At 41.3% G+C, this 144179-nt stretch overlaps 3 protein-coding genes across 4 annotated transcripts in view; 1 reads left to right on the top strand and 2 right to left on the bottom strand.

Annotated features, from left to right (window-relative positions):
• Positions 1 to 59183: 59183 nt before the first annotated feature.
• On the bottom strand, positions 59184 to 121554 carry AGGF1 (angiogenic factor with G-patch and FHA domains 1). Of its 2 annotated transcripts, XM_081090169.1 has the most exons (15): positions 120531 to 121554; positions 117856 to 117958; positions 116640 to 116842; positions 115385 to 115549; positions 112661 to 112849; positions 106624 to 106954; positions 105664 to 105775; positions 103807 to 103858; positions 97234 to 97335; positions 96029 to 96194; positions 93940 to 94022; positions 90020 to 90147; positions 89792 to 89891; positions 88335 to 88537; positions 59184 to 59547 (listed from the first exon to the last, which is right to left on the bottom strand). In XM_081090169.1, exons 1-14 carry the CDS (start codon positions 120738 to 120740, stop codon positions 88337 to 88339), a joined length of 2145 nt encoding a protein of 714 aa, XP_080946295.1. In that variant the 5' UTR covers positions 120741 to 121554; the 3' UTR covers positions 59184 to 59547; positions 88335 to 88336. The 2 variants fall into 2 exon arrangements, with proteins under 2 accessions (XP_080946295.1, XP_080946294.1); XM_081090168.1 differs by lacking the exon at positions 59184 to 59547 and having other exon boundaries at positions 86427 to 88537.
• ZBED3 (zinc finger BED-type containing 3) lies at positions 75436 to 76125 on the top strand (the record flags this gene model as incomplete). The annotated part of the gene is made up of 1 exon (XM_081090524.1): positions 75436 to 76125. One exon carries the CDS (start codon positions 75436 to 75438, stop codon positions 76123 to 76125), a length of 690 nt encoding a protein of 229 aa, XP_080946650.1.
• A 21003-nt stretch (positions 121555 to 142557) lies between the features above and the next one.
• The window catches only part of CRHBP (corticotropin releasing hormone binding protein), a 10469-nt gene continuing 8847 nt past the window's right edge, over positions 142558 to 144179 (bottom strand). Inside the window, exon 7 of the mRNA XM_081090167.1 lies at positions 142558 to 143335. Within this exon, the coding sequence (XP_080946293.1) occupies positions 143178 to 143335 (158 nt within the window). The 3' untranslated portion in view covers positions 142558 to 143177. The remainder of the gene's footprint in view (positions 143336 to 144179) is intronic.

The following is a 144179-nucleotide window of genomic DNA, read 5'->3' as shown; positions in this document are numbered from 1 at the left end:
AAAACCAGAGACCTTAGTCATAAAGATATATACTATATAACCAAGATCGTTCTTCCTCGTAGCAAAGGAGGACTTTGGTATTCAAATGAATACCTAACCGGCACTGTGTGTGTGTGTGTCCACGGATTGTCCCTCCCTCTTCACTGTGTGGACAACTTCCCCACCTGAGCCAAACGTGAACCAAACCAAAGGTGCTGCTCCTCTTCCTGTCCCCCTCCCAATCTGTTTAAGGAGCTGGAATCAAATGACCGGGCAGATAGGAAGCTTTCAGGCACTTTCAAAAAGTAATTTGCAAGGCCTTTCCTTTCTCAGCTGCCCACGGGGGCTGGATCAGAACAGCCAAAATCAAGATCAACAACAGCAATCTTGTCCTGCTGGCTTTCTCATCCAGAGAGGCTAGTGAGATTTCTAATTGCAGAAAAGGAAAGCAAGTCAATTTTAGAAGTAAAACCTAGTTCACAGGACACAGAGAGAGACAAGAAGAAACATTATTATTTTGGTGTTAGTCATAATCTATAAAGGCCTACGATAAAGTATGAGACTTTTTATAGACATTTTTTAAGGAGCTCAAAGTATTTTCTCTCATAAGCACTCTTCTCTGTGTGAACTCTAAGGTGGTCCCTAATTATCCCCGCCTCCTGGTGTTCATACCTTTGTGGAATGCCCTCCCCTTTGTGGAGGGGAGGGGGGAATTTATGACTTTCTTGCTACCCACAGAGTATGGCAAAAGTGATGAGGTATCACTTCAGTGATTATATTACAGTCTTACCAGGAGACTCTCTCTTGCTGGCTTTAATAAAGCAAGAAACCATGTTGGGGGGCCATATGGCAAGGAACTAATGGTGCCACTGGCCAAGAGCAGAGGCCCTTAGTCCAACAAACTGAAAGGAACTATATCCTGCCAACAACCAGGAGAGTTTCAGAATGAACCCTTCCCTAGTTGAGCCTTGAGATGAGACTGCAGCCCGTTAACCCAGACCCAACAAAGCCATGCCCATACTTCTGATACACAGAAACTGTGAGATAATAAATATGTGTTGTTTAAGCCACAAAATGTGTGGTAATTTATATGCAACAGCAAAATTAATATATTTCCTCCTTCCACAGATAGGAAAGTGAGGCAAAGAGGGATTAGGTAGAAGGGCTAAGGTCATTTAAATTAGCTGCATAATTTATCATTATTTCATAGTCGTGGCCTTTTAGGCCCTATATAGACAAGGAAAAGCAGAAAGCAAAGACATCAGAAAGTGAAAGGTCAAGTTTAGGGGGAGAGGGGGAAGGTGAGGAGTATAAAACAACTGAAGAACTTTGAAAACTGCCTAGCAGGTCAAAGGGCAGTTTGAAAAGCTCAGGGGGTAAATGGACTCAAGCACAAAACACAAATATTTTTAGAAAGAAAAGTAAATAAAAGTAAAACAAGAAAAATAATAAAGAGACAATGGGGAAAGGTAAAAGCACCAAATCCTCCGAATCCCTTTTCTAATTATCTATGAATGAAAAACAAAAGCCACATTATTCACCCCAGTAAGTGTGGGGATTTTCCAGAAGAGCTGCTCAGGAAGTACTAGGAGGCTATCTGCACACAGTACATTCCTGTGCAACCAGCAGGTTGTCTACTGTTCCCAAGATAGTGCATAAAAACAGACGGTGTCTCACACTATGAGCCAGAGTCCTGCACATATTTGTTAGATTTTAAGTGTTTCTGGATGCCTAATGTTTAAAAGTTTGCTACTCCATCCCTGTTATAATACTGCAAAATTGAGCCCAACACTTAACCCATTCGATATTTATTTCCTGCTCTGTACCTTGAAGTGGATTATGGAGTGGTGTATGATTTTTAAACAGAGGAAGAGGAGGGAGGGAAGGAGGGAGAACAGGAAAGAAAGGAGAAGGAAAGGGAAGGGACAGAAGGAAGAAGGAGAAAGCAAGGAAACTGAAGCACAGGGAAGGAAAGAAAGAAGAAAAGCAGGGAACAAGAAAAGGAGAAATAAACCAAAGGCACAGAGCTCTCTAGGTAGCTGGGTGTAGGGGCTGGGGAGATCTACAACAGTATAATGAAGTTCTACTCTCATACTTCCCATGGCCTACTGGACATCTCTATGTATGAGTCCTAGCAATATCTCACAATGCAAGTTTCTGAGCCAGAACGCATCACTTACTATGGGGGTATGTTCTCTCTTCCCGCGACCAGCGCCGAAAGAGAGAACGCAGGGGTTCATGAAATATTGATTAGAACACTATGAGGGTTAGGAAGAATGAAAAAACGAGACTGAGACAGAAATAGAGGGAAAAGCTGGGCCTGGGTGTGGTGCCTGCCCTGCGCCCAACACTGGAAGTAAGTTTAATATATACTCAAAGTAACAGGAAGTTACATCACATCTGGGTGGGCCTTGAGTTCCTGGTGACATAATGGGATCCACCCCCCTAGCACCTGGGCTGGAAAGGTCAGATTGAGCGCCATCCTTGCCTCTTGGCTAGAACTGCCTCCAGGGCGTGGCTCTGCCTGCGCCCTGGGTTCAGTTGACAAGATTTTTTTTAAATATATTTTATTGATTTTTTACAGAGAGGAAGGGAGAGAGATAGAGAGTTAGAAACATCGATGAGAGAGAAACATCGATCAGCTGCCTCCTGCACATCTCCCACTGGGGATATGCCCGCAACCCAGGTACATGCCCTTGACCGGAATCGAACCTGGGACCTTTCAGTCTGCAGGCCGACGCTCTATCCACTGAGCCAAACCGGTTTCGGCCAGTTGACAATATTTTTAAGAATGCCCTGTTGTACACACCAGTGGTCCCCCACAACTTACCTACCAAATCTGACACCCAGTGATTAACGCTACTAAACAACTCTCCAAATTCAAAGTATAGCTTTCTGGCTTTCCTCCTTCTCCCTTGTTCTCCATACCAACCAGCCACCACTTCATTATAGTGTCACTGGCCTGTCCCTCCCTTTGCAACCCAGAACCTATCTGGGTCCTTGTCATCTCCCCCTGGGCCAACCTAGATGAGTAGTCCAGAGACAGCAGGGCATGGTTTAACTCAGAGGTGCTAGAGTCCATCCCACCCTTGCTTATGCCCATCAGAGTCTTAGAGAGTCTCACAGATTAGGAAATGGAAGAGACATTTGAACTGACACATGAATTACCCCCAAGGAGCTGGGAATGCAAAGATGTGGGGGAAGAGGGTCCCAGGGAAGGAAGGGGACAGCCAAATCCTTAAGGCAGGAACCCGCTTGGTAAGTTCAAGAAAGATACAGGATGCTAGCATGGCCAGGTGCAATAGGAAGGCTTGCGATGGTTTTCAGCAGAGAAGAAACACTATATGATTTGCTTGTTGAAAAGATGACTCTGGCCACTGTATGGAGAATAAATTCTAGGGGATTAAGGGCAGGAAGACGCTGGTGCAGTAATACAAGGGAGAGATGGGGGTGACTAGGGAGAAAGCAGCGCAGACTGATAGAAATTAGTCTGGATCAGGATGCATGCATTTTGATGTAAGGCTGACAGGAGTTGTGATGGAGTGCATGTGGGGAGTGGAGTGCGGAGAGAGAAGAAACACCATAATCCCTAGGTGTTTGGCCTGAGTGGCTAGATGGATGGTGGTGCCATTTACTGAGATGGGGAAGGGTAGGGTACAAGCAAAAAAAGTATGGGTAGCGAGTCAAGAGCCCTGCTTTGGCCTGATTCAGTTCTAGTCTATATTAGTCATCCAAGTGAAGATGTCTGGTTAGATATATGTGTCTGGAGCTCAGCAGAAAGGTCAGGGCTAGAGCCATAAATTTGGAAGTTATCAGTGTATAGATGCTGCTGTAAGCAATGGGCAGAAAGGGCACCTAAGGGGGTGGGGTGTAATCAGAAAGGGGAAGATGGCAGGAAAAACACACTCTGGGCCTGCCAATGCTTACAAGTAGGAGATGCTAGCAAGGAGGAGCCTCGGGAGCGGAGGGCCATGTGGTGGGAGGAAAGCCATCAAAGAGAAGGAAACCATTTAATGAATCATCTGCTGACATGAGGAGCTGGGAAGCAGAGAAGTCCTGAGAGATTTTACAGGAGGAATAAACATGGTGATTTGAACATTATAAAGGTAAATCTGATGGTGGAGGGACGCATGGGTTGGAGAAGACTTACGGGGATAGACAGATAATTAATAATAATCCAGAAAGAGCTGAGGAGAGCCTGAAGTCAAGCACTGGCCTTAGGAAAGGAACAGAGAAATCCAGGGATAGAACAGGACCTGGGAACCAATGGGCTGTGAGTGGGTGACTCTTGAGCGCTAGTACCTCCCACATAGACAGGTACTGGTCCAGCAAGAGCAAGCACGCTGGTGAGCAGTTTGTAGCATGCTGGGCTTGAGTTGCTCATAGAACACCAAAAAGATGTCTAGTAGGTAAGAGGACACAGGTCTGCAGGTCATGGGAAATGTTTGGGTTGGAGCTAAAAGTGTAGGCGTTATCATTATGCAGGTAAAAGAGGAAACTGAGCCAGAGAGCTAAGGATCTAGCATCAAAGACCCAAGAAAGAGGTGAACAGAGAGAGGATTTGACATAGGAGACTTCAGCAGATGGTCAGAAGGTAAAATAAACTTCCCTCTGGCCAGAGCTTGGTCCCAGCATAACTTCTTCCAGGACAAGGACTTCAAAACTCTAAACACCTTAAGTGCTGCGAATGAACAGAATTACTCCCTAATAGAAGTAATTATTCTTCTAGAAAATGAAATAGAGCTCTACACACACACACACACACACACACACACACACACACACACACACACACCAGCAATACTTCCTAGGGATGAGGGTTTTTTCCTACTTTAAAAAAATGAAGTGGTGGAAGGAGGGCATAAATTTAAAAAACACTTCTGTTTCCCAAATTTATCTGAGAATTAACACATTTGAATCAAATTCTCACAACTCTAGCAGGCTTTTTTAAAGGGGGTAATCTAGATGAATTAAGAAACCTTCACCCCTTAGATTTTGAGAAGATTCTACTTCTTTTATCTGTTTTGCTCTTCCTCCTAATTCATCCCCCACACCCTTTTTAGTCATAGTACTCAAGTTTAAAACAAGAACATCCTGATTACCAAAACCACTGAGAATGAAGCAATTTTATAACAAAACAGCCTATATTTTAAAGGGAGCAAAGCCACCTTCATAAATCAGGTGGATTGGTGTTAATAGGCATCAGGCAGGCCCATACAACATTCCTAAGACCTTGTACCCCATATGGTTTCGTTGCCAGGGGCTAAAACAAACAAAACAGACGAGCAGGAATAAACAAATCTCCTCACGTACCTTCCATTTGTTTGCAAAAAGTTAAAGATAAATAGTACTGAGCCTTCAAAAAAGATTCTGCAGTCAGTGAGGTCTAGGCAGCCCCCTTATCTGTTCTCTCCTCTCTCTAACCCAGACACCTGTATGTCTAATCCAGACACTCTGACCTCTTGCTCTTCTTCTGAAAGGGTGGAGTCCTGTACCCTCCACCTGTGTTCACTGATTAGCTTAAAGCACATTGGTGTAAATGCTTCTGCGTCAAAGTGTTATCTTGGCCAGGAATTTGCATTACAAATCACTACTTACTTTCTTCCTTATTGATTGGGTGGCCAGGAAAGCCAGCGATAAAGCAAACAGGTGGAAAACTCCTTTGGGACTCAATTTACTGCTCTGAGAGCCAGCCTGTGTGAGTCCTCTGTTGCTCCCACAGCAGCCTGGTTCCCCCAGCCAGCACTAGGACTGCAGTTCCTCCTGCAGGACTACACTCCTCCAGGCTGTTTCTGCCTTATTTTTTACTTCCCAGACACAACATAAGCACTCAATAAATGTTCACTAAAAGAATAAGTGAATGAATTAACTGAAGTTGGGATGTGGGAGTCATGTTGCCCTTTTAAGTGACTGGAAAATTTGAAGGAAAGATTATCTTTTATCTCCCCAACATCATTAAATGGCCTTTGTTCCTTGAGAGGTGATTGAAACTCTGACCTAAAAGGTAGTAGAAGCAGAAAAACAAACACTGTCATCATATGCTTCTCTTAGCACTAAAAAATGTTAGCTCCTGGCCCTTTGGATTCTCCTGACCTAAGACTTCCAGATGCACATTTTATGTTGCTTGGTGTGTTTGCTGTTTCATCTATCTCATTATCCAGGCAAACACTAATTGGGGTCCACTAAACTCCAGGCACAGGGCTGGGCACTGAGGCCCGAGTGGCCTAGCCCTGTGTTCACCGGCCTTGCAATCTAGTTGAGCTCCTATTTAGTGAGCCATCTCAGCCAAAGACTCCTTCACCATCTACCAATTCATCCAGCCATCGATTTCCTGAGTTCCTTAGTTTTTATACATTTCCGAGAGCCACATGGGTGTCTGAAACACATTTGTTGAACTAAGGCTTACTGTAGTTGGAATCATAAATATTGAAGCTAAAGAGGATTGTGCTGGATGGTCCGTTTGCCCCTCCAAATGAGCTCTCCATCCCTCTTCCCCTGACCCTGTGTCCTGGGAGGCAGACCTTGGGTCCTTGCCCTGGCTTCCAGTCAGTTGGGTTCAGCCAATGGGAGGCACCAACATGAGACTGGAGGAGAGGCAGTAACGGTGTCCCTCCTTGGTGACACAGAGCTCTTTCCGAGTCCCAGTGTCTGCTGTCCTTGCCCATTACCATCGGCCCAGGGGTGTTACCATTGGCCCAGGTGGGGTAACAGCTTCGTGGCTCTCAGAGCCCAGGGATACTGTACTATCCCTGCCCACAAGCATCCACTGCTGTGTAGAAGAAGCCTTCATCTGTTTCCCAAAGGGACTCTAAGGCCATCTCTTTCAAACTCCGGACGTGGACATAAATTCCTGAAGGAAAGGGTCTTTCAATCTGTGGCCTTTGGAGCCACGCTGTGATTTTACTACTACCGGCATATAAGGACTGATTTTTTTTAAAAATATATCCTATGGGTTGGGCAAAAATTATATCAAGATGAAGGTCAGGACTGAGATGCCAACTAAAATAAGTGTACAAGGAACCAAGTGACAAATGCTTGGCATTTCAAATTCCAAGAGGTGGTAGCCAGTAGAATCAAGTTCAAACCTAGCTGTAAGCTGACAGCCACATATTCCAGCTCTTTCCCTAAGGCATACCCCTCATTAGGACAAAATGCTGTTTCCAAGTACCTCCCCCACCCCCTTTGTTCACATACCTTCCTCTGCTTGGAAAGACTCCCCTCACACTCATTTTTATATGTCTAATCCCTACCCACTTTACAAAGCCTAGTGTGGGTGACTTCCATAAATGGTCATACTTTGCTTTCCATGATTATCCCAATCAGAAAGTAGCTGTTTTCTCCAGATACTAGGAGCTTTTTTGTACTCACTTATATCACTGACCACTTACTTGTGTTAGAATTATTTGTGTGCAGGCTCCATCACTCCTGAGCCTTAAAGAGCCCTGAGGGCAGGGCCATGCCCCAAAAGGACCTATTACAGTGCTTCAAAAATGGAAATTTCACTCTAACCGGTTTGGCTCAGCGGATAGAGCGTTGGCCTGAGGACTGAAGGGTCCCAGGTTCAATTCCGGTCGAGGGCATGTACCTTGGTTGTGGGCACATCCCCCGTAGGGGGTGTGCAGGAGGCAGCTGATCAATGCTTCTCTCTCATTGATGTTTCTAACTCTCTATCCCTCTCCCCTCCTCTCTATAAAAAATCAATAAAATATATTTTTTTTAAAAAGGAAATTTCTAACTAAATGTTTGTTGACTGACTAAATAAATGAATGAGTGAATTATTTTCACTCGGGCCAGTGATATAATTTCTTCTGAGTTTCAAAAACACCAAACCATATTTCACATTCTCATCCAGAAATAGCAAATTCATAAAAGCAAATGGCACTACATTTGAGGAGAAATATTTTCAGATTGTTTCCATATGTGTTTCCATATAAAACGGGTTATGCAATACTTAAAATCAAATTCAACACCATGTGGCCATGTATCTTCTAGAGGCTCATAATGATGATTTAGGTCAGAGCTTAAAACAATAACAAAAAAGTTCTTAAAAGAGATTTGTTCATTTACCCTTCAGTGCTCATTCTCTAGATGTTTCCTTTCCAGGCTCGGCTCTGATGTTACTTTCTGTCTGTGACCTTCTCTTGCCTTCCCAGGCAGAACTGTTCTCTCTCCTGAGTTTTTATTGCCCTTTGTACAGACTTTTCTTGTGGCTTTTATCCCACTGTTCCATGTTATTTATGTGTCTCTCTCCCTGTGAGGCTGGGAACTCCTCAAAAGCAGAGACCCGGTCTCCATCACTTACCTGTCTTCCCATCACCTAGCATTTTACTTGGGACAGAGTGGGCGTTGAAAGAGTGGTCTCTGAACTGAATTGGCCTGGTGCCAATTGTACACTTGGGCTCCAGAAATCCAACACATGCTTTCTTCAGTTTAAAATACTGTGACATTTATGGATTCATGAGATGGAGGAAAACACACACACACACACACACACACACACACACACACACACACACACCTGCTCTTCCGAAGTGGTGCCAACTATTTAACTGGATCCCAGTTTAGGTATCATGGGTCACTTTCATAGTAGCTATGTCAGCTTGCTGCTACAGGATAGAATCTCAACACCAATTCAGGAACATATTCCCTTATAGCTAAAATAGTGAACTTGAGACTAGGTAATGTGCCAAGTCAGGGAATGGAGAGAGGAAAGAAAATTAGAATGGACCAAGCACTTACTCTGTGCTCAGCCCCTTACATACCTTATCACTTTAAATCCTCACAAAATCTCAAGGTCAGCTCAGTTCTATTAGGCATCAGAGAATCTCCAAGGGTTAATGGGACCATTTTTTTTTAGACACCACTGGAGGTGGCTCTGTTGGAATGAGTTTCAGGATGAAGACATGGGTCAGGTTCATATCTAACATCGCCTCAAGCTCCTGGTCCACTAACTCACTTTCCATTACCTGAAGCCCCTCATCCCATCTTTCCCATATTGGGGTTTTCACACACACTGCTTCCTCTGCTGTGCTGACCTTCTTCCCCCCACTCTCTTCACTTAGCTAATTCCTACCGATCCTCTGGGCTAGTGATCTTCAAAGTGTGGTCTCCAAACCAGCAATCTTGGCATCACCCAGGAGCTGATTAAAAATGAAAATTCTTGCCCTAACTGGTTTGGCTCAGTGGATAGAGCATCGGCCTGCGGACTGAAGGGTCCCAGGTTCGATTCTGGTCAAGGGCATGTATCTTGGTTGTGGGTACATCCCCAGTAGGGGGGACAGGGTGCAGGAGGCAGCTGATTGAGGTTTCTCTCTCTTTGATGTTTCTCCTTCTCTATCCCTCTTCCTTCCACTCTGTAAAAAAAAAATCAATAAAATATATTTTTAAAAAAATGAAAATTCTTGGGACCTACCTCAAACCCACTGAATCAGAAGCTCTGGGGATGGGACCCAGAAACCTGTTTTTTGAACACAGTCCCCAGGGGATTCTGATGCACATTAAAATTTGAGAATCACTGTTCTAGGCTCTATCTTAACCATCACCTTCTCAGAGAGACCTATCTTGAACCCAGCTCCCCAATCTGTGTTATATCCCCACAGTCACTCTTTCTCATTATAGCTATTCATTTATCACAATCTACAAATTATATAACTGTTGGTGTGTTTGTTTAAAATCTATTTTCTTCACCAGACTCTGAGTTCTATAAAGGCAGGGACCATGCAAACACAAAGCCTTATACTGTGCTTGCCACACAGTAGGTTCTCAATCAATGCTCATCTATTGGTCAGTTTTTCCTAACCATACCTTGCTCCTGAGCCAACCTGGCTGTGAGACCCAAGAGTACTTCTTGAGGTGCATGAACTTCTGCCTCCAGCCATGAAAGAGATAGCATAAAAGACAGCCACACCTCATTCATTCACTGTCCAGAGTGAAGATCACCCTGACTTCCTGTGTCACAGCCTCCCTCTTTTCCATTACTGAGAAACAATACTAGTACATGAGGGGAGAGGCGGGACAATCAGAGGTGGGAAAATCAGCTAAAACAATTAGCTATTTATCAGTAGCTTAGGTAAATGTCTTAGTGAAGGAAGAAATCCAAATTCTTAGTTCTCTGAGATTTTCAGATTCTCACTGGATTGTGAGCACTCTGAAGCCAGCATAGATGCCTCACTGACTCTGTTAACCCGTTATTGTTCTTCTCTTTCAGGCCTCATGTGTATGATATGGAATCAAGCTTCACTTTCCACCTGGGCTAGGCCAGACAGGTAAGATGTTTGGATTTCAATTTTATCAGAAAAATAATTTTTAATATACATACTTTGCTCTTGATAGTCCATGGAACAGCCCTGTGAGAGCCTCTCAACAACAGTATCACACAATGCTTTTCCTAGCCACGTCTGCACAGGAACACCCAGGGCTACACCCAGAGGATTGTGGGCAGCTGGAGGCCATGACAGGGGCTGAGGATAATGTGTGCTCTGTGCCATAAACCACACCTCAATGTTCCCTCCCTCAACCCGAGACAAAATCAGGGTCACCTGAACCTCCAAGGCAGACTTAAGGCAAAAGCAGTCCTGGCATGGGCAGCCCCATCCCCAAACCAGCTCCCCCTTGAAGAGCACGGTGAGGATCAGGCCAGCCATGTTTCCATGTTCCTTAGCAATTCTTTTCCAGCACTTGCTCATGAAGCCAATTCCTCTCTTCCCACTATGCCCCAGAGTCCCGGGACCCACCTGCCCTCCACACCATATCTTAATCAGCACAGTCATATCTGTTCAGTCAGTATTCAGAGTCCTAACCTTTGAAGCTTGTCACAAAGAAAACTCAAAGAGGTGGAACCACCTGGCTGGGCTAAGACTTAAAAGCAGACCTTCTGTGGGGCTCTCCAAGCCCCAGTCTGAGTGGAGAAGTGGAGGAAGCCCCCACTATGTGCTTGACGCCACAGAGTGTTTTGTCTTCCTAATCTCATTCACCCCAACAATACTTCCATGTGGCAGGTCCAGTATCATCTCCCTTTTACGAATGTGGAAACTGAGGCTCAGACAGTTTAAAGAAGCTTCCCCAAATCACAGGGCTAATAACAAATTCCTTGCACTTGTTCCAAACCACCCTCCAAAGAGATATGGGAAAGGGAGTTCTAAGTGATACCTGCATCCCAATATGGAATCCAGATCTCATCCAGTTAGATCCTGAGGCCACGGAATCCACTTAGTGATTCCTCACCACCTACCTTTATTTCCTGTGGTCAGAAGGTTAAGTTCATTCTGTACTTTCTGGCTGATGGAAATGGCCCATGTCTCATTCATACCTCCTCACCCGTGGCCCTGCCTCCACCCTAGCACCCAGTAGAAAGCATTTGATATACTTGCCCACAGTATATTTGAGATAGACTGATCAAACAGACACAGGCTTTCATTATTGGGTCTATGGAGGACTGCTGCAGATGGAATTCCCAAGGCCTGGCCCTACACTGTTGCATGAAGACAGCCCTTCCTCCCCAAGCAACTCCTACACTTGTGGGGCAGTGGGAGGTGAGATACCAGGACAGATTTGAAGGTGTTCCCTCTGGCTTCCCACACTATGTTTGTACTATGTTTACCTAAAGTGACTGAGAAAAGTGACACAGAAGTCGAAGGCAACACCAAGTAAGCATATAAACTACAGTATATTCAATAAAACACAGATCAGATTTTATTGGTGCTATGGGAAACCTTTGTTTCAAAAACAAAACAGAACAAGCAAGACATCCAAAGTAAATGTAGAGAAAACTCACTGACACCCTTTTCTAAATATCCTGGAAGATTTCAGGTGCCAGGAGTTGGCCCTGTGCCACCTCTCAGGGCGTGGCTGTGCTTGTGTTTCTTGGTTTTTAAATCCTCAGACTGTTAGTTTACTAACTGGGAAGGCCTTAGGCCTCTTATCAGGCCTCTACATCAGAATCCTGAATAACAAACATCTTCCAAACTGAGTATAAGGAAGTTGAGATTTCTCTGGGGTTAGAGGCTGAAAAACATTGAAAAGCTGGCTACAGGAGGCCCTGCTGAAATAGGGTGGGTCTGTGAGGACCCAGGCAGAGCTTTCGTTTCAGGGTAAGGACACAACTTACAGACACCATGTGGGTCTGAGGCCATAGGAGGTAATGCAGGGAGACTGGTTATATGGATGAATGCAGCCCTAGTCCCGCAGCAGAGCAAAGAGCTGGGGTGAAGGCCGCTTTGTCCACGGGCTGGACACATGCACCACTCTCTCCTCCATTCTAGGCACTCTCCCTCCGCCACCCCCCCCCCCCCCCGCCCCGCCGCCATGGCTGACATAACTACCTTTGCTCCAGTGTCCCCTAATTGTTTCTGCCATTCCTTCCAGATACGTCTCTGCTTCTAAACCTGCCTTTCTTGGGGGGCCAGAAGGAGTGGGGTCCCACCAGGACCTGAACAGTAAAGTGGTCCCTGCACAGGTGGTTCTGGGCCAGGTAGCTGGAGCCACGCTCCTGGTGCCAGAACCCAACTTCATGCCCGGGCAGCCACCAGGGCTCTGTGCCAAGGTTGCCGTGCAGCCTCACTGCTCCCTGGCCTCCCTCCAGTACCCATGCCAGGAAGGAACAGCCTGTCACCAGTGGGGAGTGCACAACTGCCTGCCTCGACGTCTGACTCCTCGGCAGACATGCCCTGTGGGAGCCTGCCCCTTTTTGCCCTTTCTGATGACAGTTCAGAGGTTCAAAAGAGGGGCAGGCAGGTGGGAAGACAGACATAGACACCGGTCCTGTAGGGACCCTGGCTTCACATTTAAAATATTGTTTTCCAGGCTTAGGCTCAAATTCACTTGTCATCACTCAGGTCTTAACAGAGCAAAAAAATACAATGGAAAATTAGATCCTGTGTCACAATGTCATGGGTATAAATAAAATGAAAAGCAAGTTTGACGTCAGTAATGAGGATTCTCACATTCCACTTCACTTCCTCATCATCAAATATGCAGCTCAATTTACCGCCTTGGGTGGTGGGAATGGGGTAGTGCACACAGGTGGGGGCTCTGACGCTGTGGAGACCATGTTTCTTTTTCCCTTGAGATTCTCTGGAAGCCCTGGGGGAACAGGGCTGGGTGTTTCCTGGGCACGCCAGAGGCATTTTTAGCAGATGTTACAACTCCTTCCCTCGTGCCCTCAGACTCCCCCAGCCTATATTCTCCCACCCAAATGTCTGTTCTCAGAGGCAAACTGTCCCTTCACCAGGCTTCCTGGGAATAAGTTGAGAGGACGTTTCTCTTTCAGGAGAAGAGAACGGAGAATGCAGGAGGGGAGAGCCGAGTGCCCCCTTGCAGGGGACTGGGCTGGTGCAGATGGTGTCTCCACGGCCCCCTTAACTTAGAGGTGCCACTGAAAAGTGGAGTGCAAATCAGCCTGGGGATAGTGATTCCTATTTCAGGCATTTTCTGGAATAGGACGGTCTATGGGAACCCGATGGTAAGTAACTCCATGGGACAAACTCCCTCCCCCAACAAAGTTCTCTCTTTATAAATCTAGCTATTCCTCCCTCTATTAGATTTTTCTTAAAGTGTTACATATCCCTGTACCCCAAAGCCAAAAATTAACATTGTCTGGTGTACAATCTAACACATCTTTGCCATCACAGGATGTCTGACTTCAAAACACACTGAGGGCCCTAGCCAGTTTGGCCCAGTAGATAGAGCATCAGCCTGCAGACCAAAGTTGTCCCAAGTTCGATTCCAGTCAAGGGCATGTACCTTGGTTGCAGGCTCCTTCCCGGCCCAGGCCCTGGTTGGGGCTCGTGAAGGAGGCAACCAACTGATATGTTTTTCTCACATTGATGTTTCTCTCTGTCTTTCCCTCTCTCTTCCACTCTCCCTAAAAATCAGTGGAAAATATCCTTGGGAGAGGATTAACAACAACAACACACACACACTGAGGAATGCTGACCAGCAGTGCACACTTATGAATAAACCAGTTACTGTTAGCACAGATACAGGGTGTAATCTCCCATATCTGCTTTTCTTCCTTGACTCTTAGCGGGTATCACTGCACCTAGGATAACTGTGGAGTCTTTCCCAATACACATGCTGCGAGTCAAACACTCAGATGTTACCTGTCTGTTCTGAAAACACTGCATTCAACAAGCATTTGTGGAACTCTCCTCTGTCCTGGGGACTGTCGCCGCCATGAGCATGACCCAACACCAGCCATCTCTAGTCTGATCTGTGAAGGATGTGATTAGCAGCAGCAGAGTGAAGGAAAAGAGAGTGACCTTTGGTGTCCAATCGGTAAGTTTAAGACACATCCACCACATCCACCACTTCCTGGCTGCCTGGCTGGGCCTGCGTAGGGGTTCTCCAGCACTGCTTAAAGCAGCCCTGGACCCTCCCCCGCTCCACACCCCACTCTCCAGTGCTGCTTCTGCTGCCTGGAAAGAAAATATAAAGTGGGAAAGAGATTACTGTTGCATGCTCATACACACACACACACACACACACACACACACACACGCACGCACACGAACACATATACACACATGTAAGCATGCACTTTAACCTGGCTTTAGATAGGTGTGATTATTCTAGGTCACAAATTACAGTGTTATTTTTAGAACTAGATTTCTAACTCTGCTTCACTCAAGAAGTAGATTGGACTGATAATGGACTGAAATAGCATTTGGTCATTTTCTCCTCCATGGGAGCTCAGTGGTGCAGGACTTGGTAGCACCTACACCTCAGGCACTTCTCATTTTGTGTCCCATTACAGCTGCTGAGGACGTCTCCGTGGCCCAGATTCTGGGAGACCTATTTTATGAGATGTGTTTCTGAGAGGGTGTTTTCCTTTACCATACGAAGCTCATGAGGACACACTGTTCTTTAAAGATCCAGGTAGAACTGGCCCGGGGCAGAGCTGTGAAGTGTAAAGAGTTGGTTTCCTCCCATCATCTCTCCTGCTTCCTCTCCCCAACCTAAGCATCCAGTATCCTAATATCAGAGGTGGCTTCCAGAACCTTTGATGATAGTCGCTGTCTGTTTTGACAAGCTTTCATCGTCCTTACATCTCAAAACTCACTCTTCCTATAACCCTTCCCACCAGATCTTCTACCTGCTAGATGGATATGGGTTAAGTATGAGGTGAAACGAAAATGTTATGCCAGCAGGGTGAAGGTTTGGGGTTTCACTTTATTCTTTGTTGTTGTGGTGGCGGTTAAAGAAGCCTCAGACCCATTTTAGGCTCCTCTCCTGCAAAGGAAAGGGGAAAGTAGGAGGCAGGAGCCTTGAACTCTCTTTAGATGTTCCCCTAATACACTGAGCATTCGGTTCTCCTCCTGTGGACCCAGGTTGTGCGGGAGCCAGCCTGTACTGGCTCATGAGAGCTGCGTGTCAAAATCGCAGGAATTTTGCCAGATGGTTGTTAAACACTGCCATTATGAAAAGTTAAATTTACAGGCATAAAATAAATACATTACATTTAAAACAAAGGTCATTGATACTTAAACCACAGCACTTCCTAATCATTTCTTACTCCTACTCTTCCTATGCACTTGAAGCCATTTATGTCCATTGGATCTCTATGGGGAGAATACTACATACCCTGTGTCTTTGCACCTCTCTTCCCAACTCCTTGTTCAGTAATATCACACTGGTAGCTTTAACTCAGCCATGGTGGATGGGAGTATTTACACAAGAGAATTTGGTAAACAGTACAAAATCAAGGCTTTGTTTATTGCTCCTTTGACGCCCACCCCAAACTAGTTGTTAAGCACTTATCGATATCACTATTTTGCCCCCCACTGGGCTCAGGATCAGGCCTGTAGTCACCTAGGAGTGCTAATATCCAACTTCACGGATGTGGGAAGAGGTCTGCAGAACCTCCCAAAAGCTCTGCCTCTGCCTTCCCAAAGCCACTCTGCCCAGATCACTTCTGACACTCTCTACTCACTCTGCTGTGTCCCTCCCCCACCAGAGATACCTGTGACTCCACCACCACCACCACCACCACCCCCCGCCCCCCACATACACTATATAATCAACACACTCTGCTTGGGTCAACTGTTAACTCCAGTACAATCCTGGGGGAGTCTACTAGCCTGGGGATGGGGGTCGGGGTTCTGAGTATGAGGGAAGCAGCAGCAGCCAATGGAATGTTTTGGATGTAAGGTTACTGTGCATACCATCTCTTACCACTTGGTCCCACAAGTTGACTTCAAAACTAGGAGATGTTTGGTTTGCCCTCCACTCTAGACCTTTTTTTTTTTTTTTTTTTTTTTTGGCAGACACAAACTAGAAGAGTTGGGTGAAGGGCTAAGAAAGTAGAAGTCAACCTATAGCACAGACCTCTGGTTTTCAAGACACTTAACTTTTTTTTTTCAAAGTGAGTGAGTCAAAGGGCATCATCCTTAAAAGAATACACAGTGTTTTGCACTTTACAACCCTATTACATTTATTATTGCATCTAGCTCTTAGGAAAACACCATGAGTAGGTGTAACACACACATTACTAGTCCCATTATGAACAAAAGGTGCCCAAGATACAGATACTATCTAACTTAGCAGTGCCCACCAGCTAATTTGTAAAAGTGCTGGAATTAGGTCCCACCGTGCCAGCAGGTTTTGAAAATGTCATCCTTACAAAGGTAGGAAGCACGATATGCCAATTATTTTAATTGGACGTCAACCCATGTGCTATCCTCTCTCTCTTCCTCCTCCAAGGACTCTCATGTTAGCTCTCCATCTGATTCCATGGCATTGAGCTATTTAGAGAGTCATCTTGGCCCTGTAGACAACTTATTTCCTAGAAAGCAAGATTAGAGGTTGACCTTCAGTGTCCTTAACAAATGACATCAGAGTACGAAGAAGACACAAGGCCACGGGGCCACAAGGCCACGTGATTAGTGGGGAAAGCCAGCAGTTCTGAAACTCTGCCTGTAAAGCAGAGGATGGAATCTTAACATGTGAACCCGCATACCATGGGCGTTTAAATGATTCCTTATGAGACTATGTGTTAGCTCCTCACTGAACAAAAATGGATGGTGGAGGGGAGCTATGGGAGAATAAAAGAGGGACATCTGTAATAATCTGAATAAAGATTAATAAAAAAAACACACAAAAAAACTGGATGACATTAAGCCTCATTAATGTGCTGGCCAACTGGGGGTAAAGGAGAGAGGACAGCTTTTGCAAAACAGCTGCTTACCCAGTCCTTGGGCCAGACCCAAGGAATTGGGGAACAGAAACTCCTTATTATATCCTTGTAAGTGAGAGTTTTTGTTTTACCAACTGTGACTGGAAAATTTTGTACCAAACTGCTAGTGTTTGAGGGGAAATGAAGACTTTTTTCCAAAGTCCCACTATCAGCAAACATATTTCAGTTGATAATCAAATATACTTTCAGAAGCACAACAACACCTTACATTTATAAAGCTGTCAGCCTTTGAAAAATGTTCTTGTCCATCACTTAAACTGAGCCACCTGAACACCCTAGGTAGGAATCCTATAATTAAAGAAACTAAAGCAAAACTGACCAAAAGACAAAAGAAACATACAGACATTATGCTGAGAGGGAATGCTATGCAAGCTGGATCTCCCATGCCCTCTCCTCCTAAGCTGCTGTGTTAATTTAGGGTCCTCATAATTTTATCCATGACTCTAATGCCTACCACAAAACTGAGTTCAGCAGGGATTCTGTTTGTCTTTCTCTTGGTGTTTATTTATATGTCTGCCTCATGGGTAAAATCAATGGTAAATGGCTACTTTGAAAGGTAAGACAAAAATCATTTTAATGTAAGTTTCCCATGAGTAAGATCTTAATCTGCCTTCTTTATTTGAAGTCAAGTATATTTATTCCTTAGGTCTGGTTAAAGCAAATATGGGAATCAATTTTTTGTGCAAATAAGTCAATTACCACTAAGAACTACTGTGAATGGTTAATAATTCTTTTGGGGGCCACCTATCGACTTGTATCCTGAGAAAGGCAATTTACAAATTAGATCCCTGCAATTTGAAAAAGTGACTCATTTTTCTCTCTACTCATTAGTGAAACCAGGGCAACTGAATTATTGGATGGTAATGGACCAGCCTCCCATTAGCTTCAATACTTCTGTTTCTGTATTACTCTCACCAAGTAAACATGCCTTCAATATTAAAATCAAGAAGATTCTCACAGGTAATAAGAGTGTTAATGAACTTGATCTTGGTGATCATTCCACAATATAGCCTATCTAATAAAAGAGAAACATGGTAATTACCGTACATCCACTACCCTTCCCATTGGCTAATCAGCGAGATATGCAAATTAATTGCCAACCAAGATGGCGGCTGGCAGCCAAGCAGCTGGAAGTTAACATGAGGCTTGCTTGCTTCAGTGATGGAGGACTCCAACATTCCCCGCCTGCCTTGCCGGCCTCTGAGCTTGCAGTTTGAAACATTCTTACAAATATAGAAGCTAAACAAAACCCCAGAAACCTGCTTTCAGCCTGCCAGGATCTCAGAGCTGGAGTTGATACAGTGTTTCGATTGTAGAACCCAAACAAACCAGATACCTGCTTTCAGCAGCAGAGGCCTCACAGCTGGAGCCAGAGCTAAAGCTGGCCCAGAAAAAAAAACAAGAAAGAAAAAAAGGAGCAGTTGGGAGCTTCAGTCACCCGCCAGCCTGAAAACAGCCCTCAGCCCCTCACCCAGACTGGCCAGGCACCCCAGTGGGGACCCTCACCCTGAAGGGTGTGTGACCAGCTGCAAACAGCCATCAGCCCCTCACCCAGGCTGGCCAGGCATTCCAGTGGGGACCCCCACCCTGATCCAGGACACCCTTCAGGGCAAACCAGCCGGCCCCGACCCATGCACCAGGCTTCTATCCTATATAGTAAAAGGGTAATATGCCTCCCAGCACCGGGATCAGCGGAGCTGAGAGGCCTCCCGCACCGGGATCAGTGTGACAGGGGGCAGCACCCAAACCCCCTGATCGCCCTGCGGCTCTGTGTGTGACAGGGGGCAGGGCCACAACCTCCCTATCCGCCCTGCTCTGTTCGTGACAGGGGAAGGCGCCCCAACCCCAAGATCAGCCCTGCTCTGTGCCTGATAGCGGGGAGCTCCCCAACCCCCTGATCGCCCTGCGGCTCTGTGTGTGACAGGGTGCGGCGCCCCAACCACACCCCCCCCCCATGGGCCCTGCTCTGTGTGTGATGGGGTAGAGCCATAACCTCCCCATCGGCCCTGCCCTGAGTGTGACAGTGGCGGCACCCCGACCCCCTGATTGGCTTTGCTCTGTGGGTGATAGAGGGTGGCACCCCAACCGCCCCCCCCCCACGGGCCCTGCTCTGTGTGTGATGGGGTAGAGCCATAACCTCCCCATTGGCCCTGCCCTGAGTATGACAGTGGCAGCACCCCAACCCCCTGATCCACCCTGCTCTGTGCGTGACAGAGTACAGAGCCCCAACCCCCCCCCCCGATGGGCCCTGCTCTGTGCGTGACAGGAGGCAGCGCCCCAACCCCCCCCCCCGATGGGCCCTGCTCTGTGCGTGACAGGGGGTGGCGCCGCAACCTCCCCATCGACCCTGCCTTGAGTGTGACAGGGGGCGGTGCCTCAACCCCCCAATCGGCCCTACCCTGAGCGTGACTGAGGGTGGCATCGCAACCTCCTGATCTGCCCTGCTCTGTGCATGACAGGGGGCGGCGCCCCAACTCCCCAATCAGCCCTGCTCTGAGCCCAACCAGAGGCTGCACCTAGGGATTGGGCCTGCCCTATGCCACCCAGGAGCAGGCCTAAGCCAGCAGGTCATTATCTCCCGAGGGGTCCCAGACTGCTGAGTAACCCCCCCACCCCCCGTCCCAAGTGCACAAATTTTTGTGCACCGGGCCTCTAGTCTATATATATAAAAGCCTAAGCAACTGTCCAACCAGTAGCTATGATGCACACTGACCACCAGGGGGCAGATGCTCAGTGCAGGAGTAGAAACCACAGGCATGGAAACATGAAACAGACTGATGAATCTCAGAGGGAAGGGGGGAGGTGGAAGGTGGGAAAAGATTACCCAAAGATCTTATATGCATACTAGAGGCCAGGTGCATGGATATGTGCACTGGTTGGGTCCCTCAGCCTGGTCTGCGCCCTCTCTCAATCCAGGACCCCTCAGGGGATGTCAGAGCCAGTTTCTACTCAATCCCCACAAGCCAGGCTGAGGTACCCCACCAGTGAATGAATCCGTGCATCAGGCCTCTAGTATCTATATAAAATCATTACATGGTAAGTTTTAAATATATATAAGTATATTTTTCAATTATTCTTCAATAAATTGGGGGGGGGATGAATATTCTTACTAAACCCAAAGATAACATCAAGATACTTTGGTGGGGAAAAGTTAACTGGCTTGGAGAACATAATCAGATTTAACCTATCACTGGGAGAAAGAGAGAGAAAGAACAAAAGAAAGGTGGGAGGGGAAGAGAGCGAGAGAGAGAGAAAAAAAGAAGAGATAAGACAGTGTTCATAGGGCACAAAGCAGAAAAGATATTAGCTGATAATAATTAGCTGTTCCCAAGGCTGGAAAACAGAATAAAAGGACCAGAACTGACCCAAATATCTATAAATATTTTAATATTTAATAAACATGGCATTTTAAATTGTGGGAGGGGAGGGACAGAATATCGATAAATGTTATTTGCTAACATTTTTGAAAAGTATTTCCAATAGATTTAAAGCTTTAATGTTTTTATTTTAGTTTTAACATTTAAAAAGGCCAGAAAATTACACATGATAGTTGTATAAAGTGTTTTAATTTCCTGTTGTAATTCAAAGTAGTGCACTAGTGACCTCCAAGTTGTTCTTGCATTGTTTCAAAGGAATTCAGCATGTCTCCTCAACTAGCAGGAAAACCACAAGTCAAAGCCTACCTCCTTCCTTAAGCCTCCTTTGATTACTCCACTCTGAAACGGTCTCTCTCATTATCCCTACCATTTATATTGGCAATAATCATTCCGGTTTTGGCAGCTTGTCTTTTGTTGCCTTGATTATTATACATGTTTACTCTTTATGCATTCATGTCTTTTCTCCCCACAGATTTGTTATATATATTAATTGACTTTAGTGAGAAAGGGAGAGGGAGAGATAGATAGAAACATCATTGATAAGAGAGAGAATCCTTATGGGCTGCCTCCTGCAAGTCCCACACTGGAGATCAAGCCCGCAACCCGGGCATATGCCCTAACTGGGAATCAAACTGTGACCTCCTGGTTCATAGGTGGATGCCCAACCCCTGAGCCACGCCAGCCGGGCTGTCTTACATTTCTTTACATCCCACACAGTGCTAGGCAGAGTAGCCTCATGTCTCAGAACCTGGGCTCCAGAGTCAGGGTATGAATTCCAACTCTGCCACTGACTAGCTGGGTTACCTTAGAAAGTTACTCAGCCTCTGTGTGTCTTCCTTACCGATAAGATGAGGGCAAAAGTGGCACCTTTTCACGAAGCTGTCATGAGGGTAGAGACCAAAGCATGGCAAAGGGCTAGCATAGTGCCTGACATGTGGCAAGTACTGTTACTATATACATGTCAGCTATCAGTACCTAAGCGCTTGGTAAATACCTGCTGACTGAATGGCTCTAATGGGGAGGAACATGAACTAGAGAGAGTGCTGCTCTAGAGTGGTCTGAACCCCATGCTGCCCTAACAAGAGGAGGCAGAACCCTGCAGACCTCCTGCCACAGGCTCCACAGGACAGGTCAAATATTATCATGGCACCGAGGGGTCTGGGTGAGGAGGGCAAGGAGGGACACACTGAGGTTTTGTAACACAAATAAGTTGTTGGAATATTAATTCATTCAACAAGCACCCACTGAGCGCCTGCTGTGTGCCAGGAAATAAGAAATTTCTCTTCTTGGAGTTAATTAAGAGTAAAATATCTGGAGTGTGTCCTCGCCTCCCCATATCTACTCTACCCAGGAAGCCGTTATGGTTCCAGCTTCAGTGGCTTCTGGCGTGAATCCTTGCGATTGTCTATTAATAGGTTTCACGCTCACCCTGGTGCTTTGTTTTTTTAACGAGTCTGTACTGAGCAGAGTTAGGTGTGTTTTCTAAAATACCTAAACACTGTGTTTCCTTTCTGGACATCTTGAGGGGCTCCCCACTGCCATGGTGGTCTATCCCTCCCAAATCCCCCCACAAGTATCTCACACCTCCACGTGTACTTGGGACACATCTTCCTGGATCTTTACCTAGCAAATGTCTTCTCCTCCTTTAAGAACCAACTCAGGTATCAGCTATTGTAGGAGGTCTCTATCATAGCTCACCCAGAAATACAGAAAAGGTCTGTATACAAATATTGTGAATGTAGGGGATGGAAAAACTGAGTCACCAGCCAGGGCACAGTGAGGTAAACCAGAGATCATTACCAGCAAGCAGCTGCTGACACTCCTGGGCGGGAGGGGCAGTCGGAAGAGGTTCCCAGAGCCCCGGGGCTGCGACCACCCTGCTGAAGCTGGACCCCGTGGGCCTGCCAAGTCGGAGATGGAGTCATGGTGGATGTTTATGAAGATTTTGAAGATGCAACTCAAGACAGAGAAGAAATAAAAGAGATACCCTGACTTTTTCCTCTTCCCTTTCCTCCAGTTGGTCACCTTTGCCTCTCATTGGCAGAACCAGCAGGAGTCAGCTGACACTGAGCCTGCTTGGGTTCCCTGTGTTCTCACCCCCATAACAGAGCAAGGCAGAGGGACAGTGAGGGATGGAGGTGCCATCCTTCCTGACTCCCTGAGGCAGACGGGCACTTTCTCTTCTCTGCTCCCTCACCCTCTTCCTCTCTGTTTTATCGCCCTGACCCTCTGGGCTATGATGTCTCTGTTTACAAGTCTGTTTCCCTGAACAGACTGTGATAAGACAATGAGTTTATTCATCTTGGTACTCTCAGCTCCTGGCATAATTCAAAGTGTATAACAGGCATTTAATCTTTGTTGGATACCTATTGGGAGGAAACTCCTGGGGTCACCCTAGCTAGTCCTTCATTTCTATCTCCTTGTTTGATTTACCTGTCTTGAATATCTGAGCTCTCAGCACTTAAGAATAAACAAGAAATGAGGTCCAACTCTCAGGGTCTGTAACCCATAGCCTTATACATATTTAAAAATTTCCAACAACAAATCACAATAATTATTTACACTCAAGCACCATCAACTTATTAACCTTCTACCTTCCCATAGCCACATGAAAATTATCCATGGAAATCCTCCCAAATCTCGAGATATCTTCCCTCTACCACCCACGATGTTTCTAAGCTACCTCTCCCTCCTGTTATGTTAATCAGTGTGCTCAGGGTAAACAAACTAATTTTAAAATCAGCTTAAGCAAAACATAATTAGGAAGATAAATTACCTGCTCCCCAAATTGCATAATGAATGCCCAAGGAGAAATTATTTTTATTTGCCACCATTTTTATTTGTGTAATGTTTTCTCTTCCATCATTGCAGAGGACTTAACTACTGACCTTGATTGTCTGTATAATTATTACCATAAGAGCAAAATGAGCCATTTTTGTTTTTCTTATCTTGAATTTATAACACCAGCCTACTGGTATAAGGAAGGGGGAATACAGGAAAAGACCCCTGTAATTATAATCAGACAATCAGTGTTCAAATCTTGGTTCTGATTTCTTGCTACAATCATAAGCAAGTTAGGTAACCTCTGAGAAATCAGTTTCTGCACATGTAAGATGAGGATAACTGACAATAACACCCACCTCGGTGGCAATGAGAGCCAACACAAGCTTACCATCTGGTTCTAAGCACTTCATAAAAATGAAATCCTTTCATCTTTACCTGCTATTATTTTTATTTTACACACAAGGAAACAGGCACAGAAAAATGAAATAACACACTCAAAGGGCTGTAAAAATTGAGTGTGACTTTATACATTGAAATTATGCAGTAATTTTCTGAAACATAATAGGTCAGTGATGGCAAACCTATGACACACGTGTTAGAGGTGACATGCGAACTCATTTTTTTTGGTTGATTTTTCTTTGTTAAATGGCATTTAAATATATAAAATAAATACCAAAAATATAAGTCTTTGTTTTACTATGGTTGCAAATATCAAAAAATTTCTATATGTGACACGGCACCAGTGTTAAGTTAGGGTTTTTCAAAATGCTGACACGCCGGGCTCAAAAGGTTCGCCATCACTGTAATAGGTGGTCAATTAATATTTTTTCCTTTAAAAGTCCTTCTCCCCCCTTCTAAATTAACTTATCTTTATAGAAATTTTTTTTTAAATTCTCCTGTGTAATAATGAAACATCAGATTATATCAGCTACTGCCAATCCATGGCCTAAGCCAGTGGTTATATTTTTTTACATTGCATAATGTTTACATTTTTTAAGAAAACAGTTGCCAATGTTTCTAAATCAGATCTCTCCCTCTCCCTCCCTCTCTCTCTCTCTCTCTCTCTCACACACACACACACACACACACACACACACACACAGACGTATTCATAGATTTTAGGCTTCTCTTGAAAAATGGGTCCATCTGGCCACATGAGCTCTTATCCCCCCACAGGTAACCATTCATCTCAAGGATGTGGCCACATCCTTTTACAAGGGACAAATATTTGTTGCCATAGTCCCAATTTCCCACAGCAGACATATGAGCCTATAACCTTTTGACTCAATAATCAGTAAGGTCTCACCTGTCTACTACTAAAAACAGTTGAAAGCATTTCCCAGAGGAATTATCCACCACAGATGTTCACTGAATGTTGTTGTCACATAGGGTGACAATTCATCCCAGTTTAGCTGGGACTTTCCCCCTTTTCGATGGAAAGTCCCGCATCCCAGGAGATTCCTTGGCCCCTGGCAAACCAGGTTGGTCACCCTATGTGTCACATAACAAAATCATCCCTACAGCGGCCCCTTCCATCTGGGAAAGGAGGCTTCCATGTTGCATCTTCGTGTTCCTCAATCTCCTTGGGCAACTCTTTGGTGCTAGGAGAGCATACCTAGCATGCCCCCACTGCGTGTTTGGAGGGGAGGGGGAATGTGTGTAGTGTTGGGGTAGGCCAAATGGAGGGCCAAGATCTGGTCATATGGCTGCTTCTTCTGATGGGGCTCTATAATGTGAAGTAGGTCACTCACTTATTCTCTGGCCTCTCTGCTCTGCCATTCACTCAACAAATGTTTATTAAATGGCATCATTCTAGGCACTGAGAATATAGCAGTGAATAAGCAAAAACAAGGTCCTTGCCCTTAAGAGAGCTCACATCTGGAAGAGGAAAAAGACAGTAAACCAAGTAATAATCTGATAGAACTTCAGGAGATAAAATGCCATAAAGAAACCATTGGCTACAGAAAAAACACAAAGTCCACAGGCCACAGGGGCCATCAGCAGTTTTGGTGGGTGCCAGGAAGGAGCAGAAAGGAGTCACAACTCTGCCTGCCCACCCATTTGGACAATATGAAATTCTTAAATTGGGGGTCTTTTGATTCGAGAGATATATGTAACAATTTAATTTTTCAATTACAAAATCTTTATGTCTCAGTGAAAAACATATTTATGGCTATAATCACTATCAATATCAAACCTGGTTTTTATGCAGATGGACTGGAAATTTATGAAGTCAAGTCCCCCCAAATAATAGCACAAGGGTTGAGAAAGAAAGAGGCCAAACTTATTAGCAAATCTAACATGTTTATTAAACAAAGTGCAGCTGGAGTAAGGCGCTAAAGCCAGAAGCAGAAAAATGAATGAATGAATGAATGAATGAATAGACTACCCAATACCTGCTCCTACCACCCCCCAAAAGAGCTGTATACTGCTTCAATAAAGGAAGTAACCACTTTATAACAAATAAATAAGAGACACAACTATAGTATGTCATTCACTGCATAAACAGGTACTGCGTACCTACTACTTTATGTGCCAACACTGCTATTATAAATAAGGAAAGGAGGTGATACTTGGAAAGTTCAACATTGTTTTTGTATTTAAAATAGCCCTTATTTTATTCTTCTAATTACAAAATAATAAACTGCTCTTTATAATTTTCAAGCTTAAAAAAATAATAAAAGTCATCCTTTGAGCCAGGGTTTCTCAATCTCAGGACTATAGACATTTCGGGATAATTCTTTGTTGTGGGGCTGCCCTATGCATTGTAGGATGTTCAGCAGGATCCCTGGCCTCTACCCACCAGATGCCACCAGCCTTCCCACCCATCCCCAGCCCATTAACACCAACAATACCTCCAGGCTTAGCACATGGGAGGGAGGGGGGACAGGATGTGTGAGGGGGCGTGGGTCACCTTGGATTGAAAGGCGCTGCTTTAAGCAATCCACTTTGCTGACACAATAGGAGGCCCAGAAGTAAAGCCCTATGGAGAAGCCCCCTTTTCCCTCCAAGAAAATAAGCAGATGTCCTCCTGGAAGAGCCCGGGCATTCTCCTTCCCCTCCTTGATGCCAGCACACCAGCCCTCCAGAGAAAGGCAGTGCTTCCAGGCCTGGACTGGGAGGACAGGGCAGGGTGGGCATGGACAGGCCTGGGCTCCGCGAAGGGGATCAGCGAGCTTCTGGGGCTTACACCGTGTGCGTCACGGCAGCGGATCCCGCCATGCCCCAGGCCTGAACTCCTCCAAATGACCTTTGCTAACAAGCCTGGGAGAAAGGCTTCCCCTGTGAGAGGCTTACACACCCGCATGTAGGTCCCGCAGTCTGTGGCTGCTCTAAACCAGGCAGATTAAAACTGTGCCCATCCATCTTGAGTACTGTACTGAGTGCGTCTCCAAAGCTGGGAGCAGGGCACGCCTGCCTGTCTACACCCTGCTCTAAGGACTTTACAAAGAGTCCATTGTACACAGCCTAATCTAAGACAGAACCAACACACCCTCGTGGCCATTCACCCCACCAGCGTTGGCCAGTTCTTCAGAGCAAATGCTGGTTATATAGACGCAAGCGTCTTTAGTTCATATAAAATGCCAACGTGAACCCAAGTCAGGCACAGCATTTGCAGGTACCTGTCACCTGGGTCCTGGCTGCTTGGGAGAAAAGGGAAATTAGTCTTGTGTGTTGCCTGCTACTGACTCAGATTCACTGGTCCCCAGCCACAGAAAGGAGAGCTGGAGGAAGAGGGGGAGAGGGAGAGAATTTAGGTTCGCTTTTCATTCATTCATTTCCTAAACATTTGTGGAGTCTCTATTACAGGGGTCCTCAAACTTTTTAAACAGGGGGCCAGTTCACTGTCCCTCAGACCATTGGAGGGTCGGACTGTAGTTTAAAAAAAAACTAGTCGGCTGCTAAGCAACAGGCAGCGGCGGCAAGAACATCCGGCGGGCTGGATAAATGTTTTCGGCGGGCCGCATGTGGCCCGCGGGCCGTAGTTTGAGGACCCCTGCTCTATTATATGCCCAGCAGTATGCTCTATAGCTGGGGAGAACTTAGCTTGAGATGAAGTCATTCAGGGTTCACAAAACTGAAAGCTTCCAGAGCTGGATAATAATACAAGTGAGGGGCTCCTGTTTATGCCACACCTCGGCTCCAGCTGCTTGTTGGTGTAACAGCCTAGAAGCCAATTTTGTCAGATGTTCTGAATTTTCAAGAGAAATTAGAAAACAGGATTTTTATGTAAAAATCTTTTAATTTTGAGTATAGGCTGAAATTTTAAAACAAAAAGCAAACAAATATATCCCTGCATGGACAAAACCAACCCAGTCCCCAAGCCTTCAAACTAGAACTTCTGCATTGGACACATTGAGGAGTAAGGTACCTGGAAGGGGTAAGAAAGGTATGACTCTACCCCTGCTTGCTGTGTGTCCTTGGGCAAGTTATCTGACCTCTCTGTGCCTTACTTTCTTTGTGTATAATATGAATATGATAAAGCATATTGTAGGCTTAAAGGAGAGAGCGTGTGTGTGTGACTGATTTATAGTTCAATAAATGTGAGCTATTATTCTCACAAGTCACCTGGTCCACTCTCCCAAAAATCTTTTTTATAACCACCTGGACAGTTGAACATTTAATTACTCTGTGCAGTCCCTGAGACAGGAAGCTCAGTGGCTTACTCCAATGTATATTTACTTATTGCTTATGTCCATCCAATGCGGTCAACACACGGGGGGCTCTATTCTACCCTATGCCCTGTGGATCCATGCACCTTCCATCTGATGGCTCTGCCATCCCCCAGGACATGCCCAGATTCCTCTGCTGGACTTTCTGCTTTCAGCTAGCCGAGAGAGAGAGGGCGGGGGGGGGGGGGATTGAGGGAATATCAAGGTCAACACTTCTGCACATTCCCATTTGCCAGAATCCTGTCACAAGGCCCCAATCTACTTGTAAAGGGAGTTTGGACATGAAGTGTTCCTCAGCATCCAGGAAGAGAAAACAGCATTGGTGACACCCAGACAGTCTGCCACGCTCTGCATTCATACAAACACAATTGTGCAGACTCAGAATGCCTTCCTGCTGGTCCCAGGCAGCGCACAGGACAGCAGAAAGAGACAAGCTGCAGGGCATGTAGGTCTGGATTTGAATCAGGTTGATATTTGCTTGCTAGCTTTGGATCTTGGGCAAGTTCCTTAAACCCTCTGTGCCTCAGTTTCCTCCTTTAAAAATAAAGTTAGTCATCGCCTCCCTGAGTTGTAAGGATGGACTGAGATAACGTATGTTAGCACACTGCAGAATGTCTAGTTCATAAACTAGAAGGTGCTCAGTTAATGCCAGAGTCTCCTCCTCTGCATGAATGCTTTCCAGGTATTTAAAGATGACTACGATTTCTTCTGTAAGGTTTCCTTCTCTCCATTTCATAGGCTGCATTCATTGTTTTATATGATGTCATTGCCAACCCCCTCATGATGCCTGTCTTAGTTTAGGTTTTTCTGAAAACAGACTCTGAGACAGAACTTGGGCGCAGATAATTTTTGGGGGGAGGGAAGTAATGTTAGAAAACAGAAGTGAAGAAAAAGGGGAAGAGTCAATAAATGAGCAGGTTATAGCTGTGGACAACTAGAGTTGCATCCCATAGGGCGCTCTAAGAAACCATGTAAAGGCACCATAGAGCTATCCCACCTCCCATGTCCTGCAGGATGGGAAGGGTGAGCCATTTGTCCATGAACTCCTGTCCTCCAACTCAGGGGTGTTAACTGCCTTGAAATTACAGAGTTCCAGAATGCAGAGGTGAGAGACACTGTGATATAAGCTTGTACAGATGCTGGCAAAATGCATGGCAATGTTCACCACAGCTACCCTGAAATCTGGAGGCTAAAGGATGTGGCTCAGTACATCATAAGCTCTGCGATGGTGCCTCTAGCAAAAATGTCTGGAAGAATCCACTCCACATGTTCATATAGGGTTGTGTTTGGGTATAGGAATTATAGTGATAGTTATTTTATCCTTTTAATTTTTATTTTGTTTCCCCAAGGAACGTGTGATGGCCAGGAAAAAATACTATGATCCAAGAGAGGGTCTGACCAATGTAGAATGCAAAATATAAGCCTATATAATAAAAGCCTAATATGCAAATCAACCAAAAGGCAGAACAACCAGTCACTATGATGCGAACTGACCACCAGGGGGCAGATGCTCCATGCAGGAGTAGCCCCCTGGTAGTCAGTGCACTCCCACAGGGGGAGCGCTGCTCAGCCAGAAGTTGGGCTCATGGCTGGTGAGCACAGTGGTGGTGGCGGGAGCCTCTCCTGCCTCTGCTACAGGTGGGTGGTAAGACTGCGAGAGCCCCAGACTGCAAAAGGGATGCCTGACTGCCGGCTTAGGCCCAATCCCCCCGGGGTCTTGGACATCCCCTGAGGGGTCCCAGACTGCGACAGGGCACAGGACGGGCTGAGGGACACCCCCCCCCCCAGTGCACAAATCTCGTGCACCAAGCCTCTAGTTAATAAATAATAACACAAGAACTCTGTGTTTCACATACTCACAACTATAAACCTACTTTGGCCCCACCCTGTAGTTACTCTCAATCTATAAAATGAAGACAAGCTATTTGGCTCCTAACACACCCAACACACAATGGAGGAACAGGTACAGTAAAATAGTCATAGACACTCCATTTAAAAGGGGAGAGGGAGGAACATGGAAGGTAAAAAGGGGTTACCACTCCAAAGTAGTTTTGAAATTCAGCTTAGCAAACTCCTGCCAGTTCCTTGACTAGATTCCAAGACCTGGGAATAATCCACAAGAGCTCTTGGTCCTGCCATCTGAGTCACCTCCCCTTTTTCACAAAGGCAGCACGTGTTCGTGGCTGAGTAGTTTTATCCTCCTGTTTCCTGCCAGATTTTTGGAGATCCAATAGCTGCCTTTCATTTTGTATGCTTTCTGCCCCTTTCAGTTTAAGTTACCAGTGCTTTTGCTGAAATAAATTTCTTAAATACTATGTGGGTCTCCTGTCAATTTCCTGCTATACAAAAGCAACATCCACAGTTCTTTTTGAGACAGGAGTGCCTTTACCTAGGTTAAAGATGCTGAGATGGTTAAAGGACAACTCAAATTTCCAAAAGGCCTTATTTGATAAGTTCCATGAGGCAAAACCTTAATCTCTGGAGAGGGCTCTTTGTGTGACTGAATACTATTCTGATCCTTTGATCTTCTTGAGGTTTTAACAAAACATTTACTATCACCACTTGGCTTTTTCTCTAGGCTAGGGTTTATTTTATGCCACATACTTAAAAGATATATGTGTGTGTGTGTGTGTGTGTGTATAATTTCTTAGTTTTAACATCTTTTGCTATTTGGAGAGACAGAGACTTTTCAAAATCATCAAATACTGGTTCCTTTTTTTTTTTTCATTCCTCACCAGAAAACATTTTTATTGATTTTTAGAGAGGGGGAGAGAGGGAGGGAGGAAGAGAGAGAAAGAGAGAAACATTGATGTGAGAGAAACATCAAACATCAATCAGTTGCCTCCCAAACCTGCCCAACTAGGTTTGGGAATCAAACCTGCAACCTAGGTATGTGCCCCTGACTGGGAATCGAACCCACCACCTTTCGGTTTACAAGACGACGCTCCTGTCAACTGAGCCACACCAGCCAGGGCAAATGCTGGTTCCTTTTTAACAGTTCTCCCCTTAACTTATATCTCTTCTCTTGCATTTAATTATATTCACCAATAAGAAACCAGGTGGTATCTTCAACATTTTGCTTGGAAATCTTAGCTAGATAACTAAGTTAATCACTTGTTCTGCTTTTCAGATCATTAATTGTGGGACACAATTTTGCTAAGCTTTCTGTTGCTTCTCTTTCTCCAGTTTCCAATAACATGTTTCTTTTTTTTTTTTAATTTATTGCTTAAAGTATTACAAAGGGTATTACATATGTGTCCATTTTATCCCCCCGCCCTAGACAGTCCCCTAGCCTCCCCTATCCCCCAATGTCTTATGTCCACTGGTTATGCTTATATGCATGCATACAAGTCCTTTAGTTGATCTCTTACCCCCCTACCTCCTGCCCCCCAACCCTCCCCGGCCTTTCCGCTGCAGTTTGACAATCTGTTTGAGGCAGCTCTGCCTCTGTATCTATTATTGTTCAAAAGTTTATAATGGTCTCTATTATCCATGAATGAGTGAGATCATGTGGTATTTTTCCTTCATTGACTGGCTTATTTCACTTAGCATAATGCTCTCCAGTTCCATCCATGACGTTGCAAATGGTAAGAGTTCCTTCCTTTTTAGAGCAGCATAGTATTCCATCGTGTAGATGTACCACAGTTTTCTAATCCATTCATCTACTGATGGGCACTTAGGCTGTTTCCAAATCTTAGCTATGGTGAATTGTGCTGCTATGAACATAGGGGTGCATATATCCTTTCTGATTGGTGTTTCTGGTTTCTTGGGATATATTCCTAGAAGTGGGATCACAGGGTCAAATGGGAGTTCCATTTTCAGTTTTTTAAGGAAACTCCATACTGTCTTCCATAGTGGCTGCACCAGTCTGCATTCCCACCAGCAGTGCACAAGTGTTCCTTTTTCTCCACATCCTCTCCAGCACTTGTCGTTCGTTGATTTGTTGATGATAGCCAGTCTGACAGGTGTGAGATGGTACCTCATTGTTGTTTTGATTTGCATCTCTCGGATGATTAGTGACTTTGAGCATGTTTTCATATGTCTCTTGGCTTTCTGAATGTCCTCTTTTGAAAGGTATCTATTTAGGTCCTTTGCCCATTTTTTGATTGGATTGTTTATCTTCCGTTTGTTGAGTTGTATGAGTTCCCTATAAATTTTGGAGATTAGGCCCTTATCAGATATGACATTGGCAAATATGTTTTCCCACACAGTGGGTTTTCTTGTTGTTTTGTTGATGGTTTCTTTTGCTGTGCAGAAGCTTTTTATTTTGATGTAGTCCCATTTGTTCATTTTCTCTTTAGTTTCAAGTGCCCTAGGAGCTGTATCAGTGAAGAAATTGCTTCGGCATATGTCTGAGATTTTGTTGCCTTTGGATTCTACTAGAATTTTTATGGTTTCCTGTCGTACATTTAAGTCCTTTATCCATTTTGAGTTTATTTTTGTGTATGGTGTAAGTTGGTGGTCTAGTTTCATTTTCTTGCATATATCTGTCCAATTTTCCCAACACCATTTATTGAAGAGACTATCTTGGCTCCATTGTATGTTCTTGCCTCCTTTGTCAAATATTAATTGAGCCAATAACATGTTTCTTACTTCCTCTTGAGCCCTCACTGGCAACATTCTCCAAGTCTGAATTTCTAAACAGTTTGGTCAAGGCAACTTAGGCTTTCTCTATCGTATGCCTCAAAATTTTTCCAGCCTCCAACCAGTTCCAAAGTGACTCCACTGTTTTATATATTAGTTACAGCAGCCCTCCACTTTCAGGTACCAAAATATAACCTTACGATTATTATAAGCTTAACTGATTAGGTCTACTAGAATTTTAAGTCCATGGGAAGGTTTTGTATGTTTGCAAGAAATTTCAAAACCTAGCACCTCCAACCTGAGTTACTCAGAGATGACACTTTTTTGCTTTTGAGATTGAGAAAATTACTATATCACCAGGAAGATAAACAAATATGTATTTTTTAAAGATCCTGTATCCTCAGGAGAGTATGAGATTACCTAATAAGAGTAAGCATAGTAATAAAGGAGAAATAAATTTAAAGTACCCTATCACATTTTAAGTGTATAGGTAATAGTAAGTGTTACAATCATTTTGATGATCCATTTGTGTTTCCGCTTTTTAAGGCATTTGTAGCATTTAAAAGATTCAGATATAGGATACTTTGACTTTAGTAGAATCAATTAATTTGAAAATTAACTTGTGTCTGGAAAACGTTATAGTCATTACATTCACTCATAAGTTTGAATTTTTTCAGTTGCATAAGCAGTGCTTGAATTTTTATGTAGTTAATAAATTGAGCACTAAACACAGTACAGATAGCAGCAGTTGTACCTCTGGACATACAGAGGCCCCTCAGACTTTAACGGCTTCACTCAGATGTAAGCATTCAAGACAGGCTCCTGGAGGAGACGTGGAAAGCGGCAAAATTAGGGAGGTGGGAGCCAGGCCCCCTGCAGCTGCTCTCTGAAGGCTCTGCAATGCTGCTGTCCCGACTCCCTCTAGTGGTTCATACCGCAAAGCCTGCCCCTCCTGAGCGCCAGGGGGAAACGCTTATTGCTAGGTCATCTCTCTCTCCAAGAAGTTGCCCTTGATTAGCCAGACCAAAAAAAAGGAAAGAAAGAAAAGAAAAGGTCCGGAAATTATTCCACCCACGTTCTTGTGATATATTCATCGTCTTTGCACAAACACTTCCTGCGTCACCAGGCACGCAATCTGCTTTTGAGTATCTCTAATCGTTATAAATGCTTCCTTCTTTGCAGCTGATCCTCTTTCCCTGTAACGTGGATTCACTGGCTGTGAGTTTGCCCTCTGGAGCCGCACAGCATAAATGCAATCTCTCTTCCACCTGACAGCACTTCAAATATCTGAAAGCAGCTTGTCATTCCCCTCCGGCACCTCCCACTCCTCGGGGCTTCTCTTCTCCAGGCCATGCACACAGTTCCTTCCACTGGCCCCCATTCCACCCAGCTTCCAGCTTCCACCCCAGTTCCTCTCCTCTGGAGGCATTTCTAGTTTGTCAGCATCCCCTGAAAACACTCTGGTGGCAAGGATCACCCGCACTGCCTGAGATGTGGCCCACCTGTCCCTCAGCGTGATGGGAAGCTCCAGTGGCTCTAGGCCAGTGGCTCTCAACCTTCTGGCCCTTTAGATACAGTTCCTCATGTTGTGACCCAACCATAAAATTATTTTCGTTGCTACTTCATAACTGTAATGTTGCTACTGTTATGAATCGTAATGTAAATATCTGATATGCAGGATGGTCTTAGGCGACCCCTGTGAAAGGGTCATTTGACCAAAGGGGTTGCGACCCACAGGTTGAGAACCGCTGCTCTAGGCTCTTTGGAGCAGCTTTGTCAAATGATGGACAGAAGGCTGAGATTTCTCTGGGCTGGATTTTTCCACATGAGGCAACTTCACACTCGCCTTCTTTGCAGCCAAAACAATTCCCTTGAGCAGAACTCACCAGTTTCCCAAATAGTATATTCAAACAGTCACAGGCAGGTGACCATGTCTGGATGAACTTTGCCTGCCCCTAACCTGAGAGCTTGAAACACCTCCAGAATGACCTACTCTGGTGAGATTAAAGCTTGGTAGCTGAAGAATGGGTTCTACTCTTCAGGTTGGGAGAATTTAATTAGCCTAAATTCCTTCTGCTGTAGATTAAACTCATTTTCTCTCATATTGCCCTCTGTGGACATGGAGGGAAAAAAGGCTTGGTGTCAATAATGTAATATCCCTTTATAGTTTAAAGACTGATATTCAGTCTTCTCAGGCTTCTCTTCTCTGAACTAATGCAGACTTTTCCCTGAAGGGCTATTTTTCAATAACCTTTCATCATTTACTTTGTCTCCCCTGGCTCCTTTCCAATTTTTCTATAACCTCCTCCACTTATGGGCCCCAGGACTGAACAGTATGCTTTAATGACTGATATTGCCTATAGATTAAAAATTATATCTGAGAAAATATTTCCATTATAACATAGCTCATGGTTACAAAGATTTATATGCCTAAGGAATCTGTGGCTGGCATATAACAGGTTATGTTTCAAAACTTCCTTCGTAGTTCAGTTAGCTGATATTTGTGCACATTTTTCCCCCACAGAAACAATGCTACATCTAGTACTTGGGCTCCCAGGCCATCCAACAAAAGCCAATTTAAGTCACAGAGCAATAATGATTATCAGGTTGATTAGAAAATCAGAATTCTCTAATCTTAAGAAGAAGAGATGCAGGAAGATGAAATGGGGACTTCTTCATTTTCTCAGCAAAGCAGCTTTTTGAAATGGGTGACTCTTAACTTAGGGTATCTTGCCTCATTCTTTTCAGGCCTTCTCCCACCTCTTTGGGTCCTTACTCCAATATCCCAATTCCCAATAGGCTTGTGTTTCCCAACGTCTCCTAGGATGCTGCCACACTCACATCTTCTGACATCCCCCAAGTCTCCATGCTTCAAATACATCTTAGCTCCCCTCTCCCATGGTCTCTGTTCTTAATTTTTACTTTCTTGTTTTGGCAAAATCACAATGTAGCATGTTAAAGCCTCCATTGCTATTGTATTTCTAACAAAGTTTTCTTTGTGTATTTTGATACATTATGATTCAACATTACAGATTTCTAAATGTTATATCTTTGTTGTGAAGTTTACCTTTTATTATTATAAAACTAGAGGCCCGGTGCACAAAAATTTGTGCACTCAGGGGGGAGAGGAGGTTCCTCAGCCCGGCCTGTGCCCTCTTGCAGTCTGAGACCACTCAGGAGATAATGACCTGCTGGCTTAGGCCTGCTCCCGGGTGGCAGACGGCAGGCCCAATCCCTAGGTGCAGTCCCTGGTCGGGCTCAGAGCAGGGCCGATTGGGGAGTTGGGGTGCCGCCCCCGTCATGCACAGAGCAGGGCGGATCGGGAGGTTGCAATGCCACCCCTGGTCACGCTCAGAGTAGGGCCGATTGGGGGGTTGGGGCACCACCCCGTCACACTCAAGGCAGGGTCGATAGGGAGGTTGCGGCGCCAACCCCTGTCACGCACAGAGCAGGGCCGATCAGGGGGTGGGGCGCTGCCCCCTATCACGCACAGAGCAGGGCCCATCAGGGGGGTTGGGGCTCTGTACCCTGTCACACACAGAGCAGGGCTGATCAGTGGGTTGAGGAGCTCCCCCCCGTCACGCACAGAGCAGGGCCCATCAGGGGATTGGGGAGCTTGCCCTTGTCATGCACAGAGCAGGGCCCATCAGGGAGTTGGGGAGCTTCCCCCTGTCACACACAGAGCAGGACCGATGGGGGGGGGGGGGTTGGGGCGCCGCCCCCTGTCACACACAGAGCCGCAGGGCGATCAGGGGGTTTGGGCGCTGCCCCCTGTCACACTGATCCCAGTGCTGGGAGGCATATTACCCTTTTACTATATAGGACAGAGGCCTGGTGCACGGGTGGGGGCCGGCTGGTTTGTCCTGAAGGGTATCCTGGATCAGGGTGGGGGTCCCGCTTGGGTGCCTGGCCAGCCTGGGTGAGGGGATGATGGCTGTTTGCAGCTGGTCAAACACCCTTTAGGGTGGGGGTCCCCACTGGGGTGCCTGGCCAGCCTGGGTGAGGGGCTGAGGGCCATTTTCAGGCTGGCGGGTGACTGAAGCTCTCAACCTGTCCTTTTTTCCTTTTTTTTAAATTTTGGGCCAGCTTTAGCTCTGAGGCTCGGCTCCAGTTCTGAGACCTCGGCTGCTGAAAGCAGGTTTCTTGCCTTTGTTTACCCTTCTGTATTTGAAACAATGTTGCGGTCCTGCTGGCTGAAGCCGGGGGTTTTGTTTAGCTTCTATATTTGTTACAATGTTGCTTAGAGTGCAGCTGAGAGGTTGGCAAGGCAGGCAGGGAAGCTTGGCTCCCTCTGTCACTTAAGCAAGGAAGCCTCCCTGTTCGCATCAGCTGCCTGGCTGCCGGCCGCCATCTTGGCTGGCAGTTAATTTGCATATCTCCCTGATTAGCCAATGGGAAGGGTAGCGGTCGTACACTAATTACCATGTTTCTCTTTTATTAAATAGGATTATATGTGAAATAGGTGGAGGAGCCAAGCAATTCAGTGAACTGAGATGATGCGGAAGAGTTCCCATTCAGCTACTACTACAGAGAAACACTGGGCAAAATAGTTTTTTATATATATATATATATATATATATATATATATATATATATATATATGTATATATATATATATATAATACAGACTTAACAGCTGATAACTCAATTTTGAAAATGAAATGTAATTTTAATAATTACATCACATAATGCCTTTAAATTATTCAAAGTGCTTGTAAACATTTTTTGGGACACCCTACATATATTACATATACATGTGTATGTGTTTTTGATGGAAAGAAAGGGAACTCTTCAGATTCCAGAAACAAAGACGGAACTCAGAGGCTGAGTAGTAAGCCACTGTAGCCAACGCAGGGTTTGGACCAGTTCTAGATCCTAGGGCCGTGGTCGGCAAACTCATTAGTCAACAGAGCCAAATATCAATTGTACAACGATTGAAATTTCTTTTGAGAGCCAAATTTTTTAAACTTAAATTATATAGGTAGGTACATTGTTATTAACTTAATTAGGGTACTCCTAAGGCTTAGAAAGAGCCACACTCAAGGGGCCAAAGAGCCGCATGTGGATCGCGAGCCGCAGTTTGCTGACCACGGTAGGGGATCCTGGGATTTTAACACCCTTTCAGCCAATAAGATATCTCTAGTGTGAGCAAGGAAGGCAACTGAAATTGAGCACTTTGAACAATCCGGGTTCCCGAGGGCTATGCTGTTGGCGAAATCAGGACCAGACAAGTTCCTTCATCCTCAGGCTATAGATGAAAAAACAAGTTCATCCACAAAAAACTTGAAACCAAGCCTGAATGATACCAGGTTGATTAGAGAATAAGAATTCTCTGATCTTAAGAATAAGAGATGAGCTCTGAATTTTCACCGTGAAGTAGAAATACCCAGCTGAGAAGAAACCTAACAGCTGAGAGCCGGTGATACTCTAGGACCAGCAGAAGCAAACGCAGCCACAGTGCAGGAAGTCTAACAGCCCACGGCACAGTTCTCCGGGGGGAAATCCCTGCTGAAAATAAGCCGATAACAAAAATTACAAACCAGAGCAGGAAGCCATGAGGGTCAGGTCATGAAATTCACAGGAGAAGTAATGCCCCAAGAAGTAGAGAAAGTAGGTCACTCTATAGATGACATTTTATAGTATGTCTTAAATGACTTACAAGATGAAATAAAGGATAGAAAATATAACGAAAAAATAGGAAAGCATATAAAAAAAAAGGGCAGATTTGGAAAAGGACCAAATAGTTCTTTTATAAATTAAAACGTATGGCCATTGAAAATCATAACTAAATATATTTATTAACGGGAACCAAGGAAATGACTCAGAATGTAACACAGAGACAAAAATGGAAAACAAAGAAGGAATGAGGGTTTAAGGATCACAAAGGACGGAATCATCAATAACAGAATATCCAACAGGAGCTAGTGAGGGGGTGAACAGAAAATGGGAAACACAGAGGTTCTCACATTGACGAGTGCACTGTATCAGTCTCTACTGCTGAGTAGTAAACCACTCCTAAACTTAGTGGATTGAGACAACGACCGTTTATTTAAATCATAGGTCTGTGGGTACAGAACGTGGGCTTGGCTCAGCAGAGAGGTTCCTCAGGCATCTGCGGTCAGCGGGCAGCGACCCCACTCCCATGAGCCCACAGAGGAACACAGGGGAGGAGGGGGCTCGGCCCGTGGGGCTCCCTGCAGAGGGTGCTCTCTGTCTCACTTGGCACTATCACGCCAGACACAAGTGAGCCTCGCAGGGACCCGATGCCCTGTGTTCTGCCGGAATGTTTTCAAATGTGCTCTTGTGTAGCATGTTCTGCCCTTTTACACAGATTGTGACAGATGTTGACTTAGTGGGAATGACCTGGTTCCAAGACGGGCAGTTGGACTAATTTTCATTAATGACCTGACATTTCTGTGCCTCTGTTGCAAACTTGGGGAAACTACTCATTAGTCTTGCCTATGACCACTCCACCCTTGCAATTCACCTCGAAGTATCTAAATAAAAAACAAATCACTTTGGTCAGTGATAAAATTTGCTCTGCTAGGACTGCAGAGCAAGACTTTTTGGGGGGGCGGAGAGGGGAGATTATGGTTAATGTTTAAAAAATTCAACAAGAATTATATTTATACAGACTTGTAGACTGGTGGATGGGCAAAGTAGGAAAGATCGAGCTGGATTGTGGAAAGTAAAAGCAGCTAGAAAAACTGAAAATACAGATCAATTTTTTAAAATAAGAAGATTTTCCTATTTTGGGCTTCCTAAAACCGTGAATCTCTATTCCTCTCAGCCATGTGGAAGCTAAAAAGTAATTTGTTTTTTCTGAATAAACTCCACTCTAGAGTCTTTCATAAACAAACCCAGAGGAAAGACAGCAATCTTGTTACTAATCACAATAGACTTTAGAGTGAGAGCAGCCCGTTTACCCCTGGTCTGGAAGCACCTTGGTCTGGAAAGGGCTCTCAGGCAGACAATCCTCACACAGTTGTTTTATTCAAAATATACAAGCTATTGGGGGGGGGGGGGCAAAACAAAACAAAAAACCTGAGGGGCAAGAGGGGGGAAATGTCACCTGTCTTAGAAAACTCCTAACTTAATCCATTTAGGATCCAAAAGTAGGGCCAGAGGGTGAAGGGCTGGAGAAGGGTGGGGACAGGAAATCGGGGGTGCTTCAGGATGAGAGGAGCTGGGCAGGTGGCACCCCTAGGTGTCCTTTCCAAGGACAGTACCTATTTCAAATATTCCAACTCCCAGCCTCACGAGTGCCCTTGGACTTGTCATACCAGATGATCGGATACATGGATTTAAAAATTTGGTCCCTAAGGTGCTAGGGAAATGGAATGAGTCTTTCTGCTCCCTGGGCAACTTCTTTCTTTTCTTCCTTTCTTCTTTTCTTCCTTCCTCCTTCTTCTCCTTCTTCTCCTTCTTCTCCTTCTTCTCCTTCTTCTCCTTCTTCTCCTTCTTCCCCTTCCCCTTCCTCTTCCCCTTCTCCTTCTTCTTCAACTGCTCTTATTTTTAATGACTTGCGGGTGGCCAGCATGTCTGTGCCTTTGCTCTGGTTTGTCTGTAGGTTAGGTGTCCCCCTTCACCATCTCAGACTTTGAAGTCTCCCCTTTGCTTTAATGATGGCCAATCTCTAGCCGTAACATCCCACACCCATCACACCCTATTTAACTCCTGCAGGCGAGAAATACCCAAACTGGACAAGATCCAGAAAATGTGAGGAAAGTAAACAGAACTCATAGCTAGAGTAAGAATATGGCTTTTTTGAAATTTAGGTAAGGAGTCGTTTCTGCGGGTACACAAAGGGCACTTGTGACACTGGAATCTGACCACTGGTGCTTCTCACTTTGTGTTAAGACACTGAGAGCCAGGGAGCAGTCTTCCTAAGGCAGTGGCAGGCAGGCCTGACATGGCTCCCAGAAGAGCTGGGACAGAAACTCAAACAAGCTGCTTCCACCTCGACTCCGCCTTGACCATCCCAGCAATTCCAGAGCATATCATACCTGTTCCTTCTTCCACACCTGACCGACCCACCATCAACCCAATGGCAGTGCTTATCCTGTTTTTGAACCGGCTGTTTGGAAAAGTACTCTTTCCCAGCTCGACAATGTTCCTGCTCTTGACGTTCAATCCAGCTGCATCCGTGCACAACTGCACTGTTGGTTCTCCCCATCCTCCCAGGCCAGACTCTGCTGGGATAATCTACACAAGCCAGTTATGAATTAGGCATTTACTATTTTAACGCGAAAAAAGCCTGGAAAAGACTTTCATTTCAAATATGGTGGAGAAAAGACTTTTCTTTCTCCTTCCGCCTCTCAGCAACAGGTAAGATGAGAAACAGAAACACACAAGCAGCGCTGAAGAAATATGTAGACCCTTCTGTTTTTAATGCACAATATATGAAGACAGAAAGTAACCAGAAGATTTCGGCCTTTAAAGAGTGGAGAAAGGTAGGACTTAAGAGCCTCCAGAGAATGGTATCACCAAGAAGCAAACTGATGTTGCACTTCACAACCTCTGAAAAGATGAGGCTGAGGTACTAGTTGGGGTGAGGCAACTGATGAAAATAGGGAGATTTGCTCCAAATCTATTTACTGAGCACTTGGTCCTCATCCATAACCCAAACAAAGTGATAAAAATCCTTTCCTATATATATTTATGGGGAAACAATAACACCCCCCCAAAGAAATTTAGTATGGTGGAGATTAGATCCACAGTAAAAATACCGAGTAATGCAAATGTCCTCCTCAACTTAGCTGCAAAAATGCCAGCAGCTAGCCTTATACCCTCTTTAAGAAGCAGATTGAAACAGTCTTCTCTCCAGACATTAATGGTCCCAGTGAGAAGTCCAATAGATATTGACATGTGAGTTTCCCCAATGAAAAAGCCAGCTGACTGCCATATTCACTGCAGTGGAGCCAGAGGGCGACAAGCCCCTCCCAAGCTCACAGATTTTCCATTTAGCTAGTTAGTGACTAACTCTTAAACAAGAACAGATAGCCAAGAATCAATAGACATTTAGAAAGTTTCCTGCATGAACGGCAGAAACAAAAACCAAACCAAACAAACAAAAACAAACAGAAAAGGCCCCTTAGAAAAAGTAGAGACAATGTAGGGAATAAATACACATTTCAAAGACCGAAAAGAAAAGAAAAGAAAAGAAAAGAAAAGAAAAGAAAAGAAAAGAAAAGAGAAAAAGCTAGAAACAGAATCCTTAGAAAGATAAGAAGAGAAAGCGCACTCCTGAAATAAAGACAGGATACCATGGACCACAAATAATTAGAAAATAAGAATGAGCTCTTAGAAATTAAGCATCAGAGAACTGAAATTTTTAAATTGGATGATAAAGTTGAGGAAGTTTCCCAGAAAATAGACAAAGATAAAAATATGAGCAATAGAAGAGAAAAGATAAGAAAATTAGAAGCTTGATCCTGGAGGTACAATATCCAACTAATAGGAATTCCAGAAAGAGAAATTTAGATAGAAGATTTCAAAAAAAGAAATATTTTTTTTGAAATCTTGAGTCCTAACTGAAAATCTTGAGTCCTTCAATTAAAAGGGTCTCCAAGTACTTAGCCCAATGAATGAAAACCATACCAAGTCATACTATTTCAATTGCTACTGCCCAAAACAAACAAACAAAACAAAAAAAACCACTATGGGAAAGGTCCTGGGAGCAAATATCAAGACAAGATTAGATAGGCAAGAGATTTGCTGGGGAAATGCCTGTGAGAAATAAAGGGACAGAGAGCAAGAGTAGATAGGGAGAAGCTTCAGACCACATTGCAGGTCTGAAACCTGTGAAAGGAGAAAGGAAAGAAAGACTTGAGGAGAAAAGGTTTCACACAATAGCACTGCTCTGCAAAGTCTCAGCCAGGCCAAAAGGGAGTCTCTGAGCCGTAAGTTGTTTGCTAGAGGAGCCTCACATCAGGTGGGCATAGCCAGGCCATAACACCCTCACCTTACTCAGTTATTGGCTGGAAGCCGCCTAAGGGAAGTATGGCCTCTGTGTGCACATAGTGGACCCAGAGGTGTGGCAGCTGGGCTGTCAGTCAACTATGCTTTCCATGGCATATTGTCATAACGGGACATCTAAGCAGCGCACCTCCATGACTCACAAATCCATTTCTTGCCATGCACAGGTTCCCAAGAAGAAATAAGAGGGAAGTTAGTGGGAAGAAATAACCCCTGGTGACGTCATATGTCTTAAGATCACAACTGGTACTCATCCTTTCCCACCTTCATTATTCCATCTAAGTGCCCACCACCACCAGTAGCTATTAATTCTGCAGCTCTTGGCAGCTTACCTCCCAAACTTGCATTTTAGGGCGGTCTTGGTAATCACACTCTTTTCAGGCAGGATTTTTTGCCCAAGTCCATCCAAAGACTGAACAAGGTGTAGAAAGAGATGCCCATGAAAATCACCAGGGATCCACACACATTCCCCTTACCCCCATTATGTGAAAGCAGCCCAACTTCCTCCTGTTCACTAAGGTCAAATATCTCTGCCAAGGTGATGACTCATCTTTTCATCTGCTGGTCTTTGGCTAGCTAGGCAGTATCCAAAAGGCCCTAGTGCAGCGGTTCTCAACCTGTGGGTCGCTACCCCTTTGGGGGTCGAACGACCCTTTCACAGGGGTCGCCTAAGACCATCGCAAAACACATATAAAATTACATAATGTTTTGTGATTAATCACTCTGCTTTAATTATGATCAATTTGTAACAATGAAATTGGGGTCACCACAACATGATGAACTGTATTAAAGGGTCGCGGCATTAGGAAGGTTGAGAACCACTGCCCTAGTGGCATCCCTAGCATATAGTTCAATGGGACACTTTTGGTGTCTTCTGTCAAGAGTGCACCTCATGTGGGTAGCAGGACCTATAATCCGTCAGAGCCCAGAGTTACGGAGATAAGAAAGACAACCCCACTGGGTCATTGGGAGTGATAACAAGTGGGCCAACTCCTGCTTCCAACCCTTGGTTCCCAAACCCATTTATTCTTCCTGAAGACACACCACCATATAACGCAGCGGTCGCCAACCTTTCGAACCTCATGGACCACCAGTGGTCCCCATACCACCAGTTGGTGACCGCTGATATAAAGGACCCAGTTTAATGTGTATGGTACTTCCTGAAGGATGGCAGCCCAACCTCTCAGAGTACTGTCTCCAAGCCAGAACTGTAGCCGGGCCTTAGTAACCATTTCAGGGCTTCACAGGCTGGTTCCTTCTAGATGCTGCAGATGTGACGTGACCAGTGCATCCCACGGTCATGGACCTACTCTCACACCTTTTTTGGTCTAAAGTGGATTCCCTGGCTGATACCATGTTGGGTGTGATTCCATGACTATAGATCAGGCATTCCTGAAGTCCCCAGACAGCTTATGCTGAAGCTCTGCATAAGAAAGGTAAACCTGCCCTGGCTGGTTTGGCTCAGTGGATAGAGCGTCAGCCTGCGGACTGCAGGGTCCCGGGTTCGATTCCAGTCAAGAACCTTGGTTGCGGGCACAACCCCCATGGGGGGTGTGCGGGAGGAGGCTGATCGATGTTTCTCTCTCATTGATGTTTCTAGCTCTCTATTCCTCTCCCTTCCTCTCTGTAAAAAATCAATGAAATATATATATTTTTCAAAAGGCAAACCTATAGTCAGCACAGGTAATCTAACCCTGTGAGGATGCACTGCTGAGTCTTCTAGGACAGAGGGGACACATTAATTGATTTACCACTAAGTACCTAAGTTGGAGATGACAAGTTTTATCTTCCAAATCAGCAAATCCCAGAATTCCTAGGCTCTCTCCATTCCATCTATATTTTCCTTGAAGACTGGCTGCCACTTACGTTTTATTTTTCTTATGTCTATATCCTATTATTGATACCAATTTCTAATACCAATTATATACTGATTTCTGATACCAGTGTAGCACTGTATCATTGCCAGTAAGTGCTACAATGATAAAAATCCAAAAAATCAGTGGCTTAAAATAACCATAATTTATTATCATTGATCTGTGAGTCAGCTGAGGTTTGGCAGATCCCAGCTGGGCTCAGCTGGGCAGCTCTGCTGATTGAGGTTCAACTTGGCTAGGACTGATTGGCTTTTGTTCCATGTATTACTCATCCTCCTCCTAGCACCAGTGAGCTAGTTATCAGCATGTTCTGCTGCTTCTAATGACATAGCATGAGATAGCAAGTTCAACCACACAAGTGCCTTTTAACCCTGTGTTTGCAGCCTATCTGCTAATATCTCTTTAGCCAAAATAAGTTACATGGCCAAGCCTAGAACTGAAGGGCAGAGGAGTACATGCTACCCACGTAAATGGGAGGAAGGGCACGAGGGAGAATAGCAAATTTTTTGAGCAATAATATAATGTACTACACATGCTATTGTGGCATTTTAAATCACCTCCAAAGTGGAAAAGTCATTAAGTACAAAGAATTAGGAATTAGTATGGCAGAACTTCTCAAAACAATACCAGAATCTAGAAGACAATAAGAATGCCCTACGAACTGTGAGCGACATAATGTTAAACCTGGAAACCTGGAATTCCATATCCATCTAAACAGTCAGTCAAGTATAAGGACACGTCAAGAATAAAGACATTTGAGACATGCAGAGTCTCAGGTAGCTTACCTGCCATATATACCTTTTCTCAGGAAGCTACTGGAGAATAAGATCCACCAAAAAAAGAGACTAAACCAAGAAAGAGGGAGGTGAGAAATTCAAGAAATAAACACAGAGTGGGATGAAGCAACTTTCTAGCATGGTAGGATGTGGAAGTTCCACACTGTTGCATGGAGAGCAAGACCAATCTGGAGCAGAGGAACGGAGGGCTCCGTGGCTCTCTGCAGGGTGGGGAACTTAACTGTGTGGGAAAACATACAAAATGCTATTGTACAGAGTAGGAAAACTCAAGCACAGTACAATGAAAAACTAAGCAAATGAAAAAAAGTCTCACAATGATCAACTCTGGGGAAAATTTTAAAGGTATATATGAAAATAAATATAATCATAGTCTACTATGGTTCGGTTGTAAACAAGTCTTCATATTATGACAGTCATAAAAATTACACCGGGAAACTGGGAAGAAGAACATGAAATCCTTATCTACCATAATAAAGCCACTAGATAAACATTGATAAATCAGGAGAAAGCAATATAATACATATTACTTAGCAATATGGAAGAACTGGATTGACTGCAAAATATAAAGATGGGAAATGGGATTTCTATTTCACAAGGTTTTTGTCAATATTCGAGTCTTTTAAAAATTTGTGCATATATTATTCTTATCATTGTAAAGGTTTAAGGGAAGTTAACACAATAACCTTGTATAGTACTTTGGTGAGAGCAAATTTCATCTGTTTTATCACTTACTGAATAAACATTTGTGCTTAGTCCTGGGCATCAAAATAATGAGTAATATCTCACAGAGTTTAGTAATTACAAAGAAAGTTTGCATATATTTAGTCTTGTGATTTAATGCTCAGCATTCTGTGAGGTTGAGATACAGAGGCAAATTTACCATGATGCTAATGAATCAGGCTTCAGGACCCCTCAATGAATGGGCCATTTCCTAACTCTAGGAAGGAGCCCTAGAAAGATGTTCACATGTCATATGTTTTTCTAAATTATACAAAAAAACAGCCTTTGTTAAGTTGACTGTTTCTTTTCACTCCAACTTCCAATGCATGATACTTCAACTAATATAGCCACAGGCATTATTTCTAAACAAATACATTTTGTGCCCACCCCATTTGCATTCACAATTTTGTATTCTTTTGTTTAAAAGAGCTCTCCCAAATAGTATAAACTTCAGGCTCCATAAAACCTGAATTCATCCCTGGTTAAGTATTATCTCTCCCATTTTATTAATTGATAAATGAGGTTAATTGGCTTTGCTCAAGTTTGCACATTTAGACTTAAACTCAGATATTTGAATGTCCATATCCATTTCCTTTCTGCTACTCCATAATACATCTCTAGATGGTGGAAGAAAAGTGAAAAGGTATTAGCTTCTTCCCTGGGAAAATCAGTGGTGAAAAGGGAGTGGAAAGGTGACAAACCTGAGCCACAGCATTCATGTGGTGTTGTTCTGGCAACAGGTGATGGTGAAAGATACAAAAGGAAAGGTCACTGAGACAAATCATGACAACACAAAACTGTATCTTCAGCTGGCTCTGCCTGGGTGTCAGGAGCCCACACTAACGTGCATCCTGTGAGACACAATCCACTTGAAGCAGGAAGAGAGGGTCTCCAGAGGTCTGTCATTTCAACCCGGCTTCTGGGAAGAGAGCCTGGTATCTCTCTGGGAAGAGCATGAGGCTGGCTGAAGTCAGAGGTCAGGAAATCAAAGACTCATGGAGTTAGAAAATATATTTCAGGGGATTCACCCAACTCCTTAATGAGAGGACGCAGAGTATAGTGAGAGGCCGTATGTGTACTGGTTAAGAGCATGGCTAAACTTGGCTACTCTCTGTGTGGAAGCTGTATAACTTTAGCTCTCCCCCTGCCACACTCCAGTTTGCCGATATATCCTTTCAAATGCAGTGCCCAAAATATGTCCATATGGATGCTGATCAGCATACAGTGCAGTTCACGTTTTTCAGTGCTCCAGACTGAAAAAACAACTGCACTTCAGTGTGAAAACAGAGTGAGATGGGAGGAGATTTGGAAAAACATAATTTTATTAGAAAAACATACTAAAAAAATTCTATTTCAAACAATTTTTTCTAGTTGCCCTGAACTACGATGGAAAACAATAAGCAGCCTAGACCGATCAAAATGCAAGAGTCAAACAGTGTACAAGTAGGTCGGTCATGTTATGCCAATTCATTTACTGGGAAATACTACAGACAGTAACGCTGGAGCCCAGGTGAAGGTCACAGACTGTATCTCACAGTCCAAGAAAAATGAATGGTATCCCAGCAGAAGGAGAAGAACAGAGCGAAACAAAACTCTGACACGATATCAGCATGAATTTACAGTGAACGATGAGAAACAGGAGGGCACTGCTTCCTCTGATGGGCTCAGCCAGACCCTTCCTCATCTCTGGCCTTGACCCCCGCTGGTTAAAGAGCACTCAAGCCAATAAACCCACGGGAGGAAAAGAAATCCATTTCCAGGGTGGGCAATGTGATTACTCACTCAAGCTGTGATGGGAATCGTAAGGAAAAACATTTTTCTCGTACACTGGCCATCTTGGCTACCTGTAAAGTGTGCCTAGAATTCTAGATTCCTTTGGAGTCTTGGTAAAGATCCTTAAGAGGTGGGTGGTGGGTACCTAGGGATTTGTTATTCTAGTCTTTCTATTCTATGTATGTTTAAAATTTCCCATAATAAAGTGTTTTGAAAAATATATTTAAGCAATGATAACTTTGTAAAAGAATGCTACCGTCTTGAATCTATCCTCCTTTTCCCCATACTGAAGGTATCAGTAGGTGCCACCACTAATAAATTGGTTGGGAAAATGTTGGTAATTTTTTATGTGGGTGTATTAGGTCATATAATAGGTTATATAATAACTGAACAGGGAAATGAACTATTCAGTCTTGACACTGAAAACTGTTCAAAGTTATGTTGGTGAATGAAGGCCATTAAGTTAATGTCAGACTGAAACAAGGGTGTTAGTAAATTTAAGAATTGTTAGCCTGGTTTTTTCTTTAGTCCACTGAGAAATTTGGGATCATGGTCGTTGAACTCAGACCCAGCACCAGAATCACACAGATAAGAGAGTGGTCAGAAAATTGATTAGACAAATAGACATTGACCTAGTTCTGGTCAAATGCATCTAGGAATTGACCAGCATTTTACCTGGGCTCAAGTAAACACTCGGCATGGGCTGCCAATGTTTTGTATACTAACACTTGGCAGGAGGCAGGCCCTCAGTGGACCAGGACACCTGAGCATCATTTCTCATCGGGGCCCTGCCATTTACTCCAGCCACTGCTGCCAGCAACCAGTCCACGTAGGCTTGGACCAGTTCCACAAGGTGTCATCTGACAGCACCTCAGTCCCCAATATGGGCCTCTAGATTTTGCTCCAGGGCTTCTCTTATACCAAGATCTGTGATGTTGTGGAAAGCAGCTTGGCAGTCACAATCCAGAAGTATTGAGCAGTGACTGCTTGTGAGGATCCCTTTGGATGGAATGCTGTAGGTGGACAAAAATGAGGACCCTTTGCTGGAGGTAAGTACACACACAATTGGCTCTCTCCTGGATGAGGTACAGGTGAAAGGGAGAAGCTTTGGGTGATATGGTAGCTGTGTACTTGAATAATATGGAGGTAATGATAATGATAATAATAAGGAATGGGGAATTCATTGGCTTTTGTGAACTGCTTTGGAAAGCTTGGAAAAAGGGAAATGATGGATTCAGGTTCGCCAAAAATCAACTTAAGCAACTGTGAACTTTAGAAGGTCTCCACGGCAATATTTTTAAAACTGTATCTCCTGCAGGTGCTGGGAATACTGCCTTGACATTTAAGCCAATGATTTAATCCAAGGTGACAAAGTCAAAAGGAAACAGAATGCAAAGCCTCAACAGGTCACTATTTCAAAGTTAGGTCCCTTATAGAAAAACATCAAGATATTAAGACATGGGATACGGTAAACAAGTCTGAGAATACTGAATCTGATTTTAATCCCCTAAGAGAGCGGAACCAGCCTTCTTCCCCTTGCTAGAAGAGAACCACCTCACCAGCCAGGACACCTGAAAAGACTTCACCTGAACCTTGCCTTGTTATGTGATTCTTGTCCTCAAGATCTGCTCCAACCTCCACGCACTGTCTCCAGGATAACTAGGGCCAGGTTTTGGCTCAAGCAGGAGGGAAAATACATCCCTGCTCCAGTAGGAAATATTTTACTGAAGGAATCAAAGATTCTGTCGAATTCGTACAGGCAGGAACCTGAACATGCTAGTGGGAGTGGATCTTGAGGATGTTGGACCAGGGTTGGTGAGTGGATAGCAGAGAATTTATTGACATGGGAGTGTTCTTCCTGATTTAAAGTGTCCTGGCAGGGACACCTGGAGCAATCCATTGCAAGAATAGTTTCTTGAGGTTTGAACAAAATGATGGCCTACAATAAATAAAGTTCAGTTGCTGGAACTTCACTGGCGTAGAGCTCGAAAGAAGGAGTCAGAAAGCTTGGGCAAGTGGAAATACTAGAATAGACCTTTTTTTCTTTTGATTATTCATTTATGACAGATTGCATAAAGTGTTCAGTAGGAATTAATAAAGGCAAAATGTAATTTAAACTTCTACAAGCATTTATGGTTTCAAAAGTTTGTAGAAAACACACAAAGAAACCACTTTTATGTAACTGAATTCCATTGTGCTCTTTGATTTTTATCATCAACATGGAATGACCTGAACTGGCAAATAAAGCAAGGTTTATCCTTGAACAGTAGAGACTAACTTAAAAAAATATTTTGTGCTAAAATATACATACATAAAATTTACCATTTTAACCATTTTTAAGTGTACTTAAGGGGTCTTTGTTTTTTTTTAAGAGAGAAAGGAAGAGAGAGGGAGAGAGAGAAACATTGATGTGAAAGCACAACATTAATCAGTTGCCTCCCGCAGGCCCCCCACTGGGAATCAAACCTGCAACCCAGGAATGTGCCCTTGACCAGGAATCGAACTGGCAACCTTCTGGTGCATGGAATGACACCCAACCAATTGCGCTACAGTGCCCAGAGCTTAAATAGTCTTCTTGAACTACAATATCTACTTATCTACTTACTTAACTTTGTGAGATTGCCACACTCTGCATGGTTTCCCCTCCCTTGAATCACAGTCTTAGAGCTACCTAAAAGCAGAAAGTCTACGTAATGGTTGGTCCTGTTCCATTTGTTTTCCTTTTCTCAGGGATCATAATCTTGTTGGACTCTTTTACAAACAATTGTTTACAAACAATTATTTCTTATATTTTGTTTGTAAACAAATGTTTACAAACAATTATTTCTTATATTTTGTTTAGTTTTCTAGTTGCTTACATTCAACATGTAATCCCAGAATGACTTACTCCCTCCTGGCTGGAAGCAGTTCTAAGAAAGTCATTTTAATAACTCAGCTAAAGTATCAGCTCAGGGACAACATCCCGTTGTTAGGCCTCCACAATACTGTATATATGTGCTAAAACCACAGCTGGTATATGGTGCCATGTCCCAGTGTCTAGCATCATTGGTCCAGAAAACATGAGTTGAAACTAGGATTGCCCCTCCACACCAGCACACCTCCTGCTCCAAATAAAAATGTTTCTCACCCCACAATCTTAGATTTTACTGAATCAATCATCTTACTTTCAGGTAGGAGAATGTTTCCAATAGGGGAAAACGTAGGGCTTCCAATTGAAGTATGACTACTACCAGTTAACTTTGGCCTCCTCATGACAGTAGACCAGCAAGCAAAGAAAGATGTTACTATACTGGCAAGAGTAACTGGCTCTGGTTTCCATGAAGAGCTAAAGGCTGCTCTTAAATAATGTGCACAGGGAGAAGTATGTCTGGGACACAGGAGATTCACTGGATATCAATTGATGACTCCATGACTGTGATGATGAAATAGGCAATTGCAGCAATCGTGGCCTTACAAAGACAACCAAAGGCTCAGACCTCAAAGAGATGAAGGTCTGAGTCATCCATCAGGAAAGCAGCCTAGATCAGCCAAAGAACTGGCTGAGGTTAAGGGACTCTAGAGCAGATAATGGGGAGGGGAGATAATAAATTATGGGCCTGGGACATGCTGCTGCAGCAGGGAATTAACTTCCACTAACCTTCCTGCATTAAATCTTTGTAGGGTTTGGAGCTACTTCGGACAGGCAGGACTTAATGCAGAACATGAAAGTAAGGAGTACAAAAGTTGAACTTTATTGGAAACCTGTTGTGTTTTCAAAATATGTCCTCAAATTCTTTAATGTTTATTTCTTCAAAAGATGAAACCTAATTCCCTTCCCCTTGAGTGTAGACTGTACTTCATGACTCACTTCTAAGGAAAAGAGTATGGTGGGAGTGACAGTGTGTGACTTTTGAGACTAGGTCATAAAAGGCATTAGGGTCTCTCTCTCTCTCTCTCTCTCTCTCTCATTCTCTCTCTCTCTCTCTCTCTCTCTCTCTCTCTCTCTCTCTCATCACTGACTCTGGGGGAAACCAGCTGCCATGTCATGAAGAAACTCAAGCAGCCCTACTACGGGGCCATATTGTGGGGAGCTGAAGCATCCTGCCAACAGCCATGCAACAAGCCACCTTGGATATGGATCTTTCACCCCTAATCAAACTTTCAGATAAATTGAGCCTTGGCTTAAAATATTGTCTATAATATCATGGGAGACCCCCAAGCCAGACCACCTAGTTGAGTTGTTCCTAAATTCCTGACCCACAAAAACTGTGGATAATAACTGTTTAAGACACTAAATTTGGAGGTAATCCATTATGTAGCAATAGGTAATAACACAATACTTCCGCAGCACTTCAGATACTCCCGTTTGACTCTTAATGTAGTCACTGATTCAGGAGACCATTTCTGCACAGGCTTTGACCAGCGGCACCCCGGTGTGATTTGAAACATCTCACCTCAGTCTATGCCAGCCGTGGGCCGGATCCGGCCCATTTGAAATGAATAAAACTATTGAAAAAAAAGACCATACCCTTTTATGTAATGATGTATACTTTGAATTTATATTAGTTCACACAAACACTCCATCCATGCTTTTGTTCCGGCCCTCTGGTCCAGTTTAAGAACCCATTGTGGCCCTCGAGTCAAAAAGTTTGCCCACCCCTGGTCTATGCTGTGTCTCTAGCTTGCGACACTGGGAATTCTCTAAGGTGTGAGGCTTTCCAGCATTCACACAATGAGAAAGAAACCAATGGATAAATGCTTTCCCATTCACCACCCAGGTTAGGTTCTGAGGTGGGTCTCATAAGACTTCTGAGAAGGTTCTGGTAGATTTGAGTTTCAGTTGCTCAGTTATAACTAATGATAATGTATTTTTCTTTTTCCCTACTTCATATTATGGAAATTTGCAAACATACATAGAAGTGGAAAAAATTATACAGTCAAAACTCATATATCTATTACCCAGACTGTAAATAAACATTTACTCTTTTAAAAAATATTTTTTATTGATTTCAGAGAAGAAGGGAGAGGGAGAAAGAGATAAAAACATCAATGATGAAAGAGAATCATTGATCAGCTGCCTCCTGCACACCCCACACTGGGGATCGAGCCTGCAACCTGGGCAAGTGCCCTGACTGGGAATCAAACCGTAACCTCCTGGTCCATAGGTCGATGCTCAACCACTGAGCCATGCCAGCTGGGCACATTTTACTCTTTATCACAAGTCTATCCATTTACCCCTCTATCCATCTACTAATCTATCTTATTTTTTAATACATTACAATGTAATTTGCAGGTAACAGTACAATTCTTTCAGCATGTGTATCATTAACTATAATTCAATATCTGTTTACAATGTTTTTCTTTTAAGGCAAAACTTAAAAGAAAATGGAAGAAATTAGTAAGCAGGTATGGGCATGAAAGGTGTGTGGGAATGAACAATTCAAACTGAATGCGGAAGGATGAATAGGACTAAGCTGGGTGGGAGGAAAGGGGAACAGCCTATGAGAGAATACCAGCCTGTACAGACCTGAATTCTTTCTGATAACTATCTTCAAAACTGAAATTAACCTTCACTGTAGCACTGAAAAAAGTGGGGGCAGGGGAATCAGGAGACTTCAGTTTAAAAACCCCTTTCACCATTGATTAGCATTGGACAAATCAATAAATCTGAGACTCCAATTTCTCATTTGAAAACAGGTTATCAGAAAAAAATCTATCTCACACACCTGTGATGATACCTAAATTAGATACTGTGTTAAAGAGCTTTGTTATAAATACCTTGAAATATAGAATTCTCACTTCTCTGGAATTGCAGTATTGGCACATCTTCCAAATAATTTATTTCTTCAATACCCAGGTGTAGTCAGAGAAGCCTGTATATTTTAATATATTTTCATAGGCTTGAAAATACCTCACTCCCCTTCTAAATAATATCTCTTCCATGGATGCCAGACTGTTCTAATTGAAATTTTGGAGCCATGGTACAGATGGTGGGGTCTCTGCAGAAGAGAATGGACATTTCCCACCTTCCTGCTAAATGAATGGCAGCACCATCCATCCAGTTGAGTAAGCTCATACCTAAAAGCTATTCTTACAACACTCCTTCATTCCCCATATCCAGTCTGTGAATAAGCCCTTTTTTGCCTCTCATTTCTCTGGCTTTCACCAAAGTCTAAACTGTCATCTTTGCCTGAACTACTGCAATGACCTTCTAGATGTCGTATCTCTGACTTTTGTCCATCTCTCTACAATCCATAGTGATTTCCTCAATATTAAGGAAAAAGCATTCAGTCTTGCACCATTCTGATGCTAGCTGTACGGTTTTTTTAGATGCCTTTTATTAGATTAAGGCATTTCTCTTCTGTTTCAGGATGGCTGAGAACTTTGATCACAAATGAGTGTTGAATCTTGTCAAATGTTCTCAATACATTAATTACAGGAACCCTGCCTGTTACCTAACTGTGGGAGGGAACTGACTGAATGGTAGGTAGAGTTAGAAGGACAGGGGAAGATGGTATTGTCTTAAATAACTCAATACATTATGGCTTGAAGGGGGTCAAGTAGAGGCCACCTGGCAGTGCCTATTGTCTCTGATTCAAAAGCAGTTGTGTACATAGCACATCCTTTGAAGCTACTGATTCTGTCTCAGTCTGTGGTTGACAACTGGGACCCATTCTCCAGCTCTCAGAGCACCTCATCTTGAGATGTCCCTGGGAAGTCTCAATTAGTATCCACTCCCTCTCCTTCGACAAATAGCAATCGTGACATCTCCAACATGAAATTGGGGGTGCAGATTACTTACTATTCACTGGCAGACCTTGTAATTAGCTATTTAAGTTTCAGGTGCCAAACCCAATCCAAATCTATTTAACAGAGGACAATTAATTAAACTTGACTTTCTCATTAGAAATCTATAGTTTCCCTAACCTTTCCTTCAGGTCCTGGATTCCATGTGATGAATGTCACCTTATAATTTGTCGTATCAATCATATCACTTTATTTTCTTATACTACTTGATACTACTTAAAATGATTTTGCAGAATGACAAGTTTGAAGGACAAAACACTGGTCATTTAATCATTAAAAGATATTGTGAAATAACAAAAAGCAGTTAAACGTGTTTAATAATTCACCTCTATCATATCAGCTTTGAACCATTTTCAAATTTTCTTCTCTCTTGGCCATCCTCCTATATGAATGGTGCTCAAAGTTCAGAATGTATTATATCTCCTGGCAAACAGTTTACGAGCAGATTCCTGGACCCTGCCCTTGCATTCTGATTTGGCAAACGTCTCTCATGTCTCTGGCTTTTCTGGAGGCGCTCCAAGGGATTCTGACATCAGAATCCGTGAACACCTTTGGAGAGGCTCTGACCCCTGGTATTGCACCTGCCTCTGCCAGTAATAGGACAGTCCCTGCCTCTGCTGTCCGAGTGCACAGAAAATTCCCAGGCAGAGGTGGGATTGAGCTGAGCATCCAGGAGAAGCTCAAGGGCAGGCATGTCATGGGTTAGACACCATCGGAGTCTACCCTCTGCAATTTAACTGAATAAAGACTCCACAGCCTCGGGAATGAGGTGCAAGGTCACCATCAGTGACAGGGGTGAGCATCCTTGAAACTAAGCTAAGGATAAGACTCTTTCGTTTGCCTTTACAAAGCGTTTAAATATTTAACTGCCTTGCTGTCCTTCCTGAACCACTGTTCAAAGTCTCTTCTTTGTTCACTATACAAACAACCCCTTATATTTTGTAGTGGGATAAGAGAATCATGGAATTCCTGGACCAGAAGAAATCATTGAGACTGCCTCATTCAACCTAAATATTCACCAACAGGGGGATGAATAAACAATTTGTGGTATATTATATAATGGAAAAAACTTAGCAATAAGAAGGGAAAATCCACTGATACATGCAACAACATGGGTGAATCTCAAAACATTATGATAAATTAAAGAAGCCCAACACATTCCATTTACTATATGAAATTCTAGAAAAATGCAAACTGTTCCATAGTAGCAGAAAGCTAATCAGTGCCTGCCAAAGGGTGGGAAGAAGGGGAGATTAACTGAACAGGATATAAGGAAACTTTGGGGGGTTGTGGAAATATTCTGTACCTGGACTAAGGTGGGGCTTGCATGGCTGCAGACATATTTCAAAATCCATCAACAGTATATTTAAAATTGAAGCATTTTGTTATCTATAAATTGTGCTGTGAATTTTATGTTTTAAACATTCACCTAGCTGCCCATTGTCACCTAGGGGACAGGGGTGTAAGGCAGCATTGCTTTACTGAGGACCTTCAAGGAAGAAATGTACTAGCCTCCCAGGCCCTCATGTGGTCTCTTACTGCCAGAGAGGACTGGCCCCACATTACCCCCAAATAAGGCTTGGCCCAGAGGCAGGCGTGAAGTCAGCTCTGTGCTCGCTCCACCCTGGAACCCCACTATGCTTTCTAGGGAAAGAAGGGGACTTCCTCCTAAGCAGAGAGCTCAGCTGGTCTTAGGAGGTGGCCACCAGGCTTCCAAAGAAGTAAAGGAGAAGGGAAGAAGGGTGCTAGGAAGAGAAGACACCCTAGCCCCATGGTCGGCAAACTGTGGCTTGAGAGCCACATGCGGCTCTTTGGCCCCTCGAGTGTGGCTCTTCCACAAAATACCACGTGCGGGCGCGCACATACAGTGCGATTGAAACTTCGTGGCCCATGTGCAGAAGTCGGTATTTTGTGGAAGAGCCGCACTCAAGGGGCAAAGAGCTGCATGTGGCTCGCGAGCCACAGTTTGCCGACCACTGCCCTAGTCCTTCCTGCTTTATAACTCAGGAACAATAACCACCACTTACCGTGACTCACTCCCTGCCTTTTGGAGTGTAACCTCATTCAACTCTAATCATAACCCTAAACATAACTCCTATTGTGCCAGATTAGAGAGGAAAAAAACAAAAGAAGCAGAGAAACGGAAACCATCCCAAGCTTAGACTAGTGGATGGCAGAGCTGCATCTCGGCACAGGTCAAAGCCTATATTCTCAACTGCAACACTGCCTCTGCTGGTGAACTAGCTGCTCCCGATGCACATGCCCCTCCGCCCCCTCCCCACCAGGCCAGCAGAGCCCACAGCTGGGGGGCAGGCTCCCAGGACGGTGCTCAGAGCAAAGAGGACCCAGGCCCAGGACGCAGAGTCCTGTCCTCTCTGTTCCAGCTACATCTAGAGCACCCAAAGTTCAGAATCCTATTAAGTCATTTTCTCTATAATTCAAACACAGAAGTACTTTTAAGAGACACGCAGCATTCCGGTTATTCCCATGAGCTATAAATATGTAATTTATGGGGAAAATGGGAACTCTGTGTCACATCCAAATTGAGAACTATTTGAACAAAGGGGGAAAATATCCCACCGCATTGAGTCATGGGGGAAAATACTACAGTATATCATACTAGTAAAGAGGAATGTAAAAATAGCTTATGTTTGGAGGCTCGCATTAAATGTTGATGTGGCCTTGAGCTTATTTCAAGTATTCTTCATGAAACATTTTCATTTTTACAACCTGATAAGTCCCCTCTCCCCCATATTAAGCCAAGGTCAAATAATGTTTGATGCCAGCTTGAAAAAAAAAACACCTTAAGATCAATGTGCTCAACTCCCTTTGAAAAGAAGAAACATAAGGCAACTGTTCTTTGAAAACAAACTATCACGCCCTATAGGTCATTATTCACTAAAGAACAAGATCCTTGAGGGTGGGGCTCATGGCTGATTTTTCTTTCTTTTTTTAACTTTTATTGACTTTACTGGGGTGACATTGGTTAATAAAATTATGTAGGTATCCGGCAGACAATTCTATAATACTTCATCTGTATTGATTTTTCTTTGGCTTGTTCAGAGCATGAACTTCAGTGCTGGGCGAACACCTCATTTTTATTTGCCCAACACTCTTTTTTTTTCTTTTTTATCCAGAAGCAGCAATCTCTTCATTTTGAAAACTGCCCTCCACCACTCCAACATCAAGATCAAGTGACAGCAGCCAAACCTGGCATCCTGACCACATAGGTGAGAAAGCCAGCCAAGCTGGGGGTCTCTTCAAGTCCTTTCCCAGGATTTTTTTAATTTAAACTAAAGAAAGAGAACACAGCTTGGAACATGTGTTCTGGCTGAGTGGGATAGTCAGTCTGAGAGAAAGAGCCCGAAGTCTTTAACTCTCCCAGTCAGGTTGCTCCCACAGCCACCAACATCATGCCCTCTGGGGATTTGGTTATGCGTGAGATCACAAGTCCCAGACAAGGCACTAGTGGTCTTCCAGGACCTGTGGTCTACTTTCATTCTTCTCAAATCCAAAGTCAAGTCACAAAATCAAAGAACTCTCAGCTGCCATTTATAAACAATTAGCCATACTTTCCAGCTGCTATTCTGTCTTAGGTACTCTACGAGGTATTTCACGTAATTTATCTCAGTTAATCCTTACAACAATAGAATCTATAGCAGAGGTTCTCAACCTGTGGGTCGCTCCCCCTTTGGCGGTCGAACGACTCTTTCACAGGGGTCGCCTAAGACCATCCTGCATATCAGATATTTACATTACGATTCATAACAGTAGCAACATTACAGTTATGAAGTAGCAACGCAAATGATTTTATGGTTGGGTCACAACATGAGGAACTGTATTTAAAGGGCCAGAAGGTTGAGAACCACTGATCTATAGTATAGATGAAGGTATTATGTATAATTATTCCCATTTTACAGATGAGAAACAAAATCAAAATTAGAGGCCCGATTTTTTTTGAGATCTAATGTAACTTGCCCACTGTCACATCATCACTAGCTGTTCCCATTTCTCTGAGAGCAACCTCTGAAGTGAATATGGAATGTCTGACCACCAGGGTCAGGTCACTGCCTAGCCTAGACCTGGATTCCTACCCAATCCTTCCCGTGTAGGTATGAGCTAAAAGATAAATAAATAAATCTAAACTAAAAGCCTGATGCAAATGTCCCAGTGTTTAAAAAATGGAGCTAGCCCAGCCAGCCCATCAAACTGAAAGTATCCTTCACACAAATACTGATCCTACACATGGGCACCAGCTGGGCCTACAATTAAGAGCCTGAGATTTCTATAGTATGTGCCTTTTTAAAAATATTTTTTCTATTGTGGTAAAATATACACAAAACTTACCATTTTAACCCTTTTAAAGTGTACCCCTGAATGGCATTAAGTGCATTCCCATTGTTGTGTAAGTGTCTTCGTCATCCATCTTCTGAACTTTTCATCTTCCCAGACTGTGAAATTCTATCCCCATTAAATACCAACTCCCCATTCCCTCCCCACCCCCAACCCCTGCCCCAGCAGCCACCCTGCTACTTTCTATCTTTATGAATTTGAATACACTGAGTACCTCATTCAAAACAGAATATTAGCTTTCAATAGTGACCTACTATTTGCTCAGCACTCTGCTGGACTTTATGGGGAGAATGTATAAAATATGAGATCTGATTCCTGCCACTCAGATCATTATAATTGTAAAGACAAGGCTAGCTTCTAAGAAACAATATATAGGTGCATGATATCGACTTCGAGGACAGGAGAAATTTAGATGAGAGAGATCCTTGTAGGCTGGTATAGTCCAAGAAGTCGTCATAAGAGGACTGAGAATGAGGTTTGGTTGTGCAGAGAGGAAGATTCTGGATCAACAGTAATTCACAAATCCAGGCAGGCTGGGTCATCACGAGTAGAAGCAGCCGAAACCGTGGGCCACAGCATTCCGACCTGGTTTCTGAGGACAGGATGATAAACCCGAGACCTGTGGGTCAGACTACTGCTTGTATCCCCAAGGCACGCATACAGTGGTTTCCTTTTCTCCTATTGCAAAAGATACAAAAGAAAATCAAAGGTTTTCTGTTGCTGTTGTTGTTATTCTTTATGATTATCTCAGAAAATCACCAAACCAGCTCTTTTGGACAAGTGTGTCTTTTCCCTTTGGCAAAGGCAGTTAGTAATAAAACCTCTGAAGCTTGCATGGAATGCCTGACCACCAGGGTCAGGTCACATCAACCCTGACCACAGCGGGGGTCACAGACGCCTGGAGTTGTGGTGAGTGAGATAAGCCTCCAGATGCTCACTCTAACCAGTTATTCTGGTCACACTGGCCCTTTAAACAAGCAGTATGGACTACTGCCCCTCACCACCACCAGCACCCCCTCCAGCACTTGGAGCAAGTGGCCAGAGGAGCAGCACCCGTCAAAGCTGTCTGTACAGGGTTGCTCCTGCCGGCACCCCTTCCCACGTCTCCTCCTGCTGGTCTGCTTTCCAAGCATAAGCCTCATCTAGGGGCCTGTGGGTAAGAACAGGAAGGTCTGCAGTGCTCGCACTCCTATGGCCTTGTCTTTTCTGTTCTTTTTTCATTACCTTTTCTTTCTTCCTTTCAGGATATGGTAGTTTAAAAAAAAAATAGTCTCTACTTTTAGACATAAACATCCTTGGAGTCCCACGCATGTAGGTTTGAATCTGAATATCCTTTCAACTGCATGTGTGTTAACAGAAATTGCAAATGTGGGGCTAAGTGAAGCAGCCAGGAGTGCACATGGACCTTTGCGAGGCATTTTACAACCCTAGGAGAAGAAAAATGTGAAACAGCAGCAAGTTATCCTGCCTGGATAACCTGCAAGCCCCACGACCTTCGGTAAGGAACAGCCTATGGGCACATTTGGATTCTGAAAAGGCGTTGAAATTCTCGGATAAATTCTTACACTAGTTCTTCCCAATAGTTCTGAGAAACGTCTAACGCCTCTCTGAGAAGTCCCAGAGGAAGGGAGCCATTTCTTTCTTCTTCCAGTGTTTCCCTCTCATTCCAGGGACCTGGGAAAGGTCACCCAGAGAGCACTACTCTCTAGAGCTGAGCACCACGGAGATGTGCCCTTTGAGCAGGAGTTCATCTCCTCAAAGACAGCACGGCCAGTGAAGACACCAGGGAGACACAGAACTACCAACCAATTCCAGCGTCCATCCATTCTCTTGTTTATTACTTCCTGCTACAAACTAAGCAGGTTGAATCTTTAAAATATCTCAGTTCTGGCCCACAATAGTGCAAGTCTATCTATATCTGGCCTTTTTTTTGTTGTTGTTGTTGTTTTTTAAACTCATCCTCCATACATCCCTGAAGTGCTATATTTAAAATATAAATCTCACTATCTAACTCTCTTGTTTAAATTACCTCCGGGATAAACTCCAAGCCAAGCTATGTTTCAAGCAAAAAGAGACTTGCATTTCTATATAATTACAGAGAAAATGTCAAGTTTCAAAGATAAGTTTTTAAAATTTCATAAAGTCTCCAAGCCAAAAGTCAACCAATGAAATGAACATAAAGTCTATATTAACGTTTTTCTAAACATTATGTAACAGAAAATGATAAAGTTTAAAAATGAGGAAGTTGGGTCTGGAAAAGCCTGAAAAAGGTGAGGATTAAAAACAGTTCACCATGTGGGAATAACTTCTGTTATAATCGCAATTACAAGTATAAAATAAAGACAGTATTTAAAAGACATACAATTACTTGTAGTTTTTAAAAAACCTCTTTATCTTTGGTGTGCATTTCTTTCATTGCTCTCCCTGTTCTCCCAATCCTGCTTCCTCTGATCACCTCTCAAATTACCTGCTTCTGGCTCTTAATCACTAAATTTCAGGGAACCCAAGCTAAGGAAACAGGTCCCAGAGTGGCCCTAGAAGGTAGAATCGTAGACTCTCTGCACCTCCAAACCTCAGGATGGCACTCTGGAACTGTGTTACTTATATCAGACTGCAACAAGGATGCCGTTCCTAGTGGTAAGTGGAGTGATGATATCCCTCAGTGTGCTGTGACAATAGGATTAAGATCCTCAACTTTGATGGATTAAGATAAAGAACAGATGAAAGTGGAAATATTGGTTTATTCAGCAGCTTCGGCTGATCCTATAAAAATACACAGTTGACCCTTGAACAACACAGGTTTGAACTATGTGGATCCACTTATACATGGGTTTTTTCCAATAAACATACAGCCGGCCATCCATATCCTCAGGTTTTGCATCTGCGGATTCAACCACCTGTGGATGCAGAGGAGCAAATGCATGTATTGTTCTACACTATTTTATATAAGGGACTTTGAAACAAATTCTCCATGGATCCTGAGGGATACCTGCAGGTAAGTTCTGGGGTAATAACTTGAATGAAATGTACAAATTCCTAGAAAGATACAAACTACCAAAACTGACTCAAGAAGGAATAGACAATTTGAACAGAACTATGACAAATAAAGATGCTGAATTAGTAATTTAAAAAAAACCTATTCATAAAGAAAATCCTAGGCCCAGGTAGCTTCACTTTTAAATTCTACCAAACATTTAAGGAAGAATTAATAATACCAATTCTTCACAAACTCTTCCCAAAAACAGAAGAGGAAGAAATGCTTCTCAACTCATTTTATGAAGTCAGTAGTACTCTGACACCAAAACCAAACAAACCCACCAGAAGAAAACTGCAGACCAAAAGCACATATAGGATTTACTGAGTGTGGTCCAAGTCCACAGCTCTGTAATTTCATGGTTTTGAGGTAATTTCTATAAATAGTTTTCTATAACTGGGCTTTTGGTAAGAGTTAGCACATTTCAAGGCTATAATCTCTGGCAAGAATCTGGAGAGTAAATATTCTGCACTACCAATAAAATGCATGTCCTCATGCTTTGCCAACTTCCAGGGCAGGGGATAGAAATGAGGTCTTCTTATGAAAATTAAACGTTATTTATTTATAGTTAAATGCGTGATGAAAGTTAGGGAAACTGCCACTATCAAAACAAGAACTGAATAGCATTTTTCTTGCTGCAAATAGAACAAAGAATGTGGGGCAAAGAAAATGAGTTATTAGATACTAGAGATGTATCTTATAATTTGATTTAAAATTTAATTTAAAACAACAAGAAAGAGATTTGGGATAACAAGAAAGCACTGAATCAAACACAGAAGAGACAGGCTCCTTTACTCTGGACTTTAAAGATAAATCCCAAACACACCCTGTTAGGAAAATAAACATAATTCCATGAATTCAAATCCTACCCCTTTTAGGTCTCGGTTAAATACTGCCACTTTCAAGAAGAGTAGCTGCCCTCAGTTTTGTGTGGCACTTCACTGTTTCCTCTTACACCATTTTCACTTTCTCTTACTCTCTTACTGAAGTGTAATCTGCTTCAGGGCAGGAATGATCTCTTGACTCTCCAGATTCTTATTTAGGTTAGGATAGTGCTTTGCCCATAACCAGCGCTCTCTAAAAACTGTGCTATGAACTAATGAAAATATCATGTATCTCATTACATTGTCGGGTTAAAGCCCAATGGATCTTTAAGGTACTCAAAGTAAAAAGTCTCTAGTTAAGGGGATTACCAGATACAACAAACTTTAAACATTTGCTTATGAATTAAGCCATGTATAAGAGATGACTTGAACCTGATTCATTTATACTAATTGCTTTTCTTCCAATCAGATGTCCACAGTCATAAAAACCCTCTTGGATAAAAATATTAAGCCAAGAGTTAACCTTCACATTACAGAATTATCCCTTTGAAGACGCCCAACCAATTTCTTCTTCTAAAACCATTCTTGGATTGGTAAGGCAAACTCCTTCAATGGACTTTGAAACTACTTTCTAGAAAGGATGAGGTTAAAAAAAAATTCCCTGAGCCAAAGCACGTAAAGTGAATTATATTATTGCAACCAGTATTCCCTGTCCTCCTTGTAAGAGGATTATACAATCTCTACCCACTGTCATATGATGTACAAGGCTTTCTTTCTTGTGAGAGGAGTATACTTTTAGGCCCCATTGACAGGCAGGCTTTGTCATGTGACTTGGTTTGGCCAAGAGAATGTGAGCTGTTTTAAGCGCGGGGTGACAGGGACGTGCGAGAGCTAATTGTTCCATTTCCAGAAACTTGGCAAGACACCTGTTTAACTGTCAGTTGCTTGAAATCGGCCAAAGTGGGAGTACTTCCCGCATGAAAACAACCACTACTACAAATGAGGACTCCTTCCCTCACATCACAGTGGGTGCCAGCGCAGTGAGCCGGTCCAAAGGAGTTGATCTTTCAGCCTGGAATAAGGGAAACTGGCGGAGTAGAGCCAAAGCTGCCAGCAGCACAGGCCATCTGCTTGAAAATGAGTCTTCGTTGTAAATCACTAAATATAAGGTTCCAAAAGCTGACTGACACACCAATGCCTCCTTCCTACCTTTATCTGCCAGACCTGGTTGAGGAGATTCCTTCTAACTACCGGTGCCACCACACACCTGGAACCGGAGAGGATAAAAGCTGCATAAGAGACCTAAGACAGGAATCCAGGTCTTGGAAGATTAATGGAACAAAATTACGTTTTTAAAAAGTCACTAAACGGCTGTTTCATTTCTGAACTTGGCAAACAGGAGTCTTTCACTCGTGGATGGTTTAGAAGTGACTCCCCCGTCCTTTCAACTACAGCTCCCCGTCCCCACTCCCCCCTCACCCCCAGACGGAAACTAAGCGCTGTGCCTTTAAGGGGCCCAGCGGAGGTTTCCGTGCAGGACAACGTGTCTGCGAGGATCCTGGCGGGACCGGACCGCACTCCCAGCCCGCAACCCGCACGCTCCAGGGAGACCAGCGTGAGTGTGGGCCTCGAGGCGGGTTTGGGAGCACCGGGCCAGGCTGGGGCTCCTGCAGGCCCGGGGGTGGGGGGACGGGGATGGGGGGAGGGAGGCGCGGAGGGGGAAGGGGGAGAGGGGCTGCGTAGGCTGGGGCCCCACGACCTGGGACCCCGGGTGAGCGGAACCGCAGATCGCCGGGGTACCCCCTTCCCAGGCTTGCGTGCATGGGGGGCCGTGCCGTCCTTCGCTGCGGTCCGGGGTCCTTATTGTGGAAAATGCAGCGGCCCCAGGTTCTGCATAAAGGCACCGTGTCATTTCTCTCAGGGCCTCTTTTTTCTCCCTCACTCCATATGCCCTCAAAAAAGTTCCTGGGGAACACTGAAACTCCTCTGCTCCCCTTTATTAAAATTGCCCTGCAGCGGTCAGACTTTTCACGATGTGCAGATCTCTCTACTGGACATTTCCTTCATGTTTCCCACTGTGGGGAGGGGGAACCCCACGCAAGCCCGATGCTCTAGCAAGAACCCTCCCCTCCCCAGCCCCCACCTTCGTGGTGCTCAGACAAAAGAATTTTCTGTTCCTTCGGGAGTACGCAGACCAACTTGCTGTAACTACTTACACTAAGCAAATGCCTGAAGCTTACCAAGCAAACTTATTTTTCCATGAAAGAAAAAAATTAAGTATCTGCTACCTTGTGAATTTCTAATTAGCCCAGACTACAAAGACTGGGTGTTTAAAGAACTTTTGTAGAAATAGCCTAATAAATTGACAAAATTAAGGTTATTATTTTCTGCACTTTTTATGAATGTGTTATTTGTACACACCTGTTTTGTCCAAAAATAGCTTGAGGCAACCCTCAATAGAATTTATTCAACAATGTGCAAAACAGCCAAGAGCCCAAATCAGTTAATTCTCAATTTAAAAATCTTGGTGTTACAAAGGCCTTCAAAGAGCAGCTTAAAATCCTTCTAATTCATATTAAATTATGCATAATAAAATGGATCAACACCCTTCTTTTTAGCAACATATATATTAAGTAATGTAGGACTGAAATAGAGGTCCACTTTAGGAGAGAACACTTTATCATTTTCATTTTTTTTAAATGCATTCATAGAGAAAGAATATTTCTGAGCCTTTTAGCTAATGGTAGAGGTATCTAAGAGTTTGGTTTATGATAGTTAGAGAACATCTCTGATTCACCCGATAAATAGCTGTGGGTCCAGTAATTTTTTAAATCCCTAACTGCGGATAAGTTTTTAAATTGATTTTCAGAGCAAGAGGAAGGGGGAGAGAGGGAAACATCGATGGGTTGCCTCCCATACTCACCCAAAGGGATCAAACCTTTTATTGTATGGGATGACCTTCCAACCAACTTAGTAAGTTTTTCACAGTCCATGTTTAATCTTTTTCTAAGTATTTTCACGCTTGACCCTTTACTCCCTGACCTAGACATTGACACTTTACAGTTTGGAGGCATTTTTACTTGCTTTTTAACTTTGAAGTCTTCAGACTGGTGATTCCAGACTAATTGTTCTAATGGCCTGGATCTCTTTATGAATAGATGAATACAATAGATTAGGCTGCAAACCAATATTCAACGAAGAGGGACAGGTAACAGACGGATGAATTGTGGTTTCCTTGATACTTCCCTTGTCAAGGCTAATTATTTGTCCTAATTATTATGTTCTGCTTTAAGTTACTGGTGGATGAAGTAAATGAAAATGTTTTTAGACAAGTCCGTGTAGATTTCACATGACGTGAATTTCTTAGCTAAGATCCAGATTCAACCTACACATAATTGTTATAACTGTGGTGGATTAATCCAACCGAAGAGATTAGTTTGACTGTGGAAGAACATATAGAGCTGCAGTCCATTTGTTACTGCCTTTTGAGAACATTGTCTGATTCTTTGTCCTTTAGCCTGCCTCATATGTTGTATTTGTACAAGCACCTATAATAATAAAAGCGTAATATGCTAATTAGACCGGACGTCCTTCCTTCTGGACAAAGCCACCTTGGGCAGGGGCCAAGGCCCTTGCACACATTTCATGCTTCAGGCCTCTAGTTAAGTATAAAATAATAAAATTAACTTTTATGGGTGGTTTATAGGATGATTCTCAATGTTATAGTCATACACTGTATACGTATGATCATATTTACACAAATTATTCATCCAGGTTTTGATCTCTTCCCTTATTCTCTATATTAGTATTCAAGGAGATCATACTGAGGAATCTTGTTTTTAATCTGATAGGTTATTAGAAGAATAGAACTTCAGAGAACTTCAAATGCAGAGGTAATTAATGTAAATTTATTATCTTCCACAGGCTTAGCCCTCATATCATTCCTTCCAGATAATGGATACTTAATGAAACTCACTCACAAGAGAGTTCAGAGTCGTGGTTCCAACATACTACTTTCTCCCATTCCATGGCATAACTAAAATTTACTTTTTCCCCCCTGAAATCAGACTAAAAATTTTCCACTGTTCATTTCATGCTAGGAGTGCTTTTGTTTTAATTTCAAGTGATTTTATTTTAAAATATGAGCGTAGAAGCGTAGTTATAAGACTAAACAATTGGAACTTCATGAGTCAGCACTAGTGGTCATGTATTTTTGTGAATTTTGTGGGGAAGGGAAGGGGTGCCCGGCCAGCAGTGTCTGCAGGAACATTTGTGCTAGGGCCCACAAGGCCCATCCCTTCTCTCGTGTGGACACTGTGTGATGGAATTCATCCTCCTGAGTGAACCTTTACAACAGATATCAGAACTATTGCCAGAAGCATTTCCCACCACCAGTGGTGAGCTTCCAGAAGGCAGGAACTATGTGGTTATCCTCTTGGCATCCTGGGCGGCAAGCAAGCACCTGACCCTGAGCAGGTCAGGTGCACAATGAACATTTGAATGAAAGTTTAAATGGATGTAAGCAAAATAATCACATTCATTGGTACCTTTCTGGTAGTTTAAAAACTGTTAAAGGAAAATTTCAGGGACCTCTTATTCATCATTTTCTTCTTGTTAACTAACGATCTGGTTCATGGATGTGTGTTTTTGATGGGTACTTGCTAAGAAAGAAATGCATATCACAGGGCTCCAGCTAACCAGACCTCCCCACCATCTTCTACCTGAGGGATGAATAACCTATTTTGCGGAAGGTCAATTTAGGAAGTGAAAAAAAATTTGGCTGGGGAGGGGGTGGTAGATTTGTGATTCTTTTTTATTTGCTTTTTGTATTTAAAAATCCTCATGACAATTTTTCCAACTTAAACTACCTATTTACTATATTGAATAATAGAATGTCAAAAAGAAACATAATACTGCCTTTTAGGGACTGAGAACTTAATATGGGCAGGTTTGAACAGTAAATATTGGTGGATTCTTTTCTTCATGCCTTGTATTTATATAGCATTAGAGTCCAACAATGAGTCATTTGTGGTATCTGATTTCAGCCACCATTTAAGAGGCAGATAATCTTATCACATCCCTTTACAGATGGGTATATGGACACTTGGATGAGCTGGGTCTAAGAAACCTAGAGTGAGATTCATTGCGTCCCCTGAGTGCCTGCTTGTGCCAGGGAGCTAGGTGAGTGAGGTGGACTGCTCCCCCATGGCATCCTCCATCTCCTGTGGATATAGAATGTCCTCCTGCTTGGGCAGGGCACAACAGACCACTCCAAATGGAACAACCCTCCAGGCCAGATGGCACTGTGCCCCATAGGACTGTTCCCTCCAGCCTCAATCGTTAAGGCTGCCGAGCCCTGTCAAGCTCACATGCATGAGGAATGTTTTGTAATTTTTTTTGTCTCTGTATAGGTCTTGCCATATACCATACATACACTACCTAAATGTAGACACATGATCATGTGAATGCTTACGACTTTTTTCCTTTTGTGTTTACCCCTTCCCCTTCTCCCTCCTTTCACATCAGATGTCACCTCCTCAACCCATAATGTGTCTCCTTCCTTACTTTTTTAATAATAATTGAGATCATACATACTTTTCTGAAACTTTTTTTTCCAAAGAAACTGAACAGTTCCTCCAGAAACCCCTCTAGGTCATCTGGCAGAGCTCCAATCCATCCTTTTTAATGGGTGCATAATACTCCCTGAAGTGACCATATATTCTTTACCTGGCCATTCTCCTACTGATAGGTATTCCCTTGTTTCCAGCTTTTTGCTGTACTAAGTGATACTGTACTGAAAACATCCTCATACATACAGCTTTACATATCAGTCCTTCTAGTTCTGCAGAAGATCCCCACAGGTGGAATCCTGATTACATCGATTTTTAATTAGTAGAAATCACCAGATTGCTCTCCTAGAAGCCTTCACGCCTCCACTAGGAAGGCAGGAGCATTCCCTTTCCTCTGCCTCCCTCCCATTCTTGTTACTGTGATATTGTTCCTTTCCTAGCACTTCCTGAATGTAAGTGATGTGGTGCATCTTTTCACAAGTGTCCTGGCCATTTGATTTTGCCATAGGTTCTTTGCCTCCTCATATTTCTTGCCCATTTTTTATTGGGTCATTTGTGTCTTGCTTTTTAAAAAAAATATTTTTTTTTTATTGATTTTAGAGAGGAAGAGAGAGGGATAGCTAGAAACATCAATGATGAGAGAGAATCATTGATCGGCTGCCTCCTGTACACCTCCTACTGGGGATCTAGCCCACAACCCAAGCATGTGCCCTTGGCCGGAATCGAACCTGGGACCCTTCAGTCCCCAGGCTGATGCTCTATCCACGGAGCCAAACCAGCTAGGGGTGTGTCTTGCTGTTAAGTTTGTATGAGTTCTATGTGTATTAGAGTGTGGCTGAAGAAGATGGTTGACTGGGAGGCTGCTCTCCCACTGCACTTACAGGGGAGGCTGAAATGAGCTCAGGAGTTGTTTAGCGGAGCTAGGCAGGCTGTTATGACCTTCAGCCACAGGTTGCTCGTCACTCTTGAACTACTGAGCGTGAACAGGAGATTGTATTGAGCCAGGATGTAGCTGTGTGCGGAGGACTGAGAAGGTGGGGCAGTTCTGAACCATGCTGCCTTCCACTGGTTAAGACCTCCAAGAGCAAAGGCCTACCAAGGTAGAAGGTGTCCCTCTGTCACCTGTAGAGGGGCAGCACTGAGCTGGCCGACATTTGTGGTGCTGCTTGTCCCTGGCTCAGGTGAGGTGTCCCACTAAGTCTAAGGATTAAGACATCAAAAACTGCTTTTTATCCTTGTTTCCACCTTAACTCTTTTTTAAAAAAAATATATTTTATTGATTTTTCACAGAGAGGAAGGGAGAGGGATAGAGAGTTAGAAACATCGATGAGAGAGAAACATTGATCAGCTGCCTCCTGCACCCCCCCCCCCCCGGGGATGTGCCCGCAACCAAGGTACATGCCCTTGACCTGAATCGAACCCGGCACCCTTGAGTCCGCAGGCCGACGCTCTATCCACTGAGCCAAACCGGTTAGGGCACCTTAACTTTTTTAAAAATATATATTTTTATAGACTTCAGAGAGGAAGCGAGAGGGAGAGAGAGCTAGATACATCAATGATGAGAGAGAATCATTGATCGGCTGCCTCCTGCACACCGCTCCTCCACCCCCCACTGGGGATTGAGCCCACAACTGGGCATGTGCCGTGACCGGGAATCGAACCAGAGACCCTTCCATCCACAGGCCGACGCTTTATCCATTGAGCCAAACCGGCTAAGGCTCCACCTTAACTCTTAACGAAAAATAAAAATAAAGAAATAAATAAATAAATAAATAAATAAATAAATCCTCACCTGAGGATATGTTTACTGATTTTAGAAAGAGGAAGAGTGAGAGAGAAACATCGATCAGTTGCCTCCCATATGTGCCCTGACCAGGGATCGAACCCACAACCTAGGTATGTGCCCTGACTGGGAATTGAACCCAGAACCTTTTGGTGCACAAGACTACGCTCCAACCAACTGAGTCACCAGCCAGGGCTCCACTTAACCCCTGTAACAGATGGCATTCATGTCAGTGGCATCCCAGATTTTGAAGAAACCCAGAGACATGTTGCAGGGAGGTAAAGCATGACAGTAATCGGTCATCCCTGGCACTTTTAGGTATACATCAGGAATGATTACTCTCAGACTTTGGCACAGGTAAGAGAATATGCAGGTTATATACAATTTTCAACCCCCAGCTCAAGAAAGCATATCAGAATACGAAGTGATAGTCTTGATATTATAGGAAAACTTTAAATCTCTTTTCATATGTAAAATAAAATAGGGGTCCATTATACGATTAAGTCCACTTTAGTGTATGTCCAATAATTTTTAGAAAGGAGCTGTGGAAAAGATAAGATTCAAATGTAGGAGGAAATAGAATTGTAAAAAAAGGAAAAAGAAGTATAGAAAAAAATTTAAGGTAAAGATGGATCTCTTGGGAGAAATCTAGCCTTTAATTTCTAAAAAGCTTTTATACTAATTGGTCAGCATGAATAACCATATTCAAATCAATTTCTAATGTATTAGGAAATATGTAACTGGCTATTTCTTTTGTTAGAAGAGGCCTGATACTTATCTTTTTTTTCTCTAATTCTTGTAAATGTACTATCTCTTTTCAAAATGTGAGAGATATATTAAACGTCATGCCTGATCCTAAGTGGGCTTGCTTGATGGGAAAAGGAACAATGAGGTTTAGAAAGTGGTAATTCATCTGTAACAAGACTATTAGCAATTGAATTAAAATTTGAAAGTAAATTATATTAATATAGCAGCTTATTTTTCCTATTCTCATCTCTGTCTGTAGTCATTCCTAGTTGCATTTAATAAGAGAAATTCTGACACTATCACCTCACTGCTGCTGGTTCAAAACCTGGCAGTAAGAGCAGGCATTAGCTATCTCACTGTGCATCATTCTCCCACCTTGGCCTTGATTTCCCCCCTGAAATAAGTTCTCAGATGAGTTCCAAGAGCAGGTTGTGTGTTCTCTTATTACCTTTAAACTTTCTAGAATCACACATTTGGTCCTTTGTGAGGTTGTTTCCTAAAGAATAAACTTCACCTTTTCTATCCCCCCTTCTGTGATGGTTTATTGCAGTGGTAAACTGTTTTCCTAATAGAAAAAAGACATTGCAATGATAGTTACTGTGTTGTGTTTGGATCCCTTTAACAGATATTTTCTTAGACAAAGCAAGAAGCTATCATTGTTCTTTATTTTTCTTACTTAATTAAAAGTATTCACCAAGCCATGTATCTTGCAACTATACAGAGGAGACCATTTAGTTGGAATGAACAATATAGAAAATTAATTTTGTTTTTTGACTCAAGCACCTGTTAGAGGATCTGAAAAAATGAACACCAGGAGGACATGGTGTTAACCAGTATTTCTAGTACCCATCTGTAAGGCTGTTTAACTGAATTTCTTTCCGTCAGCTGCCTGTCCTCTGACTCTACTCCTAGCACTGCTGATGGTCCTTCAGAACTCAGGGCTAATGCTGCAGTGTTCCCATCTGAGGACGTGGGATGGCCCGAAACCCCCCCGAGGCAATGACAGAGACCTCAATGCCCTCAGTACATGGCACACCATCTAATTTAAAGGTTTAGAAAGCTGCTCTCTATACTGCTATCTCTTTAATGTGTGCATTTTAAAAACATTTTAATAGGCTTTTAATACTGTCAATTCTCTCATAAACGTTTTTAAAATCACAAAATGATACACCAGACACTAATATAAAATAATATCGAATGTAAGCTGTAATTAAAAAATAAAATTAAAGTTCTTTTTGAAAAATCACAAACCAAAGATACTTTTATCTTGAAAAAAGTACCCTATTGAAATCTTTTTAAGAGGCTGTTCACTACTGACACTTTTACCCCTAAAGTTTAAAAAAGTAACTTTTCACTCCTAAAGCTTTATTTTCTGCTTATTTCTAAAGTTTACTCTGCAACACTGAGAGAAGCATACAAAAGAGAACCTGGATCTCATTCTGAAGAAAAAAGATAATAACCTTTTTGTAGGAGACCAGAGAAGACTAATTAAAACTAGTATATAGAGTGCACTTCCAGCCAAGATGGCAGAATAGGTCAATGCTGTGCTTGACCCCTCTCATGACTACAGAAGAATTTCAATTAAATTATACAACAACCATCACTGAGAACCATCTGGACACTAGCCGAACAGAAGTCCTACCACTAAAGTATAAAGAAGAACCCACAATGAGACTGGTAGGAGGGGCAGAGACATGGAAGGGCAGGTCCCACACAAATGGTGCGGCAAGAATCTGGAAAAATATCTCAGCTGCAGAGGTCTCCTCTGAGGAACAAGGGGTTCCAGCCACACAGTGGGCTCCCCAGCCAGAGGCACCAGTCCCAGGAAAAGGAGACTCCACAAATTCAGTACAGTAGCAGGATACAAAATTAATATTCAGAATTTGATTGCATTTTATATGTCAACTAGAGGCCCGGTGCACGGATTCGTGCACCGGTGGGGTCCCTTGGCCTGGCCTGCGCCCTTTCGCAATCTGGGACCCCTCCGGGGATGTTGGATAGCCAGTTTTGGCCCGATCCCCACAGGCCCGATGCAGACAGAAGGGAGCCCGATCCCCACAGGCCCGAGCCAGACAGGAAGGAGCCCGATCCCCGCAGGCCCGATCCTGTGCATCTGTCCCCTGGTGGTTAGTGTGCATCATAGCGACCAGTCATTTGGTCGCTTAGGCTTTTATATATATAGATAACGAACAATCAGAGAAATTAAGGAAACAATCCCATTTACAATTACATTTTTAAAAAAATACCTAGGAATAAATTTAATCAAGGAGGCAAAAGACCTGTACTTGGGAAATTATAAAACACTGAAGAAAGAAACTGAAGAAGATACAAAGAAATGGAAGAATATACAGTGCTCATGGATTAACACCATTAAAATGTCCGTACTACCCAAAGCAGTCTACAGATTCAATATCTATCAAAATACTAATGGCATTTTTTATAGAATTAGAACAAATAATACTAAAATTTACATGGAACCACAAGAGACCCCAAATAGCCAAAGCAATCTTGACAAAAATGAACAAAATTGGAGGTATCACAAGACCAGATATCAAACTATACTATAAGGCTATAATAAAACAGCATGGTGCAGGGATAAAAACAGACACATGGGTAAATGGAACAGAAGTGAGAGCCCAAAAAGAAACCCATGCCTATATGTTCAATTAATATATGCCAAATGAGGCAAGAATATACATACAGTGGGGTAAAGATAAGTCTATTCAATAAATGGTGTTGGGAAAACTGGACAGATACATGCAAAAGAATGAAACTGGATCACTTTCTTACACCATATACAGGAATAAAATAAAAATGGATTAAAGACTGCCCTAGCAGGTTTGGCTCAGTGGCTAGAGCGTCGGCCTGTGGACTGAAAGGTCCCGGGTTCAATTCTGGTCAAGGGCACATGCCCGAGTTGCAGGCTCTATCACCAGTAGGGGGCATGCAGGAGGCAGCCGATCAATGATTCTCATCATTGATGTTTCTATTCTATCCCTCACCCTTCCTCTCTGAAATCAATAAAAAAATTTTTTTAATGGATTAAAGACTTAAATGTTAAGACCTGAAACCATAAAACTCCTAGAAGAAAACATAGGCAGTAAACTTTGACATTGCCCTAGTAATATTACATGTCTTCTTGTGCTAGGGAAACAAAAGAAAAATAAACAAATGTGACTACATCAAATTAAAAAGCTTCTGCACAGTGATGGATACTCTACTGAATGGGATAAGATAGTCACCAATGATACATCCAATAAGGGATTAATACCGAAAATATATAAGGAACTTATACAAAGTAACACATAACACACACACACACACACACACACAAATAAACAATCCAATTGAAAAATGGGCAGAGGACCTCAACAGACATTTCTCCAAAGAGGACATACAGATGACCAATACACATGAAAAGATGCTCAACATCACTAATCATCAGATAAATGCAAATTAAAACCACAATGAGATCTAACTTCACACGCGTCACAATGGGTAACATCATAAACAAGTATTGGCAAGGATATAGAACAGAAGGAACCCTTGTGGGATTGTAAATTGGTACTGCCACTATGAAAAAACATATGGAAAACTCAAAAAATTAAAAACAGAACTACCATATTACCCAGCAAGTTCACTTATGGGTATTTATCCAAAGAAATCTAAAACACTAATTTTAAAAGATATATGCATCCCTATGTTCACTGCAGCATTATTTACAATAGCAAAGATATGGAAGTAATCTAAGTATCTGTCCATGGACAAATGGATAATGAAGACGTGGTACATATGTATAGTAGAATATTACTCAGCCAGGAAAAAGAGTGAAATTTTGCCATTTGTGACAACATGGATGGGCCTGAGGAGTATTATGTCAAGTGAAATGACAGAGAAAGACAAGTACCATATGATTTCACTTATATGTGGAATCTGAAGAACAAAATAAATGAACAAATGAGACAGAAACTCATAGATACGGAGAACATTTTGATGACTAGCAGATGGGAGTGGGGTTTAGGGGATGAAAAAGGGGAAGGTTTAAGATGTGCAAATTGCCAATTATAAAATCAGTCACAGGTACCAATAATATTGTAATAATTATGTATGTTGTCAGGTGGGTACTAAACTTAAGGGTGCTCATTCCAAAGCTATATAAATGTCTAATCACTATGTTGAACACCTAAAACTAGTATAATATTGTATGTCATCTTTAATAGAAAAAATAAAATTTAAAAAATACACACACACACACACAGCCCGTACATAGCTAGTTATTTGCATTTAAGAAGCTTGAATTCCCATTTTTAGTATAAGCACTTGTTAGCTGGGGACCCATTTGATTTCTAAGAGAATTCTTAGTTAATAAAAGAGGATTGGGCATTTTTAACATCCCCCCCACACACCCTCAGGGAATGAACAATTAATAATACTGAAAAAGAATCCCAGGTATCTACCCCATAGGATTTTTATCTGTAATAAAAGGAAGACATGGTTTCTTCACAGGCTATCTATAATCATAAACGTTGTTTGAGTGTGTGTACATCTATGAATATAAAATGTTGTTCTTACCTCTTTTCCTCTCGGTATGCAGACGCTTTAGAGAGGATGAAGAGCGAGGAGCTGGTGGCGCCCATGGAAGAGACCTGTGGGCAGGAGGATGCGGCGGTGGCGCAAGGCGACTCTTTCCCCGGCCTGGCGCCGGCGCCTCCCGGCCGCCTGGGGGCGCCATATTCCGAGGCCTGGGGGTACTTCCACCTGGCCCCGGCGCGCCCCGGCCAGCCGTCGGGCTACTGGGCCACCTGCCGGCTGTGCGGGGAGCAGGTGAGCCGAAGCCCGGGCTCCCGCGCGGGCACCCCGGCGCTGTGGAGGCACCTGAAGAGCGCGCACCGGCGGGAGCTGGAGAAGAGCGCCGCCCGCCACTCCCCGCCCCCCGGCCCCGGCCCCGGCCCCGGCCCCGCCGCGGCTGCTGAGGGCGACTGGGCGCGCCTGCTGGAGCAGATGGGTGCGCTGGCCGTGCGGGGAAGCCTGCGAGAGCGCGAGCTGGCGCGGCGCGAGGCGGCCGTGGAGCAGGGCGAGCGCGTCCTGGAGCGGAGGCGCCGGGCCCTGCAGGAGGAGGAGCGCGCGGCGGCCCAGGCGCGGCGGGAGCTGCAGGCCGAGAGGGAGGCGCTGCAGGCGCGGCTGCGGGAAGTGAGCCGTCGCGAAGGCGCCTTGGTCGCGGCCCCGCCGCAGACCCCGCTCAAAGAGGAGCCCGAGGGGAAGAGGGACGGCTGCATTGTCACCAAAGTCCACCTGTAGGTTTTGGCCGCTTCCCCAGCCCCACGCCGGCGCAACTCCAAGTGTGGCCCGCGGCCCAGCGCCTTCAGCCTCACCTGGGAGCTGAGTCTCAGGCCCGGCCTGCGGGGGAGTTGGAATCTCCAATGGAGGGGCTTGAAAAGCGCCTCGGAAGCCTGAGCAGAACGCAGTCATTCCGACCCTGCGGCCACCTAGGGAGCCTGGGAGCTCCAGCAGCCCCTTTGCTGTTGGCGTTTAGCTGGCGTCCGTGCAGGGAGCAGTTTTCCTCCAAATGCCTTTAGAAACGAGAGCTCCAGCAGCCCCTCGATTCTAGGTCATCTGAGGCCTTGTACCTGGTGACTCTGAAAGGACAGAAGCGTCCTTACCCACCAAAGACCGCTACACCATGTGCCTGTACACCAGCCTGGACAATCCATGAAAATAAGGGTAAAGCAAAATTTAAAAAAAAAGTTCTACTCATTTTCTAATGAGTAAATCTTTGATGAGCAGCCTCTGCCCAACACCAAGGTCTGAAAAAGGGGCCACTTGTTTCTACGACTGCTCTTTACCCGTATCATCTCAGGCCGCAGCAGTACAATCCTAAGAACCCCTCTGTTTACTCTCCTCCCCAGATTGCACAGTATCATGTGCACCTTCGTCTGTTTCACCTCAGCCGCCACCTTTCCCATTTCAGATCCAGTGGCAGCTGTAGTCAATGTCCCCACTTTCTGCCTCACACCTGCCTCCTTACTAGCAAAACATGACCTCATCCTTCATTGCTATGAAGGGCATATCCCCCCCACCTGAGGCAACCTCCTCTCGTGTTTACATCTATTCCTTTCCCGCCTTCACTGGCTCTTTGCTCCATTAGTGTCCTTCTTTTCCTCTTATTCCCTCCCTTTCCCCACACTTCCTCCAAAATGCCCACTTTCCCTTGTACTAAAAAGAAAGATTCCCCCAGCGGGGAAGCTCTCAACTGAACCACCATCCAAGGAGGGTCAAGTAGTCCTTGCTGCCCATACTTCCTCCCATGGTCAGCTTTCCATGCTACACTGGACTCTTAAGAAGCCACCACAATCTCACAGTGGCTGAATGTGATTATTTATTCAACCTTCATTTTGCTTAATCTCTCCCTTCTTGAAATTTCTCCTTTGGTAGGGGGACCTTGCTTTTCCGCCAGAGAATTCCTTTTCCTGATATAGACTAGTTCCCAAACAATTTTTCTTAGTTCTATTTTTTCTCAATTTTTTATAGACTGAAAAATTTCAAACATCCAGAAAGTTAAAAAACTAGTACAATGAATACCCTCCACCTAGACTGAACAATTGTTAACATTTTGCCATATTCACTTTTCCTTCCCTCCACCCTATACATGTTATATTTTATCCCTAAGTATTTCAGTATGTATCTCCTAAGAATAAAGACATTATTCTACATGATTACAGTGCAATTATACCTAAGAATATAAACAATTTCCTAATAGCCTCTAATATAGTCCTTAAACAAAAATTCCCCAATTGTCCCAAGAATGTCTTTTTATCTTTTAAACAACAGGGATCAAAATTAATATATTACTTTTGATTATAACCCATAATCTTTTAACCTAGGACATCCCCCTTATTTGTTCTCCATGACGATACTTCTTTTTATTAAGAATCCCAGCCATCTGTCTTATAGAATGTCCTGTATCTGGTTTTGTCTAATTGTTTCCTTAAGCCAATTTCTGCACTCATTCTTCGCTTATCTACCTGTAAGAGCTGCAATAATCACCTCCGTCCCAATGACTCCCAAATACTTCCAACCTTGAGTGTTCTGCCCCCACCCGTACTTTATAGCCAATCCCCTTCTGCCTGTTTCCATCTCTACTTGCATAACTGCCACTGCAGATGGAAAAGGCAAATCTATTCATCTCTGCATCCCCACCCCTCACCTTTACTGTACTCTTAAAATGTATCAGGTACATACACACTTTACATGGATTCTCTCACTTTACACACTTTACATGGATTCTCTCACTTTATTCTCATAGAAGCTCCATGGGGGGGGGGGGGGTACTAATACTATGCCTGTTTTACAGCTAAGGAAGCTGACATAGACAGGAGTTAAGTAACTTGTACAAGAACCCAGCTGTTAAGTAGTAGAGCTGAGATATAAGTCCAGTCTTTACCTCCAGATGCCAGGCTCCTAGCTGATGTATTGCTTCCCTTGTTGTTGTCACCTGGCTAACACCTATTTCCTTCCTAACTCCAATTTCATGTAGAACCATCTGTGACATTAACATGCACTAAGCAATGACCATGTACCAGGTCCATGCTAAATACTTTACAAAAACAATTGCTTGCCCTGCAGCAACCTCATGACACTAAGTGCTCTGATGCCCACTTTGCAGAAGAGACAGGCTCAGGGGCGCTAAATAATGTCTTCAGAGTCACACAACTACTAGGAGACAGAGTGGGACTTGAAATCTAGTCTCACTGAATCCTATGCCCTGATCTACTGAATCTATTTTTCACAAAATATCACACCTGTTTTCTTTAAGATGCCATTTATCAAGCTCTGGCCTTATTTTCACTCATCTGGGGTTCATCTTCCCACTCTTATCTTCCCCCATTGTACCCTAACATTCATCTTGGCCAGAAAAATTGTACTAAGCCAACACTGATATCACTTCTCTTGCTCAAAAGCCCCCCAAATCACCTATCATCTACAAGCTTTGACTTTGTGGCCTGACATCCAAGTCCACACGCCCTGGCCAGTCTTAGTTGTCCCCTCACCTACATACACTCCAGCTAAGTTGGACTCCTTATTCTTCCTGACATGCCTCGTCTTGGTGCCTCTATGCCTCTATTCACCTTTCCTCCACTTAAAAGTCCCTTTAACGTCTGAGTATGAAAAATCCAAGCCCAAATTTGCCTGCCTACATGAAGCTTTCCTCGGCTCCTTCTCTTTTAGAGATGATTCCTTACCGCTCTGAACTCTCACAGCATTTTATATCTCACAACCCTTAGAATCAACTATCTAGCTTATGATTATGTGGGTTCTTACCTCTCTTGCCTGACCCTGAGTCCTTGGAGTTCACTCATCCTTCCACTCCCACAATGCCTTGCATAAAATAGCTGCTTAATAAATATTTGAGATGTCAAATCCATTCATAAAGTGTTTAAGATTTTTACAGGTTAGTTTTCTCATAATTATTAATATAACTATTCATTTATCTTTAGTTCTCTAAGTAGAATTCATAACAGAAAAAATAACTTAAAATGAAATTGCAGTAATTATTTTTTAAAGCTATCTAGTCAATAAACATTTAATAAGTATCAGTTATTGTGTTTGATTTAAATACAATCAACTGCTCTAGCATGTCATTATCGGGAATGTCTTCCTTAAAACTATTTTACTCATTACACAAGATAAATGTAATGCCCCAATCTGGGAAGAACAGCAGGAAAAAACAATCCTACACAGTCCTGTCACCTTGGTAAAACTGCTAGTAACATGTTAATGTACTTTATTCTTCTTTTGCAATTGTTACATTACTCTAATAATATAGTATAAGTTATTTGTCTTAAGTACCAATATTTAACTTCTTTATGTGGATTTATAAGTCAGAGTCCGATTCACCAGGGTCAAGAAGTTTGTTTCCCTGCCAAGGGCACGTACATGGGTTCCAGGGTTGATCCTTATCCCAGGTCGGGAGTGTGTGTGGGAAGCAACCAATCAATGTGTCTCTCTCACACAGGTTTCCCTCTCTCCCTTCCTCCACTCTCTAAAAAATCAATGGAAAAAATATCCTCACTCCTCAGGTGAGGATTAAAAAATATCCATGAGCATATTGGTCCATGTCCAATGGTCCTTGTTTTGGTCCAGTCAAAAACATACATATTTAGAAAATGTCCCCGAGTTCAAACAGCCCATAATGTTTGTTCATACTTTTGGTTTATTTAAAAATGGGTTAATACATAATAAATACTACCATGTTTCATTGGCCCAATCATTGTGTAGAGGCTATATTGCCAATAACCCTTATTGCTTCAGTAGCCGACCTGGTCTTATATAGCTCATGGGGGTAAAAGATAGGTCGGTGTGAACCACATGTCTCCATGGATGTCTGGAACAGGACCAAGTATCAAGGATCTTCTGGCAGGGACCAAATGTTTCTATGGATATTTTGGATGGAAGCAAATGTCCTGCTAGGATGTGGATGGGAGTTCAAAACTAATCCAAAAGACCTCAGAAAGAGCAGGTTCCCTGGGATGATTCCTGAGAGCAGATGCACACAAGTCACAAAGGTTTGCCAAGTCATTTTCCTTCAGGATAGAACTATTTTTCTATAAAAACATAAATGTCATACCTGGTTTGCCAAATGAGCTAATCTAGTCAAAACTCAATATGATTTGTGACTACAAAGTAATCTGTCCAATCTTACAAGTAAATCTATCAAAGCCTGCCCATCCAAGTACCTTCCCTTCAAAGCAGTCACTTTGGAAGATACAGTTATTCCAAAAACATTTTCATGCTTAAAACACTTCTGGAACTCCTCTCTTACAGTAGTTCTCAGTTGCTGGCACATTCTTTAAAACATCCTTAAATTGGCAAATATTCATCTTTCCAGGAAAAATTTGATTTTTTAAAAGAGGTGACAGTTATTCAGAGCCCAGTCTGGTGAATGTGGTAGGTGATGAACTAAATTAACTTTTCTGGATAATACAGCATGATAATAAACCAATAATAATGATTTTTGCGTGGCTCATAAATTGGCCTTGATAATGTTATATATTAAGGTTAAGTAAAGGTAGCATGGTCATAGAGATTAAAGCCAATTTTAGTGGTTTTATGATGTGAATGAATTCAGATAGCACTGGGAGTCATTACATATTTAAATAGCATTGAATGTTTCTTTTTATGAAATCTTAATTATGACATTCTCTGAAACCTGATTTCACAGTACTAAAATGAGGGCTTTAAGGAAAAGCATTAAATGCTAATGAGAGCTTTATTATTTCAGTATATATTCTCCTGGGCCTTTGGTCAAGATAAGTAATGATCAGATGAATGAGCTGGCAACCGTCCTAGCCTCTGAAGTCTACTAGTAATTGGAAGCTAAGTAACATACTGTCACGTGTTAAAATACATTTAATAATATTCCACCAACTTCTCCCTGTCTTTTGCTTTCTGGGCAATGAAATACCATGGCATTTTAACATAGAAGAACAAAGCTAGCCTTTTGCTGGAAGAATTTCTGGAAAGTCATTCTTACTCAGCAGGCAGAAGACATTGTTTGCCTCCATTCACATTAACTCCCCCAAGAGTGTCTGCTCCACACCCTCTAGAGCAGCAGTTCTCAACCTGTGGGTCGAGACCCCTTTGGGGTTTGAACGACCCTTTCACAGGGGTCGCCTAAGACCATCGGAAAACACATATATAATTACATATTGCTTTTGTGATTAATCACTATGCTTTAATTATGTTCAATTTGTAACAATGAAAATACATCCTGCATATCAGATATTTACATTACGATTCATAACAGTAGCAAAATTACAGTTATGAAGTACCAACGAAAATAATTTTATGGTTGGGGGTCACCACAACATGAGGAACTGTATTAAAGGGTCGCAGCATGAGGAAGGTTGAGAACCACTGCTCTAGAGATTTTTTTGATTTACAGGTTCTCCATCAACTCCAATTCCAATGACCTGATTCATGTTGCACTGTTTTGTATTTTAATGATCTACTGTTTAGATTTAGAACCACAAAACACAAACGTCTGAGCAGGCAGAGTTATTATTCTCACAATTAAATGAGGGGCTGCAGCATCAATAAGGTTTTACTTTTGTCCACATATCCAAATCCCTCAAACACATGACTAAATTTTTTAAAAAGGCAGAGTTTGTAAGATTGCCCTAAAAAGGTCTGGTTTGGAGAGAGATCTGAAAACATTAAACAACAAAAACAAACCAAATGGCACTTTCCCCTAAGAACTTTGGCTTGTGAAAAACTTTTCGATGAACAATAACTACTTTGGATTAATATTCTTTGGGGAACTATCAAGGCCTTCATGTGACTACTTGGCCTTTACATTCTACCAAATACTGTCTAAAAAATAAGTGTAAGCTCCAAGAATGCAGGGAGTCTTATCCAGTTTGTTTATTGCTGTATCCCAAGTGCCTGGAATTGTGCCTGTATGAAGCACCTCATGGATATCTGCTGACTGATCTTCATATAAGAGTAGCTGAAACCTAATTCATGGAGTCCTCCCTGCAGCTCCCTAGTTCCCACAGGGTAGCAAGAGCCAGTATGGGCCTGCTAGGTCTTCCTATCATTCTTCAGATAGCTCATTTTCCAAAGTCATGCAGAATCCATCCCTTCTTTGAGGATAAGACTCATCTACAATAGCCGCTACCCTTTCTCACTGTCTTTCTCATTACCAATTTCCTGCTCATTCTCCAAAATTCATTAAGAAAGCCAGCTCCTGACTCAGTCTTCTTGCCCACATCTTTCTCCTATCATCACCTCGAAGAATGAAGATGGCCCTTCCTCTTACCCCAACCTCCCTGGCTTCAAGAACCACCATCTCCACTCCAGGATTCAACACCCTTGGTAATGGTAGCACAGCATAATAATACTAGTAATTTCTAATATTTGAGGGCTTATTATGCACTGGACACTGTGCTCAGTGCCACATAGGCCTCATTATCTCATTTAAACTTCCCAACAACCCCACGAAGACATTAAGGTATACAGGATTAAATAAATTTTTAAACATCATTCAGCTTGGGAGTGGTGAATCTATCATTTGAACCCTGGTCAGTCAGACTCTTTAGCCAGTGCTCTTAATCATCCCATTGGGATGAAAAGAATCAAGATTAAACCCTAGCTCTACAACTTTGTCATGGGTATTCTGACCTTGAGCAAAATTAAAACCTCTCATACCTTGTATTCTAATTCATAAAATACTGTCAGGAATAAAGAAGATAATATATGTTTAATGCCTAGCACAGTGCCTGACATATCACAAATATGTGTTCCATCCATCCTACCAACAAGCACTTACTGAGCACCTCCTAAGTATCCACCTGTGGCAGGTACTGAAGACACATCAGTGGATAAAAGAAACCAGGTCCCTGCCTTCCCAGGTCTGCACAGCATCTGACGGGTGCTCAACAAACATCTGATAAATGAAACAAACCCTCAAGGAGGTCTGCCAGCCTCCACTCTACCTCTCATCAATCAGCCAGTTATTCTGCTATAAAGCTATCTAATGAGGGCCCTTTAATGCTTAACATCCTTCATAGTAAAAAAAGATAAAATCCAAATTTCTTAACGCAGTATGCTAGAATGGCTGTAGGTAAGTGGCTCAGTTCTTCTCCCCATCCGACCCCACTCCACCCCCTTTTCTTTAAGCAGTGAAAACCTTCCTACATATGTAATCTATTTGGAAGCCTAAATTGACAACAAGATCACAACAAACCTATTCTGGTAACAAGCATGAGAAACGGATTCACCAGTCTGGCATCCTAACCCTTTCCACCCTCATGAAGCATATGCACAGCTACACCTCTTAAAGCAATGCCATAGGTTCTGTCAAACAGTTTGAAAACCACTTTCGCTCGATGTTCACTGATTCCAACCACTAACTTGATTTCATAATTCACTAAGGGACTGTGTCCTCTATGTAACTCAGTCCCTCCCATGTTTCTCAGTCAGACAAAACTCCATCTGTATCAAGCCATTTGCAGTCCCCCAAACCCATCCTGCTCTTTCACTTCTATGCCTGTGAGAGTGTAAGACAGAGCTGGTACTAGGCACTAGGAATGCAATTGTGAGAAAAACCCAGGTCTTGCCCACATGGCATTTCAGAATCTAGACAAGTATCACACTAGCACGCTAATTAATATGTAACTGTGAACCAAAATAAGCAGTCTAAGTGAAACGAATATGGATTTTCAAGAACATTTATCAAAGGTAATTAGTCGCAGGGGTGGGCAAACTTTTTGACTCGAGGGCCACAATGGGTTCTTAAACTGGACCGGAGGGCCGGAACAAAAGCATGGATGGAGTGTTTGTGTGAACTAATATAAATTCAAAGTAAACATCATTACATAAAAGGGTACGGTCTTTTTTTTTTTAGTTTTATTCATTTCAAACAGGCCGGATCTGGCCCACGGGCTGCTCTAGGGGGACAAATGAGGCATCTCTGAAGGAGTATCAATTATCAGAGATCTAAAGAATATGTCAGTTAACTAGGTCAAAGGGTGCAAGAACATTCCAGGCATAACAGAATATAAGCAACCCTAGGATGAGAGACGGCATGGCATGTCTGAGAAACTAAAGGAGAGGCCAGCATGCCGGAGCCCAGAGACCAAGTGAGAGGAAGATACAAGATAGGACTGGAAAACTTAGCAGTGGCTAGACCAGGTAGGGTCTTATGGGCTAGGATTTTGTTTTCTGTCCTCAGAGTAATGAGAAGTCTTGGAGGATTTAAACAGGAGATAATAAAATGGGAATTGTGAAGACACTACGCCTGCAATGTGGATGGACTGGAGGGAGGGAGGAGTGACTGCTGGGAGACCAGTGAGGAGGTTACTTTAATAGTCCAGGTGAGTGGTGACAATGAATTAATACATTGGAAATTAGGGGGAAGGAAAGAGAAGGTGGTGGTACCGAACAGAGGCCGACTGCTAGGTTCTGGCTTGCACAACTAGCTAGATGCTGCCAGCTGAGTAAACTGCAAGAGACCAGGTCTGGAGAAGACTATGGGTTCAATCTTGGACAAGATGCATTTACGGTGACTTTGAATTAGTTATGCATCCTGACTAAAAGAACTTGGAAGTCCTGGGTATATAGATGGTACATGAAAGTGGGCATGTGAGAGTGAGGAAGATGTCTGGGGTTGAGCCCTGAAGGCTTCTCCACTTTCTGGTGTTACATTCCTATTTGCCATAACTGTGTATGGTTATACCCAGTTAACTACACAAGTATACCTACTTTAAAGTTCAAATATAGAAATAATAAAAAATAAGTCTGTTCACTCCTTGGGTAATTAATATTAAAAACAATATGTACCCATATTTTTAAATGAGATTAGGCTATGCACACTTTTCTATAATCTGTTTTTGTAAGCAGCAATGCACTGAGACTACTTTTCTATATTAGAGTATAGATAATTCTACTTTACTCACCTGAAGGGCTACAAAGTATTGTATGGTAGGACTATATCACAATTTAACCAACCCTCTGGCAGACAGTTACCTGCTCATTCAACTGTCCCCCTTCTGTCTTGCTCACTGAACCCAAATTCTGTTCCAGTAGCAACATGGTCAGCCCCAGGTGATGGTTCATGATTGGCTTAAGTTCATGGTTCATGAGACCATCCTGTTGCCCACCTTTTCAACTTCCCTTGTAGCTGTGGGTAGGCATGTTACCAGGTTCTGGCTAGCAGCCGTAAGGAGAAGTGTGTTATGAGAGCTTCTGAGTAGGCTTTGCTCTCCTGATACAAGAGAACTAAACAAACACTACCCTCTTTACCCCTTCTGCCTGTTTCGGAAATAAATATAATGACCGACATTCCAAAAGTCACTCTGCAACTACAAAGCCACAGTCAACACAAAGAACAGTAAAGCAGAAAGGCAGAGTGAGAGCCTGGGCTGAGATAAACAGACACACACATGAATGCTGACTCATTTTAAAGAATCCAAATGTATTTCCAACTTTACAGTCTAAAAAGATAAAATAAAACATTTTGAATCAAAGATTCAGACACAAAAGTGATGCCCTACAAAAATAAGCACATTTAGAATAAGATGTTAGAGAAAATACTTTCCACTGTTCCTGAGAACGTGTTGGGTCCAGAAATGCCTTTCTGGCTCCCTGCCAAGCACATCCCTCTGTCCTGCAACTTGATAGGGTGGCCTTGTGCAAAATCTCTGATAAGTCTGCTCTACCTTGTTGGAAATTTCTATCTTCTTTTGCCTGCAATTTGAAAATGTACCAAATTAAGAAATAATATTTTACACAATACGTTGGAAGGTATTTGATTCGGAGGAATCATCAGAAGTAAAAACTGTCTAAAAGCAGGAAAAAAATCCTTTCTTTTTGAGAAAAAGTATTTCTTAACTATTTAATTATAGAAAAAAATTTCTGTTATTTTTCTTTAATGTTGATAGTTTTTTCTGTTCTCAATTTTACCAACTTCTCATGTTCTGGCAAAAATATAAAATGTTAAGATTTCTCAAATTAGCAACTTGTAGCTCCACTTAAAATAACCCTTAAAGGCTATTAAATTAATTACTCTACATAGTGTGAATAAACTATAATTTAAAATACTAGACACAAAACAATTTTATGTGTAATCCAAATTGTACATAATTGACATGTATGCTTCTGAACAAACAGAAGCTCACATTTGTATTACTTTTATGGTTTACAAAGTGGTTTTATATACATTCTCATTTTCTATTTAAGACAGACATGTGAAATGAATATTATTTCACAATTGGAAACAGATACAGACATGATTCAGTGCTTTAACCACTATAAACCACTATACAGTGTAGCCCTGAGACTTTGATCTGCAAAGGGGTTTAATAATGCAAGTATCACATATATTTCAGGGTGGTTTTTTTTTTTAGTTTTTATCACCATTTTCAAGTTTCCATTTTCTTAACAAAAGAAAACAATGAAAAAAGTTTTCTGCAATCCAGTAAGAAAAATGGGAACTATATAGACAGTATACTAACCCAATGAGTAAGATTTACCAGAAACAAAGTCTACTTTGGGAATTCTGTATCGTTACCTATATACAGGGCACCAGTACCAAACCACATTTAGATAAGTAATTATTTTTCTAATTTAGAGAAAATAATACAGGAAACTCCTGTTGCCTCCAATTCTAATGCACATATATTTGTGTTAGGGTGTGTAGGTGGCCAGGAAGGATACAGAAAAATATTATAACCACATCTGGAGTTCTAGGGGCCTCTGATTATCCCAACTTAGGCTTTAAGGGACTTAATAATTTGGTCACGTCTCATCTTTAGTAATAAATTTATTTTTCTTTCCTCACTCCCTTTTCTTTCGACGTACCCTATACCATTTAGACTAGAAATTCCAACAGGTAGCCTTTCCTTCTGAATTATTTTCCCTATTGTACTTTTTTTTTTTTTTCAGAATTTTTCTTTCCTATTCTAAATCTTGAAGACATTTCTTTATAGTAGATGAGGGAGTTGTAGCTTATATTCACTGCCAAAAGAGGGTCAGTTCCAGCATTAATTTCCCAGACAAGAGCTGAGAGAAAAGTCAAATGGAAGAAAATAGTGATAACTGGCAGAGTAGTGACACCTGCACTCAGGAAACTGCACTGCAGCTCTCCAGCATTCCAGGGTGTCCTCTTGTCACTGCTCTGCCACTTTCAAAAGGAAAATTCTGGCTGGTAGTGAGTTCAAAGCAGACCAGTATGTTTAAATCATTGGTTCAATGAATCACTCTTTCTGATGTTACAATGTTTTTATTGCATTTGAGAACATTTTCAATAAATACTTGAGTTTGAGGCCTTGGCTAGATAATCTGTTGGCAGTAGAAATTAGATTTATCTGGCAAAACTCCATTGCCAGCAATGGGATTTATCAAAACTACAAATGCCAGTACAATGAATATTTCAATACTGTACTCAATTGTTCATATCTAAATATTTAATCTATGAAACAAACCAATGTAAATGCTTAATATATAGTACAAATCAACAGATTCTTCACAGAAGAAAACAATGAAAGACTAATTTTCTACGTGTCACCTGTCTGTTAGTTCTTCAATAATATTACTTAACGTTATTTCAAGGAAAATAAAATTTATGCACCTCTACCCATGTTTTCTCAACATAATGAACATATGGAGACAAAGACAAATGTACATTTAAATCATTAGTGAGGATATGAATTTTGCTGATATGGCTAGTTACTTATGTAGGTCTTATAAATGACAAGATAAAATAACAAAGTTTGATAAGCTCATCCATGCCCTGTGAACTTTAATCCACCCATCAAATAACTTGATACATTCACTACTTACTAGTTCTTAAAAAATGTTTTTTAAAAGCTGCAAACCACACTTTATTATACATTTTTGAATCATGAGGGGGTAAATTGTGATACAGGTTCCCTCATGCCACTGGCTCTTTTGGAGGGAAAAGTTCCAGATTCTCTGTTAAAAAGCTTGAATTGTGTTCTAGGACTGACCTTCACTCTACAGTCCCCTTGACCCAAGGAACAGTCCCTGATGCGTCTTTTTGAGGCTTAGTTTCTGGGAAGTTTTCAGCAAACCTCTCTCGTGCTTTCTCCCAGTTCTTCTTGCTCTTGTTTTGGAGAAGGTGAACATCTTCAATTGAGGATGGTTTACCTGTCCCCAAGCCTGCATGTGTTCGTCGAAGCTGAAGCTGAATCTATTACCAAAAGTTGAGCAGAGGAATTATTTACTGTACAGTCAAAGCACATTAAAATCTGCTGTGTCCAACTTGGTATTTTAAGTATAATTCTTTTGATTTAGAAAAGATTGATGCAAAAGAAAAACCTATCAAAATGTATCAGATACATGCAGAAATACATACACGATTATACATGGAACTTAAATTTTCTACATTGTCTTGCCTGTCAATAAGGACAGTTCCCTCAACAAATAGAGTGCTCCTTAAATAGCACTGAAATTCATCGAAATGCTGCAGAATCTGTCATCCTACTCTAATCAAAAGTACAGCAATAGATGTATTTAAACCTACTGTCCTAGCCTCACCTAAGTAAGTGAACAGGTAGGTTAAACATTAAGAGTCATAAAAAGAACTCAATTGCTTATTTTCATAGAAGGTGGGGAATACTTCCCATTATGCTGAGAACCATTAAAAGCTACCAGTTACTGAGTCCCTAATGTATGTCAGGCACCATGCTAGGGACTTTATCTCCATGACATCATTGAAAAACAGTTATTATCCCCATTTTTACATATGAAAACTGAAGTCCAAACTTGCCCTAAGTCCCACAGATAGTAAGCAGCAGAGCACTATTTTAACCTAGGTCTAGCTATAAAACCCATGTTCTTCCCATTGTATATCAAAGAAATGAGAAAATTTACATTAAACTCAGTGATTCATTTATTATTTCTTTAGGTACCAAATAATTATGAAGAAAGTTCTTCTGTCATGTTACTTTATAAGGTTTTTGTGAAAGATAATCTGAATTCCGATGAACCATGAGACTGGCATTAAATCACTGTATTGTTTTTCAAACATTATTCTCTCTATTGCTTGTTACATGCTCTGATTCCTGAACCCAAAACAGATTCTCCAGCTAATATAAAATCTGCCTATTTGTAAAGTAACACTGTAACTGCTCCTGCAATGCTTGGTACCATGAAATCATTAAAAACAACTAAAAGAGAGAGAAAAACCTTGACTCAGGAAATAACACTTACTATCCTAGCTCCACTGAAGGAAAAACTCTTAAGAGGCTTCCTGAAAATATTAAACCAAAATAAAACAATGCACATATATATATTTGGTAATCATAAATGTCACTGAGGCAGCAGTCACGTCTGCTTTTGCTTGCTACTATAGTGCTAGCTCTTAAGGCAATGCCTGGCACATATTAGGTACAGCCAACAAACCTGCTAAAGAATAAAGAGTGAAAGAAAACGCAAGTCTTACCGGAGTTTTCATTCCTCCGCCGTCCTTCCCCAGGCCCTCTCCTTTTTTCCAACCCATCTTTTCCAACATCTTCCGACCTTTGTTGCTATCAGTAATTTCACTTTAAAAAAAAATTAAGACAACTGATTTCTAAAAGACCACTTATAGGTCACATTTATAATAAATGAATAAATTAAAAATAATTGGTACAACTACTTTAGAGACTACTTTGAAAAAGTTAATACTTACGAATGAACAGATGCAGGAGCATCATCTCTTTGGAAAGTTCCTTCACTTCCAATCTGCTTCCTCCGTTTCCCTGCTCTATCTTTATATTTTGGATTCTTCAATGCCTTTTCATCTTCATAATCTGTATTCTTTATAAATACAAAATACTCAATGAAAACAACACATATATAAAAATGTAATGTCTGTATATCTGCCTTATTAGCAATATTGTTCAATGTGGTCTCTATTAAACAATTAATTAAAACAAACCATGATATAAATGAAGACAATTATGTTATTGAATATGCTATTTTTATTCCATCCCCTTTAAAATGTTTATATTATTCAAAGTTGTACTAAAACACAAATTGTATACAGAATATAAATCATATGTGAATTATGAGTAAAGAATATGTTAAGTAGCATGGAGCTTAACATACTCTGTATTCTTAATTTTTTTTTTTATTATTGATTTCAGAACTAGGAAGGGAGAGGGAGAGAGAGAGATAGGAACATTAATGATGAGAAAGAACCACTGACCAGCTGCCTCCTGCACGCCCCACACTGGGGATTGAGCCTACAACCCATGCCCTGACCAGGAATCACACTGTGACCTCCTGGTTCATAGGTTGACACTCAACCACTGAGCAACACCAGCCGGGTCATGCTCCTTATTCTTATTAAGTGAAGAGTATGCTAAGCTCCATGCTAGGTGATGGAATACAAAGAAATTTATAATCCAGGAAGACAGACACATAATCTTTACCAAGCTAAAATATGATTGGTTCAACAACAGAGGTATACATAGTATGTGGCAGTAAGCACAAAAGAGCAGGTAGTCAATTTAGCTTGGAGCTTCAGAGAAGGCTTCTCTCCACCCTTTGTTATTACTTGTTGGTCTTTATGAAAAAGTACGACATTCATCCAGAGTTGCTAAGGGCTGCTAGAGCAATTCAAGGAAAGTACCACAGAAGTTTTTACCTAATTTTGCTTGTAATCAGAGAAGCAAAACGGAACCACTGATCTCAATGGGCTTTTCTCCAAAAGATGATTCAGAAATTGAGTTAAAATTTATTTATTTATATTTTTGTTAATCCTCACCTGAGGATATTTTTTCCATTGAGTTATTTAGGGAGAGTGGAAGAGAGAGGGAAAGACAAAGAGAAACATCGATGTGAGAGACACACATTGATTGGTAGCCTCCTGAACGAGCCTCGACCAGGTCCTGGGCAGGGGAGAAGGCCGCAACCCAGGTACATGCCCTTGACTGGAATCAACTCGGAACCCTTTGGTCTGCAGGCCGATGCTCTATCCACTAAGCCAAACCAGCTACGGCGAGTTAAAATTTTTGAGAAAACATTTTATTCCCTCCTTATATATCTTTTATTTTACTCCCAAATTAGTTCCCTGACATTTTTTTTTCTATTATGATTTCCGTCCCTTAGCACAAAAGTAACAAAAAAATAAAATTTTGCAGTACATATATTATTTTGGAGCGTCTTTCCCACATCTTCATGAAGTGTAAAAAGCACTGGACAAATACACTAATTTAGACCTAGGTCAGTGAGCTGGGCGTGTCAGCATTTTGAAAAACCCTACCTTAACTCTGGTGCCGTGTCACATATAGAAGTTTTATATTTACAACCATAGTAAAACAAAGATTTATATTTTTGATATTTATTTTATATATTTAAATGCCATTTAAAAAAGAAAAATCAACCAAAAAAATGAGTTCGCGTGTCACCTCTGGCACGCATGTCATAGGTTCGCTGTCACTGACCTAGATTCTGTACCTAGCTCTATCACTTAGTAACTGAGTGACCCTTAGCTTTAGTTTCTCAAATGCAAACTGAAAATAGTACCTTCCTGGTCTACTTACAGGATTAACGGCAATACTTTTTACAGCAGCGGGGGACAGCCTTATTGAGGTATATTAACATACAATAAAATACACATAAAGTGTACACTTAGACACTTTTGAGATGTGTCTATACCTATGAAACCATCACCCCAATCAATAAACAAATCCATCTCCCACAAAAGTGTCCTTGTCCTTTTTTGTAATCTATCCCTCAAATCCTCCCTGCGCATTCTTCTTCTCCTGTATTCAGGCAACCAGGCAATCTTTCTATCACATGTAAGTTTGTTTTCCTACAATTTTATGTAAATAGACTAGAGGCCCGGCGCATGAAATTCGTGTGTGTGGGGGGGTCCCCTCAGCCCAGCCTGCACCCTCTCCAATCTGGGACCCCTCAGGGGATGTCCGACTGCCAGTTTAGGCCCAATCCCGGACCACTGGCTCCTAATTGCTCACCTGCCTGCCTGCCTGGTTGCCCCTAACTGCCCACGCCCCACCGGCCTGATCATCCCTAACTCCCCTTCCCCCCCACCGCAGGCCTTGTCGCCCCTAACTGCCCCTGCTGCCAGCAAGATCACTCCCAACTGCTCCCCCTGCCAGCCTGGTCGCCCCTCATGGCCCCCACTGGCCTGGTCACCCCACGCAGCCTGCTGTTCAGTCATTTGGTCAACCCTCACTAACCCCCCTGCCAGCCTGGTCGTAGGCAGCCATTTTGTGAGGGTGTGATGGTCAATTTGCATATTACCTCTTTATTATATAGGAAGTATATACTATGTACTCTTGTCTAGCTTCTTTCACTCAGCATAATTGAGATTCATCCATATTGCAGCCCGTATCAATAGCTCATGCTTTTTTATTGCTAAATAGTATTTGACCACAGAGGTATATACCACAGTTTATTTATCCATTCATAATGAGCACATAAATTTTTTCCAGTTTTGGCTATTAGAAAAATTGCTGCTATGAACATTTGTTTACTAGTTTTTATATGAGCATATGCTTTCATTTCTCTTGGCTAAATACCTTGGATTAGAGTGGTGAGTTCCTATTCCTCTATATGCCTACCAACACTTGTTACGGTCAGTCTTTTTAATTGTCTTTAATTTGCATTTCCTAATGACTACTGATACAGAACATCTTTTCATGTGTTTGACATCTGTACATCAGCTGGAAGTATCTATTCAAATCTTTTGCTCATTTTTTAATTGACTTGTTTTTACTGCATTTTGAGAGTTCATTATGAATTCTAGATATAAGATGTATGATTATTTTCAGATTGATTTGCAAATATTTTTCCCAGTTTGTGGCTTATCTTTTCATCCTTTTAACAGTGTCTTTGGAGAAACAGTATTAGAGGAAGTGCAATTTATTAATATGCTCTTTTATGAACTGTGCTTTCAGTGTTAGATATATAAAAAAGTCTTTGCCTAAAAGGTTTGCTTAGAAAAGTTTTATAGTTTTAGATTTTAAATTCATAACTATGATCCATTTTGAATTCATTTATATATTATGTGGGGTGAATCAAAGTTCTTTTTGTTATTTTTGCAAAAGGTAATTAAATTATTCATTTAAAAAAACCACCCCTTCTCCACCAAATTGCTTCACACCTTTGCTGAAATCACACACACCTGTCTATCTATATGGATTTATTTCTGGATTCATTATTCTATTTCCCTGACTTGTTTATCCTTATGCCAATACTATACTGTATTACTGTAATTTATAACAAGTCTTGAAATCAGGCAGCATTAGTCCTTCAACTATGTTCTTTGATGGTAACATTTGAATGCAAGTTTTTAAAACCAGAAATGGCTATCAAAATGTAGGGAAGAAAATGGAGACATATGTAATACTTTAAACAATAAAGAATTTAAATTTTTAAAAATGTAGGGTACTATTATCCTCTTTCTACTTCAACCTCAACAGTTGTTAAGATAACAACAGTAAACAACTAAAAGAAATTATATAAACTTCAAAATCATTCTAAATAACTATTTTTATATATATTAAAGTGGACTATGCATATCTAAAGGCATTTTTATTCAAAATCAGGTACACATATAATAATACTTAACATCCTTACCCGTAAACCATATTTTACTCGTATTTTCTTTAACTCTTTTCTCCTTTCCAACTCTTTCTCTTCCTTGCTTAGTGTTGGACCAACTAAAAGGAAAAAGTGAGTCTGATTTAAAAAGAAAAACTCACTAAAGCTGACAGATTTTATATAAAAGTCATATTTAATAATTAAAAACTAATTAATAATATTCTCATCCCATCTATAAATTAATCAAAAGTGCAAATAAACATTAATATAAAGAAATCTTGAGTTGTGATGATGTCCTTTCAACATTTTGGTAATTAAATCTACTTGGAAAATAAACCAAAATCCAAAGATTATAGGAATGTAATAGTATAGATAACAAAAGAAACACCAAACACTAAGATTCTTAAATACTGTGACTTTTCCAAAGAAACGCAGGCATGTGCAAAAGAAAAACCACAGACCCCAAGATTTATATTACTTTGTAAAGTGTCATACTTATTTTCATGATCTAGCAGCAGAAAACAAAAATATACAATGACCATGTAAAATTGATATTTAGGGGGGAAAGTGATATGAAAAAAATTTGTTCTTACTAGTTCAAGGTATCTATTTAAATTTTAAAAGCCTTAGATAAGTGAGTTTAAAGCAAAATAGCAACTTCCCACAGTGTTACTTTCTACAGAAAATCATGGTGTATACTTAGATGATACATCAACATAAACTATAGTAGGAAAGCGTATCAAACAATAACTCTTAACACACTGTATGCGGGAAAACGTGTTTACACGTTTTACGTATTTATACATTCTACCAGTGTAGTAGAGTGCGGGACACGTATTAATACGTTTTTTATAGACTAGCGGTAGAATGTGGGTAATGTATAAATACGTAAACTAAAGTTATAGTAATTTTACTAAACGTTGCCATTTGCGCAAAAAATTAGCAAAAATGGCCCGCGCCACCTGTTAGCGCGCGATAAAAACTACCCGCAAACAATGTGTTAATATCTTGACCTATTATTTTCTACTAGAGGCCCAATGCACGAAATTCATGCAAGGGTCTTGGCCCCAACCCCACCCATCACCACCACAGCCGGGGCCTCTGCTGTGGCTTTTTCTGGAAGGAAGGACATCCGGTCTAACTAGCATATTACACTTTTATTATTATAACTAGAGGCCCGATGCACGAAGATTCATGCAAGAATGGGCTTTCCTTCCCCTGGCTGCTGGCACCACCTTCGCACCGGCCCAGAGCTGCCTTTCCGCCTTCCCAGAGGCCTGGAGTGGCTGGGGCGGTGCACAACACCTGCGTCGTCACCATGGCAACACTGCAAGCATTCCACCCTGCCCCCGGCCACTCAGCCCCTGAGTATGTAAATTAGCCTGCCATCTTTGCTGGGTTGATTTGCATACTCACTCCTGATTGGCTGGTGGGTGTCGTGAGGTACAGTCAATTTGCATCTTTCTCTTTTTTGTAGATAGTTACTATTATATGACAGAGTTTAACTGTGGATGACTTTTTCATATCAGTAAATAAATGTTAAAAGAAAACCAATCTTTATTATAGTTGTGTCACAATTACTCTTTTGAAGAATACATAGCTGCTTCAAAAGCCTAAACTAGATTAGCAAAGACAGAGCTAATGATTACCTCCTAGTCAGAAAGTAACCTAATGCTATAAAATAGCTATTACACAGAAAAATCAACTACAATCATAACAGACTAGCCTAGTTCTCAAATTTTAAATACATGTCATTTCTTAGTCTCATTTGACAATATTTATTGAAATATAAATTATCTCGCCTTAGCCAGTGTGGCTCAGTTGATTGGAGCATTGTCCTGACCAAAAGATGGAAGGTTCAATCCTCAGTCAGGGAGAGTTCAGGAGGCAACCAATGGACGTTTCTCTCTCTCTCGTTGATATTTCTCTTTTTCTCTTCCTCTTTCCCTCTCCCTCCCTCCTTTTCTCCCTTCCTTTCTCCCTTCCTCTCTCTAAAATCAGTAATATATATAAATTCTCTCAACACAGTATTATGTCAAGATATGAAGCTCGTAGCCAACTGATACATATTTAGCACACTCCAGTGAATTTGAAAGTTATGCACATTAAAAATAGTTTCACATACCAAAAGATTCATCTTTCTTATCAAGACGAAGGTGAGCTCTAACCTGCCCTGGTTCGCAGCCATCACAGGTATCACTGCCAGGGTGAATGTGAAAGGACAACACAGTCTCTCCAATTTTCACTTCATCTCCATGCTCAAGTACATAAGGGTCACATTTAGTTTTAGGCTGAAGGGAAAAATTACAAAACAGAAATCCAAAACAGTTACATATGATTATTTTATGTCAAATGGAAGTAATGTTTGATTATAACAAAAATATTTTTGAGATGGTTCTCAATGAGACAGGCACACATATGCACACACATTTCCACAACTTGAGGATGATCCATAATGTTCTACTAGTGGAGAAGGTAACACAATCTCCTATCTCCATGCCCAATCCTATCAGAGAAATACCCACCCAAACTTTAAACAATCTAGTACCAAAACGAATAATTCTGGTAAAAAGGACTAAGTGTTCAGGGGATAAGTGCATCATTATTCTTCTTCCTCTTGACAATTTCATTTTTTAAGAATACGTCCTCCCTTCCAGTGCCAAGCACTCTGCTACATGTTGAAGATAGAAGAATTAATTGGATAGACATAGCTGCTACCTTCAAGGAATTTAAAGTTTAGCAATACTTTCATTAAAATAAAATTTTAAAAACACAAAAAAGGACCCCTAAAGCAGCTATAAAGACATTTACTCTGAATAGCTTTAAAAATGCATTTATCTCGCCCCGCCAGTGTGGCTCAGTGTTTGAGCATCTACCTATGAACCATGAGGTCAGGTTCAAGTCTAAATCAGGGTACATGCTGAGGTTGCAGGCTCAATCCCCAGTAAGGGGCTTGCAGGAGGCAGTGACAGATGATTTTCTCTCATCATTGATGTTTCTATCTCTCCCTCTCCCTTCTCTGAAACAATAAAAATGTATTTTTAAAAATGCATTTATCTCTTAAAGACAAGGCATAGATACATAATTAGAAGTCAAAACTCAATAGTCAAGTATTAAATTATATCCTTCTTCAACCCTTTTTCAGAATTCCCTTCCATGTAACATATTTGGACTTGAACACTGACCTAACCAAATGATATATATAATAACTATGGCCTTCAGGAATAAAAAATTTCAGTTCATTTTTTAAAAATAATGTGCAAGTAATTTTTATATATATATATGTATTCACACACATACACACACACACACACACACACACACACTCACCTGAAGAATCTGTTTTCCATTAACAACTGTACCATTTTGACTGCCTTGATCCACAAGGACATAACTTTGTAAGTCATGGTCAAAATAAATTTCTGCATGAAACTTAAAAAAGAAACAAGATAATTATAAAATAGTATACTTTTTTAAAACCATAGATAACAATTTCTCTATGATAAGACGCAATGGAGTTTAGGCCCTGATAATTTAACTTTTATTATTTTTAATACTTTTTCTGAATACAAAACTATTATGATGCTTCTGGTAGAAATGTGGAGGCTCCAGATGAAAAAGTCACCTATAATTCTACCTATAACTATCAATAATTCAGTGTGTCCTACCTTTCCTACTTCTAAAATATAGTTGAGACTATACCATATAAACAATTTGAAATTATTTTTTTACCAAATTAAGTACTTGTCTATATCATTAAAAGTTCTAAATTCAAAAGGTGATTTGAAACATTCAAAGTCAACTTCTCAGAGAAGTTTTCCAGTTTTTAATATTCAGGACTAATTACTCTATTCTTGCTCCACAGCACTTTGTTTATCTAATATTTATGAAGTTACATGAATATGTGAATGTCATTATACTGCTTACAATTACTGCTTACATTAGTTTACATTTTTGCTTGCCTCTCAGTATATATCACAGTGCCTCATATATATGAATACTGAATATGTATTCAATACATGTCTCTTTAAGTGGATAAAGAGCTGCAGAAATAGTTAATTAAAAATGTCATACACAATACAATACAATACGGTAGGAATGTAAAATGGTGCAGCTGCTTTGAAGGGGTCTGGCAGTTCCTCAAAAAGTTAAACTGAGTTACCATACAACCCAACAATTCTACTCATAGGTCTGTATCAAGAGAAAACCATACATCCAAACAAAAACTTGTACATGAATGTTCATAGCAGCATTATTCTTAACCATCTATAGACACAAGCAGTGGACCTTTTTTAATTGAATTCAAAATATCATGGCAGTTGACTGGTAAATAGCCAAAAAGTAGAAACAATTCAAATGCCCATCAATTGATGAATAATACAATGTAGTATATCCATACAATGGAATATTATTTGGCAATAAAAAGAAATGAAGTACTGACATATGCTACAACATGGATGGATCTTGAAGACATGCTAAGTAAAAAAGCTAGTTACAAAAGATTACATGTTATACAGTTCCATTTACATAAAATAGACAGAAAAGGCAAATCCATAGAGACAAGACTGGTGGTTGCATAGGGCTGTGGAGGTTGGAAAGAAATGAGTGATTACTATTGACTTTGTTTCTTTTTCTGGTGATGAAAATATTCTGAAATTGATGTGATGATTGCAGAACTCTGTGAATACACTAAAAAACCTCTGAATTATATACTTCCATTGGGCAAATTGTATCTTATATAATGAAGAGGTGATATGTAAATTGACCATCACCCCAACACACAAGATGGCCGCCCCCAGGTGGTCAAAGATGGCCTGCAGGGGAGGGCAGTTGGGGGCGACCAGGCCTGCAGGGGAGGGCAGTTGGGAGGGACCAGGCCAGCAGGAGAGGGCAGTTAGGGGTGACCAGGCTGGCAGGCAGAAGTGGTTAGGGACAATCAGGCAGGCAGGCAAGCAGGTGAGCGGTTGTAAGCCAGCAGTCCTGGATTGTGAGAGGGATGTCTGACTGCCTGTTTAGACCCAGCCCCAGTGGGATCGGGCCTAAATGGGCAGTCGGACATCCCTCAAGGGGTCCCAGATTGGAGAGCGAACAGGCTGAGCTGAGACAACGCCACCCCCCCCCCCCCGTGCACGAATTTCGTGCACTGGGCCTCTAGTATGGTGTATAAACTATATCACAATAAGGTTATTTTTTAAAAATTTCATGAACATGTTTCAAACACACAAAAGAATATATTGAACTTATCTACCTGTAACCCAGCTTTAATAAATTTTTCCATATTTGCCTCAGGTTTTTAAAATAAATTATCCATCGATGTATACCTCACTCCATCTATCCCCCACCCTTCCTTTTCAGAGGTTCGATGTTTAATCACTAGAGGCCAGGTACATGAAATCCATGCACGGGTAGGGTCCCTAGACCTGGCCAGCAATCATGGCAGATAGGGGTCTTCTGGCTGCTGGCCGGGGCCTCCCTTCCCCAGCTGCCAGCTGAACTCCTGATCAAACTCCTGAGGGGGCACTGCATATTAGCCTTTTATATATATATATAGACTAGAGGCCCGATGCACGAAATTTGTGCAAAGGGCTCGGCCCTCGCAGCTGTAGCAGCTTGCCTTGGCCCTCGCAGCCCAGGCTACGTCCAGAAGGACGTTTGGAAGGTTGTTCGACTGTCCTGTCTAATTAGCATATTGTGCTTTTATTATTATAGACTAGAGGCCCGGTGGACAAAAATTTGTGCACTCGAGGGGGAGGGGGGATTCCTCAGCCTGGCCTGTGCCCTCTCACAGTCTGGGACCCCTTGGGAGATAACGGCCTGCTGGCTAAGGCCTGCTCCCGGGTGGCAGAGGGCAGGCCCAATCCCTAGGTGCAGCCTCTGGTCGGGCTCAGAGCAGGGCCGATTGGGGAGTTGGGGCGCCGCCCCGTCATGCACAGAGCAGGGCAGATTGGGAGGTTGCAATGCCACCCTCAGTCACGCTGAGGGTAGGGCCGATTGGAGGGTTGGGGCACCGCCCCGTCACATCAAGGCAGGGTCGATGGGGAGGTTGCAGCGCCACCCCCTGTCACACACAGAGCAGGGCCAATCAGGGGGTTGGGGCGCTCTCCCCTGTCACACACAGAGCAGGGCCCATCAGGGGGGTTGGGGCTCCGTACCCTGTCACCCACAGAGAAGGGCCGATCAGGAGGATGGGGCGCCGCCACTGTCATACTCAGGGCAGGGCCGATGGGGAGGTTATGGCTCTATCCCATCACACACAGAGCAGGGCCCGTGGGGGGGCGGGGTTGGGGCGCCGCCCTCTATCACCCACAGAGCAAGGCCGATCAGGGGGTTGGGGCGCCGCCACTCTCACACTCAGGGCAGGGCCAATGGGGAGATTATGGCTCTACCCTGTCACACACAGAGCAGGGCCCGTGGGGGGGTTGGGGGGGTGGGGCACCGCACCGTCACACATAGAGCAGGGCCGATCAGGGGGTTGGGGCGCCACACCCTGTCACACACAGAGCTGCAGGGCAATCAGGGGGTTGGGGAGCTCCCCCCTATCAGGCACAGAGCAGGGCTGATCAGTGGGTTGGGGCGCCTTCCCGTCACGAACAGAGCAGGTCGATAAGGAGGTTGTGGCCCCGCCCCCTGTCACACACAGAGCCGCAGGGCGATCAGGGTGATCCCCTGTCACGCTGATCCCGGTGCCGGCAGGCCTCGTGGCTTCGCTGATCCCGGTGCTGGGAGGCATAATACCCTTTTACTATATAGGACAGAGGCCTGGTGCATGGGTGGGGCTGGCTGGTTTGCCCTGAAGGGTGTCCTGGATCAGGGTGGGGGTCCCCACTGGGGTGCCTGGCCAGCCTGGGTGAGGGGATGATGGCTGTTTGCAGCTGGTCACACACCCTTCAGGGTGGGGGTCCCCACTGGGATGCCTGGCCAGCCTGGATGAGGGGATGATGGCTGTTTGCAGCTGGTCACACACCCTTCAGGGTGCGGGTCCCCACTGGGGTGCCTGGCCAGTCTGGGTGCGGGGCTGAGGGCTGTTTTCAGGCTGGCGGGTGACTGAAGCTCCCAACTGCTCCTTTTTTTCTTCTTCTTTTTTTTTTATTCTGGGCCAGCTTTAGCTCTGGCTCCAGCTCTGAGGCCTCTGCTGCTGAAAGCAGGTATCTGGTTTGTTTGGGTTCTATAATCGAAACAATGTATAACTCCAGCTCTGAGATCCCCGGCTCGCTGAAAGCAGGTTTCTGGGGTTTTATTTAGCTTCTATATTTGTTACAATGTTTCAAACTGCAAGCTCAGATGCCGGGAAGGCAGGCGGGGAACGTTGGAGTCCTCCGTCACTGAAGCAAGCAAGCCTCATGTTCGCTTCCAGCTGCCTGGCTGCCAGCCGCCATCTTGGCTGGCAGTTAATTTGCATATCACCCTGATTAGCCAATGGGAAGGGTAGCGGTCGTACGCTAATTACCATGTTTCTCTTTTATTAGATAGGATGACACATCTCATTACAATTTTACCACATATCTATGTATCCATAAACAATACATGTTTATTTGCCTAGTTCAGAACTTGATATGAGAGTCATACTGTATGAATTTTTAATTGAGATGTAATTTATATACAGGAAATGCATAGGCCTTAAATGTATAGGCCGATGAGTTCTGGCAAATGTATGCTACTGTACATATTTCTTTTATTTTTGCCTCTTTGGTTAAATATTAGGTTATAAGGTACATCCAGGTGTTGTGCACAGTTGTACCACTGTGCTGAATGGTAATCGATTGTATAAACGCACCACAATCTACATATTCTTCTGATAATGGATATCCAAGTTTCCCCTAAGGTTAAAAATTTCTTTAAGTGTTTCTATGAACATTCTTGTACATTAAATATTCTTGTGGACAATACAAGTGTTTCTCTGGAGTATACACTTAGGAATAAAATTACTAAGCAATAGTATATGCAAATCTTAAACTTTATTAAATACTGCCATACTGTTTTCCAAAGTGGTTGTACCAATTTATATTCCCATCAGCAGCCAATAAGAATTCTTGTTGTTCTAATAGACTTAACACTTGGTATTGTCAGAATTTTGTTTTTCCAAGCATAATAGGTGTGGAATTAAATCTCATCACTGTAATTTAAATTTGCACATCCCTGATTACTACTGAAGTTGAAACCTTTTCTTATACTTATTAACCATATGGGTTTCCTATTCTGTAAATTTCCTCTACATGCCCTTCATATGTTTTATTCAGTTGGGTTGTTTAGATAATAAGTATATCAAAGAATTTAAATATTTTCAAGTCTCCTGACTTGGAACCTTATTCCAAAAAGCTGTTCTAAATTATGCTCCCAATAGGAGTGATATTTAATAAATATGATGAATGAAAACAGACATCTTGGCTTCATTTGTATTTCGTAAATTATGAGAAAAATTTGTTTTCATAGAATAACCATGATATTCTCTCTACTGTGAATTGTTTATGTGCTTTAATTATCTATTGGTATCATAGTGGGGTTTTAAAGTGAATTTGTATGAACATTTAAAATGTAAAGGAGATATATTTTGTCATATTTTTCTGACTATCCTAGTTTGCCTTTTAAATTTGTTTCTTAATATATAAAGAACTTCAAACCTAAATTACTTAAAATTGTCCTGTCATCTATGATTTTTCCCCCTTTTCTTTTAACTTATGAAATCTTTTATCCAGTGGTAAAATACTTGTTTCTGTTTTTTTCCCTAATAGTAATACAAAGTGCGTATGTTTGTGTTTGTGTGTGTGTGTGTGTGTGTGTGTGTGTGTGTGTGTGTAGCGGGGGGGGGGGGGGGTTGGGGGGGGAGGATTTAATTTTTTTATCTACCTGGATATGTGTGATATAATATATATTGTCAAACTTATTTCATAGTTAACAGATTATTTACCCCACCAGTGGACATGTTAGTTTAAAAGAAAGAAAGAAAAGGCAGAAATGCCACCACTGAAAAACCTGTGTTTTTAGATTGGCATGGGGGAAAGAGTTCTTTGCTATTTAAGTTACAGACTGGGTTTTCTTTGGGGGCAAAAGAATAAAGGTTCACAGGAAAGTTAAAAAGCAAGATAATTTGGTCAGAGTTAAGATTATGAGGATTTACTTCTCTCTGAATGAGTCCAAACACAGTAAAAATAACTGGACGTCCAAAGTAATTGTGAGAAATTTCATTCAAAAAAACAAAAATCATATAAAATATATACCTTAGACTCATATTATAATCCCATTAAATAGAAACAAAATGGGAATGATCAAAGGTCAAAAAAGAAAAACAAAAAAGGGGGAAAGATTATAGTCATAGAAGAGAGGAAGAAAAACAACAGAAAATACAGAACAAAAAAGATAAATATGAAATATAGACTCTCAGAAGCTATACCTTTTTGCTTTTTTACTTGTGATTTAAGTTGTAACTCTGTCCTTATTGTTTTGAAAACTCAACTGTTCTTTTTCCTGAAAGAAACCATTAGAGGCTCAACTAGGAAAGAATATATTGTTCCAGGGTTATAAAATACTCTGGACTCTAAATAAACATCAACTAAAAGTAGCCTGAATCTAGGTCTGGTTCATTTTTGAACTGTCATAATATCTAGCATATTTATCTCACTCAATAGATACCTGTTAAATTGGTATTACTTCATGTACCTAAATTAGTCCACATTTTCTCTACTCTTGCTCCAGATTTTTAAAAATCAAACATAATTTAGTTCATTCAAATTGTTGTTAATTTTTATTTTCTCAAGCAGTGGAACAAACAAATCTGCATTACTTTCATTAGCATTACTACATTGACTATTAACCTTTCTATTAAATGGGAAAAAGTAAGCTTTCTGCTATAATGATGACTTATAAAATTATATCAACGTGCTGTATTTGTAAAATCAAAGAGCTTACCTTACTGACACCAACTTCAGGGATTCGGAGAGTATGCTCCATATCTTTTTCTCTGCAGTTAAGAAACATGTCTTTAATAATTTATGGAGCATATGTAAATGCAGCACTTAGAGACATGAAAATAATTTTTAAAAATATTTTGTTTTAAAAGATAATGTTTAAAAAAAGATATACTAACTTCTGCACAGCAAAAGAAACCATCAACAAAACAAGAAAGCCCAATGAATGGGAGAACGTATTTGCCAATGCTATTTCAGATAAGGGTTTAATCTCCAACATTTACAGAAAACTCATATAATTTAACAAAAGGAAGATAAACAATCCAATCAAAAAATGGGCAAAGGACCAAAATAGACATTTTTCAAAAGAAGACATATAGAAAGCCAAGAGACATATGAAGACATGCTCAAAGTTACTAATTATCCGAGAGATGCAAATCAAAACAACAATGAGCTACCATCTCACACCTGTCAGAATGGCTATCATCAACAAATAAACAAACAACAAGTGCTGGTGAGGATGTGGAGAAAAAGGAACCCTCGTGCACTGCTGGTGGGAATGCAGACTGGTGTAGCTACTGTGGAGAACAGTATGGCGTTTCCTAAAAAAGTTAAAAATAGAACTCCCATTTGACCCAGTAATCCCAATTCTAGGAATATATCCCAAGAAACCAGAAACACCTATCAGAAAGGACATATGCACCCCTATGTTCATAGCAGCACAATTTACAATAGCTAAGATTTGGAAACAGCCTAAATGCCCATCAGCAGATGAGTGGATTAAAAAACTGTGGTACATCTACATGATGAAATACGACGCTGCTATAAAAAAGAAGGAACTCGTACCATTTGCAACAGCATGGATGGAACTGGAGAACATTATGCTAAGCGAAATAAGCCAGTTGGAGAAAGATAAATATCACATGATCTCACTCATATGTGGGATATAATGATCAACATAAACTGATGAACAAAAATAGATCCAGAGACAAGAGGCAAGGGGGGGGGGCATTAGAGACCAACCAAAGGACTTATATGCATGCATATTAGCATAACCAATGGACACAGACACTGGGGCAGTGGGGGCCTGACCTTTGGGGATGGGAGTGGCCGGGGTGGGGTGTCAATAGGGGAAAAAGGAGACACATGTAATACTTTAAACAACAAACAAACAAAAGATATGTTAAAATGCAAGTCTATCACACTAAGACCAGTTTCCTTAATCATACTCTAAATTTCCTACTTGAAAGGTTCCAGAAATACTTTTATTCTTTGATACATATATCCCAGGCTAATAAACATTCAGTGAGACAAAATATCCTTCATACTAAAGTCAATTATTTATTCCAGATCTATTGACTTGACTATGCTCCCATTTCTATTACTACATATAAAAGGTATGTACTATTCTCTAAGAATTTAAAATTAAGGTATTGCATAGAATCTGAATTAAGTAAGGATAGATTATTTTTCCAGTTAGAAAGAAAGGAAATTATCTTATTCATGATTAAAACCTACCTCTCTAGCAAGCTGATTATAAGGTACAAAGGGGTAAAGGAAAAGAAGCAGAGAAAGAGGCCAATACTGAGTGTAGGGAAGTAATTTAAACCTAAAAAAGGCAGTACAAAAGGTAAGAAGATTGACAAAAGTCTCTGTGAAAGGTATCATTGAGATTTTTATCTCTTTATATAGGCAGTCCACAACTGATTTCCAAAACCAAGTGACAAAGGTAAGTAAGTGCCAGTAATATTTTTTGGGTACCATGCACAAGTTCTCAAGTAACAAGTAACATGATAACTGCTCAAGAAATGTACAATCCACTAAAATAAGACAAATATAATAATATTAAACATTTTACCTTCCAATGGTAGCAGGGTTTACAGCTGTAATGATAAAAAGTGATCCTGTCTGCAACACTGGTGATCTAATAACAATTACTCTAATACAAGGGGGCCAAATTTTTTCCTCATCTGTCAAAGAAACAAGTGGGTAAATATTAACCAAATGCTATGGAAAAAAAATTAGACATGTCTAGGGATAGTAGGAGGTATCCATAAAATAAAAATTTATTAATCAAAAGTCTTAATTCTGCTTTAAACAACCTTCTTAAATCCTCGTACGTATATGACATATAATTAGTAAGGCTAAACACTGTTACCAATGTAAAGTGATCAAACTAAAGGTATTCAGCAAAGTCAGCATATATCACAATTGTAAAATAACTCTCTTTTAAGGTCTTGGAATTTAAAAATATCACAAACAAGTATGTTTATATTAAGTTAGAAGAATTGAGTCTACCCTTTTTTAAAATATAAGTAATTCCATTAAGAACAAAATAAACTCATATACCCTAATATGAAATCCTGGGTTTTAAAAGTATGTCTTTATATCCTCAAGTAAAAAAAATAGATTTATATAATACCTATATAGTTGAATTCATGGACTACATTTTTTAAAGGCAATTTGCTCTCCCCCTCTCAATTATAAAAGTGCGCTATAAATATCTAAACCACTAAAACAGACTTAATACATACTTTAGGATTAGGGCATAGGTAACTTGGTTTTGTGTTCTATTGACCAGGCCATTCAATGCAATGAAACTTAAGGTTCAAGTGTTAGTCATTTATTTACATTCTACTCCCTAAGAATAAGCAATGGTGGCCCACAAAATTTTCAATGATTTCATGAAAATAATCAATTTAAAACAATGTTTAATTTTTGGCAGATATATTATTCTAACATTTTTAACACTGTTGCTATGTTTACAATAACCAGACTGAGTTATTTGTGTGAAATTAAATAATAATTATTTACTCACCTTCATCCTCAGTATCTTCTGCAGTTACATTGTCTTCACTGGTAATGTCTTCATCATAACTGTCCTCAGTCTGAGAGTCTGTAATTTCACCTTCTTCTGGCTCACTATCAGTCTCTATGATTTTCTCATCTTTAAATGAAGTCGAATTATAGATGTTTTCATTAAGAGGAAATTCTATAGTCTTTCCGATAACTGGAACAGTGAATTCATGGGAACTATTTTTGTAATGAATGTCAACTTTGGCCTTCTTTTTCACATTTGCACAATCTTCTCCCTCACTGCAGTTTATATGTTCAACACTGGATGCTTTTTGATCTTCTGAATTCAAATCCTGGAAAAAGGTGGGTGGGGAGGATAATCTTAAACATGACCATCTTATAATGCTAAATGTTACAATGAATTAGTGAAGATATATGTACAATGAGATAACAATAGCTATTATCTGTACCCCTTTTTCTGCTCATGTTCCCTTTCTTGATTAAACTTATTACCATCCATTTAGCATCCAAAAAAAAAAATCTTAGTTATCTTTGACATCCCTTTAACCACCACATGAAATCAATTACCAAGTGATACAGACTATGCTTACAATTTATCCCAATTCTCTCTTCTTATCTATTTTCAACATCCTAACTGTCACATATTATTTGGACCAAGTGATAGTCTAGACCCGTGGTCGGCAAACTGCGGCTCGCAAGCCACATGCAGCTCTTTGGCCCCTTGAGTGTGGCTCTTCCTAAGCCTTAGGAGTACCCTAATTAAGCTAATAACAATATACCTACCTATATAGTTTAAGTTTAAAAAATTTGACTCTCAAAAGAAATTTCAGCCGAAACCGGTTTGGCTCAGTGGATGGAGCGTCGGCCTGCAGACTGAAGGGTCCCAGGTTCGATTCCGGTCAGGGGCATGTACCTGGGTTGCGGGCACATCCCCAGTGGGGGATGTGCAGGAGGCAGCTAATCGATGTTTCTCTCTCATCGATGTTTCTGACTCTCTCTCTCTCTCTCTTCCTCTCTGTAAAAAATCAATAAAATATATTTAAAAAAAAAAAAAAGAAATTTCAATCGTTGTACTGTTGATATTTGGCTCTGTTGACTAATGAGTTTGCCGACCACTGACTGGTCTAGACCAATGTTGTCCCAACAAAAAAATAATGCAAGCCATATTTATAATTAAAATTTTCTAATAGCCACATTAAAAAGGTAAAAAGAAGCAAGTGAAATTCATTTTAATACTTTATCTAACCTAGTATTTACAAAATATTAACATTTAATATATATTAACATTTAATCAATATAAAAACTACCCATGAAATATTTTACATAGGTTTTTTTGTACTATTTTCAAAATTGAATGTGGTTTATACTTACCAGCTATACTTCCAGTGCTCAATAGCCACATGTAGCTAGAGGCTACCTTACTGGACCAAGGCCTGGAGAATACATCTACCCTAAATTTTGTTTTGAACTTTTAACCAATTATCAAGTTACATAAAATACAGAGTTGGCTTTCATTACAGCAGGGATTTAAAAATCCAAATGTACCTAATGTAGCAGAATAGTTTTGCTAAAATTTAGCACTTGATAGCCCAGCCAGTGTGGGTCAGTGGTTGAGCGGTAAACCAAGAACCAAGAGATCACCAGTTACTAGTAGATTCCCAGTCAGGGCACATGCCTGGGTTGCAGGGCAATCCCAGTAGGGGGTGTGCAGGAGGCAGCTGATCAATGATGTTTCTCTCTCATCAATGTTTCTATCTCTCTATCCCTCTCCCTTCCTCTCTCTCTAAAAATAAAAGCATATTTTTTAAAAAATTAGCACTTTATAGAGTTGATTTGATAATACACAACAGCTTAATGTGCAGATTAGTTAGTTATATCCCTTTTATTCCAAAATTCCAAATTACCTAGCATAAGCCTTTTATAATTTACTAGGGGCCCAGTACACGAATTCGCGCACCTTGAAAGGAACTTGGGCTGCGAGCCTGCAGTGGGCACAGGAAGTCTCGGCCCATCCTCCACGCCCACACCCAGCCCTTCCTGCTGCAGCCCCTGGTCCCATCTGCCGGCATCCCCTCCCCTGCCACCATCGCTCCCACAAGCTGACGGCGCCAGCCCCACTCGCACCGCTGATGGTGTGGAGCGATTGGGGCCTGTGCTGTCAGCAGGTGCGAGCAGCAGCTGCTGTCCTGATCACCCCTCAGGAGCAGAGGGAGGTGGAGAAGCCCTCAGGGGTGATCGGGACCAGCAGCTGCTGCTCACACCCACTGATGGCGCCGAGTGATCAGGGCCGGCACCAGGCGTCGGCAGCGGGTGCAAGCGGCAGCTTTGGCACTGGCAGAGAGTGCGAGTGGGGCTGGCGCCAGAAGCAGGTGCAAGCACCGGGAGGGACCGTGGCACGCGGGAGCAAAGAGTTTTCGGTAACCACCAGAGGCTCGCCCCAATGACAGTGACCGAAGCCCTGCCTTGGTCGGGTGCCCCGGCTCACCTGCTCCACCATCCCGCCAAGGCCAACGCCGGCCATGTTCTGCATGCACCCCTTGGTGGTCAGCACACGTCATAGCGACTGGTTGTTTGGCTGTTCCATATTTGGTCTATTTGCATATTAGGGTTTTACATATATAGATTATACAATTATATTGGGCATGCCTTTTGATAAATCAACAAATCTATTCTTTTAACCATAGAAAAAGCATAGAGTTATTATGTTCCCCTTATTTCTTTGGTTTGTAACACAATGAATTTTCTTTCTACCTTACAGCCACATGATGAAGTGAATTCATATATTCTTCTGTTATTTTATAAAATATGAGAGCATCTTAAACACATATTTTAACAGTAGCATAAATTCAGTTTGGAGACTGGCTCAGCACTCACAGTGTAATACACTATATACACTTCCAGCACTACAAACTCACAAAGGACAAGAACAAGGGCAAGGAGCTGAACAACTATGAGCTTTAAAGGCCATTGTGAATTATAACAAAGAATTTTCCTATCTAAATATTCTTTTTAAAAAGCAGTTTCCAGCCGAAACCGGTTTGGCTCAGTGGATAGAGTGTCGGCCTGCGGACTGAAAGGTCCCAGGTTCGATTCCGGTCAAGGGCATGTACCTTGGTTGTGGGCACATCCCCAGTCGGGGGATGTGCAGGAGGCAGCTGATTGATGTTTCTCTCTCATCTTTGTTTCTGACTATCTCTCTCCCTTCCTCTCTGTAAAAAATCAATAAAATATATTTAAAAAAATAAAAAAATAAATAAAAAGCAGTTTCCAGTCATGTATTTTTTTATTACTGCTTATAGGACAGCATACGCAAGGGGAAAATGAGTGAAACTGCCAGAGGTGCTACTTTAAAAAAAACTATTTGCCAGAATGTTAAACATTCAGAGATAAGGGGGCCTACATGTGGGCATTGAGGTACAAATGCATATTTCAAGTTAATTACTCCAATCACCTCACTCTACTCTCATCTTTCCACATACCCTCCATCTACAAAGAATGACGCTCACGAGTATCTTAAAAAACAAAGAAGAGGTGATGATGTCTTAACTGGTCTCCCATGCTTCACAACTACCTTTTAGAATTCTCAAGGAATTCTCAAAATTTCATCAGAATTTCTTCTTAAGTCCCTGTCCTAGAGTTCACATATTTTCAAAGGATGATAAAAAGGTGCATTTATGGTCCCAGTCAGAGTGGCTCAGTTGGTTGAGCATCATCCTGTGCACCCAAGAGTTGCGGTTCAATTCCCGGTTGGGGCGCCTATGAAAGGCAGTTGATTGATGTTTCTTTCTTTCTCCCTTTCTCTCTTTCTCTCCTTCCTTCCTTCCTTCCTTTTCTTCTTTCTTTCCTTTCCCTTTCTCTTCTCTCTCTCTCTCTCTCTCTCTCTCTCTCTCTCTCTCTCTCTCTCTCTCTCTCTCTCTCTCTCTTTCAGCATGTCCTCGGGTGAGGATTAAAAAATAAAATAAAAACAGAGATAAGCAGTTATGGGAGCTAAACTAAACCAAAATCTCACCGAATGCTTTCAAATGTCATTCTCTAGTTTGTCAGGGAAGGCCTTTTGATGATAGGTATATGTTCTTTTCTTATTGCTAGGCAGAAGTAATTTTACAACCTATCTTCTCAAACGGTTCAACCACTAGTAACAAGTAGGAGTGATTAAAACATAATTCTGGAGAGCAAAGAGAAAAATCATTTTTAGTATTTTAGTCACATATTCTTTAATTCTTATGTACTCTGTGAAAACAGTAGAGAAATAACAAATCAAACAAAGAACAGAAGATAAATTCAACAAAATACCAATTCCATCTTTGAACTTTGGTATTATACATTTAAAAATATTTTCCCCTTGGTGAAGAAGAGAAAACATGAGATAATATCTTAAAAGTATCAAATAGTTGCCAGAATTCACAATAAGCCTCCTTTCCTGCCTATAAACCATCAACCTTATCTGTGAAGTGAGCAGAAACACATTAAGAGCAAGCATTAGTAACTTTTTTGTTATTTTCCTTTTTCCAATTTAACGTACTTTTAAAATTCCCCTCACTCTGCCCTAGCTGATTTTGCTCAGTGGATAGAGCATCAGCCTGCAGACTGAAGGGTCCCATGTTCAATTCCAGTCAAGGGCATATGCTCAGGTTGCAGAACGTTCCCCAGCAGGGGGCATGCAGGAGGCAGCCGATCAACGATTCTCTCTCATCATTGATATTTCTATCTCTCTCTCCCTCTCCCTTCTTTTCTGAAATCAATAATAATATTTTTTTTTTAAAAATTCCCCTCACTCTTTACAACTACCATTTTAAGTCATAAATAATGCTTTTCCAATTAAATGTATTATCATTTTCTTAACCAATATCTTTTGGGTCATTTGAACTATTAACTCTCTGATCTTATAAATATTGCTATATGATTAAACAAAGGCATTTTTCTTTCTTTGGATTTATAAAATAACTTGAGGTCTGGTGCACAGATTTGTGCACATTGAAAGGAAATTAATTAGAAGGTGGCTGGTGGGGCTGGACTGGGGGAGACGGGCTGGACATGCCCTGGAGCCAACCTCCCAAGGTTCCTCCCCGGCCAGCCGCACCTGGGGTGGTACAGGGGCTTAAAGGGCATCTGCAGAGTGAGCAGGATCCCTCCAGCAGGTGGAGTCCCTCAGCCTGGCCTGTGGGGATCAGACCGAAACCAGCAGTCCAACATCCCCTGAGGGGTCCTGGATTGAGAGAGGGTGCAGGCAGGCCAAGGGACCCCACAGGTGCATTCGTGCACTGGCCCTCTAGAATGCATATAAGACCTTTGGTTAATCTCTTCCCGCCCTCCCCCCCACCCTTCTTCCCTCTGAGATTCATCAGTCTGTTCCATGTTTCCATGCCTGTGGTTTCTACTCCTGCACTGAGCATCTGCCCCCTGGTGGTGAGTTCATGTCATAACTACCAGCCACTCCGCTGGTTGCTTAGACTTTCATATATTAGTATATAGACAATAAATTACCAGAAATGAGATTTTCCAATTAAAAAATATCAACATTATTACAGTTATTGATACAACCAATCTATTTTCCAAAAAGATACCAATTTACACTACTAATGAAAATGTATCTACTCTATATTTGCCAGAAATGGATTTTTTTTAAATGTTTGCTAACATAATATAGGTAAGAAATTGCTCAAAGTGACTAAGAAAGCAGAATTTTTATATACATCTACTTATAAACTATGTTTTTGTTTTATTGTGAATTGTGCCCTGACATCAACTTATCAACCAAGGGTCTGAAAGTTCTTCTTCCAAATTATGTAACTTAAGAGTATCTTATCTGCCCTAAATATACCTCCTTCAAACTTTTAAGAAATTCCTTGACTTCTAGTGACTGAGAATTTGTGAAACAGACTAATGTAAACAAACGCTCCTTAATTAATAGATTCTGATACCTTGTTACTTTAATGGATATGTTTGAAATGTAGTTACTGAATGATTTTCAGTTTCATCAAAAATTTTGACTTCACTACATCACCATTATGTTAATTTTAAAAATTAGAAGACAATACCTTTTCCTCATTTGCTGTAGAAGAATCTGGATCCTTTCTTTTCTTCTTCAACTTTTTATCTTTACTTTGTTTTGTGCCAGAAGTCTGATAAGGTTGCAAATCTACTCGAGAATGAAATTGATATCGACCACTTTCCACATCACAGTAGTAATAAATTCCAGTGGAAGGATCATAATATAGTTGATTTTCCTTTTAAAATCAAAACAGTAAGTACTATTTATATAAGATAAAATAGAAAAATAAATAACAGAAATGTCAAACATATTCAAATATAGTAAATGTTTGTTTCTTTTAATAACTACAGTATTTTCTGAAGACAGTAATTAAAATATCACAATGAAAAATGCTTGGCCCTGGCAGGAGTGGCTCAATTGGCTGCGCATCATTCCAATGTAGCGAGAGGTCACTGATTCTGTTCCAGGTCAGGGCACATGCCAGGACTGTGGGCTCAATCCTCAGTAAGGGGCAAGCAGGAGGCAGCCAATCAAAGTTTCTCTCCCATCGATATCGCTCTCACTCTCTCTCCCCCCTCTCCCTCTACCTTCCTCTCACTCTAAAACCCATAAAAACTTTTTTTGAAAGAAAAATCTGTTATGTCCTTCAGTACAAAATATAGGTGTTTTCAAAAATAGGTAATTTTTCAAAATACTTCACCATTCAATAGCTGCTCTAATTTTCCTGGGGTGAAAAACTGTGAACATTTAAATATTAAATTGAATCATAAAATTACCAACATTTCACCACTTTTTTAACTTGCAGAAACAGCAATTTCATATGGTTCAACTTAATACATCAACAGAAAGTTGTAACAAGAAGCCTTTTAGAAGTTATGAAAACGAAGGCATGCACCAGAAAATGCTGAGCACATGGAAGCAATTACAGACTCGTTATCCTTAAAATTACACAATAATGGTTTGGTACTATAAACCGCTGAGCCCCTTTCTCAATGTCATAAAACAAAGATTTGCCTTTTAATGTTCATGACTAAAAGTCTTGTAGAAAAACTTGGAAATAAAGTTAAGTCCATAACTTTTTACACAAAGAAATTGATTAAAAAATCATCTTCACTTAATTGATTCTACAGTATCTAAAGACTTAAAAAAAAAAGTAAAGCAGCCACACAAAAATAAATTTTGGCAAATTATAGATGAAAACTAGAAAGATAAAACTATGCAATCTGTATTTTTTAGATATTGGCCAATATTCTATAATCAAGACTTAATTAAAAGCTTGTATTTTCTTTTCATCAGAAATCCATGCAGATCAAACCTCTTATGACATACTGAGATTAAACTATAACTTCTTGAAAAAGATAGTTTATTTTTCCAACTGTTGATACTATTGCAATTTATTGTCTTTAATCCATTTTGTAGATTTCTTACAAAAATATTTTTAATGCTATATTTCACATAACTAAAACACTGAATGACTGTGCTCTAATCTTATTTCTAGTGATAACAGAATGTTTAAAACTCAAACCTTTTAATCTGGTATGTCCTTCAGTCCAAAATATAGGCATTTTCAAAGACATATTTAAATTTTTATTTAATTAAAAGATGAAAATTAGCACAATAAAAATGGCAAAACAACTAGGTCCCTATTTTACTGACACATATAACCTGCAGAATGTAAATAACCATTTACAGAATGTCCATAGGAAAGATACAGAAAGGAAGGTAAAAGAATGATCAAGAACAATGTCATATACTCAGAAACTCTGTATTTTCTTAGAAACCAAATAAAGAATAGCTTACTCTCTTTAGAAATAAGCATTTAAACATTAGTTTTCTAGATATTAACTAGCATTATCTATAAGCATACTCCAGTGAAAGAAAACCCTCTCTATACAAAGGATTTACAAAGTCCATATACTAAGTGCAAACTAGCTCATGAAATCCCTATTTAAGATATTTAGCAATATCATTATGTTCCCTAGGTTAGTTAACAATACTTCCAGAACTGGAATAGTGAATACCTGGTCCACTTTTGGGCATTAGACTCTATAATTCCTGAGGATCAGATCACATGCCTAGACCACCAAGGTTGAGGTATGTGAGTGAGTTTCACCATCATTGTCAAGTCCTGATTAAAAATCCAATTAAGTACTAGACTTCAACAGCCATCACACTGTATAAATCAAGAACTTAATTTTCTAGTTCTGTCCTAGTCAGTGGCACATTATATTTCTGATTCCACACTGCCTTCCTAGTTCTCACTGTTAACAGATTGATTTTGTAAAAGTGAAATGTTTAAAATCCAAAGAATATAAAATATTAATAATAACCATGCTAATGAAAATTCAAGAAAAAGACCCCCCCTGTGGCCTCTAATGGTTCAAAAGTATTTGAAACAAACAAACAAATCTCACCCCAAGCCTAGAGTTAACAATGTCACTTCCTTATAAATTCTATTAAAAAATGTTAGTGTAGGTTCTTTAAATTTTCCAATAATGTAGTTGTCCGCCTTTATTAATACTCCAACATTTTTGTACATTCCTTTTTATTACATCAATTTATAATAATCACAATTAACTTACTTAATTGTAAACCTAAAAGTATAGTATCACAAGCTATTTTATAATTCTTTACTCTTATCAAATACCTTTGAATCAAACATAATTTTTAAATGCAGCTTCTTGCTTTCCTTAGTTCAGTTTAGGGTTTAATATTTGGTATCAAACATCTAAGTATACAATTACAGTACTGAAAGGTTTGAGATACTTACAGAATCATAATAGAAACCAGTGCTGTGGTCAAAATACAGTCCAGTATTCTCATCATAACTAAATCCCGTCTGTGATACAGCAGCTTCTGCTGCAGCTCTCAAACTTTCAGCTAATGATGAACCTTCTAAGGATGCATCCTCTGTTGCTAATGCAGATGCTGGCTCCTAGGTAAGATAAATTCATGTCAAATAAGACAAAAATATTCTTATAACAACTTAAAGTTAGCAAAATTAGAAATAATAAATAGTCTTAAGAGCTATTTTAAATAATAAGGCTTCAATTTCTGCAATGGAAGGGATGGCTATCAATTATAATTTGATTCACTTAAAAAATATTTATCAGCTAATTAAATTTTGACTCAGTTTTGAAAACACTGACCATTCTCAAAAATAAATACCTAATACCATAGGGAAGTAATCCATAAAATATGGACTCTGAAGTACACTTTAAGACAAACTAGAGTCTTCCATAATCATAGGTCCAAAGGGAAAAAACATTTTAGAAGAGAGATGGAAGAGAAAGCTATGGATTATGTGAGATTTATCACAGCCTCAGCAGTTGCACTGTATAAACCTTACTGGGATCCTGATTCAAACACACAACTACAGAAAAAAATTATAAAACATCCAAACTTATAATGGCAGGATATATGACAGAGAGGAAGCATTAAAAAATTTTTGTGTAGCCTTGGCCGGTGGCTCAGTTGGTTGGAATGTCATCCCATACACAAAAAGGTTGTGGGTTTGATTCCCAGTCAGGGCACATACTTAGGTTGCGGGTTCAGTCCCCAGTCAGGCATGGAAGGGAGGCAACTGATCGATGTTTCTCTATCACATTGATGTTTCTCTCCTTCCGCTCCATCCCCGTTTCTCTCTTTCTTTCTCTCTTTCTCTCTCTCTCTCTCTCTCTCTCTCAAAAAGATCAATAAAAACATATTCTTGGGTGAGAATTTTAAAAAAAAATTGTTGTCAACAAAGTTACTGTGGTAGTTGCACAAAATTTTTTGATTGAGCCAAAATATGACAAATTTTCTTTGTTTTAGTTTATGTACACCACCAGATTTTAGAACACAACAAAGTAGGAAACAAATATATGAGCAATTTTTGTTTCTCTAAAAGTGTAATATTCTGCATAATTATACACAGAATATTTACAACCCTTGTATATGTTGTCATGGACCAAAGAAGGCAATTTGCATAATAACAATAAGGAAGGACAAGTTCTTGGGCATCAGTAGTAGTAGCATTTTATTACCTGTGAATTTAAGGCAAAATGGTCCTCTTGTCCACATTCAACCTTTTCCGTTACATCAGTACCAGCATACACATCATTTTCTACTTGTGACTGGTCTTTAAAATTATAAGCAGAAGCTTCGATATCCTGATCTTGCTGAACTGAAAGTTCTGTCACTTTATTTGGAAGACTAAGATCCTTATAGTATGTCTGGTAATAATAATCTACAGCAAAAACAAATTGTGATACATATTAGCATAGTGTATATAAAAAAAGACTTAGAATTCGAAAATATTGGCACTGAACACAAAATAGTACACACTGCAAACCATATTTTTATAATTGTACACATTTTAACAGATTAAAATTGATAGTGCAGATAAATTTGCAGATGCTTTTATCTTTGATTCTAATGTCACTTTAAGTACTCTAGCTGTCAAGCTAAAAAAATTTAAAAAGGTAAGCAGATTTTTATTTTTCATAGCAAGACTAAAAAAGAAAATAGGTAAGTAAGTTGTATTCTGTCAAAAAAAATTAGCAACTCTTAACAATTTCTAACCACAAAGGTTAATATCATTGCCTATCAAACGTCAATGGAATAAAGACATGTCAAAGGTTGATTTCTCTGTCAAATATCTCTCATGATGCTGACTTTTAAAAAAATATATTATCATGCAGATATGTAGTATTAATGCTATTGCTGTGTTTAGCAATTTAACTAAATTATATGCTGAATAAACTAAGACAAACTTAATGGAAAAATAACTTTTGATCCCTATTTATTACAACTCAGTTACTCAGTTATTTTGCCTCACAACATAATTCCACTGATGAGGTCATGGTTGTGGGCTCACCATCCCCACAAAGGCTTAAGAGACTGTCACCGAACACAACATTAAGTGGAATGCATCAACAAGAAAGCACATGCACCTGGTCACACGGAAGACCAGATATGAGAGTAAACGGCTCACAGCACCGCAGAAGTTACTCAGTGAATGTAACCACTAAAGACACAGTAGTAATCCTGTGTATTTACAGGAATGCAATGCATTTCTACTTTTGCATCAGAAGAGCAAATCGATTATCTGAAAATGAAATATGTAATCATATGGAAAGAAGACAACCTTGTAACAGTCCTCTATCTAGACATTTGTCTATTTTAAATTTAGTGAAAATTACATATTAGCATGATTTGAATGTGATGAATGTTAGGATATCTCCAATATCAACTAAATACCTGAGATTGACCAAGGAGGGTGGTTCTCTGTTTGTACTTCTACGTCAGACTTCTTATTATCTTCCTTTCTCCCACAATAGAGTATTTTACTGAGCTCTTCTACCTAAAAGAAAACAAGGCTTTAGGAAAAAGAAATCATATAGCCATCTAAAAACATGCACACCATTCTCTTGAAATTACAATAATTATTTTTTTCTTGGCATAACTTAAGTACCAATAGTAGGCAGTTTCCTTTTCAGAAAAACTGAAAATACTATCATTTACTTTCTTTCATCTTTTACATTTGCAGAGGGAAATGCTTTTTATTCTTATATTCTCTTGCTAAACCTCAAAATATCCCCTTTGAAAATCAAATAGACTAAATTAATAGGACTTTATGAGCAGAATCCTTTATTTCAAAAAAATAAGAATGTTTTTATACTAATATTTTAATTGGTCAGCAGTTCTCTCTAAAGAATTAAGGGGGAAAAACCATTAATTCTCATGCATTTAATTTAAAAAGTACTTTAATGTATGATTTTCCTTTAAATTGTAGTCTTATGACTCAATACTGCAGCAGAAGAAAAGAGAAGTGACTGCCTCAGAGGGGCATCCATCCTCCCTGTGCCTCACTGACTGCCAAAGCTAGAGCAACAGAGTGCAGAAACAGCCATAAGCAATGAGGAGCAGCCTCCTCAATACACCTCAGACAATATTTAAGGGTGAGATGTCTATTACAGGCCTGAAAGAAACTAAAAAACAAGCTTCTAACTATTTCTTTAATAATACATAAAGCTTAAAAAGAGAAAGGGGATAAAACTGATTATATATAGTCCAGCTGGTATGGCTCAGTGGTTGCATGTCAACCTATGACCCGGAGGTTAAGGCACAAGCCCAGGTTGTGGGCTCAATCCCCAGTAGGGAGCGTGCAGGAGGCAGGTGATCAACGATTCTCTCATCACTGATGTTTCTACTCTCCCTCTCCCTTCCTCTGAGATCAATAAAAACATATAAAAAACTGATTATATATGATCTAGGCACTTCATAAATGATCAGATCTGCTCATACAACCTGGGCTGGAACTAGGGCGAATCAAGCAAGGCACCTAGGTAGCAAATTAAGAAGGCACTCCGCCTCAGCTTCCCCCAAGCAGTGTGTCTATACCCGAGTCAGTGCCTTCTTAAATTTTCACCCTAGACTACGGATTGCGTGACCAGTCTCGGCTCTGCTCTGCTCTGCCACCACCACTGTTACTGTCAGCTAGATCATTTCTTTAGTATCTGCTACGTGCTAGGCACTATATTTGTCACTTTGGGTAACATCTTTATTAATTCTTACTACCATCTCACAAATTAGTTTTCCTAATCCCCATCTTATATGTGAGAAATCTGGAGACAAAGTAATTGCACAAGTTTATACTGCCTCCAAAGCCTGTGCATCTGATGTTTTTTAACAGTTCACCCTCAATTCTCAACCCAATTTTTACTGCTCTAGATAAAATACTTAGTAATTTGGGGTGACAGTTAACAGCCAAACTCTACCACCACCAGGGGAGGCTGATTAGGAGAGTAAGGGGTAATGACTATCGCCAGTAGAGTCAAGACTTTCCATCCATTTCAATGTTTCATGTGAGACCGCTCTTAAATTAACACGAATAACCCACATGCTGGCTCTTCAACGGTTAGCAAACACGTTTATTTGTTTTTCAGGATCTCTCTCTAAAGCAGGCATTATTTGAACAATTGGAAATTATAAAAAGTTTTTTTAAAAGGCTGTCATATTTTGCTCCCCTCCCCCCAAGCTTTTTTAACAATATTTGTAGTTTCCTAGCACAGTCCTTAAACATGACAGGTGTTCAAAAACTAGTTGAATAAACAAATCCGAATTTTCTATAATAGCATCATGTCAATAACTATGCAATGGGCACACCAAGTCATTGCAACTCAGCAGTTCTTTTCATAGATCATTTGATAATAAGGCATATCAAAGTTTGATGACATTTTAGGGTTCAGACCACCTATGTGGTTTTAGCAATGGTACCCCATATATTACAAAGGACTAGACAACAGTTTAATTGAAATTAATAATTATGTGAAAATAACTTATCAGGACACGGTGCAACCGCCAAACAAATCAAGTTGGAAAAAAGCATTATGCTCCTCTTTAAAAGTTTTTTTTTTTAAGTGTGACAGTTTAAATATCTGTCCTTAATGTATTTTATAAAAATGAAGTTAGCTGCTCGGTCTCTAGCAAAGGAAGTTCTATCTTCCCTACTTCCAACAGAAAACTCAAAATGATAAACGCCCGGAATGAATGGATTGAACCTGCACCTGGACGGTGCTAGCATTCTTTTTCATGGGCAACCGAGGGTCAGGGTCAGTTCGCACATCTAGTGACAGGGGGGATTCTGATGACAGTCCGGCGCTTTAAGAAACCCCAAAGGTGACCTGGAAGGTACTCCATGTGCCTGCTGCCAGCGGGCAACGCCGAGAACGAAGTTCAGTGCACACCAGCCGGAACTTCTGCTCGCGCGCTTATCTAAACCGAGTAACCGGAACTCTTAGGTTTGCTCCAAATGCACGTGGAATTTTAATCGCACTGAACTTTTATTTCTTTCAAGTGCTAGGGGACTCAGTGGCTTCGAAGGCCAGGGCGGGGCGGGGCGGGGCGGGGCGCAGGGCCGGCGGACCGCGCACCTGGGTGCGGAGCTCCTGGTTGTTGCTCTCGGCGCTCTGGTACAGCCGCTCCGTGTGGTGCAAAAGCTTCTCCACCTCCCGCACCTGCCGCTTGCAGCTCCGCAGCTCGCGTTCCAACTTCTCCACCTTCCGCCTCAGCTGGGCCAGCTCCGGCTCAGGGGAGGCGGGTGGCGATGGAGACAACGAAGGAGACGGCGCCTCGGACGCCATGGGGTCCGGCGCGAGGCGGCCCGTGGGCGCCGAGGGGCTGCGCTCAGACCGAGGCGGACGCCGGCGGCCCCAGGAGCCACGCGAGTGCGTGGGCAGCGAAAGGCGGCCTCAAACCCGCCCGGCCTCGGCGGCCCCTGGCCATGACGGCCTGAAGCTCGAAGCCAGAAGCCGAGAGGAACTGCCAGGGGAAGGCGGTTGGACCCAGCCCAATCCGCCCGGCTTTGAAATAGTAAAACTTTATTGGTAAATACCTTCCCCAGCGACCGAGGCAGTCGCGGGAGCGTTTAGAGAAGTGGGAGGACCTAAGAAGCGAAGGCCCAAAGCGTTTCGGCTGGCTGTTCCTGAGCTGAACCGGAAACGACAGCGCCCGCGGTGGGCGTGGCCGAAGCCGGAAGAGAAGCGACGGGGAGCGGGAAGGGCCTCACCGTGCGCATGCGCACTTCCCGCCGACTGTTGGGGGCAGGGCGGTCCGTGAGGGTGTGGGAACGTAGCTAAGGAAGACCTGGAGTAGCAGAGAAGGTCGCAGCCTTAGGTCTCAGGCTTTTGCCCTTGCGAAGCATACCTCTTGACGTTATTCACTATTTTTTGATTTTGTAATTTGTATTTTTAGTTATTATTTTGTACTTAATCATACTCCTTTGTTCACAGAACATCAACAACATGGGCCCATGGACGGCCCTTCTGTTTGGGGGGTGGAGGTGGTTTTTGTTTTACTGTAGCTCTATATCTCTATTCATCAGTCCCATTACCTCCTTTCTGTCTAGATGAATACCCACTCTCACTGTGTGGTTTATGTCCTTAAATATAAATCTGTCCTTATAAAATGTTTCATGTCTATTTCTTTTACATAAATAGTATTTGATTAAAATGTTTTAAAAATTAATATTAATTTTATTAGTTATAATATTAGTAATTAATAATATACTAAGCGCTGCATAGTATTTCAAGATATACGTATACCACATATTATTTAGTCCACTAGTTGTCAACATCTAAGTTATCTCCAATTCTCTATTAACACAATCAATAGCACAATGAAAAAGCGAGCCCTGTTCGTGCCATTTTATTGACCTGTGCACTCATATTTTTGGGATAGGTAGCAAGGAATGTGATTTTTGGTTTATAGGGCAAACATTTGATTTCACTATGTTCCACTTGATGGTTTTCCAGAATGGCTGTATACCTTTACCCTCTCACCAACAGTGCACAGGAGTTCTGTGTCCTCCACATCCTAATACATAATGTTAGTCACTCTTGTATTTTTTGCCATTTTTGTGAATGTAAAGAGGTATTTCATTGTTGTTTTAATTTGCACTTTTCTGATTACCAGAGGATTTCATTTATTTGTTGAAATGGCTATTTGGACTTTCACTTCTGTGAATTGCCTATTTATATCTTTTTGCCTATTTCTTGGCAGATGTGTGGTTTGTTTTTTTGTTTTTTTTGGCAGTTCTTTCTATAAACTAGATACTAATCCTTTACAGATATCTACTCTCAATCTGTTATATATCTGATAATTTTGTCTGTAGTTTTTTTTATTGAACAGAAATCCTTAATTTTTTTATTTAACTTCATTTTATTTCATATGCTTTATGATTTGGGCTTTTAAACCTTATTCATAAAGTCTTTTCCCATCCTATGTCATATTTTCTTCTATAACATCATAATTTTAACTTTCACATTTAGTTCTCCACTCCAACTGGAGGGATTCAGATGTATTTTTCCACATAATGACCTAGTTTTCTTCAGACCATCTCCTTTACATCCCTTTGTAGTACCACCTTTATCATCTATCAAATTCCCATATATGTATGGGTCTATTTCTGAGCTCTCTATTCTGTTTTGTTTGTATATTAGTCTGTTCCTAAGCAGAACCATTCTATTTTCATCACTTTGGGTTTGTAGTATATATTAATATCTGGTGGGAAAAGTTGCTACTCTGCTTTTACTTTTCAAAATTGATTTATTCATGAACCCCTGTTTTCCATATAAATATTGGAATGAGTTTGTTGAGTTCCTCAAACAATCCAATGGGATTTTTATTAAGATTTCATTGAATTGTATAGCTTTCTTTGGGAAGAATTAACATAAAACTTTACTATGTTAAGATATCCCATCCAAAAAGAAGAGGTGGGGGGGGAAGCGTCTATCCACATACATTCTTTTTTTGTTCCATTTATTCATTCTTGTTTGTACTTTAATAGGGTTCTAATACTTTTCATGACAAAGGTCTTAGGCATTCTTCCTTAGTTTATTTCTTGGGTACTCTGTTGTTTTATTGTGAATAAAGTCATATTTTCTAGTATATTTGACACAGGGGAAAAAGTCAAAGTAATGGATAGGTTTCTAGCTTGGACAAAGGAGGTAGGAACTATTGGAGGAGAGTATGCTGCATGGGGGAGGGCAGGATGCTTTAATTTTTATTTTGCTGGTAATACTGAGTTTGAGGTGCCTGTAGGGCATCATTACAGATGTTCAGTAAGTAATGAGTATTCCAGAAACCCATCTAAAACTTAAGAAACAGAAACTAATAGAACTAGTACTGTATAAAGCAAACACAAATGGCCTCAAGGGCTGAGGAGGTAAAGTAAATGAATGGATAGAACAGTTAACAGCCCACGACTGAGTTCTGGAGAACTGAAGGACCATGTAGGAGTGGACCCAGTGTTGCAGAGCTTCCAGTTTTTCCAGAAAAGCCAGAAATTTGGATTTTTATGTGAAATCTGTTTTAAAATAATGGTTCAAGTTAGAAAGGTAGTTTCTGACATCATTATTATATCTTCACAGTACATGTGTGCTGCAGGGACTGCTCCAGTGTCCTCTGATTTTTACCATCACTGCTGTCTGCCCCTCTCCTCCCCTTTCTTTGTTTTCTAACTTGTCTCTTTCCCTCTCTTTCCCCTTAATTTTATGATTTTGTCTATATATGTCACAATAATAGAGCTCTTTTCTTCCAGGCAATGAATCAACTAAATCCTACAGCTCATTTAATTTTTGGTGTTTTTTTTATTATAGCTAGTAGATAGCTGTGGAAATCATATAATTGCCCTAATTCTTTATTCATCCTGTATCCACATCCTTTACCATGTGACGTTGTAGTTTCTTTCCCTAAAGAGGCAGAATCTCCCCTCCACTTTTGAATCTGAGTTTGACCATTTGATGTGCTTTGGCCAGTTGAGTGAGGTGATTGCCAAAAACAGTAGACTAGTTCCTAGCCTAGGTCTCAAGAGCTGTTAGTATTTATGCTTGCTTTCTTGGATTCCTGACATTTCCATGAGAAAGACATACCCAAGCATGTCTGCTGGTCTCAGAAGGAGGATAAATGACACATGGAACAGATCTAATCAAGGTAAGTCAGCCTAGAGCAGGAGCCCCAGGAAACCCACAGGCAGTTAGCAATAACTAACTGATAGTGGAGATCAGCCAGCCCCCCAGTTCGCCCTTGATTTGGGAGAAATAACAAATGATGTTTGTTGGAAGCCACTGAGTTGAGAGTATTTTGTATGTAGCAATAACTAACTGATACTTAACCTGATCTATAGCCATTCCAGAAACCTGTGAGTTTCAGCAGGCTGGAGTCCAAGTACCTGATATATTACCATATTCCATAACAGAGGATTATTGTCAATTAAATAAAACCTGATTTATATCCAACTTCTTTTAGAATATCATCAATTCTATAATTAATGAAAATTTACCTGTCATAATTTATGTTGAAGACAATGGGTAGCCAACTCTCTCTTATTTGATCCTACTGTTTGATGTCACACAAGAATATCTGGGGAGCCATAGCATTTCAATAGTTCTGATTTATTGCTCCATATTACTTTTAGTCAATTGACCATTACCTGTTTCCTTCCCCTAGAGACCCAAGGAAAGAATGGGTCGGTGTAACACTAAAACACCTTCATGATGATAAAGCAAGGAAGCCAAAAGAAACCAGGCAGACCCCTATTCTCTGCCCGCAACAGAATACTCACATTTTGCACCCTCATTTTATGATTGTATAACGAGTAAAAAATTACAATATTGAATTTTCCTACACTTCCACCCCCAGGGGGGCAGTCTATCATGAAGGAACGCAAGACTAGGATTTAGGAAGAGAAAGAACTATCCTTTTAGAGATGGCAAGGAGCTAAAAGGAAGGACAGGTTTTAGCTAAGACCAGGAGGAAACTAGAGAATGGAGGAAAGAGGAAGCCAGGGGTGGGAGCCAGGAAATGTTGCTCAAGAGGAGAGTGTGCATTGCACAGGTAGAAAGGACCACCACGAGGGCTATTTAGCAGGGCCTAGGAACTGTTTTAAAACTGAGCCATCAGAAAGTAGTTTACCCTGCTTTCATCCGAAGGAATATCTTCATCACCTGCACCAGGGGATTCTGATATCTGCCCTGAAGTGGTCAATGAGTACTTCATGCCTTCAGCATCCTCCTCTGCGGGTTGCCTAGGAAAACCTGCAGATCACCCCCGTTACCCCACTTTGTTACCTAATGCATACAATACTCCCAAGACACCCATGAACCCATAGGAAAGAAAGGACGGAGACCTCCAATGGAGTGGGTGTGGGAAACATCTCACATTGGTATTTGGGATGAGGTTGCTGAATGAATCTATCTTGATGCTGGAGAAGTCTTCTCCTTGCCTCCCTCCTCTTGTCTCCCAAGATAGAGCAATAGGTATTGACAATTTTCCTGTAATAATTAAAAATATCTAAGACTATAAGAAAGAAAATTAAAATTTACCAAAGGAAACATTAGAATGCCAGGAGTACATTTTTACCTTGTCATTGTTTCAATAAGGTCCTGGACATGACTCTATCATTTATTGAAATATAGATCCTTCTCACCTCACTTTGTTTATGAGAATTTAATGTGAGACTGCGATGAATGAATAGTTACTCACCAAAGTCATGGTGTTATTTTGTTGGACCATTCTCCAGAAGAAAAATGACAAAACGTTTGTGAGACTAATGACTTCTTTATTATCATCATATGTTTGGGATTAAATGTATAAAGTAGTGATAAACAAATTAAGATTCATCAATATATGCCAAAAACCTAGAAGAGAAAGACAAAGTTGAATGCTTATGTAGCTCATTAGGATTACAGAGGGCATCAAATAGTATAGAATTAACTTGATAAATTAGTGAAATGGTTTAAATGCAACTGAGACGTGTTTGGAGTAGTAAAATAACTTTTATATAGAGACAGGTTCACTAGATCTCAGATCTGCTGCATACAATAAGTCCTCACTTCATGTTGTCCATAGGTTCTTGGAAACTGCAACTTTTATCAAAATGATATACAGCAAAACCAATTTTACCCTAGGCTGATTGATATAAACAAGAGTTAAGTTCTTAGGGCATATTTCTAGTCACAAAAATATCACCAAACCCCTAAATAAAGACCCAAATCATTTCAACATCAAACATTGAAATAAATCTGAGCTATATACACATTTAAGAAAGATAATGATTTTCCAACCTGCTGATCCCAGTTCAGGATCACAAGTTGCCAGATCCTATCCTGGCAGCTCAGGGCACAAGGTGGGAACCCACCCTCCACAGGACACCCTTCCATCGCAGGGCCACTCACTCAGAGGGGACAATTGGACACACGAGTTTACTTCATGTGCATGTCTTTAGGATGTGGAAAAAATCTGGAGTTCCCCCAGAGAAAACCCACACCCCTGGGGAGAATGTGCAAACTCGGCACAGACAGGGGCCCTTGGCCAGGAATTGATTTTTTCCTCGTCAACGTTATAACAAGACAACAGTGAAAGGAAAGGACCTACTGTACTAGCTGTGTGACTTTGGGCAAGTTCCTTGAGCACTCTGTGTCTGTTCCCTCATCTGTAAAATGGAGATTAAATGATAGTACCCTTCACGTAGGACGATGGAAAGATTAAAAGCAATAATGTGTGTAACGTGTTAATTTTAGAACCTGGCACATGGTAAGTTTGCAGTGAATATATGGAATCATTCTAAGAAAGTTAAAAAGATTAATAGGATGAAATATCTGTAAGGAAATTTAAGGGCTCATTAATAATCCCCTATCTTCTTACGAGATTGAAATAAACATTATTCCATTAATCATCCCTACTATCGCCTCTCAAGTCAATAGAATAACCAAGTGTAAAAGCACTCTGTAAACTAATAATAAAAAACCTGTGGAAGTGGAAGTTATAGTTATTTGTCTTTATATCTGAACATATTCAGAATAGTATTCATTTGTGTGATATAGACATATTATATGCATGCACATCCTTGGAAAATTTCTCAAGAGTTATAGTCTATCTGTGTTGGTTGCCACTTGGGATTGCTGGTATGATAGACTTAACTTCTCTCAAATCCTTTTTACTGAAACCAAATGACAGCAGGAAAAAAATACACAACACAAAACACATTTTGACCAGAAGGTGGCAATAAAGCATTGCTATTTCCCAAAGGTTCCTGGCTCAAGAACTAACTTCTGGTAGGTGTTATATATCCAAGAAGACAAAAATATTGTCTAGAGCAGTGGTTCTCAACCTTCCTAATGCCGCGACCCTTTAATACAGTTCCTCATGTTGTGGTGACCCCCCTATTTCATTGTTACAAATTGAACATAATTAAAGCATAGTGATTAATCACAAAAACAATATGTAATTATATATGTGTTTTCCGATGGTCTTAGGCGACCCCTCTGAAAGGGTCGTTCGACCCCCGAAGGGGTCGCGACCCACAGGCTGAGAACCGCTGGTTTAGCGGTTGTGATCATACAGATCCTGTGGGGGGCAACTCTTCATCCTCACCTTGTCCCTGCCCCGGAGGGGCCCAGGCTCAGAGAGGGGCGATGGGGACATAGTGAGATAAGTGCTTCAGAAAAGCACAGGGCTCTGGGAGCAATCATTTATCTGAAAAGTATGTTCCCATCTTAGAATTCTCATTTATGTTAACTTTATTGGATAAATGAAATGATTTCTGGCATATTGTGGTCTATTACTTTAACTCTGATGAAGTTGTCCTATATACCAATGTTACTGTATCGAAGAATGGAATTTCTTCTCTTTGTTCTTGATGTAAGAAATGGCAGGAATACTGGAACAATACTTTGTTCATTTGGTCCCCTCACAGCTCCACCCCAGGCAATCAAGGAAGAAGAACCCTGTCAAGGCTTTTTTACTTCTGGGAAGCGCACATTAGTTGCTGTCTAGAATAGACTGGGTCTGAGGTTTGTTAAGGACAAAATTATTTTACCACTTGTTAACATGGAAAGGAAGATTTTATTCAGGACTATTGTAATAGGTGTAGCTGTCAAAACTATTGCAATAGAAGAGAGAGATTGGACTCAACTCTCAATACAACAAGAACAAATGGAGATTTATAACTGAGGAGTAGGTGGGTGTGGAAAATTACTTCAGGAACCTGATGAAACCAGGCGGATGGGGGGTATGGTTTGCATATCAAAGGCATTTTACAGACAAGTTGTTTGCTATCTGTAGGAATTAGCCAGCCCTGGGAGGGGCAGCCCCTCTCTAGCTCTGCAAGGCCTCAAGATGTCAAAGCATAATAAAATACAGGAAAAAACATTTTAACCTTGCTTCTAGCTTCTAAAACACCATTTATGTCAATGAACCAAGTACCTCATGAAATTAGAAAGCATTGAATAAGTAAGATCATTTCATTTCATCTAACTAATAATCATAATAGGTAACTCAATTACAGTGGGGCCTTGACTTACGAGTTTAATTCGTTCCGTGACCGAGCTTGTAACTCAAATTACTCGTATGTCAAATCATTAAAGTGAACGAGTGAGACATGTGATGCTGAGCTGATGTTGTGGCGTTCACTGTGACGTTCGCTGCGCCAACTAGCGGTGGGGTATCTGAAGCTGGCTCATAACCCGAATTTTAGCTCACAACTCAAAGCAAAAAATTGGCTGAGACAGCTCGTATCTCGAAAAACTCGTTAGTCAGGACACTCGTAAGTCAAGGCCCCACTGTGGTTCTTTCTGTATGCTACCTCTTATGCTAAGCACTTTAAATGCTTCACTTAATTCACATATTGTATTTTGATTGTAGTGGTTATGCAAATATGTACATGTGATAAAATTCCATAGAATTATACACAAAGACCTACCCCTAAAACAAGTGAAGGCAAAAACACATGAAATTTGTGTAAGAACTGCAGTCTTGTTCATTGTATTGTGCCAATCAATTTCCTGATTTTGATAATACACTATAGTTATGTAAGAAGTCACCATTGGGGTAAGGTAGGTAATGGATACTTGGGACCTCACTATACTATTCTTGCAACTTCTTGTGAATCAATTATTTTAAAATAAAATGTTAAAAGAAAAACCCTTTGAGGCCAATACTATAATTATCTCCATTTTGCACATGAGGAAACTGGGGCTTACAAAGATTAATAACTTGCCTAAAATCATTCAGCAAGTAAGTGAGAGTGTGTTTCCAACTGGATCCCATTCACTATTAACCTCCCTTCACCATAGATAATCTTCAGATAAAAGTTTGATTCCTGTTACTCATAGATTGTTTCTAGGTTCCAGTATGGTCTGAAAATTTGTAAATAAATTAAATTACACTGCAGTGCTGGAAAGTAAAACTGCAGCACACGTAAAGTTAGTATAGGACTCCCCGATCTCAAACTGTACTACAAAGCTATAGTAATCTAAACAGAATGACATTGGCAGAAAAATAGACACGCAGACCAATGCACAAGACTTGATAGCCCAGAAATAAACCCTACACAAATATGGGCAACTAATTTACAGCAAAGGAATCAAAAATATACAAATGACAGTCCCTTACATCAATTTGGAAAACTAGACTGCTACATGCAAAAGAATGAAACTAAACCACTGTGTTACATTATACACAAAAATTAACTCAAAATGGATTAAAGACCTGAATGTAAGACCTAAAGCAATAAAATACACAGAAGAAAATATAGGCACTAAGCTTCTCGACATTGGTCCCAGTGGGTTTTTGTGAATTTGACTCCAAAAGCAAGGGAAACAACAACAAAAATAAACATGAGGGAGTACATCAAACTAAAAAGCTTCTGCACTGTGAAGGAAACCGTCAACCAAACAAAAGGCAGCCTACTGAATGGGAGAAGATATTTGCCAATATTTCCGATAAGAAGTTAATGTCTAAAATATATAAATAACTCATACAACTCAACAACAACAAAAAACTAACAATCTGATTTAAAAAATGGGCTCTTTCGAAAAATAGACACGTTTCAAAGGAAGACACACAGATAGATATATGATAAGATGTTTAATGTCACTAATCATCAGGGAAATGCAAGGTAAAACCACAATCAAATATCATGTTAGAATGGCTACTATAAAAAAGACAAGAAATGTTGGAGATCATGTGGAGAAAAGGGAAACTCTGTGTACTGTTGGCAGAACTGTAAATTGCTACAGCCATTATGAAAAGCAATATGGAGGTTCCTCAAAAAATTAAGAATAGAACTACCATATAATCCAGCAATTCTTCTTCTGGATATTTATCCAAAGAATATGAAAACACTGATTCAAAAAGATATATGTACCCATAGATTCACTGCAGCATTATTTACAATAGCCAACCTATGGAAACAACATAAGTATCCATCTACAGATGAATGGATAGAGAAGATGTGATACAATAGAATAATATAATGATAGAATAGAATATCACTCTACCACAAGAAAAAAAGAAATAATGCCTTTTGCAACTACATGAATAGATCTGGAGGATATCATGCTAAGTGAAATATGTCAGGCAAAAAAAAAAAAAAGAACAAAACTGAATTATTTAACTCCTATGTGAAATATAAAACAAAACAATAACAAAATACCGAAAACTAGTAGATACGGATAACAGAATGGTGGTTACCAGAGGGAAAGGAGGCTGAGGGGAGGGCAAATGGGTAAAGGGGGATCATATATATGGTAACAGAAACTAGACTGTTGCCAGTGAGTGTGCAATGGAGTATAGAGATATTGAATTATAATGGAGCCAGTGTGTCTGAATAGCAGTTGCCATTGAATGTTCCCTTTTCATTGCACCACTGACCACTCTTCAGCTGAGAGGGCTGGAGGACTACTTATTCCCTGCACATTCTATTACAGTCAGCTCTGTGTAGCAGCAAAAAGAAAAAAAAGATGATGCAGAATACAGGCAGGGCCATAATGTAATGGCTTTGGGGAGGCAGCTGATGTGCCATCCCTTCAGGAGACACAAAAGCCAAGAGGAGCCGAAACCGGTTTGGCTCAGTGGATAGAGCGTCGGCCTGCGGACTGAAAGGTCCCAGGTTCGATTCCGGTCAAGGGCATGTACCTGGGTTGCGGGCATATCCCCAGTAGGAGATGTGCAGGAGTCAGCTGATCAATGTTTCTCTCTCATCGATGTTTCTAACTCTCTATCTCTCTCCTTTCCTCTCTGTAAAAAATCAATAAAATATATTAAAAAAAAAAAAAAAAGCCAAGAGGAATCTCAGCCTCCACCTGCTGAGGTGAATTGGCATTTTTGCTTTTTAATCTGAAATTAAGATATCTTAGACCATTTTTAAAAATCCATATTTCTAAGTCACTTTGTCCTAGTAGCAACAAAGCTCCCAAATTGAACGCATCCCAGACAGTCTGAGTTCCAGTCCCAGCCTTGCCACTCACGAGCTTGGGAGAGTTACTCAATAGTTTTTTGTCTCAGTTTTCTCATCTGTCCTTATGTAAATGGGAGGCAGCAATAACAAAGTTTGTTATTTACAAGTTATAAAGGATTCAGGATAGCACCTGGTACTTAATATATGGATATCATAGTTTTTTCTCTCCAGGTCTCTTCAGGTAAAACTTTGCTTACATTTGTCACTCAGATCTGGAATAACACACATCCAAGTGTGTGGTGCATGATTCACTCACCATGTTCAAATGTATGCTTTCTACTGTGACAAAAGTAGAGAGATGAGGAAAACTCCAAGGAGGAAATGTACTGGGATGCCATGTAAGGTGCTCACTCAAAGGGCAGACTTTATAGAAGTTAAATTTGCAGATTAATAACACCCCTATTTCAATCTATTTGAAGGTAGTTTTAAGAATCTTGATTAAGTTCAGCGTTTGTCATTATTACTTTCGGTTTTCAGGGGGTTACCTAGAGATGGAAACACGGGGTCTCACAATACAGTTGAGTAATACAACTAAACAAATATTGTGGAACTCATATCAAATGCAAAGCACTGTCATTCACTGAATTCTGAGGGCTATGAAGACAACTAAAAAACAGTTCTCAGTCCTTAGATTTAAACAATAAAATCTATCGAACAAGATAGTTGAATACATCTAATGACATGCCTATATAAAAATAGATGAGGAAAGAATCATTTATAAAACATTATCACATTGTCATGAATTCCTTGCAAAGGCCTCTTATCTACTTTGCCTCTAGTGTCATAACATCCTAAACATCCATCTCTGAGGTTCACTTCACTACAAATATCTTCTGGTAAACTGAGAAATAAATTACATGATCGGAGATTATTGAGGGTGTCATCAAAAAGAAATGAAGGTTTATTTTCTCAAGCAAAAACAAAGTGACAGTTCCATAAAATAGAATGTCCTCCCTCCAGCTCACCAAGATACAGAGCTGTAAAAGGTACAGCAATTTTGTGTTAGCTGTCTGATGAATACCCAGTGTGATTTTATTTTAAACTAGAGGCCTGGTGCACAGATTCGTTCACCAGTGGGGTCCCCCGGCTTGCCTGCAAGGATCGGGGCAGAAACCGGCTCTCCAACATCCCCTGAGGGGTCCCAGATTGCGAGAGGGCAGTGCTCGGGTGATGTACCCCGAATCGGGCTCCCTTCTCTGGTTCCAGGTGTGTCACCCGAGAACTGCAGCTGCCAAGTCACAACAGCGCCTGCCCCCTGGTAGTCATTGTGTGTCATAGCTACCGGACAGATGGTCGAACGGTTGGATGGTCACTTAGTCTCTTATATATATATTTTATTTCATGAAATCTTTATAGGTCTATACTGTCAATGTTTATTTGAAGGTTTTATAGTAGACATTAATTAGTTACTCAAAACAAAAAGTAGTAATATATAAAACTAAGGGAAATGCCTTTAAATAAAAAATGTTTTATTACCTATAAAATAATTTTCTTCATGTTCAACTGCAGAAGTTTGAACATCATTAGCATTATACAATGCTAAGTTCTAAACAGGAGCCTTCATAGTAGGTGGCTAGCCAGTGGTCTAGAAACTTGGGCATTATGAGTGCACATTCTAGTTTGGCATTTAACTCACTATCAGTCTTTCCACAGATCTTTCAATCTTGTGTTTGCCTAGGTATTAACTGCAGATACCCATGTTCTTCTGATTCATAGAGTTGAGTCCTTGCACATTGTACAGATTAAATAAAGATATAAAAAAGTATTTTATAAAGTATTAAAGAAATACAAATTATACATATTGGAACATAGCATGTGCCAAGCAATCTAAGTCACGTTAATACAGCACATATAAATATCATGCTACATTAACAAAAATATGTCCACAATATGATTCTGCCTTAGTGGCACCCAAAGAAAGCCCTGTTGATCCTATTGTATGACATGTTTAACTTTCTTTAATAATCAAATCTATCACTCAGCATGGATTACTGCATGCTGTACCAGACCAAGAGTGGACAAAATAGCCAAGGTCCCTGCCCTCCTGAAGCTTGCGTCCTGGTGGACAAATCCCTGTAGCTCTGTCTTTCTCAAGCTTTAATGTGCATATACATCATTGGAAAATTTGATTTAAATGTGGATACAGACTCATTACACCTGGGGTTGGTTCTGAGGTCTGCTGGTCCAGAACATCACTTTGAGTAGCAAGGAACTAGGTAACTAATGTGTTAACCTCCCAAGCAACGTGACACCTTAGCTAAATGAAAATACTCTACTTCTTAAGAGAAGAACCCTTAAGGACTAACAATAAGACTGGGAATTTCAGTTTATTTTGTTCATTAGATTCCACATATAAGTGAGATCTGTGATATTTGTCTTTCTCTGACTGGCATATTTATCTTAGCATAATAATCTCCAGGTCCCTCCATGTTGTCTCAAACGGTAATAAATCTTTCTTTTTTACTGACAAAAAAAATAGATCCAGAGACATGGAAGCACGCAACAGACTGATGAATCTCAGAGGGGAGGAAAGTGGAGGGGAGCGGGGGTAGGGTGGAGGCGGGAAGAGATTAACCAAAGAATTTATATGCATATATGCATAATTCATGGATACAGACAATAGTGCAGTGAAGGCCTGAAAAAGGGGCAGGAGCAAGGAGAAGGGGGTCACAGGAGAGTTGGGGGGGGGGTGGACATCTGTAATACTTTCAACAATAAGGATAAATAAATAAATAAATAAAAAGACAGCATTTCAGGCAGCTGGTGAGGAGACTCCAGGGGACAGTCCTTCCTTGTCTTTGTCTAGCTTCTATCATGGCCACCTTTGGCATCGCTTGGCTTGTAACTGCATCATTCCAATCTCTGCCTCCATTGTCACATGGCCTTCTCCTCTGTGTGTCTTTTCTGAGTATCTGAGTGTCCTTTTCTCTTGCACGTCCTTTTCTCTTATAAGGACATCAATAATTGGATTTAGGGCTCATCCTAATTGAGTGTGACCTCATCTTAAGTAATTACATCTACAATGATTATATTTCCAAATAACATCCCATTCTTAGAAGACTTGAGGGGGAACACTATTTGACCCTACTGCACTCACACACAAAAATTTTCAACTCAGTGTGGTGTGCGGTGCCAGCACAGCCAAGGGTTCGGCATGCCTGAGGTAGGGGGGTGGGGGGGCGGCTAAGGATGTAAAAAAGACAGACAAAGAGAATAGGCTGGGTCTAGGTCAGCCGTGGGCAAACTACGGCCTATGGGCCGGATCCGGCATATTTATCTTAGCATAATATTATTGAAATGAATAAAACAAACAAAAAGACCGTACCCTTTTATGTAATGATGTTTACTTTGAATTTATATTAGTTCACACAAACACTCCATCCATGCTTTTGTTCCGGCCCTCCGGTCCAATTTAAGAACCCATTGTGGCCCTCGAGTCAAAAAGTTTGCCCACCCCTGGGTGGATCTCCTGTGCCTGGCTGAGGCTACAGGGAGAGACCCAGACAGCAAGCTGAGCCTTTATTTTATAGCCTGAGGTATACAAGGTAGTGGTCACCATAGTTACAATGTTCTTGTGAGTTTCACTTGTTTTGGCAGCACTTGCTGTACCTCCCACAGCCCATTAGCTACCCAGATAGGATCTAGGGAGGGTCATATGGTCAAGCTTAATTATGCTAAGAGGGCTATGCCCTCTAAGCTGGGACTTGTTTGTGGCTTTGCCAACAGGTCGGTCCAAGGCTTAACCGTATAGCCGCTCCCTACAGTGTGGTAAGAAGTAAAAGAGAACCAAGAGCAGAAGTGAGAGCTGCACTGCCCTCCTAACCCAGACAGCAGTCCGTGAGTTCTCTAGGCCACAACCAAAAGAGAAGTGAGCAGGGCCTGTGAAGTGTGGAGAGGGGCAGGCAGCCGAGGTCAAGAAGATGCCTAAGAGAGGGCATGAGACAACCCTCTTCCCTTCCCCTAAGTCGAGGTTTTACCCACAAGCATAAAAGAAGTTGCCAGAAGGGAAGTTGTGTTCCCTTCTCATTTCTCCACCTGTAGTTAAAACTCAGTGAAGCATAACAAATAAGGAGCCGTTCCAAACAATTCACAACAGCTCAATGTAGATGCTTTTGTGTGTGGTGTGGGTTGGGGCTGCTGCTGAGAAGTGAAAGCTAAGAAGGGGTTCTCCTAATCGGGAAGGTATATCAGATATTTGGTTATAAATGGCCAGAAAGTGTATTTAAGGAGACAGGGGTATTGATCAAGAAGTAATTGTTTGCTGGAAGTGGTCAGTCTTTTCCATGGGTAATTAAGATGATGTCACTTGATACCTACTCCAGGGAGCACTACAGTGCAGCGTAGAGGGTTCTCCCTCTGGAGCTTTCTTTTATTAAGGTGTGTGCTGTTCACAAGCTACACCTTGCTCTTTCCATTGTGTTGTTCCACAGGTGACAAGATGGACAGAAATTATGGGAGGCTCTTATTGTATAGCACAAGGTTTCAAGAAAAACAAACAAATAAACCAACCTTTGGCTTGCTACACGGAGAGTAATCTCCTTCCTCCATTCAGGTCTATATACCCTCCTGCTGCCCATGGACCAGTAGCATCAGCATCCCCCGGAGGGCTGAGGAATGCAGACTCTAGGTTCCCGTACCAAAATTGAATCTGACTCATGCCAAGATCCCTGGGAAAGTCACATGCACATTCAAGGTTAAGAAGCTCTGCCAAATACAGACTTCTGTTTCAGTAATAACATTACCAGCAGCTGCCTACAGTGGGGTTTCTCTTCTGAGGCACCACTGTTTTTCATTAGCTTTAGGGTCTAAGATTTCCCCCCAAAGTGGGAAAAGGCCATTGTTTTATGCAGTAAGAAGAATGCTTGGTAACTTAAGCTAAGTTTATCACAAGAAAATGTTTCCAGGCTGTGTAGTATTTGGTCCCCAGGATTTTCTTTTGCCCTGCCCTGTCTCTGAGCTCACCCAGTCAGCTCAGAGCTTCCAGTCTGTGAATCGGCACCACCGTGTTCCAGCAGCACCAAACAGAGGAGGCTGTTATTCTAGAAATACCGCCTGGAAACTTTGTCAAAACAAGAGCTCAGCCCTAACCGGTTTGGCTCAGTGGATAGAGCGTCGGCCTGCGGACTGAAAGGTCCCAGGTTTGATTCCGGTCAAGGGCAGTACCTTGGTTGCGGGCATATCCCCAGTGGGAGATGTGCAGGAGGCAGCTGATCGATGTTTCTCTCTCATCGATGTTTCTAACTCTCTATCTCCCTTCCTCTCTGTAAAAAATCAATAAAATATATTTTTAAAAAAAACAAGAGCTCAAAAGCAAGCTTTGTCTCTTCTAGCCACTTCCTTTAAATCACACACTTCTGTACAGCATTTAAGATGAAATGACATCACCAAAGCCTGGACTAATAAACATGTTTTCCAGGAAATGGACACTCGTATTCAGTGACTTGTCATGTGCCTAGAGTGGTCTTGGCACTGTAAGGAGCCATCACACTAAGAGGCAGGTGACTGGCTCATGGGCACACAGATGATTAGTGGTTGAATTAGAACTCACCCCATGTCTGGTTTTGAGGTCTGATTTCCTCTCCCTCCATTGAAATGCCTCTACCCACAGGACTAGATCTTGTTTCCAAAGCTGTATCATTGGTCCCAACTATTCTACACAAGCAAAGTTGCATTCCAAGCTGGTCCTTGGCAAAACTAAGGAATGGCACAAAGTTTGTCTTTGACTACACTCCAACCCCAGAGCAAGCTCTTTTCTTGCTTAACTCTACAAACTTTCAGCCAGCTAGTGGTTTTGTCAGTTCCCTGCTACCTTTTCCAATCGCCTTCATGGGATGTTCATCTGAGACTGTCTTCTTCTCAGCATTTCATATTTCATTTCTCCCACCACACTCACCTTTAGTGACAGCTTACTTGCCAGTTCTGTCACGTTCTAACAATTAGCAATACCCTCTATGCCAAATTACTGATTTGTAAGTTACTTCATTAACTTGTTACCTCTTATAGTTTGACGCTTTTGTTTTTTATTTGTTGTTGTTGTTGTTACTCCTCACCCAAGGATATTTTTTCCATTGATTTTTAGAGAGACTGGAAGAGTGAGAGAGGGAACAGGTGAGAGAGGAAAACATCGATGTGAGAGCAACATATCAATTGGTTGCCTTCCACATGTGCGCTGACCAGGGCCAGGGACAGAACCACAATCCAGGTATGTGCCCTTGACCGGGAATCGAACCCAAGACCCTTCAGTGCATGGGCTGATGCTCTAACTGCTGAGCCGCACTGATCAGGGTAGGTTTAACTCTTAGAAAACAATAAAGTGCCCATGAATTACTTGATTAATTAATAATACATCTTAAAGAACAAAGTGAAAAGGATGACAAATGTGTATTTTTTGGTCCTGTTTCCAGTCAAGTGAGTCCTTTGCTGTCCCTCAAATCCCATCCACAGGTAGGCATCTACTTTGTTCATACATTTGGCTGGCTTGAGCTATTAATAGCACAGAACACATTTTTACACTTTAGAAACTTGGAGGCGGGAGATTTTTTTTTTTTTATTGATTGCAGAGAGGAAGGGAGAGGGAGAGAGAGAGATAGAAACATTAGTGATGAGAGAGAATCATTGATTGGCTGCCTCCTGCACGCCCCACACTGGGGATCAAACGCACAACGTGGGCATGTGCCTTTGACTGCAGTCAAACCCAGAACCCTTCAGTCCACAAGCTGATGCTCTATCCACTAAGCCAGTGGTTCTCAACCTTGGCTGCACATTAGAATCACCTGGGAATCTTTTTAAAATCCTGATTTCTGGGCCTTATCCTCTGGAAATTCTGTTTCTTTGTTACTAATGTTGTGGCCCCACCCCATAACAAACAAACAGAATTTCCAGAGGATAAGGCCCAGAAACCAGGATTTTAAAAAGATTCCCAGGCGATTCTAATGTGCAGCCAAGGTTGAGAACCACTGCACTAAGCCAAACTGGCTAGGGCAAGAGATATTCTTCTTTCTAGGAAACCCCAACATCTGGTAACCCATCTAGTCACAACGATCATGGTTCTGTCTAACTCATCCAGCTGTATGTCCTAGTATTGACATTCAGTTTTCTTAAAGTACAAAACACATCTCATTTTCAATTGTTCAGCTGCACAGGGAGAAGTACATTGTTGTTACTAAGAGCAAAGCCCAGAATCCAATTTGGAGACCTTGATTTTCATAATGTTTTCAAATCATCTAATCAAGCCTTCTTTCTTTTACCCATGTTTCCTTTCTCGCCTCTCTACTTCTCTCTTTGTACAGTATGTCTTAATACAAGAAAAAACAAACTTTCAAATGCAAAGAGAAAAATGGATGGTAATTATTATAAATGTTTCATTAGAACTGAGGCCATTCAATCTGCTTATTTGAACATAGAATTTTCTCTCTTCTGAAATACTCCACTGCACAAATAAGAGTGTATTCAGATATAATTTCACGTGATTACCCTATGTTAGGAGCTCCTAACCACAACTCTCTATCAGTTGTTGTTAAGCACATAAACAAACTGCCTCCAAGTAAATCCTGTCCTCCAAATCTTTATCTTCATTTCACAAAGATTCTGTTTTGCAGGCAAACTCTGGGAATGTTGCCTCCCTATTAAATAGCAGGAAAGGGAAATTTGAAGGTAGGAGAGACCTGAAAGGATCTTTGCCACAAAAATGTGTCCTGTCTCAAATGTATTTCCTCCCTGAGCAAAAACTACATAGCAGGTCAGAAAAACCCATGTAGTAAAAGGCAAAATTAAATAGTAAACTATAAAAGCAGAAACATTAAGCTGCTGTTATGAACTCATTTCACAGCTAAATTAACCAATGAATGTTTTTTTAACAACACTGAAGGGAGGACAGCCAAGTTTAAGAAGACTGGTCTTAAGCTTAGTTTTATTTATTATTTACTCCTAGAGCAGAGATTCTGATACTGAAACCTTGGGGTGGGCCTCAGGGATCTGAGAATTCTCAGAAATTTGGGGTGTCCTTGTATATGTGGGCTTTTTTTTCTGGGAGATGATCTATATTTTCCATTAGATTTTCAAAGGGATATAATCTAAGAATCACTATTCTTAGAGGATTCTTTAAGGTATATGGAAAAGTTGTATACAATGATATTAGATAAAGCCTGATGTTTATGAGATCAAAGATATGCATTTGAGTTATTTTTCTCTGAAAGACAATCAGATCAGGCCTGCCTATATAGTTGCAGCAAAACCAGTCAGGGAAATTAGAGAATAGCTGAGAATATAATTTAGACAGGCCCATTGTATGAAATACGGTAAACTCAATGCTATAACATCATCATCATCTCAGTAACTTAACAAAATAAAAGTTTACTTCTCATTCACACAAAGTCCAATTCCTGGTCAATAGCAGCCTTCCATGTGGTCATTCAGGGATCCAGGCTCCTTGTAGCCTATGACTCTGTCTTCTTTTATAGCTTTGAAGTCCTCTGTTAGAACTTCAATATCTTGCCAGTAGAGAGAAGAAAGAGAAAGTATGGAGGATTAGATGAGGGTTGGACATCTTTTCTACCCACACTCCTTCAATTAAAATTCAGTCACATGGCCTAACCTAACTGTAAGGGAGGGTGAAATGTAGTCTAACTGCATTCTCAGGGTGTAAAAGAAATGACTTTTGGTAAACACCTAGCATTTCTGCCCTATCCTCTCAAATGAAACAACAGGACCAGGAAAAGTTGGGAGAACAAGAGGACATGCTGCTTTAGATACTGGAAGAAAATCCAATGTCATAGGAAGACCAACATATTCCACAGAAAACAGTGGAAGAAGCAGTTTTACAGGAGGTAGGAAAGTGTCCAGAGTAAGGAACAGAGTGACCTAAAACATATGAGCAAAAATGCTTAGAATTTTAGGCATGGAGGTAGGAGGAATTTGGGAATTTAGTGATCAATAGTAGAGCCCAAGTCACCGAATAGTATTTAGGAAGATGTGGGGTTAGGAGTGGCAACAAGAGTAGGATCAGGCAAGAGCAAGAGTGAAATAATCAAGAGACAGGAAGACTACAGAGAGGGGGCCTAGGCACAGCATAGAGAGTCAAGACAGTCTATTTGTGAGGTGACTCCTTGATGACCAGCATGTTGGACAAGAGCTGTTTCAATGTCTCCTGTCCAAGGTCAGGGTTGACCCTGGAGTAGTGCAGAGCCTCCAGATAGGGGTCAGCTGTGAAAGAGGCTCTGGAGACCTGATAGGGCCTGACAAGACCCATCCTCAAATGTTCCCAGGAATATTACTTTGCTTCTCCATCACAGACAACAACCCTGACCAACCCTACCTTCCTCACAAATTGTTCTGGGATGAAAAGGAACAACTGAATCAGTACAAACCCTTCAGAGCACAAAGCAAATGCCCCACTAAGAGTATGGAGAACCTGGGATAGCATGTTTACTTAGAAGAAATAATAAAAATATAAAATAAAAATAATAAAAATAACTGCTCATATGTGCAAGACATGGTTCTTGGGCTTTAGATATATTTATCCATTAATCTTAACAAAAATCTTTATTTGAAGGATATGTCTTTATTACCTCAATTTATAGACTAAAAACTGAGCAACAGTCACTTATAAGTGACTTGCCCAAGTAAGAGTCAGAGCTGGGGTTCAAAAAGATCTGCCTCCAGAGTCAATAACTCAACCACGATGGATACTGCCTTTCTTAGAAAGTCAAATTTGGCCCAAATTTCATAAAATATTTCACCTGATTAATGGAGGTGGCATTGAAGACACATCCTTTAATTTAAGTCTCCCCCAGAAGTCTCATCTACCATTTTCTTTCCATAAAGTTGCCTCATCCTTTGGAATGAAGACAAGTCGTGGATCTCCCAAGAATGAGTCATGGACAGTTCCCTGGAGTGGCCACCTTCTCAAAGAATGCACACTATTAGGCAATAACAAGCTTTGAAATAAAGTATGTGACATATGAACGACCACAGAATGTCAAAGTTAGAAGGAAGCTTAGGGACCACAGTCCCACCATTTTAGCACAGAGAAACTAGTAGCTTTCAAAATGTCCCTTAGGAATAAGAGCAGATTGTCCTAACTTACACAGTAAAATACTTGCCTCCTTACCTCAGAACATTTTCTCTATGCAGCATAAAGGGATCATGAGGGTTAAAAGTCAGAAACTTTTAACAGTGATATAAGTGACTGCATGGATTCTTAGGTTGCTAGCAGGACTGTGAAAAAGATAAAAGGGTTCAACTTCATGAATTTGTTTTCTATGAAATAAGGAATCCAACATCTTATATAACTAATCAGGAGTCATATATCCATTCATTCAAGCATTTATTCTATCACCCCAGGCTTTGCCCCAGCATTTATCCATCCATCCATGCACTTATTCATTCATCCCAACCTTTATCCCAGCTTTATTCATCCATCCATCCACCCATCCATTCAACTACCCATGCAGGTATTTATTCATTCATTTGCAAAAGTTTTCACTCATTACAAAATATCTACTGAGCCAAAATTTGTGCTAAATCCTGGGTTTGCTTTTTTTTCTAAAGCAATTGAAATCAATGTTTTTCTTTCTGTTTTTCAGATTTCAGGATATGGGATTCCAGAACTTTCCATTATAAAATGAACTTTATATTAAATATGTTCAGGAATCATAATAAGGCCATTATTTATGGCACACTTTGCAGATTGCATTCATTAACTCAAAGGAAAGAGGATATCACTTAGGAGTATTTCCTTTGTTGCTCAGGACCTTATTTTTGGCCTTAAGTGTTTTTTATAGGCCACACATCTAGTCTCAAGACAAATATGGACAAGGCTCAGTCAACAGTGAACTGCCTTCAGTACCAAAGAAGTACTCAGATTTCGTCAAGTTGTGTCTCTGAGAGCTGTACGGCCCTGTGACAAAGACATGTACGCTCAGTTTTCTTGGGGGACAGTGGAAAAGGGGTCTCTACATCCTGCTTCCCTGTTAGGACTATCAGTCAGTGTTATTTGTGCAAACACTGTAACGCACCTTCTACTCTAAATAATTCTACCCCAATAGCCAGGCTCCACTAGTTCTAAAAGTCTAAAATGATTTTGTGCAGCATTTGGCTGTGTACCACATGAGAATGTTATTTTCTGATGAAAATAAAGGAGGAGGCGACTCAGAAAACAAAGTGCAGTATCAGGGTGGCAACACCCCAAATGTATTTATTCACTTTTGTATTATGGATGGGAAAGGCTTTCCTTGCTACAAAGGTTTGTTAAAAACAAGTTGATGCAAATCAATACGTAGTAGCTACAACTATTGTCTATTGTAAACAGAATAAAAGCAGAAAATGAAAACAGAAGCAACTACCTTGGTGTACACAGACATTCCATTGCTTTCTGTTATAGAACTGATATGAATGCCACCATTTTTATCTCTTTATAGTATTTTTCCTTGAGACACATTTTTTTAAATTGCACATTGCTTTGCACTTGTCTTACCAGCTCAGGTTTGTAGCGTACCAAAGAATTACAGAAAACTGTTTTACTACCAAGGTGGGGGCCATGTGGTCATTTATATACTACAAATGAAAAAGAAGCAAGGTACAAAAACGTGTGTGTGTGTGTGTGTGTGTGTGTGTGTGTGAGAGAGAGAGAGAGAGAGAGAGAGAGAGAGAGAGAGAGAGAGAGAGAGAGAGGCTGTGAATACTGGCTGGTAGGAAAGGCTTTAAACTAGTGGTCATTGAAATCATATATAATACCTATTAAACACTCACTTTGCTAGCAGCATGTAAATCACTGGATGGTTATTCAAAGACCAGACAAACAGAATTCCCGGATACTGTTTCCATTTGGGTTTTCCAGTTCGTATGGTTCCAGCTGGCGGTACTCAAAAGTCACACGGTTTATGTGTTTTCCGCTGGAGACCATGCGCACCACCGTGTTGTCGCAGCCAATTTTCATTTGGGCTATCATTCATGGAAAAAGCACAAGTTTCCCAGCAAGTTAGAAACCACACAGCACAACCACTTCTGTCAATAAGATCATTTAAAAGCTCAAAGAAAGCGAGAGCTTGTATCTTCTTTTCATGGGCTCAAACCATGCCAGGAGGGGAAACGTTTTTGTTTTCATGTTTGTTAGAATACAGAATTAACTTCAGAATTGTGACACTGATCTCAGCGTTTCTCTTCATGTGCAAGAACACCGTTAGCCAAACAAATCTGGCTGCAGAGAGGCAAGAGGATGTCTCCTTGCGCTTTTCACATTCCACCTGCAAGGCTCTGGTGGTAAAGGCAGGGGCGTCTCCACACTAACCTTCACTCTAGTTCAGTGTTCTCAGCGGAGACAGTACTGCCTTCCAGAACCAGGCTAGAAATTAGCAGGGGTAGTTTTTGGTTGTCATAACATCTGGGGGTGCAAGTGATATTTAATGGGCAGGTTGGAGGCTAAATTGTAATGCTAAACATTGATGTTGACCAAAAAGATCACCTGTTTATTATTTTCTGAGCCTAGATAATAGTTGTTTTACATATAAACAAAAATATTCTGCATGATTTAGATAGACCACACTCAATATATTCATTTTTTCCCATTGTCCACCTACATTTTTCTGATTTTTTCCATTTCTCTCATTTGTCCCATTGTCCCCCTACCTTTTTTCTCATTTTTCCATTTCTCTCTCATTTTTTTCCTGTGCTTCATAGAAGGAATGACTATTGATATCCTTACTTCTCTTAAATCCAATCTTATCCATTATCTGTATAAGCATCTGACAATGTTTATATATCTTCTGGTACAGATGTACCTGAGTGG

This window comes from Myotis nattereri (genome assembly GCF_964212035.1).
Source record: "Myotis nattereri genome assembly, chromosome: 4".
Lineage (NCBI taxonomy): Eukaryota > Metazoa > Chordata > Mammalia > Chiroptera > Vespertilionidae > Myotis > Myotis nattereri.
The sequence above is the reverse complement of the archived record's forward strand: the minus strand, read 5'-3'. Positions and strand labels throughout refer to the sequence as shown.

What these genes read in the sequence shown, in the direction of transcription:
- AGGF1 (XM_081090169.1), bottom strand. Translation starts at nt 120,740, where the DNA reads ATGGCGTCCGAGGCGCCGTCTCCTTCGTTGTCTCCATCGCCACCCGCC. An exon ending in CTGGTTTCTATTATGATTCT is followed by an intron (nt 112,850 to 115,384) that starts GTAAGTATCTCA and finishes TGATTTTAAAAG; the next exon opens with GAAAATCAACTATATTATGA. An exon ending in GCTCCTGCATCTGTTCATTC is followed by an intron (nt 89,892 to 90,019) that starts GTAAGTATTAAC and finishes TTTTTTTTAAAG; the next exon opens with TGAAATTACTGATAGCAACA.